The 133340-nt window shown below is 42.7% G+C and overlaps 8 protein-coding genes across 11 annotated transcripts in view; 4 read left to right on the top strand and 4 right to left on the bottom strand.

Annotated features, from left to right (window-relative positions):
- Nucleotides 1-6151, top strand: part of rem2 (RAS (RAD and GEM)-like GTP binding 2) — a 19352-nt gene extending 13201 nt beyond the window's left edge. The window contains exon 5 of the mRNA XM_071906463.2: nucleotides 5722-6151. Within this exon, the coding sequence (XP_071762564.1) occupies nucleotides 5722-6050 (329 nt within the window). The 3' untranslated portion in view covers nucleotides 6051-6151. The remainder of the gene's footprint in view (nucleotides 1-5721) is intronic.
- A 5539-nt stretch (nucleotides 6152-11690) lies between these two features.
- Nucleotides 11691-17601, bottom strand: nop9 (NOP9 nucleolar protein). The gene is made up of 12 exons (XM_071906459.2): nucleotides 17557-17601; nucleotides 16386-16688; nucleotides 15331-15567; nucleotides 14943-15149; nucleotides 14720-14827; nucleotides 14392-14533; nucleotides 14090-14282; nucleotides 13839-13979; nucleotides 13464-13583; nucleotides 13055-13267; nucleotides 12077-12182; nucleotides 11691-11937 (listed from the first exon to the last, which is right to left on the bottom strand). Exons 2-12 carry the CDS (start codon nucleotides 16609-16611, stop codon nucleotides 11783-11785), a joined length of 1848 nt encoding a protein of 615 aa, XP_071762560.2. The 5' UTR covers nucleotides 16612-16688; nucleotides 17557-17601; the 3' UTR covers nucleotides 11691-11782.
- A 7080-nt stretch (nucleotides 17602-24681) lies between these two features.
- tgm1l1 (transglutaminase 1 like 1) lies at nucleotides 24682-43094 on the top strand. The gene is made up of 14 exons (XM_071906451.2): nucleotides 24682-24800; nucleotides 29631-29908; nucleotides 30127-30318; nucleotides 32826-33077; nucleotides 35190-35308; nucleotides 35796-35903; nucleotides 36312-36489; nucleotides 37057-37195; nucleotides 37786-37978; nucleotides 38574-38727; nucleotides 38992-39276; nucleotides 39907-40067; nucleotides 40309-40445; nucleotides 41689-43094. The coding sequence occupies exons 2-14, from the start codon at nucleotides 29632-29634 to the stop codon at nucleotides 41831-41833; spliced, it is 2340 nt and encodes a 779-aa protein (XP_071762552.2). The 5' UTR covers nucleotides 24682-24800; nucleotide 29631; the 3' UTR covers nucleotides 41834-43094.
- A 475-nt stretch (nucleotides 43095-43569) lies between these two features.
- On the bottom strand, nucleotides 43570-50435 carry abhd4 (abhydrolase domain containing 4, N-acyl phospholipase B). Its single transcript, XM_071906458.2, has 8 exons — nucleotides 50264-50435; nucleotides 48828-48913; nucleotides 48412-48516; nucleotides 47822-48110; nucleotides 46313-46518; nucleotides 46101-46212; nucleotides 44681-44867; nucleotides 43570-44422 (listed from the first exon to the last, which is right to left on the bottom strand). Exons 1-8 carry the CDS (start codon nucleotides 50311-50313, stop codon nucleotides 44333-44335), a joined length of 1125 nt encoding a protein of 374 aa, XP_071762559.1. The 5' UTR covers nucleotides 50314-50435; the 3' UTR covers nucleotides 43570-44332.
- A 382-nt stretch (nucleotides 50436-50817) lies between these two features.
- dad1 (defender against cell death 1) lies at nucleotides 50818-54194 on the top strand. 3 transcript variants are annotated; one of them, XR_013507118.1, is made up of 3 exons: nucleotides 50818-51112; nucleotides 51918-52100; nucleotides 53970-54194. XR_013507118.1 is itself a non-coding variant. In XM_078287781.1 (3 exons), exons 1-2 carry the CDS (start codon nucleotides 50902-50904, stop codon nucleotides 52046-52048), a joined length of 342 nt encoding a protein of 113 aa, XP_078143907.1. In that variant the 5' UTR covers nucleotides 50818-50901; the 3' UTR covers nucleotides 52049-52071; nucleotides 53981-54194. The 3 variants fall into 3 exon arrangements, 2 of the variants coding, with proteins under 2 accessions (XP_078143907.1, XP_078143906.1); XM_078287781.1 differs by having other exon boundaries at nucleotides 51918-52071; nucleotides 53981-54194; XM_078287780.1 differs by having other exon boundaries at nucleotides 51918-52091.
- A 522-nt stretch (nucleotides 54195-54716) lies between these two features.
- Nucleotides 54717-58424, top strand: pigr (polymeric immunoglobulin receptor). 2 transcript variants are annotated; one of them, XM_078287672.1, is made up of 8 exons: nucleotides 54717-54836; nucleotides 55644-55988; nucleotides 56162-56243; nucleotides 56484-56710; nucleotides 57140-57233; nucleotides 57755-57843; nucleotides 58011-58054; nucleotides 58159-58424. In XM_078287672.1, the coding sequence occupies exons 1-8, from the start codon at nucleotides 54788-54790 to the stop codon at nucleotides 58240-58242; spliced, it is 1014 nt and encodes a 337-aa protein (XP_078143798.1). In that variant the 5' UTR covers nucleotides 54717-54787; the 3' UTR covers nucleotides 58243-58424. The 2 variants fall into 2 exon arrangements, with proteins under 2 accessions (XP_078143798.1, XP_071762553.1); XM_071906452.2 differs by having other exon boundaries at nucleotides 57137-57233.
- A 12345-nt stretch (nucleotides 58425-70769) lies between these two features.
- lrrc24 (leucine rich repeat containing 24) lies at nucleotides 70770-75393 on the bottom strand. Its single transcript, XM_071906464.2, has 4 exons — nucleotides 75232-75393; nucleotides 73405-73683; nucleotides 72732-72900; nucleotides 70770-72016 (listed from the first exon to the last, which is right to left on the bottom strand). Exons 1-4 carry the CDS (start codon nucleotides 75391-75393, stop codon nucleotides 70770-70772), a joined length of 1857 nt encoding a protein of 618 aa, XP_071762565.2.
- Nucleotides 75394-108866: 33473 nt separating this feature from the next.
- slc6a9 (solute carrier family 6 member 9) lies at nucleotides 108867-130554 on the bottom strand. The gene is made up of 13 exons (XM_071906465.2): nucleotides 130534-130554; nucleotides 126880-127036; nucleotides 123775-123906; nucleotides 121220-121499; nucleotides 117864-117996; nucleotides 117061-117195; nucleotides 116791-116894; nucleotides 112267-112504; nucleotides 111903-112037; nucleotides 111693-111792; nucleotides 111483-111583; nucleotides 109992-110162; nucleotides 108867-109115 (listed from the first exon to the last, which is right to left on the bottom strand). Exons 3-13 carry the CDS (start codon nucleotides 123896-123898, stop codon nucleotides 108867-108869), a joined length of 1770 nt encoding a protein of 589 aa, XP_071762566.2. The 5' UTR covers nucleotides 123899-123906; nucleotides 126880-127036; nucleotides 130534-130554.
- Nucleotides 130555-133340: the final 2786 nt, after the last annotated feature.

Raw genomic sequence — 133340 nt, 5'->3', positions numbered from 1 at the left:
AACTGTCAAAACTCAACTGAAAGATGATGTTAGCGACAAGGTTAACGTAGCTCTATCAAAGATTGTGCTTCTCTCGCTAGCTCTTCTCGTCAAAATCAGCATATTAGCAAACCTAGCTTGTAAGCATCATCAAACGAGCACCTTTAAAGGATAAGGCTGGTGTTTTTTAATGCATTTCTTACCGTCAATAAATCCTATGAAAATAACAAAATCAGCAATGAATTTGTTTTGCTAACAAGTCTCGTCCATGTAGCCGGTGCCCAATGAAGCCATGTCCCAGCAGCCATAGAACTCCATTGTATTAAAAACGATTAAAAACACGTCAAAGAGCCATGCCGTTGCTGTGGGCAACATATTTCATCATCACGATGCACCGGGCCAGCTGACTTTTTCCTCAAACAACTTAATAAGCCGACCGTAAACACGTTTTTCATCTCAGGAAAGTAGTTCCGTAGCACCGAAAATAGTCCCTGTCGTAATGAAGAATTTGTTCCCATTTGTATTTGATTTGGTAATAACTACAACAGCCTGACTTTTCGTGGTAACAGTTAGCGATTTTTAAAATTGAAACTATGTCTTTGTGAGCTGTATTTAAAGGTTTTTAGCTTACAATTGGAGCAAATGACTTATGGTTTGAAGGCTAAAAAGGGAACGTGGGAAGTCAGAAAGTAATGGGAGTAGAGCAAACGTTTTGTTGGTTTTGTTCTTTTCATAGGATTTGTTGACGATAAGAAATTTATTTAAAAACACCATATCCTTTAACTTAATATAGCCCCTTAAATGCTATAAACTAACATAGCTTAGCCTTTGGTGGAGAAGAAAAGTTAGTAGTCGCTAAATTCAAACACCTGACCAAGTTCAATCCATTCAAGTTCTGTGGTCACAGCAGAGTTTGCCCTGGATTTGAACTTGCCTTCACGGTATATGATTTCAAACCCTCACGGTCACTTCTGCAATATCTATATAACGCCCACCTTACTCTCGGTGTGTTTTGCCGGTAATGTATCTGCTGTCACATCCATCCAGCATAAAGAATCGCATCTCTCGCTTCATTTGCAGACATTACCTAGCTATCTCTCCCTATGTGTTTTTTTTTTTTTTTTTGCTCAGATGGCACATCTCTATTTGGATTATCTCCCTCTCACAGGGCGCCGCCCGCCGCTGTCACTATCTTTATGTATGTTTGCGCTCGCCATATGTGCACCACTGCCAGCGTTGCACACACAGACACAGTGAGAGCGCACAAACCTGCAAACACAAACCGGCAATCACAGGCACACACACACACACACACACACACACACACACACTCTCATACCTCTCCATCATTTCGCTGCCTGGTGTTGGCAAGACTGTTTCATACGTTGAGGGCTGTGATAAGAGGGACGAAGAGGATGGAGGATGATGCATAGATGTGTGAACGGGAGTTGGAAGAACTGTATACAACTGTGTGTGTGTGTGGTGGGGGAAGGTGGGGGGGTGTTTTGTTATCCTTGTGAGAACCAGTTTGAGTCTTTAGACATTCAGAGTGACACCATTTATTTACAAATTGTGGCTTTTTTTTAGCCGGTCCTCACTTCTTTAGGGGGTTACTTTAGGGTTAGGACTTGAATTTAGGGTTAAGATTAGAATTAGTCTTAGGTTTAGGTCAGAGTAGGGGTTAAAATTAAGGTTAGTACAGGATTAGGACTTTAGGCATGTAGTGGTGAGGGTTAAGGTTTAGGGATGAGGCAAAGAATGTAGTCAGCGGAGGGTCCTCTCAAGGATAGAAGTACATGGCTGGTGTGTGTGTGCCTGTGTTTACTGCGTGGAAGCCTTAGAAGCCACAGTCACACAGGGGGGGTGGGGTGGGGGTGGGGGGGTCAAATCTTGTTTGGTTTGCTTTGTTTTGCAAGTCAAACCGAGGCAGCAAGTGTAAAAATTTGTGCACATGGGCGTCTGAGCATTGCTGTCGACTCCAGTTCGGTCGCGGTGTCTCTTCGGTGTATACCCAACGACATAAGGGAGAGCGGAGGGGTGTGTGCGTGTGTGTGTGTGTGCGTGTGTGTGTGTGTGTGTGAGAGCAGACAGAGGAAAGGGAGGCAATGAATAATGAGAGATGCTAGGAGACGAGCGGCGGAGACATGTTCCAGCTACACTCAGCATATTCTCTCCTCATAAAAAAAAACAAAAACACTAAGCAGCGATGCGGGTCAGCGATATGGAAATGCTTCGGAGACGCTCTCGTGTGCTTGCCGGACTCTTTTCCCCGATACCCGAGCCTGATGGATGGAGGAGATGGACTGGGCCCGCCTGGAGCTCGCCTGTGTTAAAATATATACACAGAGAGAGAGAGAGCCTCGGGGCCCTGGCGGAGAGAGCTGAGGTCATCAAATCTATTTGTGGCGTTTTACAGTGACACTTTTATTCCGCTATCTGTCACCACCTTCCCCCCCCTCTCTCTCGCTTCATCTCTCTCTCTCTCTCTCTCTCTCTCACAGTGATCCACACGCTGTCACACTGCGAACATATTTATCAGTTGCTAAGTGTGGCTGAGGCCCCGCTCCTTAGAGCTTTTTGATTAATATTCTCTCTGGCTCCCTCTGCTTAGTCGGCATTCTCTCTGTGTCTCTGTCCCTCTCTCTCTCTCTCTCTCTCTCTGTCTCTCTCACCCTCGTTTGTCCTCCTTTCCTTCCTCCCACTTGTCCGTTTCACCTCCCGTCTTGCCTGTCACTTCGTCTCAGCGTCTCTTCCCTCCTTCTTCCTTGCTCACCTGTTTCTTCCTATTCATCTTTTCGCCTCTCTCACTCTCCATCTCTCTCTGTCTGTCTGTCTCTCTCTCTCTCTCTTTCTTTCTTTTCTCCTTGTCACTACACAGGCAGGGCGAGTCCCGCTGATTCGACCATTAGTCCTCACCTTCGGGCGCCCCGATGCCTCACCCACCCCCCCTCCGCCCGCCTGCCACATCCTCCTTTGATCCGTCAATGATCTCATGTCTGTTCCATGTTAGTTCTGCGTTGATCCCCCACAGTACACACAGCCTCTCCTCTCTCTCCTCTGCTTTTCTCTCCTTACCTCTTCTTTAAACTCCTCTCCTCGGATGACCTCGCCCCTCTTCTCTTAGTCTCTCCTCTCCTTGCATCGCCTCTCTCCTCACCTCTTCTAGCCACTTTCCTCTCCTTTCTTCTCCTCTCGTCTGCTTTCCTCTTCTTTCCTCTCCTCTCCTCTCATTTCATCTCCTCTCCTCCTCTTCCCTCTCCTCTGGTTTCATCTCTCTCCTCTCCTCTCCTCTCCTCTCCTCTCCTCTCCTCTCCTCTCCTCTCCTCTCCTCTCCTCTTCTCTCCTCCCCTCTCCTCTCCTCTCCTTTCCCCCAATTCAATCACTCTTTTAACAGGTCATAAAGACTCAATTCAATCAGCTGTCATTGGTATTAGGATAAGCCCTGTTGATCTGGTTAGGGATTTGTCTTTTTTTTCCCTCCCCCTCTACCCTCACCTACTGTTAGGTGACGCTGCAGCGGGTCGACAGCTGCTGTGTGGCTGGATTATTACACCCCGATCAAATCTGCTTCTTCTTTTTTCGGTATCACCTGTGTGACACAGACGTGTTTATGTGGTAATGCTGTCTAAATGTAGCCACACAGAAACCAGATTAACACTTTACTTTGCAATGACCTTATTTCAGTGTATTTACTAGGGTTCGACTGATGTTGGCTTGCCGATGTACCAGGCCGATATTGCACTTTTATTAAAAAGTCATTTTATTTTACTATTTTACCATTTCACTAAACCGGCTTCAGGGGCAGCAGTCTGTAAAACCTACCTTGCCTTACGGAGCTGCCAACACACCTAAAAGAACTTCATTAGTATGTGTTTCAATGGCGAGTTTTAGTGTCACATCATGGTCTAAATGCTGTTTCAGAGGCTTTTACTCCCTGACAAGAATAACATTTTGGGGGAAACACTGCTTATTTGTAATTTTGTGGGATTTTTTTGGCATAAAAAAGGTCAAATTTGGCACACAATATCAACATCTGCCTTCGAAAATCCATTGTTCTAACTCTAGTATCAACCTGTTTAGTAACCCATGGAAAAGTAATTAGTATAACAGTATAAAATAATACTCTGTGTGTACTTTCCCACTCTTTTCTGTACTCAAATTGCATTACGCCGTGTGTCATTCGAGTGCCAATGTGTTAAACGAGGAAGGCTTTAATTTTTCATGTCATCCCTTCTATCATTTGCCAGCAGAAGTTAATGGTGATAACGGATGGAAAATAAACCCATTTTGTTGCCTGAGTTCTCCTGGCATGTTCAATTTGAGATAAAAGTCTGGACAGCAGCCAACTGTTTTCTCTGACATTATTCATTATTCACAAGTGTTTTAAGACTCGTTTGTTCTAAGTCCTGAGGTTACTTCATTTTGGTGCATTTTGTACTTACATTGTGTTTTTACATACTTGCGAGTAGATGATGTATCGGGGAGATTTTCATCAAGTACTTACAGAGTATTATTGTGTACTTAAAACCATTTTGTCTAGATTGATGCACTGGAATAAGGTCATTGTAAAAAAAACAAAAAGAAAGTCTTACTGAAGCCCACACAGAATCGGTCTAAAGCTGAAATCTCTGCCTACTGCTGAGTATTTAGCAAGCATTGTGAGTAAATACCAGTAAAAAGAACACACCATAGATGGTTATAGATGTATTATGATGATAATAATGTGCTTTTAGTTTTTTGTGAATGCTATTGCCTATGCATGATCGGTTTTCAGACATCGCCGCTGATTAGACAGCAGCGAAAAGGCCAAAGCTGAAGCATAGGTGAAAAACAAATCGACATTGTCAATACAGCCTGTTTGTTGCTGAATGATTTGTATCTGTCGGCTTTCCTTATCACGCGGCCTTTGTTTGATCAGGGAGAAACGGGCGCTTTTAGTCGTGACACTGAGCCTTGTCAGCAACACATTTGCAGTCACCTGTCTTTATCCAGGAAAGTCACATTGAGAGAGAAAGCGCTTTCCCATTTGAGCTGCAGCCAAAGAGATTTGAGCTTACACAGCTCGGCACAAGTGCAAGTGGCGTTTACCTTAACCCCATCCTGCCATCACTATCTCTCTCCCTCTCTCTCTTTATATTCAGTTACTTTATTTGCATTACTGTTTAGCAGACACAATTTTGCCGAAGGAGTGTACAAAATGGAAATTTTTAAAACCAGCAGTGTATACATTATTAGGATGTAATGCATAAATGATTTCATCTATGTAAACTCATGTATAAACATATTATAATTATTCAGTTTGGCATAAACATGAATATCTATCACAAAAATTCACAAATTTCTCTCTTTCTCTCTTGTGTGTCTCTTTCAATTAATTTTCCTTTATTGGCATGACTGTTTATCAGAAAATATTTCCAAAGCAGTATACAAAATGTAAATTTTTGAAGCCACTAAACAACAGTTTATATGTCCAAATCATATTGAGATAAAGCTGCACTAAGCAAGTTTTTATTCCATAGAGTACAACAGGTGGTGACATCACCTGGCACCAAAGATCAGCCAATAGCAGATGGTCATTTCAGTAGCATGCTTTTTACCTTTAGATGTCAGGCTTTACACAGATTTGGGTTCGGTGTTTGGCGACTTTTTAAATTTCAAAATTTCAAATGTCAAACAACATATAACAATTGAAACATTTCCCCCCCAAAAATGACAAAATGTATCTCCCTCTCTCCGGACCAGAGGCCCACTCCAGCGCCATGATGTTCGACTGCCTCTACCTGGAGCTGTCGGCCTCCCTGGACCACGGCACCACCGAGCTGCTGGAGGCGGCGGTCCGGGCGGCCAGGGGCGACTGCGTGGGCCCCGGCTGGACGGACGGCGACCCCGGGGCGGGCCGCAGGGAGAGCCTGACCAGCCGGGCCAAGCGCTTCCTGTCGGGGCTGGTGCCGCGCTCCTACGGCCGGGACCGGGACCGCGACCGGGGCCGCTACCGCGAGATGAGCCGGCACCGGGGCAGCAAGATCCTCCGCCAGAAGTCCCGCTCCTGCCACGACCTCAGCGCACTGTGACACACACACACAGACAAATACACGAATACACATACAAATAGACATACACACATGCCAGACGGAAACATAGGAGGAGGAGGAGAGGGTCAAAAAAAGGGGGGACAGCAGGGAAGGGGGGGGGGGGGGGGGTGAATGGAGGAGAATGGAGGGGACACACAAATTAATGAGAGAATGGGGGCTAGATGGAGAGACAGAGGACATGCAGAGAAGAGCAAGTGGGAGATGAGAGGTCAAGTGAGGCGATACGAGTCGAAAGGGAGGGAGGGTGGGACAGAAACATGGAGCGATAGAGCAGAAATCAGCCTGGATTGCATGCTGAACCTTTATCCTGTGTGTGAGAGAGAGAGAGAGAGAGAGAGAGAGAGGGAAAGTTTGAGAGAAACAGATTAAAAGAGAGAAACAGACAGAGATAAGGAGGTGAGTCTAATTCGCCACACCAGCTCGGGTGAATCAGCGAGTGCTCGTTACCTGATGAGAGCGGGAGAGAGAGAGAAAATTGGAGGGAGACGAGAGAGTCGCATCGAGACGCTGATTGGGCGATTACTGGGGGGGGGTTAAGTCACAAATGAACACACTCCTAAGTGGCACGCACTGATTATGTAGAGACTGATAGCAATCTAATGTAGACCTATTGTAGATCCTGTTTTATAGCATGCTGTTCCACCGTGAGTAGACGATGTGAGATAAGACATGACCCTGTAGGTTTTATAGTCACACACTACTGGATTTGCCGTACCTCAGTGGCCAATAGCTAATGCACAATCTAGCTAGCGTCTCTACCAATGCCATCTCAAAGGCAAGACCCTTTACTTACAAAAACGCCCCATCCGCGCATTTTTTGTGTGTGTTTTTTTTTGTACCGCACGCTCATGATCCAATTTCATGCTCATGCTCCAAAGTGTTTGACGATACTGCCATCGGCTTTGAGAATGACACACATTCATCGGAGACTTTTATACGAGTTTGGCGATCCAAGCCCAAGCCATATCCCATATCGGAGTCCATCATGAGCAATCAGCACAAAGAACCCTTTATTGTATATGTGGGATGTGGCAGCGAGGGAGAAAAAGGTCAAAGCGGCTATAAAGGAACAGACGCAAGCCGGACTGACCAGACCACACTTCCTTCGATGGAGGCTGAGTCATAAGAGCATCGGGCTGCCACTGGAGCGAAGACGGGGAGGAGGAGGACAAACAAGAGGAAAACTAATCTACCTGTGGCTGTTTCATGTTTTCGTTTTTTTTTGTACCCACTGGCATTATCACGTGTGTTGAGACTGTATCCTGCGATACTATTACCTGGACTGGCACTTCTGTGGGGGCTGGCCACACAGGGGGGAATACGACCCAAAAAAACAAAAAAAGAACGTTCTGGAAACGTTGTTCGGCTGTCTTGTTGGCGTGGCGGCGTCATTGACACATGCTCACTTGTTTGTCACCGTCTACTAAGCACTCTTGTCTTTCCAAGGAGAATAAATTAATTTTGTTTGACGTCCTTAATGAGCGTCCTGTCCCTGTTCCTTAATGTTATTAAATGAATGTCTCATTTCGGTTGTTACTAGGTTGAGAGATGACACGACGGGTCGTCATCAGATGACTCATGGGTTTTCTAAGAGAGTCTAAGAGAGGACTTTGGAGGACAGTCACATGCTTTGTTCTAGTTAGAACTTTGCAGCAAAAAAAACAAAACAATGCAATGTCAGCACTTTGAGGTTGTAACAGAATCTCAGGTCAAGAATAGATCGTCTCGAGAGAGTATGAACTTGCGCATAGGCAAAGCGATATGCATTGTCCTCACTTAAATGAATATGCAAGAATGATCAACTTGCATAGTGATGAGAACATGAACACCAAAATCATCCATGTGTCCCCGGTAAATCATTCGCTCCGGTGCTCCATGCTAACACTTTAGCATACACCATGTTGAGTGATAGTAGGCGACTAGCATTAAATCAGAAGTGATAAAATTAGAACTTATAGCAACTCTAAAGCTAAACGGTAAGTATTCTTAAATGATATTTGGCTAATTCTGGCAGTTTTGTGTAGGAGATTGGTAAAAATTTACATGAAATATGATATAAAAACAAAGTACTGTTTTGAACTAACAGGGACTACTGTCCCTGTTTCTATAGTGAACATGGTGGGCAATGGGAGACGGTGTACAGCTAAAAGTCATTGTTTAGTGGATGAATATGTGGTTGCTAACCTGAAATAGTTCAAAAAATAATCAGCTATATTGATGTAAGATCTTGATTTTTTTAATTTCTGAATCTACAAGCCATATAAAAACACTACCAAGTTTTTATAACTGAAAGAAGGTCAGACTTCTTACTTCTTAGTTGTTTCTACTGTCACTCAACACAGCGTATGCTAACGTGTTAGCATGGTGCAACAGAGCCAATGATCTGCATGGATGATTTTAATGTCTGTGTTCTCATCACTTCATGGGTAAGTTAACCAACTGGCTTATCTCCCAAAAAAACTCCCCCAAACTTGGTGTATGCCTCAATGCACTGTAGCAGCAATTTATTTCCCCATGGTTGCGTGCTTGAATCCCCAAAAGCAAGGGCGAGAATAAGTATGAAAAATCTTTATGCCACCCTCAGTTTTACCAGGTATTACAACAGTGCCACATAGACTACAATTATTAGCATGGATGGAATACTGTTCCCTGCAGCTGCACAGATCAGAAACACAAGTATTAAGGTTCTGATGTGGGTATAGTTGCTATCTGGAGTGGATACATGGGAGGACTCTTGAGATGGAGAGGGAAGACTGGTAAAGAGACAGAGGGGTTGAGGAGGGAGAGAGAGAGAGAGAGAGAGAGAGAGAGAGACAGAGAGAGATGGGGTTGGAGAAATGCTTTGAGGAGTAATGGTTGCTTGGAGACTGTTGTCAAGGAGACGATAAGTCCTAGAGTCCTTTGGCATCTCAATTGTCCTATATTTATGTTGATTTTTCAGGAAGAGGAGCTTTTTTGTTTATTTTAAGTGTTTTTTTCCTCAGGAAGTGGATGCGAGACAGACAGAGATAAGGTGAACTCTTCAAGAGAGACGGGGTCGATTTTATGCAGCGTGTGTTATGGAACATGACATGGCATGTAAACACACCTAAAACGATTTTTATCACGCTTATACAGGTCAAATAACTGTCAAATAAGAGACTAAATGTCACGATTACACAGAAGCCCAGGGGAAGCGGAGAGGGAAACAGGAAAATAAAGATACGAATCCTCTCTGTGACACCCTATCAGTCTCTCAAATCGTGACAGATATCCTCCCTCTCCCTCTCTTTCCGTCGCTGACTCACTCTGTGGGCATTTACTGGGAGTCTGGGCAAATGAATACTTTCAGAGCGCGGGGAAGACAGAGGTAGCCTAGTAGAAAAAGACGCCTACTGTGCGCCAGAGGAAACCTGTCTAACTTACGCCTCACTTTACACCGAGGAAAGACTATTTTCAGCCTTCACTGTGCATCACTAATGAAATGCATATTCTCCTTAGGTGTGGGCGCATGGAGGCGGTATCGGAAGTGTGTGTATGTCTGGTGCAGTAGGGGATAGGCCAGGGCAGAGTGCATGTGGAGGCTGCAGTGATTGCCACACACTGTCGCAGGCGAGAGACACTGAGTGGCGTTGAATCGAGCGTGGCTGAATCTCCGGGGAATCCATGTGATTCGCTTTCATGGAGCGATGCCTCATTGTACCCCAAAGGTCATTGTTCCTCTGCTTTGTCTCCCTAGCGCACAGAGCCGATTATACATGCACACGGCTATAATAATCAAGCAACAAAGGAGCCCGAGAATAAGCCAGGCCACTATCACCGCATATCGCGCTCGGAATGAACCACACGCAATAAAAAACGGTTTCGGTCAAACGAGGAGGGCCCGGAGGCCCGCTGCGACGCATCAGGCTAAGTGGTTACAATGTCCGGGGAGAAGAAGGGACGAATCAACCTCATTACGGTCTGAACACCTCGCGCGATGCCCCGCGACGTTCCCGGTAATGTGGATTAATAGCAGGTCAAAAGGCGAGAGGCGAGAGGCGAGCCACGTGCGCTGTAAGCCGTGTTTGGCAAGAGTATGACAAAATGCCTTCATGGGATTAGTATTGATTTCAACATTACATAGATGTAGTGGGGGACGCTGCTGTGTAATGCATCAGCTAAAACTAATGAAGAGGGTGCTGTGGCCCCTTGGTGTATCCATCACCATTATATAAAGTGGTTTCAAATGGAACTAATGTAGAGTCAAGCTCATTTATCCTGGGATGTAAACCATAATAATGCTCTCACGGACTGCTGATTAAGTCTTATACAATACACTTGGAAGAGTAGCATTTAAGGCAGAATGGGTATGTTGTGACACAAAATCAAAATGGGAGAATTTAAGCAAAGGAAACTGCCAGTTATACAGTCGGCCAAGAACAAGTATTCTCTAAAAGGGACTGTGTTGGAGATGTGAACCACAGCTCATGTTGCATGATGACTGCATGCTCTGGGGTGGAGTTGTTTGTTATCACACTGCACTCTGCTGGCCAACTACTCTATGTACAGTTTTGTAAGTGCAAACTGTATATTGTATATTTTCCCATTGTGCTATATTAAAAAGAGACCATTACTCAAATAATGGGTAATGCTATTTATGATAGTTTCAAGTAAACTCTGATCTGAGGAATCCAGGGCTACATTGGATATCAATATAGGATCTATTTTTTCTGTGTAGCAGGAGAGAAAAATTATTAGTAAAAAAGAGGAACACTCAGTTTAGCATATTTATTGTTCATTAGTCCACAAAGTAAAAGTGCCACTTGCACAATCAATATAATTTTCCATATGAAACACATTAAATAAATCAATGCCTTGACACAGTGGAGTAGACCACAACTGTAAGATTCATAATCGTTGTCTCCAAAATAAAAGTACATCCACAAATATAGCCATCACTCATACACATTATTAGTGAACTCTAAAATTCTAGTCCATTGCACACGTGAACCCAGAGAAATACAGATACTGCATGCTGATTCTTAGGTCAAATCAAATTAGAAATGAATAGAAAGTGTATTAATGAAGGGTATAATTTCCATATTTGATCTTTGTCAGCTCCTTCCTCTGCTCTGTCCTGATGTTCCCATGCTGAGAGCACTCGTGTTGCCTGGCAGTGCTGCGGTGTGGCTGCTTGCCACAGAGCCTCTTCTCATGTCCGCTGAGAGGTGTCTGCCAGATACAGGCCTGCCTTTTACAAATCAATTTTAAATCAATGCTCTCCTGTGTGACCAAGCTTGTCTCCAACATGCCTGAGAAAATGAAGGGCTGACTGTGTTGGCAGCAGCAGGATGAAAGATTTCTTAATTTGTGTTTCCATTAAGGAATTATGAGGAAGCATGAATTTCAGGGGGAACAGGGTAATCAATTATCTTCAAAGTTCAACTTCAGACTCACTGAGATGATAGAAGTCCTCTGACAGATGATTCATTTGTGGATGAGAGAGGATGCTCAGGTGCTTTTTTTTTTTTTTCAAAATCTCATCACAAAAGAAACAAGCTTCTCTAGGTTGAATTATTGAGTTTATGCAAACCTAGTTGAGTTATTCATCTGAAAAACCCTGAACCTTGGGGAGAATCATTGTCATCAATGCACAAATGAGGACAAGTTTATATTTTATTTTTATCCAATTACATCACAAACAATCAGACTGGAAGATAATACAAAGTGTCCAAATTTCCGCTTCAAATTCACTCGAGAATGTCGCTGAAAAGCTTCCTCTTCTTGGACTGGCCGGTCTGGATTTCCTGCCAGTGGGCTCTTCTGTTCATGAAGTGGGACAGGGCGAATTTGGCCCACACGTGGCGCGCGAACTGGTCAGACCTCAACTGGGTTTCACTCAGTACTGAGAGGGAGTGAGAGAAAGAGAAAGAAGAAAGAAAGCCATGAACATGAAAAACCCCAGCTTGACCCCCAGCCATCCCCCAAAAACACCCCACAGAGCTACAACCTGATGAATCCAAGAGTGAAAGTAGTAGTTTTACCTAGTTCTTGTGCGATGCTTTGCCTCTGGCTGACCGAGGCGCTGTTCCACACGGCTTCCAGCACCCGGCTGCCCAACCTGGAGCAGGCCATCTGGACGTACAGGCCCTGGGAGGACAGGCGGCAAGAGGGAGGAAGGGGGTGATGAGCCGTGGAAAGCAAAATTATAGGAGCCATGGGACAGTTAAAATAAAAGAAACTAGCCTTGAAGGTTTTTGTCCTTTACGGTGTACTGCATGTTATCTAAAGTTCCTCTTGTTTAATGGAAATGTTCATTGCTCCACTTAGTATCTCACATGGATTCAACAGTATGTGACGTAAGCACGAGTTGGGGAACATAATTACAAAACCCAACGCTTTTCAAGCTATTTAAGATAGCATGAAGAAAAGACTTGAGACTTGACTTGACTTGGGTTCTGGTGACTTGGGACTTGACTCTGACTTGTACTTTGATGACTTGAAAAGGTTTCTAAAGTCTTGACTTGAGATCTTGTGTTTGTGTAAATGACTTAGATTGAAAGTGATGAGATTTGTTGCAGCAGACGACTGAATTTAAATTCTGTTTTCTGAATTTGTATGGAATGATTGAATTTGTTGAAACTGATTATAGAAATCAAACTCATGATGCTCTTACCAAGTTTTTATCCTATTAAAACCATATTGCATTGAAAAGTCCTAGATATTTCATTTTCTTTAAGATATTTAATTGATACTAGACTCTTGATTTGTTCTGACTTGACTTGCTGTTCTGTTTAGACTTACTGACATGGACTTAGACTTGGCTCGCAGTTAGAGACGATCCTGTAACCAAAAGCTCTCAGGTTCTATCCCAGCGACAGCCATGCATCAAATCAAAATGTCCTTGAGCAAGACACTGAGCCCCTACCTACTCACTCACTGCACGTCTCAATCCTTGTATCGTGACAACACCAGCTACCTTCCCATGCTAGTATATTCTGTAATCGCCTCTCTGCTCATACCTCAAGCCTCTTGAGGATCTTGCCCCTGCCCTTGTCGCTGGACGTGGTGATGAGGGCCTGGAGGACGTGGCTGCCCGCGGGGTCGGAGGCCAGGGTCAGCAGGTCGGCGGGGGTCAGAGAGCGCAGGCTGTTCAGGAGGAGGGAGCGCTCCTTGAACCTGGACAGCGCCTGGACCAGCCGGGACCCGTGGTAACAGATAGAGGCCAACGGGACCTAAAAATGAACCACAAACTATAGTTGCAACCTACTGTGCCTTTCAGTGTGTTCAAAAGGAAACAATACCCAGCAAGCATTTGTTTTTTCAAGGTGTAGTTTTGCGATACAATTACAGTAACTGAGCTGAAAAGACTAGGGTACAATCAAAAGTTCACCCAAACGGTATTTGTTTCGATTCCTCTCCATCATTTACCTCGGTCTGTATGCCGCCCTCTGCTGTGTCGGAGTGGTAGTACACCTCATAGGTGAGCAGGGACATGAAGAGAGGGAGGCAGTTGGCGTGTCGAGAGCCAGGCTCGGCGCAGTGGAACGCCTGGGAGAGAGAGGAGAGAAACAAATAAGCTGAGTCTCCATTAACCACAAATAAAACCTTTGATACTTTTATGGTGTTATTATAGACTCAGTTTCATCCATAAAAAAGGAGAAAAACACCCAAATCCAAAACAGACACAAGGGCATAAACTTCACATTGATTAAAGACAGCTGTGAACCTTCAGTTCTTCAACAGTAAAATCTCAATGTCGATGTAAATAAAGGTTCATTACACCTAATATTCCTTGTGGCTTACCTGGAGAAGGCACTGCATCATCTCTCCCTGCTTCTCTCCGCTTTCTGCGCAGCTCTCTGCCAGTTGGACGATCACGCCCATGTGACCTGCGGCCAAGATGGCCTCCACGCCCTGGACCAGCTCATCAAACAACCTCAGGAACTATTTGGAGGAGGGAAAAGGGGACATAGAAAAAACTGAGTAACCGCTGTAACTGCGAAATCCTTACTCTATCCATTTGTACTGTATGACACACAGATATTATGACCTACCATCTTGTAATTGGCGGAGGCTGCAGTCAGCCTCTGTATGGGGAAGTTGGCGATCGGATGGAGGGCTAGGTTGACCAGCTGACCCTTGAGATGGTTCTTGTAGAGGTCGCGGAGCAGGGCCTTGTGGGATAGCTGGATGACGGTCTCAATGAGGCGACTGGAGGCCTGGTCCTTGAGAAAGACCAGCAGTGGACTGAAAGGAATCAAAAAAATAAAAAAATGCACACATTTACATAACATTTCATGGCAATCCCTTCAGTGACTTATCCCTAAGGTTTAGTATAGGATAACAGTTCTCTAACCTAACTCCGGGAGCAGCGCTGCGGGTCGTCAGGTACTCCATGATGCCTTTGAGGAGCTGTTTGCAGAGTTTCGGTCGTTTTCTGTGACAAATGGTCAACATGGTCTGGAACACTGCGCTGGCAACGGCGTCTGTCACGCTTACTAGGAACGGAGAGGGGCACAAAGAGAGAAAACATACTTTCTTCAAATTTCTAATCCTGCAAATTTAAGATAAAACATGAAATACACCTGTGACACACCTGCATTCAAGGCCAATGCATTTTCATTCCGGTAACTCAGAGCATTTCTGTGCTAGGAGGAGGGTGACTTTGATGAAAGATGACTCACCATTTATATTGTTCATCAAGGTCTCAGTTAGGCTTTTCAGCTCATACCAAAACGAAGTGGGAGCCTCGAAGTCTGTCAGCGGAGGAGCAGCGTTACGATCTTTCGCACCTAGAAAAAAGAGACAAGAAGATATGGGAATAGGTAAACGGGAATAAGTGTCTGCATATCAAATCTCATTTTGATGTTGGCAGGTGTGTGTAGGTGTGTGTGTGTGTGTCTGTACCTGGACGGGACTCTGTGCGGGGTGGTCCAAGACAGCCGGCCAACACGTGCAGAAGTGTGCGGACCACGTGCGAGCCGTGTGTGTGTTTGATGAACTCTGCGCTGTTGTCTCTCACCACCTGGCTGAAAGACAACACCTGGGCCTCCAGGATGCCACAGGCCTCCTCTTCTTCTTCTGTGGTAGCAGAGGGCTCCTTCTGTGATGACTCTAGAATGGACGCACAAACATAATATAAGCCGTTGTATGACTTAATTCTCTGAGGAGCTTCAATTTTTCACAACCAAGCACCTGTCTCTTTCCATATTTGTAGATATTAAAGATCCAATATATCATAGGGTGAAAACTGTCACACAAGCATAACACTAATAAATAGAAGATTTAAACTTACCTGTCCACCGAGACATCTGTCTGAGCGCACTCTCCACGATGTGACCCCCACACCGGTCGCACGAAACCGCCTTGAACTCCGACCCTGATTCTCCGCCCAGCTCAGCCAGCACCTCCCCCACCTGGTCGGGGCTGGCCAACGGGAGCAACCGCTGGAGCGTGATACTCCCTGTCCTGTCCATGGCCACCAGCGCCGCCTTGCCTTTCACCTCCGTGAGCACGTTCTCCACAAACATCACTGCAGGAGATATTGAGAGAGACACACAGTAAGAGTCAGCGGAGGCTGTGCATACAGTTAGAGGCATATTGATGATGATATTGAATCACAAATAACAACACCACTTTAAAAGTTAAATGAGAGATGAGAAACTTTGAAAGTGCTTAGAGCCATCCAGAAACATGATATGTATCCACTATGATAGAGCAGGAGGATGTGTGTGTGTGTATGAACAACCCATGTGTATCATATTTCAACTAAAATGATGTAATAAGCCTGCAATAAGGAGAATAATGGCTACCCAGTGTGGGGAATATATGCAAGAATTTGCAAAAGGTACTCACTCTACAACAAGGGAAGGTTACATCAAACCTTGTCTATTGATGAGCACTCACCCATAAATAGCAATTATAAAAGGATACATGGCTCATGATACCTGGAATCAACCCATTCGAGGGAAGTTTCAATCTATTTATTGTTATGTATATCTGTATTGTTTTGGACTGTCAAAAAAGTTTTCACACCAGTGGTTTGTTTCCAAGAAAATGTTTTTGGCCTCTTGTAAGCATTTGTTAGCAATTCTAATGCAAATCAATGGGGGTTGGAACTATTTCAAGTTCAAATAAAAGATAATTCTGTCCAGTGACTACACCATGTATTAGAGGTTCATTAAGTAAACTAATCACAGCTAAAATCAGGTCATGCTCAGATGCATGAGGTGGCGTGAATTTAAAGCAAGTGGCTGCACATCACTGAGGTTAACTCAGGACACTGATATTCTTGGCTTAATTCTTCAAACTTGTGCTTGCTCAGAGTTTATCAAAAACAATCCTTCTCACCTCTCTCCTCGTCATCTTCAAAGCCTTCGCCGAGTCTGTCTCCCACTCGGCGGAAGTAGCCCACGCTCAAGGCATCGAGCCGCTCCTTGGCACCGCCTCCCTGACCCTTTTTTCCCTCTTCACCTCCCCTCCTCTTGCTCTCTCCTCCTTCCCCCTCTTCATCAGGGTGCCTCCTCTTCTTTCCTCCCCCTTTCCATGGCTTCTTTTCCTCCACTTTCTCGAGCATCACACCTTACAACGTGTATGTTTCCAGTGGAATATCTTGGTCTTGTGAAAGAGGGTGTTTGCCTTATAATCTTCTGTCTGAAATAGGAAACACACAACAGGACACCTTGAAGGCCAAAGCTTGCTGAGTAACATTTAAAACGTATTAATGTTATGGTTTAGCCCCAATATATGCCGTTTGCTCGACGTTTCTATTTTTGAGAGCGGCAGGTATTGGGGTATATATAGTTATGTAGGCCTAATGTAGGTATAAAGCTATTATCTAGCCCCGAAACATTTCGTTCGCTCTTGTATTGAGAGAAGGTCACGCCAAACCTCCATTAAAAATCTGGCAGTTTAATGTTAACGTTGTTTATCGGCAAATACGCATACCTGGTTGAACATTAAGACCTTTAACGAATCATTAGGATCTATTTCTAAATTCGGCATACACCAAACAGCACTTTAAAAAAATACATTTTCAACTTTTAAGTTTTGTTCATACTGCTCGCTATAGACCACTATGGTATAACGTTATTCTGGTAGAAGATGATTATGGGGGTTATCAGGCGGACCAGTGTTTGAAATAAATAAGAGTTGCTTGGTGGATTATATGTATGCCGAGTTTACCAGTGGCTACAAACGATTCTGAAAAGGTGTTGAGTCATGTTTTTATGAAGTGTGTATGGTTGGTGATAAGCAAGGCCACATTAAATTGCCAGATTTTTGAATGGAGTTTGGCCTGACGTTCTCTCCATAGAGGAGACAACTAGTTAACTTGTTAGCTAGACAGAGTTCCATGCTAAAGCATAGCATGCAAAGTGTACACACACTAGCTTGATATTCAGTATAAACAAGTGGACATTTTCACCAAAATGTTTAAAACAGTACATCGACTCTTTTAGCTCTATCTGTGCATAATACGCATAGAAATACACAATTTAAAGAAGTTAACAGTGTAACTCACGTGTGAAATGTGTAACTACAGAGGTGGTGTGCTGTGTTGTTGACGCGTAGTGATGACGCACATGTGGGGTTCGTCTCAAAAGTCTGCGAGGGCAAAACTCTACTGGCTGAATCTCAAAAGTCTGTCCTCCTTGCCTCCAGCTCTTTCCAGCCCTGATGAAAAACCACTATAATAGTCCTATAATATTCCTATAGGGACTTATAGTGAGTTTATAGTTACCGTATGATACTTTACTGTCTATGTTTTATCTCCTATGGTATCACTATAATATTCCTATAATTTACCTGTAAGGAGTCATTACAGGATTACTAAGGTTCTTTTTGGTAGCCTAATAGACTTTAAGCCCAGCAAAATATTATTGCAGGTAGGCGAAAACAAAACATTGGCTATACAGATGCAGATCCTGCAGGATGTCTGTCCTTTGAAAAGATCACAACTGTTTGTCTCTTTAATGATGTGAGATCAGTTCATTTTTGTTCAGCTCATCACCCTGCTACCACAGTACTCATCTGTCCACATAGCTGTAAATATGAAAGTCTGTTTGAGAAATATCTTGTTTTAAATGTCATCTTTTTAAATGTATTTACACCTAAATATGTTGATACTACATACTAAGTAGTAGATGTAATGGTGTCTCTGGTTTAGAAGGCAGATCTATCACAGTCTATGGCTGAATGATTCTTGATAAATAAACGGAGATTGCCATGATATCGAAATTGAATCACTGCCATGTTTAATTCAAAATACTGTAAAACATATGAAATTCCCTATGGAGAAGTCAAGTCAGTCTCACTGAGCGTTTAATACAACCAGCAGAGGGCAACATGATGACGATGATGACTCCCCCCCCCCCCCAACCTCACTACAGATGGTGGTGTTGATAGCATCAGGCTGCTTCCTCTGAGCAGCAACAATTGCCTGGTTGCTGGCCAAGTTTGGATGTGTGGTCAGGAATATGAGATGAGATGAGATGAGATGAGATAAGATAAGATGAGATGAGATTAGATTAGATTAAAGGAAATAAAATTAGATGAGTTTAGATTAGATGAAATACACTGAAATAAGAGAAAATGAAATGAGATGAGATTAGATGAAATAAACTGAAATGGCATGAAATAAAATGAGATTAGATTAGATGAACTAAAATGAGATGAGTTTAGATTAGATTAGAAGAAATACGATGAAATAAGATTACATAAAATTAAATAAAATTAGATGAGATTAGATTGGATTAAACAAAATGAGATGAGTTTAGATTAGATTAGATGAAATAAAATGAGATGAAATGAGATGAGATGAGATTAGATGAAATAAAATGAGATGACATTTGATGAAATAAAATGAAATAAATTGAGATGAGATGAAACTGTAAGAATCTCCTTGGGGAAATTGCAACAAATCAAACTAGGACCTACACTGAATGTACAAAATATTAGACACACTTTTCACGAAGTACATTGATCTGAGGTAAATCCAGGTAAAAGCCATTATCCCTTATTGATCTCCCTTATCAAATCTATACCAATCACAAAGGAGGAGATGTAGACAAAGAGAAGACAAGTTAATTTTTAAACTGTGAGACATATTTTATACATTCAGTGTAATGGAGATAGCAAAAAGCAGCCTACATAGCAATATAAGAAATAAAGGTAGTATCATAGATAAATGGTGGTCTGCAGAGACAATGAACTGAATCTGACACACCCCAAGATTTTTTGCTAATAGAGACTCTGGTTAAGAAAATGGAAGGAGAGAGAGATACAGCATTTGTACACACACACACTCATTTCAAGACTCCTGTTGGTTTTGTCTGTTTATCTCATTGCTAGGGCGACTACACATGAATCAGCTGCCGCCCCGCAAACTATGAATGAGCTCTGCATTCAATAAATGCGATAAGTGTCACACAGACGTATGCAGACTCATTTCATCATGCCATTGTAAAACGCGCGCACACACACACACACACACACACACACACACACACACACACACACACACACACTCACACTCACACATCTCCATGATGTCACAGTCTGAGCTGTGTTGTGAATCAGGGGAACAGTGGTAATTTTGATTGCTAAATACTCCACTCCCACTCATTGTTGAATCTGCAGAGGTGGAAAGTACATTTACTGTTCTGCACTTAAGTGCAATTTTGAGGTACTGGCACTTTACTTGAGTATTTCCATTTTGTGAGACCTTCTACTTTTCCTCCACTACATTTCAGAGGGAAATATTGTACTTTTTCCTCCACTACATTTATCTGACGGCTGTAGTTCCTAGTTACTTTGCATGCAAAACATACGATAAGCTCATAAAATATGTTGCATTGTTAGAGTTTAAACTCCCCAACAGTATATGGAGCAGTTAGACCGACAACATTAAAATACTTCTTACAGGTTAATGCTTCAATAATTTAACACTCTGAAAGAATGAGGACTTTTACTTTTGATGTGTAAGAACATTTTACTAATACTTCTATACTTTTACTTAAGTAAACGTTTGAATGCAGGACTTTAACTTTTACTTTTAATGAAGTATTTTTCCATTATGGTGTTGCTGCTTTTACTTAAGGATTTGAGCACTTTTTCCACCACCACTGTGACTCAGTTCTAATTAAATCCTTGTAAATCCTTTATCACACACAAAGATTTCAGGTCTCATGCCATTCTTGTCCAAAACAGGCGCAGTTCTGCTTTCCCCTTTAACTTCATCCAGTCTCTGATTTGGCTGCTGGTCAGGCCCTTATCCACTCTAATGGCAGTGAAATAGGGTGAGAGGTTAGATGCCTCACAGCAATGACGGAAACAATGCTCCAAATGCCTTGACCTATGACTTTTCAGTTCCTTTACCACCAGCACTGTCTTAAACCTAACAACAGAAGGTATTTCTGTTGCAAAACCCGAGAGCTTGTAGACTTGATGTGAGAACTTGTAGAGTAGGCTAAATGTGAACTTGTATGTTGAAATTTTCACTCACAAAAAATATTCACACAGCCGTGTTCTGAATTTGAAGTCACAGACAAAAATTCACAAATGTGTAAACTGATACAACATTTACTCATATTTATTTTTTTTATTTAGGTAATTTGCCAGTACAACCACAACTCGGTGATTGCAACCTCTCAAACTGGTCATTGCAACTTCACAAACGCAATCTCTCGCATCACAAACTGTCGAATTTCCGCACCTTGACTTTTGCAACACTTCTTGGTTGGGTTAGCCTAGCGTTAGCGTTTTGCTAATATGCATTACATTCATGCTTTAAAACTCATAAGCGCGGTGTTGACTTGTCAAGATTATCTTATATAACAGCGTGTATGAATACCATAAGCCTGCATTGAACACAGAGGTTATTTTCGGCTTCAGACTTAAACCAAAACGCATTGAAGTGGGGCTGCGGCCGACGAACTGTGGCAGAGCCGACATGTGGCTTACATTTCAACATACAAGTTCACATTTATTCTACAAGTTCTCACATCATATTTGTGAGATTTGTGTATTTTGCAACATAAATACCTTCATACAACAGTAGCAAAAAAGTGGCTATCTTTCATGTAAAACATATTTTGTTTCCCAATGGAGTTGCTGTGCGCCGGAACTTGGTTATTATTTAACAGAGAAGTGTCAATACAGCACATACCACACATACTCTCACTGACACTCCTTGTTGCAGGGATGATCAACTGTATTTTTCTGAAAGGGGAATATTTCCACATACACTGGCTGACAGCATTTGAGTCCTTTGTCATATTTTTTATTTGTTGGCTTCAGTGAGAATTTACGTAACGCAAAAGGATCCCTGAAGCCTGAATATCTTCCCTGAGTCAGGAAGTTTCCTTTGGCCCACTGGTGGCTTGTTTGGTTTCCCACGTACAGCGAGACCCAGGTTCCAAGTCCCATCTGTTACGCTCAGATACCCGCTGAACCCGAGTCACCTTTGTGTTTTCCTCTCACGCCCGCCGCTCCGCACAAGCCGCCGGTGTTGTGCGTGTCATTTATCACCCCGGTGTCAAGCCCACAGGATCAGCAGTAAGGCTTCCATTCTGAAACCCTCTGCATTTTTCAACATAGAAAATATTCAAGACAAACTATCCACCGCAAGGCTTTCAGAGAAATACACAGCAGCGTTTAAAAGAAGAATCATATTCAGGGAGGATACTAAAAGAATATTTCTATTTTTTATTTTTTTATTTACTTAGCTATTTTTATCTATCTATCTATCTATCTATATTTCTTTATTTCTTTCTTTCCTTTTTAATGTCATTTTACTAGACAAGTTATATTTTTTGCGTTTTATGTGAAGCACGTTGAAGTTGCCTTGTGTATGAAATGTGCTACATAAATAAAGTTTGTCTTGCCTTGTATTGCCTTACTTTAGTAAATGAAAACAAATTCCAACAAGTTTCCTTAAAATGACTTTCATAACTTATTCTTATGAAGAGCAATGAAGTGACACCTGCTCTTACTTGTTGAAACAAATTCTAGTAAATAACTTAAGTGCTTGTTTGACAAAATCTTAACACTTTTACAGACTAGATCCTTTATTTTATATAGATGTTGAATGAAAATGCTGTGTTTTGCTGCATATTTTAATTGCTTTTGGTGGTGTCCTTGTTGTTGTTGTTGTTGTTGCATTTCTGTTTTTACTATGTTTTCTGTTGCCTTTAGCAATCAACTAGCCTACTTAACTTATCTCTTGTTATTTTCATGTAATATTCCTGTTAGTCCGTGCTAATTACCACTGATAGAAAATCAAAGGCAGGTGTGGATATGCAACAATGGCTTTGGTTTTCCTCTCAGTAACCAGCATCACCGCTGATCAGCCCTGGGTGATGATATAACATGTCGATGATCTGCTGCCAAACCTCAGACTTGCAAGTACACTTTCTGTAATTCTGCACGTCTCCCATTGGTCGCTGACGCATTGGAATACCTGGACTCGGTGAGACAGATACACTGGAAATACATTTCATCAGGGATTTCGTCATGCAGGCGCTTTGGACCGGCATCAACAATAACACATAACGTGAGAGAAAACAAACTTTCCCAGAAGGTTCAAAATGCTTGTTCTGACACTCCTCCAAATTTCTGAATCTGTTCCCCTTTAAGAGTTTAATTCCGACTTGATTTGCCATTGTGGGCCTGTGATCCGACGAGGTTTATAGGATGTGACCCTTTGAAGGGACTTGGTTGGATCGGATGTCTTGTTCCAGTGCAGGAGGGGACTTTCCTCTGAGGATTTTCTGGGAAACAGCAGTGTGCAGAGGGGTGGAAGGAGAAGTGAAAGTGTGCAAGGGAAGTTAGATGGCCTGAAATGAGTTGGAGAGCGACAACGACAACACTGACCTTAGAAGCTTTCTTATAGAGGAGGTGCAGCGATCCATACTTGACAACCAGTGGTTTTGGGTTGACTGTGGTCTATGTGGTTACTCAACCACTGAAAGTGTGTGTGTGTGTGTGTGTGTGTGTGTGTGTGTGTGTGTGGGTGTGTGTGTGTGTTCATATTCAGTGGTAATAATGATAGTGACTAGATATGTATAGGGACTTTTGTAAAAGGAAAGGAACAGATATCTAAACAACTAATATGCTTTAATAAAGGAAAGTACACAGTTGACTCCATTGGCCAATAGCTTATAACAGCCGCCTATATTAGGTTAATACAACACACAAGACTGCAGCAACCAGTGAGAACCAGTACCTGAAGTTTAAACCCAGGTCAGTCTACCATTTTCCATTCACAATACAGTTTAGCTTCCTTTTTAGGCTGATATAAAAGGAAATTCAAAGACACATCATGGTATCAAACTGAGGTAAGCTGTAGGAAGATGGAGTGTTTTAATGAGAAAAAAATGATTTTTGTTCACATTAGTGGTTGATTTCCTTAAGATGCTCAGTGACTGGAGGACATAGTTTACTCACCTTTTTTATTTTCCACTACATCACTGCCTCTGATGCAGTGGGTTATGGGTTATGGTTGGTCACACCTCGTCGCTGATGATTGCTCTCCTTACTCAGCGACCCACTGTGCTCTAAAGAAAGCAATTGGAGCGTTTGTGCTTTTCTTCCTGCCCTTCACTGTCTATCTGCTTCCACTCCCTTCCTGTATTGGAAAATGGGGCTGAAGATTGCGTAACAATCTCTTTCTCTCTCTCTCTCTCTCTCTCTCTCTCTCTCTCTCTCTCTTTCAAATTCACATTCAAATTCAATTAGACTTTATTGCACAATGTTGAACACAGATACATTGAGAACAGCCAACTTTAACTGATCATTTTCATTCTTACAGCTGACAATTTATTTATTTACATTTTGCACAACATAACTTCCTCTCTGCCTCTCTCTGATGTCATGGCAAGTCATGACACATTTAGCAGCCAATGTGATTGACCGTTCATCCAAAATTAGGAAATACTTGAAATTTAGTGTGTTAGTGAAAGAGTCCCTCCTGTGGTTAAACTTAAGGCATGAAAATAAAAGTGTGTTTCTGTCTCTACTTCCATGAGGTTACAATGTTGGCAAAATCTCTGCTCTTTAGGTACCCATGTTTTTTTCTATCTGAAGATTATGGTCTCCAAGTCTGTATGTTGTCAAATTTCTTTTTTCTTTGATATTGTTGTTGCAAACGCAATTTCTCTGCTTTTCAGTGTTTGGTAACATTGACATTTAGTCTGCTTTTCAATACCAGCTCTCGAAATTTCTACAAATTCTGTCTATTGGGCTTGTGTCTTATTTAAAGTTGGGTATGTTATTGGGCACCTCAAAACCATATAACAAAATAGGAGATAACACTGAATTGAATATTTTTATCCAAATCCAAAACCCCCAGATGGAGCTGATCTCTCTCTCTCTCTCTCTCTCTCTCTCTCTCTCTCTCTCCCTCTCTCTCTCGCCGTGTGTGTGCTGCTCATCATGTGCTCATAAACTACAGTTAATGACATACGTGCGCCCCTGACAATATGAAGTCATGCTGAGCCGCCAGGCAGCAGCGCATTTAGCCTTTTACGCACCGCGCCCTAAAATGCGCTCCACGGGACCTGGGTGGGAGTGGGCCGTGCAGGGTGGGCTGGGCTGGGCTGGGAGACGGAGAGAGGGGTGTGTCAGTTGAAAGTACCGTGCATTCCAAGTCCGGGCCGGAGATATATATTCCGATCCAAGAGTGAAGCGCGCAACAACAAAAAAAGAAAGACCTCCCAAAAGTTGACTGGTCGACTGATCCGAACAAGAAGAATCCACACACGCAAAGTAAGAATTTCCCTCATTCCTAACGCAAGATTTTACAGTTTGAAGTTTTGTACTGGAACTTTGCTTACATGCTTTAAGACCAGTTCACTGCTCGTTTGCTTCACTAGCGGCACGTGAAGTGGAGTGTAACGGATTCTCTTCTCACATAGCGGTACACGCATAGTGGTTTCTATTTTTAAAGGGATAAAGAAGGTAACGTCTTTTTTTTATACAAATGAAAGACAGAACAGATTGATTTGCTGTGTGTGTGTGTGTGTGTGTGTGTGTGTGTGTGTGAGAGAGAGAGAGAGAGAGAGAGAGAGAGAGAGAGAGAGAGAGAGAGAGAGAGAAAGAGAGAGTATGAGAGAGAGTTTGGCACATGTGCAAGAGAGAGTCATTAAATCATTTAATATTCCTTCAAAGGAAAAAAATACATTTAAACATTTTCATAATAGCCATATATAAGATCTGGTTTTTCTCCTGTCATCAGATATTTGCTTGACATCTTTACCTTATCATATCTGTCCTTCACATGCGGTCTTCCAGCTCTGACTGAAGTTTATGCCTCTGTCCAAATGCAGCAGGCTGGAATTAATGAACAAATTCCAATAAATCAGTTAACCTGATTGGTACGTATGGATAATCCATTTTCCATGTTTGACAGAAAATGAAATATGGTGTTTTCATCCTTTCAGTCCTGTTGGTTGATGGCCAGCCAGCTGGCATTCACCAAGGCATTCTATAGCAGTAGACTCCATGCCAGCTGTTGCATGTGTTTTCTATAAGTGGCACTGCACACTGCACACACATCTGGCATTAATTGCAGTGATTTTTAATGTTTTTTTTTACATGGGACCAACATTACCACCAGACAGACGCACAGGGGCGCCCAGCCGGGCCAGTTAAAGTGGGTGTTATTGTTGGGGAATAGTGAGTTGAATTTGAAGTGCTTATCTCAGGGGCCAGTAGGCATACCAGGCGTGTCAGCATGCCAACACAAACTGACTGGGCAGAGCGGTAGATGGGCAGAGGGAGAGGAAGGGAGGGAGCGAGGGGGGGGCAAAGCATAATGGAAGAAGTGATACATGTGATAGTGATAGGCAGGGGGAGAACGGCCGTCACGCTTGGTTTCAAGCCCTGCTGATAACCTGTGTCATGATTAAAATTCAATTTGTGCATTAAAGCGAGACTTAACCACATTATGACTACATTATAAGGAATTATTTTGCCAAACAAATGCTAAAAATTGTCTCATCTGCTACCAAAACTCTAGGGCAGCGCTCAGGACTTGAATTTTGAAGCCATTTTAATACACCTGCGGAGTGATTTTGACATGACTTGCCCTTTAAAAAGCGTATAAAGACACACATTACTGATAAAAGACCCTTAAAACCTTTTATTCTCAAAATAATCAATATTCTTAGTACAATTTGGCCAACTACAGCTCTATCTTGCATTTCAAACGCCCACTTAGACACCCATGGTCTTGAGGATGACTAAACATGGGTAGAGAAGCAAAAGGCAACTTCATTTGAAGACACATGACACCATTGTACATACAGTACCTACATGTATTACTCTGCAATCAGGACGTGTTGAATCCTGCCATGCTATTCAGTTCATTTCTACCTACATGTTGGCTCACCCTCATTAAAGGTAGACACATAAAGGCAACACAGAACGGGTCAGAGAGAGAGAGTTTGGGTGGATGTCAGTTTTGGGTGGAGACGGTGTTGCAATACTGGCTGACCTTGTCCATTGTGTTTGTCATGATGACTGAATGTTTTTGCCAAATATCTGGAGGATTTCAAAACAGGCGAAGGGAGCGGAATGTCATCTGACCAGCGGAGGAACTCTGAAAAAAGAAAATCTGACGTGCACATGTCACGTGCACAATGTCACACCCACACACACACACACACACACACACACACATTCTATACTTACCCGTGCATTTTGAGGGTCTAACATTGCGAGGAGCACCCCTCCCTCCCTGCCACCTCTCTCTCAGCTGTTATCCACCCTTTGAACTGTGCTGCATAACTTCGCTACGTTATCAGTGTAAAACCGCCGCGCTCAGCCCGTCTGACACCCCGGATCCCAAGCAAATATTTGACTCAACCTTATCAAAGAGTATTCCCGAAGCTGTGAGACTTCTGACATAATGTTAAGATACCTGTAGTTTCCACTCTACCTGTCATTTCCACTGTGCTGCAGAGAATGGATGTTTTTTTTTCAGTGTGTAATAGATGTCATCCGTTTCCATAGATGCACACACAGACAAATAAAGGTGCGAACTGGGCTGGACTGGTTCTTCGGAGTGACGCCATAGAAGAACCATTTCTGGTTCCACAAAGAACCTTTCAGGAACCTTTAATATGGTTCTTTGGGATATTAAAAGGTTCTTGGTGGTGGGTGATGGCATAGATGTGGAAAATAGCCAAACCCCTCCATAATATATATTGTGCAAGTGCAAATGAGGCTATACAAGGGCAGATAAAGGGCAGATTTTGTCTCTTGGACCCAAATCTGAGAATATATTTATTGTTAGATATGATTTTGCCCAGAATTCCATGACTATCTGTATTGTAGGTAGAGAGATAACAGTGAAACTATGATCAAAACAGTCATTCTTCTACATTCTCTAATTGTGTTAACTCCTTGTAAATGAAATAATGGTGAAGTTTAACAATTCGTCAATTTGCTGGGGACCTCCTGGAACCCCCTCAACCCCCTGGCGGTCCCCGGACCCCACGTTGAGAACCACTGCTTTCAAGAACCTTGGTCTGAATGGTTCTTTGTGGAACCAGAAATGGTTCTTCTACGGCATCACTCTGAACAACCATTTTCGGCACCTTTATTTTTCTGTGTATATAATTTAATTCGTCCTACTTTTAAAATTGTCTCTGATAAACATAATCGTCCAAGCGCTAAAAGAAATGTCTTAGGACTAATGGACTCACAGTCTGTGTGGCATCATGCAAGCCTCCATAGACTGTTGACCCTTGACCTTTCGGGTCTCGACCCTTCACTCCCTCCAGCTTTACTTTCCGCACCCGCGTGCCGAAGTTCAACACTGCAGACATACTGGGACATACTGCGCTGAACAGATGTGATGTTTGGATGCAGACGCCGCAGCATCTTGCGTGTGAAAATGAGAATCATCGGCCCCCATAAACTCAAGCTCTATACGTGTTTGTGTGTTTAACAGTGCTGCGTTTCTCCTGACGACGTGCGTTGCTGCAGCTCATTACGGTCCGCTGGTGTTTTACAAGACCCAACAAAAAACTCTGTTGGGACTTTAATGTTTGTGTTATATAGATTTATTTTGCCGCAGCCAAGTTGTGGCTTTCATGTTTAGACGGAGAGACGGTGCAGATGGTGGGAAAGAGAAGGGAGAGAAGGGGATAAAAGGGAAAGGCCTCCTCCCTCTGCCTGCCTCTAGATTGTAAACACTTTTTACTTTCTCAACTTTGACATTTGGAATATGACATTTGACCCGGAGTCCATGCTTATGTTTGATGTTAAGCGGACAAGCCGAGGATGAGCAGGAAGGACTGGAGTTCTGGCTTGTGTTCCATGTGAAAAATGATCTAATTCAGCTGTGATTATCAGTGCAGTGTAAGAGGAGGGGATGTGACAGTATGATAAATGTACATCTGATGTACTGCCCATACATGTGTGTGTGCATGCACAGAGCCATACAAGTACACACGCAGCATTACTCCCCGGCAGCTGAGGTGGGGCAGATGGGATCCAGCTGCTGGTATATAAATGAGGTATGTTGGCTTTCTCAGGGAGTTTAGTTGACTGGGACGAAAGGCTAAATACCCCCAGAATGCTTTGGGAAAGGCAGGCGGTTGAGGAGAGTGCAAGTGTGGAATGTGGTAATTGTGGGAAGAAGTGAAAATAAAAGTGGATTGGCTGGTTGGATGATGAAGAGAGGGAAGAGAGGGAGGGAAGGAAGTAGTGGGGAGATATTTTGTAGATCAGATTTGTATCAATTTGATGATTTATGTGAACCATATCTTTTGCCAAAATAAATAAACTGTGGTGCACTGCACTTCACCTGTACAGCGTGTGCGCTCACACTAGCCATTCCTTTAATGGAGACAGTGTTTATGCATTTGTGTTCATGAACAGTTCCACATAGGGGCAACTCATTTGGTCTCCAGAGAGAAGAGAACTTCTCTCTTCTCTTTTCTTGCCACCATTTGCATTTCTTTTTTTTGATTCTATCTACTGTACAAGTAAACAAGTAATATATTACTCAACACTCACTTCAATAGTAATGTTAGTCTTTATTTATTACTCCATAGGACCAGTAATTCATTACAGTACATTTCTGTTAAAGCCTTTAAACTGGTGAGTTGCATCCTCTGACCTTAAAAAATCGGGATATGTCTTGCCTGTGTGCCTCTGTGTGAATGATCATGGTAACCAAATATGTGTTGGTCTCCAAAGTGTCATTCCCTTGCTTGATAAAATCAAAGAAGTGGGAATACTTCCACCATGACAAAATGAACTTTCCTGTCATTTCATCAGCTGAGAGGAAGAAAGGGATGGGATTAGGTTATAGTTTTTTTGTATTAATTCAGCTTCATTCTTATATTTACAGGGATGATAAAAAGTAATGACTTATTATTTTGACTACTAACTGTAATAACATTGCTGCAGATGAAAGAGTAATTTGTTACATTACTTGTTACTCGGAAAAGTAATAACATTACTGCAACATGTTGCTCAGTGCCGCATTTCCACACCAACACTGTCTACTACCGACCCATTCGATCCCTCCTCCATCCACCTCTCTATATCCACCCTCCGCTGATCTATCCATTTGTCTCCCAGAATGCCAGGTGAGCGGCTGACAGTGAGAGGCACGTCGGAGGTGGGGCGTTTCCCCGGCGCCGCCCCGCCCACTAGAGTGGAGGTGACCATACACAAGGAGGGGGAGAAGAAGCAGGAGGAGGGCAGCTGCCGGCGCTGGTTCAGGAAGATGTGCCCGTGCTGCTGTAAGCCCCAGGCCGGCGCCAAAGATGTTACAGACAGGGTGGAGGTGGTGAAACCCCCGGCCCCGGAGCCTCCCAAGCCAAAGCCGCAGATTGAAGACAACAATGAGATGGAAGGTAACATGGCGAACTTTTGAGGTCCAGTGGGGTTTGGAATTGTGATATTGTTCATATACTGTGGGTGGCTGGGCCTAGTTCTAGTTTAAAAGGTCCCTCCTATTGGGCATCTAGCACTATAGGTTTACTTCATTTTTGGATATGTGGGAACAACTCTGCTCAGCTTGATTGCACTAACACCTCCTGCCATCCTCTCACTCTCTCTCCATCTCCCTCAGAGATGATGCTGTCGGTGCGTTCGGTGGACCTGCTGAGCTCCAAGACGGGTCAGAACAGGCAGGAGCACCACACCGACCTGTACCACGGGGACGAGCTCATCATCCGCCGAGGACAGACCTTCCAGATGGAGCTGGAGCTCAACAGGCCCTTCAACGCCGACACCGACAAACTGCACCTGGACCTCAAGACCGGTATGTTGGGTTGTTGCTGTTGTTAGTGGTGGTGGAGTGTGTGCGTGTGTGTGTATGTATAGGTCAGTTATGATTATATTTGGAGTCACGATGATGTGTCTATGCGAGAGAGAGAGAGACAGGGGAGAAAGAAAGAAAGAAAGAAAGAACAAAAGAGTGTGTGAGAGAGATAGAAACAGCAAGAGTTACAGGCCCACTGCCAGACGGAGAGGAAAAAGTAAAAGTGGACAGGAAGGAAGGAGTTGGGGCTTCTGTCTGTTATCTTGAGTATTTGACGTCCGGATTACAGCAGACAGTGTCTTACTGTCATGACATGGCAGCCAGCTGTTGCCCCCTGATACAGGAAGGGGTGGCAACTGTGGGGCACATGTGGATTAGTAGCACCATTCACATGTCTAACACGTGCTAAAACACACATGCACCTGCTCACAGACACACAAAAACCCAGTCACACATACACACATACATGTAAGGGCACTATGTGTAGCGTTTTAACATAAATAAATCATTACCACATTACTTTTGAGACATTATAATTACCATAAACAAATGAGACTATCGCAGAGAAGATTGGCAGCCTCATTTTACATTGTGTGCCAACAGGTTGGATTTAGTAGAAAATCTGCTGGATTGCTTTACGACACAAAAGGATATTGCTTTACGGCACAAAACAGGAACCAACTGTTTCAACTTCATGCTAGTTTACCTTGTCGGAATGCATACTGGCTGTCACCAAGGGCTGTTATTGGCTGTTGTTCTTCTTGCTCTTCAAAACAAAGGAGGCAGGAAGGCGAGGGAGACAAGTAGGAGCACCCTCTTTGCAACGAGAAACAACAGGGTTTATGGGAAATATAATCTTAATTTTGAATAACACACACAGCACCTTTAAATGTGTTCTGCACCGATTTCGATCAGCGATTCAGCCCTATAGCCGCTCCATTTGGGTTTAGGATTCCACCCATCGAGCCCCAGTGTTAATAGCTCCCAGACCTCAGGACACCAGACACCTCTCTCTGGTATTTATGGGCTTCGTAGTACAACGTTCCATTGCACACTTGGGAATAACTGGCCATTACCCCACCGCAGAGAAATGCTCTGCTTCAGTGAGATAAATGCTCTGCTGTCACCTGCCGCTTAAACGGTTAACAAATGTTATAGAATCCCTCATCATCTGCTTTCACAGTTGCTTTATGCTTGGTGAAAAGGATTGAGGTGCTGCACAAAAAAACACGACTTGAGACATGTAAAACGGAGGCGTATCTGTTGCTTCCTAACCTGTATTTTGTTCAACCAAGAGGCCGAATAAGGATTCAGTCAATTTTCATTAATGGCGAAGCCGTTCCACCAGAAAAGAGACAGTGTTTTTCATTGATTTCCTTTGTGGCGGGCATTCAGAGGAGGGAGAGGAAGGGCGGAGAGTTCTCGCTTCGGTCAGATAGAACAATAGTGTCTCGATAAACTCCAGACTCCCTTCAGCAAATGGCAGCTAAAGCCCCGCAGGGTGCCACTTACAAAGCAAATAGCTCAGAGCAAAGCATCCAGTAAGTCTTAATCCAGCCAGTGGGTTATAGTGAACTTCCTTACTTAGCTTGGAGCAGGGAAGTGTGTGTGAAGTCTGGGAGGCTTTCACAGCACCAAAGCGTTGTTTACTCAGAGAAACCATGCGCAGCTGAGTGAAGGGCTGTGATACACTGTGTGGTTTACAGCTGGCTTTCCACAGTGGTAACAGACTATGAATTACTGTGACGTAAATAGTGGGGTTTACTCAGTACCCTACCGCATGTTGCTACAGAAGTGAAAATGCTTCGTTTTAGTGGTGTGGAGCTGCAGCCCTTGAATTTTCACATGGACACAAAGCAAAATGCATGTGTTTCGCAGATACTTCTGCATGCACGAACACAGGAATGTACACACACCTGCGCATGTGTAGACACACACACACACACACACACACACGCACACACACACACACATACACACACACAAACACACACTGTGTGGGTTGGCACAGATTCCATCAGATAAACTGTTGCTGTTGAGTGTTTCTTCTCGATCACGATAAAAGTGTCAGTTGCGTTGTTCTCCAGTGGAGGTTCATTCATTTCAAATGACAGAATCAGATGCAGATAGATTCAGTAGATTATTTTACTCATGCTTTGTGTATGCATTCGTTCAACTTTCAAATCAGAAGTTGTTATACTGTGGAAAAGTGAAATAAAAGACTCAAAGTGACTCAAAGTTGCAATGAAAAACGATGTTGTTATACTATGAGCAATGAGCATGGCAAATCAGGTTCATCTAATTAAATTTAAGCCATGGACATGAGTAGTCTGCAGCAACATGAATGCAGATGAGAGCATATTGTGCAATACAACATAACAACATAACACGAAACAGCACAAAGCAAAGCAATGCATCAGTCTTTTGTTCACTTTAGTAGTGCTTTCAGAGAAGGCTTGTGGTGTATGCATAACATAATGTAACATAAACATAACTCTGCTGTATAGGTCCCCTGCCCATGGTGTCCAAGGGTACCCACGTCATCGTTCCACTGGTGGAACACCTGGAGGACGAGCGCTGGGAGGCCAAGATCGTCGAGCAGAACGGTAACAAGATCAAGCTGTCCGTCAACTCGCCTCCCAAAGCTGTGATCGGCCTGTACGGCCTCACCGTGACAACCGGCTCACCAAAGGGCGAGGCGGCGACCACTCACGACTCCTGCAAGAACATCGTCATGCTCTTCAACCCTTGGTGTGAAGGTAAAAGGTGGCGGCGGGAGGAAGGGTGTGAAAGGGGTAGAGCGTGTTGATGGATTGAGGGCAGGAATGTGGAAGGGAAAGAACGAGGGAAGGAAAGACAAAGCAGATTACGTAACAGATGTCTGGAATGAATTACATGTTTGGTTTTAAGACAAAATTCCTTTAAGAAGTGCATGTTTTTCTTGCAGCAGAAGTGTCTCATGTAGTGTCCAAGTGGAAGATATTATCAGAACATAACTAGGCTAACGGGGTCATCATCTCTGATGGCAAACACTGGCACGAAACCTGAGTGTGTTTAGCCTCTCAATCTCTTCGAGGAGTGCCAATGTAATGTTGCACATGGGCGGGAAAGGCCAACTCACCATCCAAGAACGTGTTGCTATCCATCAAGTAGCCACAGTATGACCCTGTGTGACTATGGGAGTTATGTAATTCTTTTGGCTGGGGTTCAAGACGGTTGGCACACTTGCCTCTGAAGCTCCCCAGCTGATCCAAACATGGCAGTTCCTTGTGCAAGATAAAGCGGACGCTCATTGTCTATTCTGCAAAGTGTGTCTCGGTTTGCTGAGCGCAGCAAATCGTTGGCACAGGATATTGATTTGAAAAATGTTTTTTTTGCAACACAGCAAAATAAGAAGCCGTGGACCTGGGCTTAATAAAAAAAAAAAGCAGGCTGTCTTTGATTATGGTATAGCTGCTTTTGGCGGCGAGCCCAATCTCCCTTTCCCTCTCTCAATCTCTCCTTCCCCGGCCCAATCTCTTCTTCCCTCTCATAAAAGTCGAAATCCCACAATTACTGTATAAACCGCCATGGGGCTAGTGCGCAGTAATCCTGCAGCTGGTGCCAATCTTTCCTCTTTCTCTCCTTTACTGCCTCCCTCTATATTCCCCCGCTTTATATCTCTCCCTCCCAGTCTTGCTGCCATCTTGGTATCTCTTTTATGAACACTGTCCCTGTTGGCCTGACCCTCATTCCATCGCCCCATCCTTCTCTTTCCTGGCCTCCTCTCTCTCTCTCTCTCTCTCTCTCTCTCTCTCTCTCTGTCTCTCTGTGTCTCTCTCTCTCGCTCTCTCCCTGCGTTCCAGAGATATTCAGCAAGGAGTGAAAACCATAATAATCGCAGCTGCCAGATCCTGTCAGTGCTCTAAGCTTCTGTACCTCCCTCTGCTCTCTCCTGTGAAACCTCAAGACATTCTCGCCCTGGTGTGTTTCTCCACTCCCTCCCCGAGCACGACTTCCCCTCTTTCTCTCCCGGAGTCTTCCCTCGCGACTTCTTAGGGCCTCTTCCTTCCACTCGCTCTCTCTCATGCCCATCTCGACCAACTCCGACCCTTTAGCTTTTCTGTCCTCTCTCTCTCTCTCTCTCCCTCTCTCTCTCTCTCTCTCTGTCACTTTCCCTCTCCCACACACTGCTAATCACGTCTGTGTATCAACAGCAAGAGAGCAAACAGATGGAAAAAGGAGACAGAGAGAGAGAGAGAGAGAGAGAGAGAGAGTTAGGGCCGCACGCCCACGCTGTAGCGCTGATGTCACTCAAAGCAGACCATTTCCCCTAAATGAATGCAGGCCCCACTGCGAGGTCCATGTAGTCATTGTGTTTCTTAACCGTTTCCTGGCCTCAGGGACCCTTTGAGACATTTTGTGAAAAGAAATCACATTCTTAGCTGGTTTAGTCACTGACGTATTCCCAGCCGTGGATTACAGGCCACTTTCACACACACAGGGATTAAGCCCAGATCTTGACTTGTATGTCTTTTCAGTGGGAACCTCATTAGAGTCCATATCCATATCTACAGAAAAAGCTTGCAGTGTACACAGTACTAGATCAAACAGTGTATGCTGCATAGTGAATTTCTTGTCTAGCTTGGCGTATACATATAATAATAATGTGTTGGGATTATATCTTTCCAGAGGACACAGATTTGAATGTCTTTTCAATGGGATCCTCATTATACACATGATAAATAGGGAGTCCATATCAGTGAAACACACTATTGCTCTATTGCTCTACAGAAAAGCTTCAGTTGTATTAATGCCAGATGAAACATTGTATTGTCAATATATATGATAATGATGTAAGATATGTATATAATGGTGTTGTCTCTTTCCAGAGGACACAGTGTTCCTGGATGATGAGGAGGAGAGGAAGGAGTACGTGCTGAACGACACTGGGAGAATCTACTATGGCACAGAGAAACAAATAGGCGCCCGCACATGGAACTTCGGACAGGTACGGACCGTCAAGACGAAATGGGACTTAAGGGTGCTGCGTGCAGCCTTTTTAAAACATCAATATGTCATTGTCAAATTAAAGGAATAGTTCACCCCAAAATGAAAATTCAGTCATTGCCTACTCACCCCCATGTCAGTCAAAACAGTGAGTGATCCCCCAAACAGTGCCCTCCTCCTGTTTTGTGCCATAAAGCAATCTCCCTTTGTGCTGTAAAACAATGTAAAATGTGGTGTAGAGGCCGGTAGAGGCTGCCAATCTTCTCGGTGATGGTCTCATTTGTTTATGGTAATTACTGTTTACTAATGTCTCACAATGAATGTGGTAATTTATTGATGATTTATTGATTTATTGATGTTAAAATGCTGCAGGTAGCACCTTTAAAGTTCAAAATAATTGTACAAACCCAAAATATGACCAAAATTCCCATCTGGATGAATTTTATTCCTTTGCAATCAATCAGTAATCTGTGTTGCCTTGGCTTCAGTTCCAGGAGGGGATGCTGGATGCGTGTCTGTTTATCCTGGAGAAGAGTGAGATGCCTCCGTCCGGTCGAGGGGACTCCGTCAACGTGGTCAGGGTCATATCTGCCATGGTGAGTGAATGTTCAAATTTTGGTATGGTTATACTTTCACATATGCTTGTTGATCTAGATGTGTTGTACATTACAGTAAGTAGTAGTAAACAGATGTAAATATGAAGATAGGATCTTTTAAGCAGAAAAAAGCCTAAATTAATGCTTTTCTGGATGTACAATTGATTTTTGTTTATATTAGTGATTGTTTAATTATGATGATCACTGACTGGAGGTCATAGTTTACCCAACTTTTTACTTACGTACCACTATATCACTGCCAATACCCCTCTATCATCTCTCATGCTCTGCATTGAAAATGAACACTATGACCAAGGAAACTCTAATGAGAACATCTTAACAGTTTCCTTGGATGCTATTTCACTATTTCAATTGTGATTTATTACGTCACCGTTCTCCTCTTTTCAGATTAATGCCCAGGATGACTTTGGGGTGCTGGTGGGGAACTGGTCAGGAAATTACAATGACGGAGTCTCTCCTACGGCCTGGAGTGGCAGCGTGGAGATCCTCAGGAAATACCACGCCTGCAATGGAACGCCAGTGTCGTACGGACAGTGTTGGGTCTTCTCCGGGGTCACTACGACTGGTATGAGATGAGAGAGAGCTTGTGTGTATGTGTGTGTGTGTGTGTGTGTGCGTGTGCATGTGCATACGCCACAAAGGATACCCAAGAGTGTGGTATTTCCCAATGCTTATGTCTGTTCGGTTGCCAAACAGTCTGCAAATTACTATAATCATGGCCTCCCTGCCTCCTGTCTGTCAGGCTCTTCTTATTAGCTCTCTCCGCTCTGTAACAGAACACTTAATTCACAGTGCCTGCAGGATGGCCCCTCACATGCAAGTTGGCTGACCTTAGCACATAGCATTGCCCCTGATAGCAAGCCATAGCTCATATCTACCCTAAATACCCCCCATTGGCATTCCTGTCATACCTACTACTTTTGTCGCAGACAGAGAAACATGTGTTGCTTTCCCTCAGCCAGGATAATAAAGTTCCACGCGACCAGAGTTGCTCAGTTGAAGTGTCTGGAGTTATTTCGCTCAGCTCTTAGCACCTGGGAGCATAATTTAATTATAATACGCTCATCCCTGCTTGTTGACCTCTCAAACTCTGTTTTAATCACTCTCTCTCCTTCCCCCTCTCTCTCTCCAGTGCTCAGGTGTCTCGGCATACCCGCCCGCAGTGTGACCAACTTCCAGTCTGCCCATGACACCGATGTATCACTCACTACAGATGTATATTTCGATGAGAATATGGAGCCACTTGACTACCTCAACGCTGACTCTGTCTGGTAAGATGTTCATGTACCTTTACAAGGCCAGGACACCAGCTGCTAAAAGTAAAGCCATGCCTAAGGAATGTACTGTATATTTAGATCTGCTCTGAAAGGCCTCGCTTCTAACTAGACAACCCAGAGCTATCATGCTCTTTCAATTATCCACTCCAGCTCTTCTCATATTGTGGAGGCTAATCTACAGTGCCACCCTGCATTAGTGCGGCAGTATAAAGCAGAACTCTATCTGCTATATGGTAACACAATTTGTCTCTCTTTCTGGTTGATGCTTTCCCAAACAGTTCATCTCCAACACAAAGCAGTGTTGTAAGTGTAACAGGCGCTTGAATAGAAAGCTTGTAGTAAAACGTTGGATGACTACATCTGTATGGACTGTTTCTATTAAATTTACGATCCGAATTTACCAATCCATGACTGTCTTATTGCAACACTGAGTCTATGTTGACTCTTGATTCTTGATACCAGTTCTGCTCAACCTGACATATGCCCAGACATGCTTAAGCACCTGAAATGAAGAACTATATGTGAAAACCCAGTGCACAGCCAACAACCTCAGCCTAACATCATATAATCCCAACAACCCATAGGAACTTCCACGTGTGGAACGACTGCTGGATGGCCAGACCAGACCTGCCCCCCGGTCACGGAGGCTGGCAGGCGGTTGACTCCACGCCCCAGGAGACCAGCCAGGGCACCTTCCGCTGCGGCCCCGCCTCCGTCAACGCCATCCGCGCCGGCCAGGTCTACCTCAAACACGACACACCCTTTGTCTTTGCTGAGGTGAGTGCTAGAAAATGGGAAGATGTGTATTGTTTAGGATGGCACTTGAAGAGGCTTGTGATACCAGTGGTTTGTCTCTTAAAGCGATTGCAAAGTGAAACACTCTAAAATGCAGGGATTTAGGATTCATGTTGGTTGGCTTTAAAATGGCTTTGAATATGCTCTTTGGAATTGGCTTGAATATATCAGGTGTGCAATAGGAATCTTTTTGAATAATTTAGTGCATCTCAGAGCAAATTATCTCCGCTAGCAGCATACATTATTGTTAAACTAGGACTGCATGCTCGGGTCCCCTGGTTCCCCTTAGATCAAGATCAAATCTCCTCAGACGCACTGTTACAGGGCAATTAAAGTGTGGAATCTCTGACCTATCCAAAGGCACAAATGCAAAATAAATCTGTCTTATTATCTCAACTGTGTTGCAAACTTCTTTGCGGTCCCCAGGAAGACTAGCAGTGTGAGCTAATGGGGATCCTAACAAAGAATAAAGAATAAGAGCCATGTTTTAGGTCAACTTTCTCATCAGTATGAGAGGCAGACTTCTCATGAGCTCTGATATTTGAGCTGATCGTGTGTGCTGGTAATTTCCTATCAGGTGAACAGTGATAAGATCTACTGGCAGAGGAACCTGGATGGGACCTTCAGCCAGATCCACAGTGAGAAGAAAGCCGTCGGCCACCACATCAGCACCAAGGCAGTGGGTTCAGACGAGCGGGCAGACATCACGCACCTCTACAAACACTCTGAAGGTACCGATACTCATATTTTACCTAAGTCATTGCAGTTCTAGAGTGATCTCTCAGAATCAGAAACCTGCCACCTAAAAAATGCAATAATTTCACTGCATAGCATAGCATTCACTGCTCCTCCCTATATTAAAGTATTTCTCCATGTTTGCTTTGGTTGGAAAGAGTACGCTCCATATCTCTTGCACTTGTCCATAAATCCTTAAACCTCTGAAGGAATGAAGTGCGCTCCTCTACATCTCGCTTCTTCCCCTCCCTCTCTCCCAGGAACGGAAGAGGAACGCATCGCCGTGGAGACGGCCAGCCGCTACGGCAGCAAGCCGGACGTCTACTCCACGCCCATGGCGGAGGATGTGAGTGTGGAGGTGAAGATGGCAGGCGAGGGGCCCCGGATGGGCGCCGACGCCCAGCTGAGCATCGTGGTGAAGAACCTGAGCTCGCACCCCCGCCGGACGACACTGCACAGCCAGGTGGCCGTCATGTACTACACCGGTGTGCTGAAGGGCACCGTCAAGAAGGACCAAATGTCTGTGGAGCTCATGCCCAATGAAGGTTAGCTTTCTACTAAGGTCTAGGATGTAGGGGCAAAGGACAAATGAAAAGCACTATAAGGAACTGAAGGCGCTTTCAGTAGAGAAATGAGTTTCGTAATACCCAACTGTCAATCTAAACTTATGCCACTCAGTGAAACCTAGAAGTCTGGCCAAGAATCATAGGCTATAAAATGGAGTTACAGTCAAATTTAATGTTCCTTACTTGGTGGCATTAGTGCTATAGTAGTGCTTCTATTTTTCCCATGGCTCCATTGCCACAGTGCCATGGTCATCAAGAGGTAAATTCGGGTCAGTCAGTCAAGGATGAGACATTGTGTCAAACTCTGTCAAGGTGTACAGCACTGGAGAAAATCATTTTTGACAAATCATGTCTGTTCTTTGTTAATCAGAAATTCATAAAAGGAAGCAAACCTTGCATTGTGAAAATCTGAACTTCAGCTGTGAATCTTCACACCTTAGCTGTGAATTTTCACACCGCTCCCACACTCCTCTTCTCGCATTCAGAAACTCATCGCCGCAAATGTGTCATTGGACTGGACAGAATCAGTGTTTTTTTGCCTATCCCAACCCAGCCACTGTATTATCACGTACAGATATGTGATACTTTTTTCTGTACCTCTCCACACAGTGAAGACCATTGACTGGGTACTGCCCTACCAGCAATACCAAGACCAACTGGTGGATCAAGCGGCCTTGATGCTGACCCTGTCTGGAAGGGTCAGTGAGACCCAGCAAGTCTTGGCCAACCAGACCACCTTCAGGCTCCGCACACCTGACCTCAGCATCGAGGTAGGCTCACGATTAGCTTTAGCAATTAGCTTAGCATCACATTTGTGTGATCGCACAAAGTTAGGATTGCCTTTTAGGATTGTACTTGCACCTAGGATAGTACCTTAACTCTGGAGTGGTGTCTTGTCATAGGAAAGTTTAGTTCACCCCTCTTGGCTCACTTCACGTTCTGAAATAGCACTTAAGCTAATGGAACATGTGATGATGTACAGCGGTTTGAGTGGTACTTTCTTTCTGGCAGCCGTTGGGAGAAGCCGTGGTTGGCAAGGAGATGGCAGCCAAGATCACCTTCACCAACCCACTGCCACGAACACTAAGGGGCGTGATCTTCAGGGTGGAGGGCCTGGGCCTGCAGAAGGGCCACGAAGTCGTTGTGGGGTAAGACACTGAGAAATCTCCCTCTCTTCCATCTCTCTCTCTCTCTCCTCCACACACTCACAAACAGTGTTCGAAATCAATGTTTCCCCACTTTTTTTTTGAAACTTTAATATTTATTGAGTTTTTGTTTGTGCATACAACCAAAATTATTGTGTATGTTGACTTATGACTTTTTTACAACCAGAAAGATAGAAAAAGAAAACAGAAGCAAACAAAATAAACAAAAACAAAACAGCCATGGTTACAAGTGTCCATTATCAAAGAAGGGCGTATACAAATCCAGTATCTTGAAATTTACATATCAGTTAGTCCGTAAGCATTTTCCACTGTGTCATAAATCATCCATTTCTTCCATTTACTAACAAGAACATTTTCTCTCACTCTAAGCTGATAAGTCATTTTTTCCATAGTATAAATCTCTCTTATAATCTCTAACCATTGTTCTATAGTAGGGGCCTCAGTCTTATACTAATTTCTTCTTATTGCCTTCTTGCTTGTGATCAATAATATCTTGGTTAAATATCTATCATTGTCAATGACACAATCATTTATATTTCCAAGGTACATAACTTTGCATTCCTTAGGTATTGCATATCCCAGAATGTCTTTAATTGTAACATGCACATTTTCCCAAAATGAGTGTAATTTATGACATTCCCAAAAAATGTGTGTGTGGTTTGCCTCTCTATTCCCACATATCCGCCAACATGATTGTTGTGAACCAGTTTGTTTACTCTTTATTTTAGGTGTAATGAAGTAGCGGGTTAGGTTTTTCCATCCAAACTCCCTCCACGTTCTTGAATTTGTAGTGATGTGTTGTGTTTCGCACATGCTGAGCCATTCTTCCGTTGTAATGTCAATGTTCAGTTCCCTCTCCCATTTAGCCTTAATGTACATAGTAGAGAAAGCTTTACAGTCTCTTAGATTTTGGTATAGCACCGAGATTGCCTTGAATCTTGTCCCACTGTATGTCTGCATCATTACATCAAGCACTCCATTCGAGGTTTTTGAGTTTTGTATTTCCTTTATAAAATAATCCCTCAACTGTAAATATCTAAAGAAATCCTCATTTTCTAATCCATATCTCTCTTTCAAATCCTGAAAACTCATTATATTTCCATTCTTGATTATTGTACACATTGCTGTGATCCCCTTTCTCTCCCAATTTCTGAGGTTTTGGTCAATGTTTCTCCACTTATCTCCTTCTCCAGACTAATCTTTTACCTCTCCTTGTCCCACTCAGTGACGTTGGCGGTCACTCCACAGTGACGTTGACGGAGCACTTCGTCCCCACCCAGCCTGGGCCCAGGAAGCTGGTGGCGTCTCTGGACTGTAAACAGCTCACGCAGGTCCACGGAGTGGCTGACATCATCGTCCTGGAGCAGTGAGGCGGAGCCGGCGAGACCACGTCCTGTCCCCCTTCTGTCTGTCTCACTTCACTGTGTTCTTATGGTCTTGTCAAAGAGTTCATCTGAGAGCGTCGGATGATATGAAAAGTGAGATAAGTTTCTGTATCTTCAATTCTAAAATCTCGTGTATTTTGTACTTCATCAAAAATGTGAATTTTTGATATTTTAAAACTATGAATAGACAATTAACAGTTACAGCGATACCAGTATTATTGTTTAACTTTTATTTAATTAAAATATTATCATATTTCAAGTTAAACACACTTGTGCCTAACTCTAAACTATGGATGAAGAAGAATATGTTAGCATTTAATGCAAGCACAGCGAATGAAGTGTTTTAATCAAAAGTCATTAGTACTGAAGTCATTAAACTGTGTAGCAAATATCACTTCTATTTCGCTATCACGCTATAACTTCACGGCCTGTCCTAATTCTAGTTTTTTCAAGACACTGAACAAATAATTGTAAGACGCAGAAAGTCAGGTCACCATTTTATGATAGTGTATATATGTGTATTATTCACTATAGCAATGTGTTTTCTTTAGCATGCATATATTATGTGTGAAAAGTATTGTCAGACAAAATGTGCCTCACATGGCTTACATGAAGGAAGAGTGCTTCTGTGAAATCCGTTAAAGGGGAATGATGCTGAAATTTACATTTAGGTTGTTGTTTTGCAAAAGGGACATTTTCCTACAAAATTTACCAAGATCTTTTTTTTGTTTTATGAGATTTGAGTTATTCCCTGTCAAGATCGAGAAAATGCAATTTGATGATGTCATAAGATTGCTTTTTGAGAGCCAGTAACTCAAAACTTATAAAACAACTGAAAAAAAAATACAAAATCTTTGTAAATCTTTGAAAAACCTCTCATTTTGCAGAATACCAACCTATGGTGAAATTCTCGTAGAGGAGGTTGCTCTGAATGTCTTGAGTGTGTTTATCTATGAGTGTGTCAGTGTTATGTTGCTATGCACCCCTAGGTGTGCCTTCTTGCCAAGTCCTTGTATTGTCACTGCTGTAAATTGCAGCCAACCATGTCAGAACACCACAGTAGCCTTAACTCACCTTACCCATGCCTGGTTTAGTCGGCTTTGTTTGACTCCAGCACTCAAACTACAATGTGAAGGAAACTATTTTACGTAATAACTTTTTTTTAATATCATACTATTTATCTACCTGGATTGTTTTCTATTGTTTGTGTTGTATTGCTAATAAAACAAATACACTGAAAGGATGATCCCTCTCCTGAGTTATGTGTGTTCCATGATATCATTAGACAAGCCTTTACTGGTTGTAGAGGTGAGAACGGATCAAACCATTACCTCATCCAGAGATCAGAGAGGAAGCAAGTACTTACCTGTAACTTTCCATTTCTGGCATAGACTCTTTTTTTTTTTTTTTTTTCATTTGGCAACAAAATTATATGCGTTTCATGATTGATGATCCATAAAAGCAGTTGATCTGTGTCATCAAGATGATACAACTTTGACTTTCATAACCCGATGACTCAGTATGAGCACAAGCAGGAACCCACACCACACTGTGTAAGCCTACAATAAATTAGGCACTTATTTACTGACCTCTACTGGTCATGACACAAAATGCATCACATGTAAGATTTCTACACACTGGCTGTGGATAGTACATAGAGATATTCAATGTGTGTACAAATCAGACTGATAGACACATCTTATTAGTCATAGATAGACTTTTATTGATTTCACGGTATAAAATACAGGCCGCAGTTTGATACAGTAACTGACCATAATGTCGGATCAAAGGAGAGGTCAGAGAAAATATAACAATCACATACATAACATAGTACTGTAGTGTTCAACTGAGGCACGTGTCGACAGCATGATTCAATAGCCATGGGGCTGCTCCACCACACAGTGCATATACATATACACCTGGAGTGGTGTGTGTGTGTGTGTTAAAACTCTAATTGTTAGAAATGTAACAATAAACAATTTCATTTATGCACTGAAAGAAATTCTAGAGTTCAATTACAACCCCGGAACGACCACATTAACGGACAATAGATTCATTCATTTATTATAAATAAAGACTTATAAATTGAAAACATCACAAATCAGTTAAAAAAATCACAACACAGAATTTTACAATAATAGTGTAAATAACTTAGAGAACTTCATGAACAGTGCTCCAATCCATGAAGTGGTTCATGTCGCCAAACCAACAGAGATTCACAAACTAATTACATTCAAACTCATACAGAACTACATGTTGTCCAGATAATCCGTCATACAAAAATCCTCATCATTCAGCATGCCACAAGTCTGCAGTGTGCACTTTTGAAACCACGTCCGTGAATTGTGCATGTCCTTGTGTGTACACTTCCAATTCAGGTCAATACATGCACTCGCACTGTACTCTCTCTCTCTCTGTGCACACATGCTTGTGCACACACACACACACACACACATACACACACAAAAACATACACACACACACTCAGTCTATAGAGTTACATATATTTTCGACCACTTTGTTGAACTCTTCTGGCTGGTCAGCATAGACGTGGTGAGAGGCGTCATTCACCAACTGGAAAGAATGAGAAAGATAAGGAAATAGAGATGTAAAAAAATAAATCTAATTTAGCAATCATAGTTTATTTCTGCATTTTCTGGCTACATTTCCCTGTAAGTTCCTTTTTTGTCAGTGTACGAAAGATGTAAATGAAATTAGTAGCATGCGGTAATTCACAGCTCGCGTTCTGACAATTTCAGAATTATAACTGGATAATATCTCCGTCATGATCCGGGTGTCTCTATGCAGCCTTCAACCCCCACCCCGACTCACCAGCACCCTGGTGTGGGTCTGGCTCCTGATGTGGGTCACGCTGTCCCCCGAGGAGCTGTCCACCCAGGACCGTGCTCCGTACAGCATGGTGAGGGGCATGGAGGGGGGCAGCTGGTGGACCCGCTGCAGCATGGGCCTCTTGGCCCAGCCCAGAGACTCCGACATGGCCCGGAAACCCACCTCACCGCTGGGAAGGGAGTAGGGTTGATGTGGAAAAGGAGGGATGGAGATGGGTGGAAAAAGCAAAAGGTGCAAAGGATGGAAATGGGATTAAAGGGGCAAAAAGTGAAAAAAAAATGTCCCACAGAGCAAAATGACCAGAAGATATTTGTGGCAGCCTGATAGGGTTGTTGATCAATACCAATGACTCGACAATTTCTTAGCCAGGGGCCGAGATTTCTGGCTTTCAGAACTCACTTTCTGGCTTTCAGAACTCACTTTCTGGCCCCTGCTCTGTTTTGGAACTAAACTCCTCACCCACTGGTATTTCTTCAACCCCAACCTAATTGCATCTTTAAAAGCTCAGCAATGGAGCGGGCAAGACGTTTCAGCTACCAAGGCGAAAAAACCTAATTCTCAAGCCAAAAAAGCAAATGACACAGCATAAAGTGTCATTCCAGTATTTAGCATGGTGATATATTGCCTCTTCACTAGATGTTTCTGTTGGATCTCTGCTCTAATTACCTAGCTTGCTTGTCTCTATTGTGAAAATGTGACTTTATTGTGTGTGTCAATTAAAGGCTACCATCACTCAATGGGAGGGGTGGTGGGTGTGGTCTGTGCCAGACACCTGTATAGATAGGAGAACAACTTCTGTGGATGTTGTTGCAATTCCACTGGTCGCCAACAGAGGTCGATAGAGTCACGATGAAACCGCATTTAAAGACTATCTTGCTTCTTTAATGTGATGTTTTTCCTGTTGAAACAGGATATTGGGGCGATACAAAATGCAGAGAGGGATCATTCAAAAGCGTAAGCCAACAGTTTTATTTGATGGGAACCGCGGAGGGGCAGGACAGTTCAAAAATCTGTGATCCTTTTATTGGTTGGAATATTTATCGCCTCCTGGTACATGATGACGTCATCACCGAAGATTTTCTGTTTTCCAGGAAGTAAAAGTAATGCCATTTTGATATAAAAATAAAAGGAAAATATTTCTTTTTGTCATTTTTTTGGCATAAATTGTCAAATTGGTACATGGTATAATATGAGCTAAAAAGTAATTTTTCATTTCAGTGTGACTTTAATGCCCCTTGACAAGAAAAATAATCTGTCACCAGTGAATTTACAAGGTTATAGGTGGTAATTGTTGTTGGGCACTTAACCCTTTTCAGCTCCACTGTCTGCAGCAGCTTTTTGCAGGCATTATATTCTGTTATTAACGATTCGATCATGTCATGTGAAGCATCATTTGACCTACCTTGGGGTCTGGGCGTTACAGTGGTAGATGTACTGCGTCATGGTGTCATCGTCAAACAGATCTTCGAATTTCCTCTTGAAGTCGGGACGGAATCTGTTTACCAAGCCTGGACCTGAAGCAACGACACACAGTGAGATGAGATGATAGCGTAATGCGGCATAGCCTCACATTAGATAACCCTAATACGCCCCGTATCGATCTACACGTCTTACCCCACGGGCCCGCCGCTCGGATGACAGCCAGCGGGTTGAAGAGGGATACCACCGCCGCTATAGCCTTCACCCAGCGCGGGGGGGTCGGCCGCTTCACCACCTCTGTCCCCTGACCCGGACCGGCCTGGGCCTGGGCCTGGGCCTGGGCCTGCGGCTGGGGTCGCTCAGGGAAACCCCATGGGTCCACCAGGATGAGGTGGGCCACTCTGAAAGAGGAGAGCAAAATACATGTGTGATTTTTTAGGGTGGGACGATATGCTTATCTCACAATATGATTCGATAAAACCATAAGATGTAATAAATAAAAGTTCAATGACATCCAAGTCTGACTTTATGTTTATTTCTGAGCCACAAATCTTTCTAAAAATGTCATTACATAGTGCAAATAATGATTCGCATTGTCACATTTTTGTATTGCGATATATTGAATTTCGATATATCGTCCCATCCCATATATTTATACTGATGCTGTGATTATATCCCAAGCAGACATTTGAGCCACTACTCTCTAAATCCTAAATATGAAAATCAGTATTTATATAGAGCAAGATTTCCCGTTTTTATGTGACCTCTACTCTATAAAATAGTGGAGTAGAGGTCACACATGCCTTCGGAAGTCTAGGAAAAAAATGACATAGCAAATATGGCACTGCTGTATCACTTCAGCGATTTGAACACCTTGACATTTTGAATTTTTGTTTGTCTAGACACTTGTCACCATGCAAGGAAAAAGTTTTGACATTTCATTGTTCGGTTCCCTGAAAATCACTTGTTAGCATTCCTCAGTCTAGCCAAGGCAAGACTTCAGTGTCCAGTGAAGAATGACTGACATTCAAAATATCATCTATTTTACACCAAAACCATCTTTGGGGCAGCAGGTACAACATGTAGTGAGTGGAGAGACCATTCTTCAACTAGAGGAGCCAGATTCAAGCCCCCATGAAGCACATTATGAAAAGAGATTAGTTCCAGCAGAGATTGCATTTGAATTACATAAATCTGAATTTGTCATGCTCATAATGAACCACTGAATTTATTTTAAATGGATTTGTTGAATAACTCAATTCAGAAATTTAATTTGTAAGTCACAATTTGAAATTGAAGGCAATGGCTTGAAATTGAATGTGATTATTACTGAATTTAATCTTCAGCTGGAATTTTCCCAGTTCAAATACAGTTTCTGAAGTCAGATTCAATATGAGCAAGTTCAATACAAATGTATGCAATTCAAATACAATCTCTACTGGCACTAATCTCTTTTCATAGAATATGCTCTGCTCAAGTTATCCTCAAGTAAGACACTGAATCCCTGAAATTCAATGTGAGGGTTGAAATTGAATGGGATTATTATTGAATTTAACTTTTAGCTAGAATTCTAGTCAGTTCAGATTCAGTTTTCTAAATCCCTACCAGCTCCAGGGCTGCTGCTCTGTACCCAATCGTGACCTCTGACCTCCACAACACAATTTCCCTATGGGGATCTACATAGTATGACATCATCACCATTACCTTGTGGGGTACTGGATGGCGTAAGAGGTAGCCAGGTACCCTCCCAGACTGTGTCCCAGCAGGATCATGTTCTCCAGGCCCACAGACTCTCTCCACAGCTCGATCGAGTTGACAAACTGCTCCTCGGCCTGGGCGGGGTCCGCGGGGAAGGAGGGCCTGGAGCTCCGGCCGAAGCCCAGCAGGTCGAAGGCGTACACGGGCCGCCATCGGCTCAGCGTGTCCAGGTTCCTGATCCACAGGCCTACCCCTCCTCCGAAGCCATGGACCATGACCAGGGGGGTCTTAGGAGCTGGATGTAATAAATAAAAGTTCAATGACAACAAAGTCTGACTGTGAAATTTAAAAATGTCATTACAAAGTGTAAATAATATAATTTGGATGGAGAGCTTGTGAAATTGTGATGGTCAAGCCGTCTCATTTATGATTACTACAGCAGAATAAAATGGAGCTAATATTGCGATTCATTTTTCTGCCCCATGACACGTATTGTCCCATTTTTGTATTGCAAATATTGAATTTCGATATATCGTCCCATCCCTACCTGCCAGTAAACAAAGACAGGCTGAGAGGAGGGTGGTAGAAACCAGTACCTTGCTCTGCAGGCTTGCGAGCCAACTTGTTGGTGAGGGTGAGAGTCCATATCCGGTCCCGGTTTGGGAGAGTCACAAACCTGGCCCATAGGTCATTCTGAATACCTGCCGCGACCACACAAAGAGGACTAGCTATTAGTCTATCATCAGTGAGGCTCCGTGTACATAACATCATGCAGTCGGTGACGTAACAGTCGCCATTTAAGAGTATCATATTACACTTGGCTCAAGGCGGGGAAACCGTGACTGCTTTGTAAAGGATTAGTACTAGTAATACAGTTCTCATCACCTTTTGTAAATACTATAAGTGTCTATTACTTCCTAGTTCCCCACAGTTTCTAGTTTCCTGCTGTGAGGGAAAGCCAATCAAATCGCCCTCCTGATGTGGTCAGCCAATCAAGTCAAAAGCTTCTTACAGGCGAGGATCTTAGCCTCTGTGCTCTTCAAAAGGGACATGGAGGTCGGACGCCAGGAGGGCCACCAGTCCCAAATCGAACTTGACCTGACATCAGAGACAGAGAGACAGAGAGAGAGAGAGAGAGAGAGAGAGAGAGAGAGAGATGGAAAGAATTAAAAGACAGTAGATAGTGCAGGGAATGAATGGTGCATGCTGAACGCTGGATACTAAAGCTTCTAACACAAATACAGGGTAAAGGTCAGTGCAGGCGATGTTATCGTTATTTGCATGGAGCACAAGTGCTGCTACACACCCAGGACTCTCACGTTTCACTGTTATCATGCTCTCAATCAGTGCTACTGCCAATCTGGAGCTACAGGTAAAGAGGATAGCTGCCCCTAACCAGTGATGTAGTGGTAAATATTAACCTGGGTGACCTATGACCTCTAGTCGGTGATCGCCATAAGGCAATCAAGACCCTATCTTCCTAGAACTTGCAGTAAGTCAGTTTGATACGTCATAGTATGATGCATACAAGGAGTTTACATCATAAGGATTTGTTTCAGACTCTATTCTGACAATAAAAAGGCGAGTAAACCGAGGTGAGTTGGGTTCACCCTCCACTACATCCATGATTGGAGGGAGAAACGTCACACTACGCCGCCAGTTCTTCTACCTGCTCTATGATTGAAAGCCCAATGGGGTGGCAATCAACGGGCAATTCAAAATTGCTGAGTCACTCAGGATAACTGGCTCCCTGCGGAGCGTCACTCAGTGCCGCTCCTCTCTTCAGTGAACAACAAAAAGAAACACCTGCATGTCAGTAGTGTCAGATCTCAGCTGTCAAGACAATCCCATTGAATAACTATAATATAAATAAATATGTAGTATATTACTCTTATAGGGACTTACAGTGTGTTTGTGGTGCTCACAATGGAGTCTATGGTGATCTTATCATCCCATACTTGTTTTTTGTATCTCCTATGGTATCACTATGATATTCCTATAATATTCCTATAGGGATTTGTAGTGAGTCTGTGGCACTCAATAGTGAGTTTGTAGTGATCTGTTTTTCTCCTACTATTCCTATAATGGGAACCTATTGTTTTGCTATAAAATGATAATATTTTTTTAATTTTTTGGAATTTCTATAGTTTCTTGTTCATAAGGGTAAGTGTGAAACATTGTGAGTGACTGGGAATACCTCAAATTATACGATAATCCAGATACTACATGAAAAAAACAATAGAGATGCATTAGGATAACATACAAAGCACTACACACATTATTGTATTGCATATATTACATTAGCCCCAATACATTTTGTTCAAAGGGAAAGAGACTCACTAAATACATTCAGTTGGCATAATAATTGCTGCTATAACTACTGACATGATGTAAGCAAGAGAGCAGTTTGTTGGGGAAGGTTGTATGAGGATCTAAGTTTCAACTTACTCTGTCTCAGAATCGTTCTGCATCGGAGCTGTAGTTGCAGCAGGATCCATTGAATCGCATATTCCGGTAACTATATTCACTAGTAAAAAAAATTACACTTCAATTACGAGGCTTACAAATTCGGTCCGTCTGTGTCTGCTCCGAAATTGACATTGTTGAGCACCGTTCTCAGTGTTTTGTAACTCGTACATACCGAGATCAGCTGACCGTACACAAAGATCGTCTACTGAGAAGATGAATCAATAGTGGGGGGAAAAACAAAACTGGCCCTGCAAAACCTTCACGCACACGCTCTCCTCCTTCAATTTAACCGTTACCATAGCCACCGAGGTGGTTACAGACCTACATTTACGTTGTTTTTCTCATCACAAAAACATAAATTTTAGCTCACGATGCCAGCACCACTCTCAGCCCTACCCATATTAGTAGCGACAGAGTGGGAGCTCTCTCTACTTTTCACTCCTCTCTGCTGTACAAACAACGCGCGGAGCTTCTTTCCGGGAGCGAGTCGGAATTTATTCTTTGTAGCACCAAGCGCACTTCCGGCCCGTGGGGACACGTCATTCATTCGAACGAGGAAGAGGACCCGTGCAGAAACCGCTTATCGACTTATTTTGGGTCATTTAGACGGCAGAACCATGTCGAACTCGGTCATATCGGTTATTTCTCGGTTCCTGGAGGAGTACACCACCACGACGCCCAACAAGCTGAAAGTGGTAGATGCATATTTGCTGTACATCTTGCTGACAGGAGCGCTGCAGTTCCTCTACTGTCTGCTCGTCGGCACCTTCCCCTTCAACAGCTTCTTGTCGGGCTTCATCTCGTGTGTGGGCTCTTTTATTCTCGCAGGTAAGTGTTGTGTTCAATTCAAGACAGTTATCGTATTGAATAGTCTGTGTTTGCTTTATTTCTTACCACTGTTCATTGGCTTATTTGTTTAATCGATGCATTGAACTTGACTATGATTCAGCGGGCACACTGTGTGCTTATGTTCTGAGCCAAGTTAGCTAAAGGTTTTGGTAGAATTCCCAATCAGGGAAAAGTGGAGAGAAGGGAGTGAATTGGTTGTGCCAGCTCTAATTCAACCTGGTTTGATAAAAAAAAAAAGTTGAAGGGAAAACAAAGCAAAAGTCAGTAATGTGGGCCTACAGCTTGCTTGAGCATGAAATTTGTCAGCTTTACCCAGTACTTGTAGTGAAAAGTGAATTCTACTCAATTTTAGAATTCATAATGTATTCCTTCAGTCCACAACAAACCAAAACAATACCTGTAAACCATATTAGCATCTCCCAAAGCAAGAAACAGCACAACTATGACCAGAACCTGTGATGCAATGACAATATGAAACTGTATTTTCTCCATAAGCAATACATGAGAGAATACACAGGACATCACATGTTCAAGTCTTATTCCTCTAGTTAGGGAGAGATTTGGTCAGGTTTACACATATTGATTACACTGTCCCACACCATAGGAATATCATAATTCTTAAATTGAGTGTGCAGTGCATCAATAGAAGAACTTTAAATCTCAGGTCAAAAACACATCTGTGTGTACTGATGTGTTATTTATGCACCTTTGCTAGCTGTTGGGGAGGAAGAATTACAGTGTGCAGAACTAACACTGCATCCTCCGTGTCTTCTGTTTTCCTCAGTGTGTCTTCGTATCCAGATCAACCCACAGAACAAAGGAGAGTTCCTGTCCATCTCCCCGGAGAGGGCCTTTGCTGACTTTCTATTCGCTCACACCGTCCTCCATCTCGTCGTGATGAACTTCATTGGTTGAAACAGACATGCGTCCCGCCCACAGTGCCCCCTCCTCTCAGCAGGTGGATATTGTTCACATGTGCATTTGTCAGTGTTAGGTCATTTTTGTTCATAATCTCACGTCCTAAACTATATTGGATGCACTGACACTCACACTCTGTCACGCCCTGTCACAGGCCAATAATCCATTCAATCTGGTTATTCTTCAGTATTGTAGTTTCTGTTTTTGAAATTGTTTGAAAACAGATTGGTTAAAGTAATGTTGAACTTTGGTAGTACCTTGGGTTGTGGAGCTTCCTAGACATGATATAACGCCAAAATTGACAAATCTCTGTTATCTGTTGTAGATGAGATTGGAGAATTGTGTTTTTTCCTCTCTCCATTCACTGCCATTATGTGGCGAAACAGCTCTCAAAATCACACTTCTAGCACATAAAAGAATGCAAACAAAGCAGATTCTGGCAATATATTAAAAAAAACTAGTCATTCTGCTGAATTGTGGTTAAGTGAATCACTTTCTTTATGTTTATTAAACCTTTCAGTTTGAACAAGTGTAACTACGGAGCCTGGGAGTGGCCATCGGGCGAAAAATAATTTATGTCATGGCCACGATTTACTGTAACGTGCGCACGATATGCAATTCGAGCTCTCGTTTTATTTTTTCGTGTGCACGAGATACAATTCGTTCCCTCGATCTGGTTAAAATGAGCCCTCGTTTTGGTTTATTCGTGTGCACGAGATACAATTCGTTCCCTCGATTTCCTCTTTACGTGCGCACAAATTGCCAAAACGTATATAATACATGCGCTCTTCACAAGCTTATAAAGAGTCAGTGCACATATTGGTGATTATGTTTAAATGTGGCGCTGTCCTGGGTGTGTTCAACCACCTGATTGTGTTTACATGGCCTGAAGGTTAAGTGGCTAAATATGTTGCAATATTTGGGGGATATGCCTATTTAGTGTAAACAGACAATGGATATTAACATACCAAATCCTTACTAGGCCTATCTGCAATACCTAAAAGGTACCTTTTAAGTTACATTTTTTCCTAAATTGCACAGTTTAACGAAATCGAGGGAACGAATTGTATCTCGTGCGCACGAATGGACTAAAACGTGCGCACGTTACAGTAAATCGTGGACTCGATATAACTTTTTTTCTCTCCCAATGGCCACTCCCGGGCTCCGTATGTAACACCGAAATCCCGTCAGAAGAATTTCACGACGCTAGAAGTGTGATTTCAGACCTGTTCCTCCATACAATGGCAGTAAATGGAGAGAGAAAAAAACAATTCTCCAGTTGCCTCTACCGGAGCAACAGATAACAAAGAATCGCCGATTTTGGGGTTTTATATTGGCCAGGAAGCTGCACAATCCAAGGTACCACCAAAGATCAACATCACTTGAAAGAGAAACACTACTCAGTTTAAGATTGTATTTTCTTCCTGTGGTCAAGGACAGTCCAGACTCTTAACTTGTGAAATGAGCAGATATAAAGTGCAGAGCCGCTCAATAAACAGTAAAAGGGAGATGGATTTTGTGCTTTATTGTAGTGATTGCAGTTGTAAACCAGAAAATGTCCCCTTATACCCAGAACCCTTACCTTTATCACCCACTGGGTGCACTCTCTGTCACCTTTAGCATCTTGACCAATTCTTCCTCTGTGGAGCAGCTCCGGCCGTATATCTGATGACTAAAGTTTGAGTCTTAATTCTCTGGCGAGGGATTTTCATGATCCCCCATATTGCCCACACACTTCTACTTTTCCAGATCAATTGTTGCATTTTTTAAAACTTTTTTTTAAACTGAGTGATGTTCCCCTTTTTATATAGTATAATTGGGGGTAGACTAAACTAGGCCCTATTGTACTCTATTGTGCTCTTCATGACTGTTTCCATAGCCTGACCAATCCTGACCAAACCTTTTCCTTTTCTCATAGATCAAGAGAAGTCATCAAAACTCCCCTTCAAGACATGAAGCCACATCTGCCTCTGATGTGGAGAGTTAAAGCCCACCATTGACATTGAATTAATTGCAATTTGTCACATATGATCCAGTTTTCTTACTGATAATGGTTGATTTCCTTTTTTTTTTTTTTTACGTTTCAATTTGTAAAGCATTCCCTTTTGCACTGAGACAAACAGAAATAAAGACAACTGAAATGGTGTCCTTGCGAATAATGTGGTATTTTAAAGTCAGAACAGAGGCCGCCGTTGAATTGAAGTGTACTCCCTACATTTTTGTTCGCCAAGACCTTGTTTTCAATAATAATTGAAAACACTGTTACATGCCAGGAAGATAAGGAATAGTAGTGGTTAGGCTCCTGCATATATAGTGTCTGTCAAAGAAAAGTTCAAATGTATTACTATCAAAAGAATGGGTTTGAATTTTTTAAGAAATAAAACCATGAAAACAAATGCTTTATGTTTTCTACACAAGTGCAAGCTCTCTATTCTCAGTGGCATTTGTAATAAATGGATATTTTGGAGGCAGAATAGGCCAATAAACTCTATTTCATATTTGAATATCCTAATTTTCCCATAATAACAATGATTAGTACAGTTTGTCAACTGTTTGTTAAAAGTATCCCTCACCATTAAAAACTAGCTGGCACCTAGATGGTTAACACATTTAGGAACATCTGGATTCCACATGTGGTCATGTGACCATGGGGAAGTTGGGATTGCGGAAACGGGGGTCTGTATTTAGTCAGGACTGCGGATTCACTTGTATAACCTCAAACTCTGACAGGCAAACATGCCACAACTCCTCATACTCACCCTCGGCCTGTTAGCATGGATCCCAGGTAATATCTATTACTACTAAGGTCATAAACTTATGAAAGTTGTGTAATGGGCTCTTTACGGCCGATTCCTCTGCAGATAGCTGATGAAAAAGACCAGAGTTCTTATGATTTGTGGGGATTTTTGTGCATCTCCGCACTAAAACCCCATTACACAACTGTTCTACCGTTGGCAAATAGCGTTGTTATATTGTAAGACATCACAGAATTTGTAGGCTAACGCTTTGGCCAGTTATGGAGGTAAGGCAGCTAAAGCCGTCTGGTTTTCATTATTCTGCTGCCTTACACAATATTGTCTTTTGTATTCTGTTCTTTTTCGATGTTGGCCATTTGCCTGCGATGCACTAGAAAGGGTGTTAAAGTTCACTGAGATGTGCCCATTTTCTGCGGGAAATGGAGGAGGCTTTCTAGTTGTTGTTGTTGTTGTTTTTTCTCTCCCAAGCTTCCTTACTTTGTCTTGCCCCTTGGCAAGGATATGTTTGATGTGTATTTTCACAAGCCTTTTATATTTCCCCCCAGAATCGGTATTACGGAGGCATAATCCAATTTTGGAATGAGAAGTATGGAGAGGGAAGCGAAAGTAGCAAAATATATATATATATTTTTTGAAGGAAACCGAAACCAGAAGTGTGGTACGAGTACTGCTCAAGGCCACTTTCTTCTTCTTTTTTTTAATCATAGATAAGAAACGTCCACTGTGAGGAATTGTTCTGCTCTCAAGAACGACTGCAGCAAGACTGTTAAAAGTTGAAGTTCAAGCCAGTGTTCGACACTCAATCATCCCCCCTCTCTCTATCTCCGACTCTTCAGCCTCTCTATGTAGGGTAACCACCGTGGAAGAGCACGCCGTCCTGGAGGGCCGATCCGTCACGGTCCCGTGTCATTATGAGCCTCAGTACGCCAGCTATGTAAAGTACTGGTGTCAAGGGAGAATGAGGGATTTCTGCACCAGCTTAGCTCGAACAGACACCCCCCTTTCGGCCGATCTGGCCAAGGAGAAGGTGAGCATCTATGACGACCCGGTCCAGCTGGTGTTCACGGTGACCATGACGGACCTGAAGGAAGGGGACACCGGCTGGTACTGGTGTGGCGTGGAGGTGGGCGGCATGTGGAGCGCTGATGACGCCGCCTCCACTTACATCAATGTCATTCACGGTGAGCGACTAGAGACTAGAGACAATTGATGTCTTTGGTCCATACACATGATCACAGGTGCTTTTATTTTGAAGTGACAAAGCAAAGACCCTCAAAGACAAATCATTTTCATTCAGTTTGTGCTTAGAATGCAAATGCGAGCTGCTAGTAGATGTGCTGGTTGATTCCTGCAGGTATGACAGTGGTGAACAGCAGAGTGAGTGGAGAGGAAGGGAGCAGTGTCACTGTTGAGTGCCTCTACAGTGAGAGATACAGGTATTAGATTTTGCTGCCAATCATATGCTTACTTACATCAAGACTTTTAAAAATATTTTCCCAGTGTATCGCATTCAGATCATTTGGAATTGTCCGTTCTAAAACAACATCGATCAAACGTCGCTAAAGCCGAGAAACTTTGCAATTCGTACGGGCCCTTCGGTCCTTCAGTTCAAATCAAAACCTTGAAGGATTTAATAAGCGGTATTCACTAATCCCCCTGTGACTCCCTGCCAACAGAGAAAGTGAGAAGAAGTGGTGTCGGAGTGGAGACTGGAGCTCCTGTCTGCTGACGGGCTCTGAAGGGAGCTACGACGACACTTCAGTGGCCATCAGCGATGACAGAACTGGGGCTTTTACTGTAACCTTAAAGAAACTGCAGATGAGAGACGCAGGCTGGTACTGGTGCGCCGCAGGACAGCAGCAGATGGCCGTGCACGTGATGGTCACACCTCCAGCCTCAACCAGTAGGTCGCAGAGCAGCTCGGAAAATTGAAAGAAGTCAAATTGTTGAGTTTCGATGGGAATGCTAGACACTTTTGCTTAGTCGAATGGTCGAACTTGCCCGTTTGCTTCATTGTTAAAGCTGCACTAGGGAAGATTTTTATGTAAAAATACAACCGTCTTATCAGCCTAAACCACTAAGTGGGGATTGCTGACATTGTGATACATGATTTCTGGGTAATGAAGTCCTTCAAACTTGCAAAAATTCAACCAGTTCTCTCTTGCTGCCACTAGGAGCCGCCAAAGTGAGAAGTAGCCCAGTGCAGCTTTAAAGATTAATATGGGGTTGTGACAAGATCTAAGGGTAGCTACCACTAGAAACACTCTTGCAGTTAGAATAGTGTACCAGTGACCAAATACATTCTGAGATCTCTTGTTCTTACCTTCAGCAGCGGTGTCTGTGACATCCCCACCTACACCAAGTCAGTCTGTTGCATACCTGTCTCCACCCAAACACATTATGAAGGAGTCCTGGGACACTCACAGGTAACAGTGAAGCACTTTTTTTTTTTTACATCACTGTGCTGCCATGTCTGCTGTTGAACAGTAGAGATGGCCGTATCAGAGAGATGGCTACCTGCATATCTTGAAGTTGCACATGTAAATCGTAGAAAGTTATATCATGTGCACTTCATGGCAACCCATTTTGAGTTGAATCGTCCTCAAGCAGCACCTCTTCCACAGCTTCAAGCACAAATTTACTCGAATGATTAAACACTTATTTTCCTTTTGAATTTCCCTAAGCTGTTCCATGTTTGATACGATACCGTTCACATTGTTCATCATGATGGATATCTGTCTTGACCATCAAGGTGCAGTTCACTTTAGTTCAGTTCAGTCGAGTCAAGTAGAGAGGGGTGATCATGCCACCATGTCAAGCAACATCTCTCTATCAGCATTTGACCATGTTATTATCCAAATACAGATACATAACAGTATAACCCAAACCAGCTCTTGAAGCTGGACTATCCCTGATCAGCCCATAACTGCTGTGTTCTGTGTTTCAGGCACATTTTTGAGTCTGTGGTGGTGTGTGTATCTCTCATGCTCCTGGTGGGCATGGCTATATTAGCAAGAAAGATGTGGAAGCAGCACAGTAAGGCCACTTCTCATTCCTGCGCAATTTAACTAAAATGTTTAATATGGGTAGTATCATGCCACTAATATACTCTGTGTTTATTAAATGCCATAAATCCATCAAATATCTTCAAGATTACTTGCTGTATTATTGGAGGCTTAAAGAGATTGACTCTCTACTTCTAGAGAAGGAACATAGGCAAGCAGAGGAACTGAAAGCAAGGCTTGGGGTAAGCCACCATTACAATATCTGTCACTATCTATCACACATAATTTAACCATAATAAAGGATATTTTCCAGTAATTACAGTACTGATTTTTCTTTGTGGTACAGGAGTATCCGGGGGAAGTGGGCGACCTGCAGAACGGCGCCGTCATTTTCCTCAACAGGGATTCCCAGAATGTGCAGATGTTCTGACCTCAGTCCCCATCAAATAGCTGTTGGGTGGCTCAAAATAACACAATATCACGTGTTTCATATTTGCACTGTTGCATCATTATTCTCTGTAATCGTGTGTCCTTATTGTACATAACACATACTTTCTTTCCAGTCTTCTTTGTATCACATACTGTTCCACGAATAAAGACCTTTAAAGAAGAGGCTTTACGATTGCTATTTTCCCTATGCAGCAATATACTTAAAATATGAATACTCCATATAATCGCAGATCTTGTGAATGGCTGTGTTTTCGTCAGCTCAAGACTTGTTTGTTGCTTGTAACTGTTGCATAGAAACCTAATGTGCAGGAATAAAAAGTAATAGAAGTTTTAGTGGAACTAGACTGCAATATTTGTTTTTTAATGAGATAATGGATTGGATTCTTAATACATTTACATATGCATGAATCTATTCTTTGTGATGGCAAAATTGCAGAACAGCATCAGTGAGTAAATGAACAAACAAACATGCTTGTATACAAAGAAAGAAAGGAAGGAAGGAAACATTTGAATGAGTTCAGAATTTTGCTCAAAGACAAATGTCAAATAGCTCTATACATTTCATGCTTGAAATGTTAATTCTCATACTGAACCTGACACAATGTGTTAGAATGGCAAACTGAATGGAAATAATGAGTCAGCCCAACCTTCTGTGTAAGCATGGAACAGTGAGTCAGTTCACCCATGAATCAGCCAAACTTAAATTTCAAGCCAATATTAGAACAGTGATGGGTGTGATTCTATTCTATTCTATTCTATTCTATTCTATTCTATTCTATCCTATCTATTCTATTCTATTCTCAGCATTGTCTGTTTGTTGCAGACTGTCATTAATCTTAACTGGCATTTCAAGCGCAGTTAATTCTGCCACTAGGTGGAGGTCAACCCTTTATGAAATGTGTTCTTTTTTCAGTTATGTATTGCTGGTGTGCGTGTGTGTGTGTGTGTGTGTGTGTGTGTGTGTGTCTTTTGCCAGTCATAGAGCTCCATTTGCTGAAGTAGCTATTTGATCATTTTCCTGCATCTCCACATTTATGCATTTGTGTTCTTTTTATTCAACGCAAGAATATTCCAATATGTGCACGCATCAACAAACATTAGAAAATGCAATTTTGTGAGAGTATAGAACTTTTCCCTTGAGTCCTTTGCCATTTGAGGACACTAACAATCGATACCTTTGTACTCACCTTGTGTACAGCTGCTTCAGCTAATGAGGCGGCAGTGGAAAACATGGAGTTGAAGGATCAGCCACCACTCCATGCGTCTGTGACAAAGAGCATGAAGGCCAAACACTGGCGCCAAGGGTCTCCGTCAATACACTTCACCTTGCTTGTCCACGGTTATTATGGGATGTCTCCTCTTGATGACAAAAAATACCTTAGTCTTCATTGTGACTAGGAACAATCTGAAACCATGGGATACTGATATGTGTGCTGTGGAAGCTGATAACCTACTGTCAACAAGTGTAATTATCTTTTATTCAGCTAAAATGTTTGTAAGAACTTGTCGAATTACAAGAAATAATTACTCAGTTTGCCAACTGAATATCAATAGTCATCATTTTCATTTGTGTCTTGGTCCAGCTGGTTTATCACAGGTTCACCATGAGCTGAGTGGAGAAAGAGGCAACATTTCATTTTCATTTCATGTTCAGTGTTTCTACAGTAACAGATAAAAAAACTAGTGAGACGAAATGGTGCTGAGGTCTGGGCTCCTCCAGCCTTCAACCATAAGATCCACCATGTCATCCCAGAATGCCTCTCTCCTGCTGAGGGATCATAAGGAGGCACAGGCCGGTCCCGGTGTGGTGCTGCAGACCTGAATTCCCCTGTGTGCATCACTGTTACAGATATATCCTGAGCTAAGGCTTACCATCAAACCTGCGTGAAATACTTTTAGTGTTCTAGATCCTTATGCGTCAAGCGTAACGAGGATTTTATCAGACAAAAACAAAATAAATCAAGCCCAGAGAAACAGAGAGGTAATTTAATTTGTGCTTCTGCATGTGAACGTGAGAACAGTGAGCCTAATTTGAATAAAAGCTGTGGTTGCCAAAATGAAGTTTTTGATATGCAATGTCCTTTTGATGATTTCCCCTTTCAAGCCATGGCGACATGGCCATGCAAATCCTGCCGGTGGCCTTCAGAACGCTGCTTCTAATGGTGTCGACCATAACCTGGAGGCTGAGGAGCTGCAGCAGCATGGGGTTTCAAGAAAAAGACAGTTCCAATATTTGAAAGAGTTTTTAAGATGAAATGAATTCACTTTTAGTAAATTTGTTGCAATAAATCCTCAGCAAAATAGGTACATGAAAGTTTAATCGCAGGGTTAATAGCAATTCATAAAAATGATGAATAATCTAATGTACTGTGTAATTTTGTGGCACCTGTCAACAGGACTCTCATCAAAATGAGCATGTACTGAAAAAAAAATCAACTCAACTGACTACAACTGCAGTACAATACATTCACTCATAATAAGACACTTGGAGGGATGGAACAATGGGGATTTGTTCATGCTCCAGCTATGACTCCATCTACAATCTTTGCCATTTGATCCTGGAGAAGATTTCATATGCAGTTCTGTCATCGCTAAGAGCAAACAAAGATGACCTTCTCTCAGACAGACTTGTAATGCTACATATAGGACAATAAACTGTCAACACAGGGTGGTATTCAGTATCAATAAAATAACCCCAGTTCCAAACAAAAAGAAAATGTTCACCTTCAATATGCTTTACGAGCAAGATGAAATGAAAACAATACAATTTCTGTTTCAGGATGCTGGGGTGGAGCCTCATGAATAGATGGCTAACAGTTAAGGATTTAGGCTGTCTTGATAGATTAGGTCTAGTATAATCAAATGGTTCGACAGTATGTTTCATTGCATCACAATATTGTGAGCCATGCTTTATTTTTACAGATACAAACAGCGATCCTGGCACTAATTAAGGACAGGAGCTGTGGACTGTGAATTTGATTTGAATAAAAATGAATGATAAAGTTCAACAAATCCAAGTGAAAATGGCTTTTTCCTTTTTCTTAGCACATGTTGGTCTGATGCTGCTCGCTCCGAGGTTCAGTATTTTTGTTAACCAAATCCACAAACAGTAAAAGTAACGAAGGGCCTAGAATTGAACCCTGGGGAACGCCGCAATAGATGTGTTAACACATATAGGATAATAAATCTGCTGGTGAGGGAATGCATAAGCAAAACCAATTTGATTTTCTAAGCGGCTCAGGAGGATGCCATGATCAACTGTATCAAATTCTGCACTTACATCAATGAGACTGAGTGCTAATAAATTGACCCGTGGCTATTAGCAGGTTAATGCTAGTTTGATTAGAGCTGTCTGAGCGCTGTGCTGCGTTCTGAAGCCGGAGTGGAGGAGGTCACACTGTTTGAATTGAGAAAATGAGCGAGCTGCCTGCCCTGCGGCTATTTTTGGTGCTTTTGAGAGGAACGGAAGATTGGCAGCTGGTCTGTCAATTGTCAGATTTAGAGGGTCGAGGTTGGGTCGCTTTAATAGCGATGAAACGACTGCTGCTTTTTGAATGAGTCGGGAACAATGCCAGAGGAAAGAGAGCTATTTACAACATTAAGTACAGATGGGGCTATATGGGCAGGGGAGCAGCTCTTTCAACAATGGGGATTGGGTCTAAAAGGAAGGTAGAAGATTTAGATGTCAAAACCAGTTTGTAGAGCTCCTGCAGTCTGGTCCAACTGGGTCGAGATGCAGTGTGTCCAAGTGCATCACTGGAAATCTGAGATCGAATGTTTCCTATTTTCTCAATGAAGAATGTCATAAAATTATCATAGCTGAGGTGAAGCTAAAAGCCAAGGTTAAACAAGTCAATTCTGAACTTTCTCTGCCACCCACGGCCTCTCGGCACCCCAGGCAGCTGCTGCTCTCGCCGCCGCCTTTGACTACACCACTGCTTCCCGCAAAAACACGACTGCAATACTGAAATGTCACATCAACCTTAACGCCATAATTTGGCAGCTTAACGTTTCCCTGCGAATATACATGCCTCGTACAACATGACTTAAGATTGTTTCTGAAACGTTAGGGTCCATTTCTCATTTTTGGCAGACGCCCAATCCTCCGAGCAGCGCTTCTATCAATAAAACATCAATTTTTAAAAGCTCGTTCGCGCAGCTTGCTACTGCCTCCTGCAATGTCCTATGGTGGAGGAAGACAAAGAAATAACTGGTGAACAGCTTTCAAAAGTTGAACATTTTAACTCTGCGGTCCACAAGAAGAGAGAGGCAAACAGCAGCAGCACAATGCAGGTTCAGTTAATAGCTACGTGTATGACTGCACGGCGTCCTTTCGAATTACATAAATCAATTATCTGAAAAACGCTGATTGAACTTTAGAAAGATTGGAAGATTACAGTTCTTCTCTCCCAGCCTGCTCGCAGTGCAGTGCAAAACAAAAGCCCAGTGGTTGTTTGAACAGGCTGACAAGCTGACAAGTTTGATGTGAAGTTCTGGCAATGGCCTCCACTGATAATATTGGATTTCAGAGCGCTATCAATTATATATGAATCCCTCATATTGGCTATTTGCATATAAAAACATTTCTGCTCCAGAAAGAACGTAGAGATAGTGCACAGCTCAAGGATGCTGCACCTAGAAGCTACATGCAATGCAGTCAAACTCACGAGTAATAAGTCTTTAAATAGAGTTGTGAAATAAATTAAATAAATTATTTGATCCCTTATTAAAAAGATAATTATACTTTGTTACTTCCTTTTCTGGAAATGCAGGCAAACTATTGTGTAGATGAGCATAGTGTTGCACACATACAATATATGTGACCCAACATGGAAAAACAGACACATTATGGGGGATAATTTGATGTTTTAGATTATTATTATTGGTTATGATTATGATTATTGATCTTTGAATCCAGAGCTTTAAAATGTTATATCATATAATATGGGCAATTAAATTTGATTGTTTGAATGATTCATTATTGAATCAAAAATGTACATTTTGATCAAACATTTACTCATTTAAACATTTTCTTTAATCACTGTGGTTCATATTTTTTTAGATACAATAAATGTGTTCCAGTGTTCTCAGGCAGTTCAACAGGAAATTACATTTGCTCTTACTCTTCAACCGTGCTAAGAATACTTGCTCTCACTCATCAGTTGATGATACATAGAAACCAGCCAACCGAGGGTCGTGTAATCACAGAAACTGTAAAGCGATGGAGTCTGGTAAAACGCAGGAATAATAACCTTAGGCCATGGAATATGTATCTTCAGCTACTGCTAAGGTGAAGAATGCCGAGCAAAATAGAAGCGTACATAGCTGGATCAATATCTATTTCATGCTTCTGTAGTAAATACCATTGGCACGGCACAATGTACCGGCGCAACAGCTCCATCTTGTCCAGCTCCGACTACACAGCGGGATGTGAGTGTGGGATTGGTAATTCAGAGCCTGATGATGCCAATTACTTTTATGTTCTACTCAATGAAGGTAACGTTGTGTAACGTTTCCAATGTCCACTTGCTTCGAGTAAAGCACCTACTCTGCAGGGGCCAAATATTTTTCTGGCACAATACTGTTCTTTTTATGGTCTTGTTTCACTCGGAGTGAAATGTGCTGTAGCAGAAAGCTATATAGCACACTTAAAAACATTATGTACTGTATGTGTAATGCAGTGAATTATGTGGTATTGTGTGCGTGTGTGTGTGTGTGTGTGTGTGTGTGTTATATGCTTCGCTTTGCATTGTAGCAGTGAATCATTCCCAATTCAAAGATCTAATCCCAGAGATATTTTTTACATAAGATCTCTGGTCAGGTTTCTATCTATATACAAAAGAATATCACTGTTGAAAACCCCGTAACTTGAATTTTGGTGATATTCTGTAACCCCTGATACAGTTTCTAAATAATTCTTGAGATTTATCTGTTCATGTGCTTTACTTAATACATCAATCACAGTATTACCCTCCTAAGATTGCCCAGTTTCTAACTTTTCGTAGTAATCCCTGACTTGTAAATACCTAAATAAATCTTTGTTTTCAAGTCCAAATTCCTTCTTCAATTCTTCAAAACTCTTAAGTTCTCCATCTTCAATAAGTGTGCACAAGTCAACCATTGTTGCAATCTGGCATCATTCATCCCTGGTTTGAATTTTGGGTCCAGAGCAAACCAGTTCAGAAGTTTGATTGTTTTTATATTATACCCCAGATCTCTAAAGTTTGCTTAGCAATTGCATTGGTTGAATTTGAGATTTTCATGTTTTCGCTTCAATTGAAGGATTACATAGTCTTCTGTGGGTTGAGAAAATGCCACCACTCTTTGGGCTTATGCAACTAACCTCTAAACATATGGATCATGTTTGTGTCCAGTTGTGCTGATGGTCAACATTCGACCCAATGCGGCACTGTTCGGTGTTCAATGCCACTACAGTTACAGCCTTAAGAACGGCTGCCAAGGTCTGTGATCCTGTGCAGCCGTTCATTTCACAATGACATTCCAGAAAGCGTTCGACCTGCTGGGGGATGATGGGAAGGAACCGTTCACTGTGACGGCTGAGGATGAAGGACACAGGCTGGCACTGCTGCATTGTTTACATCAATGTCACAAAGAAAACCACAGGTATGACATATGCTTAATACACACCCTCTATTCAAAACAATACTGGAAAAGAGAGCTGGAAATAGACAAACTAATTTCAGCCACCTTGACTCTTCAGTTCTACCACCAAGAGTTACAACTATTTCAAAGACGAATGAGTGGTAAAAGTCATTTTTAATGCCTGCTCTAAATGCAACAGAATGAAATAAACAAAACCGTGATTCATTTTCCATCTAATTGGTTTTATTGTTAGTTTAAACATTTTTTAGCAATAAGACTCATCAGACTCCTGGTGGCGTCTGGACTTCTGCCATTGCTGCAGTTGGTGGTTTGCATAGTGATCTGGAAGTGGGAACTTGGAATACAAATCCTTAATCTGTGTAATATAAATAGCCATGAAACTCCGGCTCAGTTTACGGCGGGCTGTAAAGAAACCGAACAGGATGTAAAAACGTAATTGTAACTGTTATGAACGCACGTGTTCTGTCTCTGGATGTTCATGAATAGATGTTGTTGAATGGAGTACAAAGTGTTCTTTTCCACAGGCGACCAATTACGGTGATGATAATGATGTGTTGTGGTCCATCAGAAGACGAGGCAGAGCAGAAGAAGATGAAACAGCTCTGTAGATATTAACCGAGATACTCAAATTCAGCATGATTCATTGACTTTTTTTCCCTCTCTGCAGGACTCTGCTATGTTCAGTGATTTAGCCCCGTAGGTATCAAGAGCTAAAACTCTGATTTCTTATATATCGAGGGCTTGGAGCCAAAGTGCGAAGTGTAAGTGTGTTAGTGTGCGTAAGTGCGATTTTGGGCGAATATGAGTATTATATATCAATTGAAAGGTCTCAGTGAGATCTTTTCAGTGCCAAAAGGACACAACTGAAATCATGACCCATAAGTTTTAATTAAACAAAAACTGAAAGCCGTAACAGTAAAAGTAGGGTTTTGTTTGCTGCCAAAAGGGCGTAACTGCACTTACGCCCTTTTGACACCAAGCAAAACCCCACTTTTGACACTGAACAAGCATTGTGGGTAGAGGATTCTAACAGCACTTAGGTCAACTCAAAATGCATGCTGACATAAGTAATGCTAGCATGGCAGCATGATCACATCATTTTTAGTATCCTATTCATATCCGAATTCATATTCTAGGTCAATATTAGATGAATGTAAATATGTTAATATTCCCATGAAATACTTAGGCCTATAGATTCAAAATGTTATTTTATAATGTTAGGAGTGTGAACTGGTCAAGATGAGCTCTGATAGTAAGACTGCTGGTAGCTGAAGTTATCCCTCAGTGTTATGAGGAGTTTTACAGGTCTTTGAATGTGTCCCAGGACACATCAATAAGTGATGTGTCCTGGGACACATACAAAAATGTATTATACGGGTTAGGGTTAGAAAAAATGGATCAATCAATTTGATATGTTCCATGTAGCCTACAATTTTAAAGGCCTTGGTGAAAGTTGCTGAGCATCTTGTTTTATATTTCAGTGTTGATTGAATTGTAATTGCTAGATTTATATTAAAATGAATGTGTGTTACAATTGTTTACTTACATATGCCCATATTCTGCATGGCTCTATTGGTACAATGTTTGTGCCAAAAAGGCGTATTTCACTCTTTTGCCATTTTTAAAAAAGTTAACAAATATAATTCAACTTAAACTGTAGCAGTATTGTTTTTATAGTAATGCGCAATCTGATAACACAAAAAGTTAAAATATTGTGCTTAGTATGTGGTAACGGCAGCTGATCCAAGTTTGATCAAAATTTGTTTTGGCTCTCCTGTAAAATCTACTATAACGCACTTATGCCCCTTTGGCTCCAAGCCCTCTATATATATGTTGTCTTTTTTTACTGACTTACGTTGGTTGGAAAAAAATATTGTTTCAACCTGAATTGATTTTCCACAGTCTGATCCTGGGCACAAAACTCTACAGTTCAACAAAAATGCAAAAATTGCAATCAGAAGTACCTTTAAAAACATATGTTCATCTCATAACTCAAATCAAGACATGAGGAAGTTGATTGCTGCAATTATCCTATAGTCGGTACTCTTTTCTTTGCAGGTATACACAGGCAGTCCATCCTTCAAATCCCTGGTCTGATGCATATAATATATTTATGTAACTCTTAAATATGAAAAGATTAAAGTTAATGACCTCACAGCGCGGAAAACGATTTCAGCATCGTTCCCCATTATCCTCAGCAGCACCTTGGGAAAAAAAATATGCAAGGACTACGCCACTTTGAAGCACCTATACGCTGTAACAAAGTCAGTGGCAAAGAATATTATCAAGAATTTCATACAAACTTTCCTTCTGGGAAAAAAAAGCCATTGTGAAGGCCAGGTAGAAGGATTGCATAAATCATTCATTCCAAGATATATCTCATATTTGACCTCATACAAAAATTCATTCTCCTGTTCTGAACCAAGTTTGGAGAGAGATGAGAACAGAAAAAAAAAGAAAAAGATAGGGAAAGAAAGGGGGGGTGGGGGGGAGAGAGAACAGCATCAGTATGAGAACCATGAGTCTTCACTCTTCTCTCCTGCATCCAAACTCCACCTCTTAGTTGATGGGATCAAAGGCAACCTTCAGGGTAAAAGAGGATACAGAAATCTGAGCAGAACCGCATCTGAGTAATAAAGATTGGTGTCTGCCTGTTAGTGCATTTTGCAAATGTGTATCATAATTATACAGTATGGCTGCATTTGTGCTTGTTACTGTAGGTCTTGTTCGTCTCCTTGCTTGTTTCTCTCTAAAGTGAATATAATTGAAAATGTAATGTTGATAAAAGGCCCTTTAATGTTTCTTTTTAATACCCAGAAAGTTGATTTTATACTCCGTGGCACGGTTAGGCTCCGCAATATTCATATAAACTGAACATCAAAAAATAGACAGATGTTTAAAGCAGTGGAGTAAGCTCCAAAATGGCCTTCTTAAATCTTAAATCTTTGTCCGTAAATAACCGTGATTTCTCTCCGCATCCAAAACAGTCGAATAAATCCACAGATGTTCTTTACACAATCACCTAAGTTGCATGACAATGTGCCTATACACTTTCCAGAGGATAAAACATGTACTGCATTTGTTATCGGCGTCCTTTTAGCAGCATCTGTACTTTAAAACCTTGGTTTTCACATTACTGTCACTATATTTGCATGATTTTTCCAGCTGTTAAATCAATTATGGAGGTCTCTTATCTACAGTACATGCCTGCCAGGTATGCTAGTGGGGATTATTTAAATTCTTTTGAATTGACTAGAGACGGTGCACACAGTATAAGCATGAAACAACAGCTTAGTATACCCGGCATGTAGTCAGTGTGCTTAATAGAGAGCTACAACATGGGTCATGAGGGAGACAGGGGAAAGCGAGACTTGCACTCTGCCAAGGATAGTGACATCAGCCTGCTTACTTGTACTGCTCCGATGTACCAAGTCCAATGTACCCATGACAACCACTGAGTGCTTTGTTGGGCCTGTACTAACATAGCTTGAGAGATGTGTCACAATAATGGCAAAAAGGAAAATCCTTTTGCATCAAACGGCGGTCGGGAAGGAGAGTTTTCCTCCTTTCTTTGTATGAGAGATGCTGAGTGATGGTATCTTCACTGCTGCTTTTAGCCAATACTGGGTATTCATCAGAGGAGTGGTGATGTGCTGGTGGTGACCTTACTACATCCCTCTGTAACAATTCATGATCATCATTCTGAATAGCAAAAAAGATTTAAAATTTCTGTATTGCTAAAATCAATATTTCCATTGGGCTTCTGTATGAATGCTCACCCTGGATTGTGGTACGAAGGATTGCAACATCACATTCTGTGTATTGGCAAATGCATCCGTAACACATTACACTGCGGTTCGCTAGTTAATGTTTAATTACATAGTTAATTAATCATTGATTAACCACTAATTGATATATGAGTTAGCTACTCACTACCTCTAAGTCATTAATAAGTAATATGCTGATAAGTGATTAAACACTTATCAATGAATCAAGAACGACATCGTTAACTGACTTTAATTTATTATTATGTCACAGTTTATGTATTCATTAGCTCTCTGGTAGCCACTGGTAATTATAAAGCTAATGAATTATGTAGTATGTATGCTCATATAAAGAAATAACATGGAAACATAGCAGTTGTAATATGTTACTTCCTCTAATTACACTAATCATGTGTGGCTATATTTGTATGGATGTTGATATTAATCCTTATTTATTGTTACATACTACTCTGTATTACTTGTCACCATAAAAACAGATGGTCAAAGATGCATTTTTCAAAGGCATTCAAACTGTGATTTAGGTTTGTTGTGTTTTTATTCCATTTTACATATTTGGCGTTGCAGTGATGCCACATTTGTTCCTACAAAAGGCAACAACTTGGATAACATAATTTTTTTTGAAATGGTGGGGAAAATGTCTTTCAGCTGTGTTTCTTATTGATTTCCCAAGAAATAAGTAAGGCAGTTAAAACAGTGGGTGATGGGGTATGGCCATACAAAGTGAAATAGCTGTAATTTTAGAAGAATATTGACTTTTTCTTTTAGAATTAGAATCAATGAGGGTCTCATTCCTGCTATGATGCACAGATTATTACTCAAAAACACATTTCCAAATACATTCTTTTATCTCAGTCAGCAGCTATCTCTGAAAGTATGCCTTATTTTTCAGTGCTGGGAAGTAGAGGAGGAGAATAAAGAATATATGAGCCATGGAAATCTTACAGACTGATCTCTTCACACTGACTGAAAGCCACAATCTCTCTTCAGAAAACACCTCGCTATCTTACAGGATGGAGGGCAGAAAAAGAGGACTTTGAGAGTCCTGATACAGTTGTATAATCAGCATAACAACTGATTATACAACTGCATAATCAGTTAAAGTGTCATATCCTGACCCGTGGACCTCGCAAACACAGAAGCATCACTTCATTTAAAATACATTTTATTATTTAGAAACCGAAGACAAAATGTGTGACACTGACATGACATCAGAATGGTTGTTACAGACTGTTACAGGAATTCATTCCACCAAACATTAGATTTAGTCAGACATGGAAATGTATATTCATTGTTCTAGTGTTGCAACAAACAAGTGGGAGAAAAACATAGCATATTAACATCAAGGAATACATCGGAATGGTTGAAATGCTTAAAAAAAACCGAACTTGCTGCTGCATTCAAAATGAACTCCTTCAAACAAATCCACCCACCCACACCCACTCACATATGGGTAATAACAATGCCGTTTCAGTATAAGGAGATTGGTTTAGGGCAAATTCTAATGGGATTTGGAACATGTTCCACAAAAACAAAACCAACTGCACTTCACAGTGAAAATCAAGTTTCATTATAATTGCACAATACACAGACAAAACACAAAACCTAAAAAAAAAACAAAGTACAAAACATGAATCACAATCTCCATATTCAGTTATTTGCCTGCATGTGCTGTAATTTTGGCCTTTTGTTTTTTTGAGGATCCAGTCAAACCAACCATTTCTGACAAGGTTAGCCACATATATTTATTTTCAAAGGAAATCTGGTTTTAGATAGAAAGATACGGTATGGTTCATTTGTTTTTTTCCCTTTATTGATCAGTGTTCAATCCCTTTGTCCCATTTTAATATCAAACAATCAATCAGATGGAGGCCTCCGGGAAGATCGTTGTGGTCCAATTTTTTTCCTAATGACCCTCTGTCCCACATCGACTGCATTTAACAGCTCTCCCCTCTTTTGCCATCGAAGACAACACCACAAATGAATGCTTCTAATCAATGCTCCAAGGTGATTTCCTCTTCTTGTATGTTTAATTCATAGCGTCTTTAATCAAGTCCATCAACTTAATGTTTTAGAATTGTCGGAATAAAATCAAGGCCCCTTAGCAGTGGATCTCATAGGCAACCTGTGTCCCGAACAGGAGACTCTGATTGATGAAGAGTTCCTCGGGGTCTGTTGTTAGGGGTCCCTCTCCTCCCTCTGCTGGGTTCCTGCGAAGCCCCATCCCCCCCGACCTGGTCAGTGTCTGCACCATTTCGTGGTCCAGGAGAGCCTCCTTCATGCCCTTCTGCTGGCCGTACCCGCTCATCATGGGACACCTGCTGGAAGTGGACCCCAGGACAGGCTTGGCGCGGTTGAGTACGTACATCTCGTGGCCGTGGTCGTCGCGGTACTCCTCCAGCTGGGCGAAGGTGGTGGGTCCGTCGGAGTAGTCGTTCACGTAGAGGATGCTCTCTTCCTTGCTGGTGCAGTAGGAGCCGCCCTCTTCTTTCCGCCGCTGCTGGTGGCGGGTGTAGATCATGATCAGGAGAAGAAGAGCAGTGAGTGCCAGCAAGGAGATACCCACGGCGATGGCGGTCTGCGTGGCGGGGCCCAGAGCGTTGAAGTCCATGCTCTCTTGCTCATACAGGGGCTCCTGGCTCACATCCAGGACTTCCGGGTGGTAGAAGGCGTTTGACGAGGAGGGCGAAAGGGAGTGCGAGTTCAAACGAGGCCAGAACTGGGATGAGGATGAGGAAGAGGACATGTTGACGGCCAGGTGAAAGGTCACCCTGGCCACACCGCCGGGGTTCCAGGCCTCACACTCGTAACGCCCGGCGTGCGCTACTGTCACGTTGCTGAGGAACAGCATGCCGCTGCCCGTGTCCGGGTCAAAGCTGTCCCGCTCGCCACCCTCCTCGGTCCCGCGCACAAGTCCGCGAATTCCTCCAACACCTCCTCCCTTGCTTCCTCCGCCACTGGGCTGGGCTGTCACCACTCCTCCGGCCCCGGGCCTGAACAGCTCCCCATTGGGGCCCAGCTCCTGGACCAGGCCTCGGGGTGATAACTGGGCCTTACCGTGGGAAGCCTTCCTCCAGGTTACCTGAGGTTGAGGGTAGCCCGAGGCTTGGCAGGAGACGCGGAGGCTCTCCCCCAGGCGTACAGTCAGGTGGCTGGGCTCCAGCTGCACCACAGGGGGGATGCAAACCAGACTGTTGGCAGCCACCTCCACCAGGCTGAGGTGGGAGAGGCGAGGTGGCTCGGAGCACATCAGCCGGCGCTGTTCGGCAGAGCTCAGCAGACGTTGGCCCTCCTCGCTGATCCAGGTTCTGAGCCAGCCCAGAGCACAATCACAGCGCCATGGGTTCTCTGGAGGGCAGGAGTGATAAGAAAGATGAGTGAGGGATAATGAGGCCAAACAAGGGAACCAGGGGAACAGGAGGTAAACAGAACTGAGTGTAGGCAAGAAAAAAAATGGATGTACACATGACTGTGCAGCAGCGTTCATATTCTCTTTTGTTTTATTCTGTGTATTTTGTTTATGTTCCACTTTGCTGTCAATATTTAATCTTCGTTTGCCCACTCTTTATTCTTCCATGTTTTTGTCCTAATGAGGTTTTCGTGGGAGTTCTTCCTCGTTCTCACTGAGGGTCTAAGTTTTGGTGGTGTCATTTTTTATTTATTATGTTAAAACGTGGGCATGTGAAGCCCTTTGAGCCTGTAACTCTGATTAATTGCTATACAATTAAACTTGATCAGACTTGACATGACCGTATCAGTTTGACCTATACTGTTAGAATTTCTGTGTTTGTGGCTAATGTCCTGACAGCGCCTTTTCATCTTGTCATTACATGTCATCTCCATAGAAATGTGGTCCTGTCATGCTCACTGGGAAGAACATGGCACTAACACTGCGAGGGGTTAGGGGTCTGTTGTTCACTGGGCCCGCCCACGCTAAAAATGGAAGCGTTTTCAGTACCGTAAGGCACTTTGAATAAAATCATTCACCAAAGAGCTTATATAACTAAACACATTTATAGGATCTCTGCTCCAGGTGGAAAATCCCTCCTACTAGTCCGCCTACCTGTGACTCGGAGCACCTGCAGGCTGACGAGGGGTTTGAGGGATGAGGCTCCCAGGGTGCGGAGGTGGTTCCTGCTGAGGTCCAGCAGGGCCAGAGACGACAAGCCCGACAGAGCCTGCTCCGCTAGCAGCTCTATGCTGTTCTCCTGCAGGTGGAGTTCCTGGAGACGCTGCAGACAGAAGAAAGTAGAGGAGGAAAAATAAGTGAAGCGCAAGGGAGAGGCGAAGGAAGAAAAAATGTCAAAAGGAAAGAGAGGTGGAATCGGTTCCAGCTGACTCAGACTGTACTGTAGTACTGTGCGGTAGGGATTAGGCAGACACCTTGTCATGAATTAGAGCCACATCTGTAGGTGTCACTCTATATCATCCAAACAAAAATTCTACAAGGCAATTTTGAGCAAATATGACTAATCCTCATGAAACCAACTTAGCATATGAAAAAGGCAGACAGCCCAAAGTGTGAGTAATTGGATAATTAATGCATAAGTAGGAATAGCAGGGAAGCTGAGGTTTTCTCAATACACCAAAAATGATGAATCTAATTATTGCTTTTGGAAAAAGAAACCAAATTTAGTGTTTACCAATTCCAGATGTGATTTCAACAAAATGTATCATCATCACCATTACCATCTATTCATCCATCCATCCCTATAACCACCCTAACCCCCACCAACCTGGAGTCCCCTGAAGGTGTAGTCCTGGACTCGGGTGATCTGGTTGCCGGCCAGGTAGAGGATCCGGAGGTGCTCCAGACCCCGAAACATGTCTGGGGTGACCAGGTGGATGAGGTTGCCATTGAGGGCCAGCTCTAGCAGCTCCCCCTGGCTGAGGAAGGCCCCGGGCTCCAGGGCCGAGATGCTGTTGTTCTGGAGGTAAAGGTAATGGAGGTGGCCCAGACGAGACAGGTCCTGGAGACGGATCTGGACTACAGCATTGTCTTGGAGGAAGATAGTCTTGGGGGGGCAGAGGGAGAATGAAATGAGCATACAGATAGCAAATAGACTGCATTAGAAACTCAAATGAGGGGATTTTTATTGTTTGCATAGGTGTTCGGTTTTATACAAGAAAGTTTGTAGGAGTGTTGTGCTCAATGGGTAGAAAATTGTCTCAACACTGCCATAGGAAGAGGTTAGATTAAAGGATAAGTTCGGCAATTTTGGACCTGTATATAATTTGTCTCTTACATACCTGTAGTACTTGGACCCACAGAGAATACTGGCTCCCGAATCAGCTATTGGTTAAAATGCTAACAATGAATCCAAATGGGGTTTGTCAAAATATCTCCAAAAAAGCCATTTGTAGGCTCCATAGGGGAGTTGAGAGTAAACATGACACAATTCCTTTGACTAATCAGGAAACTATTTTTCTCTGCTGCAGCACACTGTTGTGGGGTGAAAGTACGTGCATGGCGGCATGATCTAGTTTTGTGGACAGTCGGGTCAGACTGTAAACAATTGCACATGGCAGCCGGGTAGAGTGTGGGAGAAGACTATCCACTGAGATATTTTGACAAACCCCATTTGGACTCATTGTTAGCAGTAAGAGGCCTAGTGACGGAGCTCGGTTTCAACCGACAACTGACTCGGGAGTTAATATTCTCTGCTACCTAAGAGACAAATTATATATGGTATATATGGTACCTATGGCAGTGTTGAGACAATTTTCTACCCATTTTCTACCCACAACCGGCAAACTTATCCTTTAACACTGAGGCCAGCCTTAAAAATATCTGCACTTATGGTGCGACTGTGTGGAGCTTTGGATGAAAGCATTCACCAAATGACATATGTAAATGACATATGTAAATGTAAGCAATACAAACACATTTTAGGAGCGTGATAATAATGACTCTGTGACAATGTATGTGGGTTGTGCAGTTTTTCTGTGGTTCAATTGTCTTGCCAAATGCCGCATAAATCAGAGATCTTGTCAGGAACAAAAAACGTTGCTGAATGGCAAGCAAGGTTTGAGTGATTGAAGCTGCGCTCAGTGGTTTTTGTGTTTGATCCATAATGCATGATCGTCGGCTTGATTGGTAATATGCTTTCTCTGGTGATGCTTTCAAAGTCGAAAACACGAGCCACGAGGTGGAGAGTGATTGACGGGATAGAGCTGGTGATTGAGGTTAATGGAACAATTTATGCGGGACATGATTTTCATTAATATTCATGAGCCGCAGTAACGTTGGGGGCCTGACCCCTGGAGAAAAAGATGGTCTAATGTTTAACGTCTTCTGAACAGATGATCAGTGGGTGTGCGAGAGCCACTTTCCCAGGAAGGATGAATGATTACACGGCAAATATCACAGCCCTTCCCTCAGGCTTACATCAAAGAGGGTCACGGCGAGTTGATTAACCACAATCATTTCGGTTAATAAGAATGGATCTGCTCGGTGAGAGGAAGTCAAGTGATACAAAATGACTGACACGTGCCGATACAGTCGCCGATACACCGGTGGTGCCTTGACTTATCGTACGGAAGCAGTCAATTCTCCAACTGACCTGAGTGGCAGAGGGGACGCCCTGCGGGATTTCTTTGACCCCCAGGGAGCCGCACTCCACCGTGAGGCTGTAGCAGCGGCAGCCAGACGGGCATCCCAGCGCAGGTAGGGGGAGGAGGGCCAGGAGGGCCACAGCGAGTCCGGAGAACCACGAGGAGACCATGGCACTCTCGCCACACAGGCCTCAAGAGACGAGCAAAACCTGAGAAGAGGAGGTGGAGGAGGAGGAGAATGGAAGGTGAGTACAAAGATCAAAGTGAGCGTCTGTTCTTCACACCCTTGTGTGCAACAGCAAACCTTTGTGAGATGCTTTTTTCCCCCCACAGTAATGTCTTTCATACTCCAAGCAGAGATTGACAGTAACTGCAGATATGTTGTGTATGCAGATGATGGCGAAATGGCTAGGGAGAAATGATAAAAAAACAAAAAAACCTTGTAGCGAGGGAACATAAGAGTATCTCCTCATCCCCACCTGTTTTCCATTCAACTGTGTCTATTCAGTGGAATTGCAGCAGCTTCTATTATGGGCTTCAATTAATTAAAGATGTGATAAAAGATGTGCAGGTTGCCTCAAGGACCTCTCTCTTGTCTTTTTAATGCATGCACAAACACTCTCACTCTCTTTCTTCCTCTCTCTCACACAAACACACACACACACACACACACACACACACACACACACACGTACGCACATGTGCAGCGAGGGGAACGAGGCTCTGTTTTGACCTGTAATCTCAGCACCCTCATTTCCCTCCTCAAAGCAAACCTTGAGAGCTAAAGTAACAACTGGCTCTAATCATCTGATCAAAAAACGTCAACACTGGCTGCTCGCTGCACCTAACAGAAATCTCTTCCTTTGATATAACCCCATCACAGAGCCATTCATCCATGCACCTTATTATTTCTATACAGCCCGGGAGGTATTTACTGTTCTGTCCGACTGTGGACATCAAAATGGGGCTCAGACTGCTGTCCAATGCTATCTAGTCCGGCGGCGTTCACAATGGTTTGACGCCAACAGATTACATGAAGATATGGCAGGGTGGTAGATGTATGACAATGTTGAAATGTCACACGGAACCCATCATTCTGCTTCAATGGCGATAGATGGATATATTGTGCTTTATTGAATGTCAGCCTCCTGCTTTGTTTTAGAGAATCTCCATCCAGGAGAGAGGCAGACATCTTATTGATCCGATCTAAAGATACTCATTGTTATAAAACATTAATTTGCAACCCAGCCGTGTCCCCAAACCCCAACAAGTCTGCATGACTTGTCACAGAATCATCCATACAGATAATTGACAATATTACATGTATCTCTGAGTGATTCTGAGAACGTCTGGATTATTAATTATTAGAATACGTACAGATCTCATTATGGCTGATTAATGAAAGGGTCCTTTGCCTAAAATAAAGCGTGACTGATAAGTGTTCAGTTTGCTGGATGCTTGAATCATCACTCTGACATTCTATCAGACTGATATAGAACGTCTCATTTGTAGAGTGTTAGTATCCAGACCAATCCCAATAATTTAATGCCCAAGTGCAAAACCACCAGGATTGTTATTTCAGTAGAAATGAGAAGTCATTCTCAGTCTACTGACTCTACATTATTGAGCAAATGAGCAATGAACGGGATTTTAATATTACATGTTTAATTTAGAGTGCATTTATGAGGATAGCCGGCTAGATTAATACAATGTGACCTATATAAGGCGTTCAATCTTCTCCTCTCAGGAAACAGGGAGAGACACACATTGACAAAAGAATGCCATTTTCTCTCCAATGCACTAGAGCTCTCCAAACAACCGTGGAGAGAAATTATGTATTTCTATTGTGGGGAGGAGAAAGCACAAAAATTGAATTTTGAATTAGGCCATGGCCTGTCATTGAGCTTTTGTTACTTCACACAGTGAGATGACTTTTAAATAGCTTTGGATTGCTTTGAAGAGGTTTGTGGCATTGTCGGTGTCTCGGCTGTATTTCTGATCCGTTTGGTGCTGCCCTGGTGGACTGGGGTATCGGTCTCTTTCGGGGGCATGGAGATTTCTTGGTGGTTCCGGACTCTTGAACGGTAGTGTAGCCCACTTGTACCTGTATCTCCATTTTATTGCTTTCTTGTGTTTTGGCACACACTTTTATTTAAAGTTCCATCTGTTTTTAATTGTATCTCTGTTTTTTTTAGTTGTACCTGTTTATCTCTTGTAATGAAGTTATTATTATTATAACTAAAGTTAGCGTTAGGGTTACCCTAACAAGGTTAGGGTTGTTAGGGTAACCCTAACCTAACCCTAACCCTAACCCTAACCCTAACCCGCCTCAAGCACACATTAAATTTCCTGCTCCACCCTATTTAAACGCGCCTAACCATGAACTTTTCTCTCTCTCGTATGTCTCAGTTCTCTCATCCCTCCCCCCCCAACCCCTTGTTCTTCTCTCTCAGTACAGGAACCACAGGGGGAAATGATGGAGCCAAGAAGACTCCCCATCAGCGAAACAGTGCCCCCACCCTGAGTCTCAATTCCCTGGTTCCTCGAGCTAACCATCGACCAACTCATTCAACCCCCTCGATTCATCCCTTCATCTCGACCCCTGATTCATCCCTCCACCCTCGACCCTTGTTTCATCCCTCCATTCTCGACCCCTCTTTCCCTCAGTAAACCATCTAAATACATCTCATAGTGGCGTGGTCTTTGTTAGTGAATTACCTTTAGTCCTATTTTTTATAATTCTTTTTCGGCACACACTTTTATGTAAAGTTCGATCTGTTTTTAATTGTATCTCTGTTTGTTTGTGTGTTTTTAGTTGTACCTGTTTACCTCATATATTACCTTTTATTCCTATTTTCTATTATATATATATATTTTTAATTTATTTTCATTTTTCTATCATTCATTGTGGTAGTTTCACATCACTGCTTTTGGGTTTTATTGTATGTAAAGCACTTTGTAAACATTGTTTTTAGAAAAGTGCTATACAAATAAAGTTATTATTATTATTATTATTAAAAGTGTCAAGTGAATCAGAGAGGAAGATACTTTTGCCTGCCCTAGGCTAAGAATACACACAGTACAAGAGTGCACAGTCTGAAATGTGTTGTTAGAATATGAGCCAAACATCAATCCAAATGACACCCTGCCAGGTAGAGAAAATAGCCTATGCATTTCTCCGTCTCATTTAAATGTGACTCCGTCTTTAAAAGACCTTAGAAGCAGCCGTGCCCTGCATTAAATCTTAGGACAAGGTTGTCGAGATATAGAGAAGAAGATAACCTGTGGGGTTATCAGGCACGGGAGTCCACATGATGGGAATCCAGAGGCTGACAAAAACAAAGTGACATTTAGGATGAGGGCTTTTCTTCGAATATGCAGCTGACTGCAACTTGTCCTACAGTATTTGATCCACTGTTTCAGATTTGGCTTTGCCCTCACTGTGTGTGACTCTCTTTCTTTTGTCATGCTGATGTGGGATTTCGGTGGTGAGAGGCCAACTTGTTCATTTCAGTCTCTGTAATCCTCTGTGGAACATGCATAATCTGCACAATCAGATGCTTGTTAGCTAAGCCGCTCTCGGCAGTGTAGACGTTTTTCATAGGGGGGTTGGGGGGGGGAGGGGGCTTCGTTCAGTATTAAAAATGAGGTCAGTAATATATCACTATTAACCTGACTGTGTGAAAATGTTTAAGTAGGATCATGAGAGCTTAATGGTGTGTGCATACGTCTGAGCGTTACCCCTAAAGCAGAAGTTTTAAGGGCAGTAGTTAGTTGAGGAGACACAACGGGGCAGATGCCAGTAAACAAACACCAAAAGAAATCTAATAAACTGCACATCACACAGAGAGAGAGAGAGAGCCTATACAATATTCAATACCAGCAGCACAGCAAGGAGCACCTTACAACACGCGCCCATACGCCGCGCCTCTGCAAACACCGCTTTGAATTGGACTGCGGAGCGGCGCTGGAACAGCGACGGCGAGAGTTTGTTTATTTGAGCGTTTTCTGAAAATTACAATTGTCTCTTCGCTGTTGACATTGCAGTTTGTTTTCACACCCCAAACAAATCATCCTCTGCTGAACAATCACAGCCACGGCCGACACCGCGGCGCCGCAAACTCGCACAGTGTTATGATTTTTGGAGGAGGCTAGGTGCTGATGTGTCAGAAGTGCAGCGGAGAGCCAGAGTGCTGGAGGCAGAAGCAAAGTTCACATCCCCGCGCTGCCACGGGCGCAGGTCGGCCTCATCCGTTGTTATGGTAACTCTTACGATGAGAGAAGGTCTGCAGGTTTTTCTTTTTTGCGAGGCCCGAAGGCCAGGCAAGGTTTTCCTGTGAGCCGGCGTTAGGCAAACAGCCCCGCAGAAATAGGAGCTGTCATTTCCTGGGGAAAATTGCTCACAGGAACATGAGCTATGTGATGACCTAGAGGTAAACCGTAAATTCTGTCTCTCTCACTCTCTCTCTCTCTCTCTCTCTCTCTCTCTCTCTGGCTTTAACTTTCTCTCGCCCTCCTCTATCCTTGCTCGTGCTCTCTTCCTTCCTCCTCTACCCCCCCTCAACACACACACACACACGCACACACACACACTCGCTCAGGCTCCATCATTTTCCCTTCCACCATCTCTGACCTCTTTCTTTTCTCATCTCTCGTCCTTCTGCCCTGACTGACAGGTGCTAAATCATTTGTCTCAGTGCATCCCTTTGTCCACAAATAGAGTGAGGCCAAGGCACTGGGAGAACACTGTGGCACTAACCCAAGCGTAACACAATGACTTTGAGCGATAGTCTCAACCATGCACACACACACACACACACACACACACACACACGCACACGCCCACACACGCACACGCCCACACACGCACTTATATACATGCAGAGCACGCCTACAAACTACTTGTATACAAGCACTAACCACCAACATCCAGGGACACGGACACAGTCAGGCACAGACAGGCACATACACACATGCAGTCCTCTCTCTCACACACACACACACACACACACACACACACACACACACATATTTTGGTGTCAGCGGTAAAGGAAGCTCTGCTCAGTTAATAAGCCTGCATTGATTTCCTTATTTTTCCACTACTGCTCTGTCCAGTTGGGCCTCACAGCCATTGATTTTCACCATGAAAGTACATGCGGGGGAGAGTTTTGGGGATTGCATGTGTGAGCGTCTGCGTTAAAGAGAAAGCATGTGAATGAGTGCCTCATGCTGGTGTGTGTGCGTGCATATGTGTGTACCCATGCATGCATGTGTGTGTGTGTGTGTGTATCCAGCTCGCTGTCGTAGGCTACCTCAGGCAGAATCAGTCTCTGAGCAGCAGCAGCAGCAGCAGCAGCAGCAGCGGCAGCAGCAGCCTCCAAGCACTCCTGCCACTTTTCCCAGCGGAGCATTTAGTCTAAAACCCTCGCTCTGTCTAGCCCTCCTTAGACAAACTGGAGAACTCTTTGCCTTTAAAGAGTTCAGATGGATCCCCCGCTGCGGCGGGTCTGGAGAGGCTGCTGTTATTATAGTAAACAGACCAACAGAAGAGCTCAAAGGTTACAGAGAGACGCCGCTTTGAGGCGCCAATACACCGAGAAAATAGCATTGTGTCTGGTGCAGTGTGATGCTCATTGGCTGTGGCCATTGTACAAGCCCCACTTTGTGCTCTATGCACAGTGAGCAGCTGCACTGTTGCTGCACTGTCCGCCCACAAGAGGAATTTTTTGGAAAATTGAGTATATGTTTTCTGTTCAGTTCAGAAGTCGCATGGATTTATCAACAAGTTGTTTTTTGCATTGCAATTCGCCACTTCAAGTTCAAGCTTGCATCATATGCATGTCTCAAAGGACTTTACAGAGAATGAGCCTAACTAATGATATAGAACAAACATCAGGAAAAGCACAAGATACACAAAAGCAGATTATAGCCACTTCTAGTTCTACCAAATGTTTGATGTATTTCTGGAAGATAGATGTGAGGCAACTGACAGCAACTGTATGATAATATAATGTATATATTATATATAATGTAATTATATATCTATATCTTTTTCATAGACATATCTTCTTTTATGTGTTCGCTGTCCAGGAAGGGCTATCATAACATTACATAATCATTTCAAACCTGCACTTTAAGCCTCACATCTCTCTCTCTCTCTCTCTCTCTCTCTCTCTCTCTCTCTCTCTCTCTCTCTCTTTCTCTCAATTAATTTACTGTATTAACAGGATGTAACAGAAACAACACTGCTGATGCTGTGTAGAAAATCAAAAATGGACAATTTCAAAACATGCAACAGTTTGTGTATTCGAATCATACTGATTTCGGAGATGAACATCTAATTGTTTTTAAATAAAAAATATGTAATAGAAAATTGTTGTTGAAAATTGTGTAAATCATTTGAAAGCCATTAGGGCTGCGTGAGACATCAAAGTAACCATTGCCTGTGTGTGTGTGTATGTGTGTGTGTGTGTGTGTGTGTGTGTGCGTCTTGGCCACTCAGGTTGTAGCATTCATCAACACACTGGGAGGCAGTCTTGTTAGTTGCTTTCCAGCTCTAAATTGTGGCGGCAGACCAACTTTTTGAAATATAACTGTCAATGTTTTGGAGCTTTTCATATTTCAAGAGCGAGTGAATTTCTGTCTCAACCTCACCAACAGCGAATAGTCTGTTTCATCTTGGTTGCCATGATTTCTTGAATCATCCTCCTTTCAAATGCCAATACTCTCTAGTCTCTCTCTCACTCTCACACACACACACACAAGCACACACACACATATACACATACAATCCCCTATCCATCCCAAAGCATCTTGTCAGGGCCGGTTGACGAGATCGATCACAGCAATTTCATTCACAGTAGCTTCATCTGACAGGCTGTACAATTTATGAGCCCATGGATTACGAAGCCAAGGTAAAATGAGTAGAAACGGCAGTTTGCTATATATATTTCTACTACTCCTATTTCACTAGTGGACTCCACACACTCACACTTGATGAGTGTGTGGATGCCCAGTACATGGTTCAAATAGAATGAGATCAGACGGGGTGGGAGGGGGGAGGTAAGGAAGTCACATCCCCCTCTATTGGGAAGCAGATCAATCCCTCCCATTTTAATATTTTTTCCACTTTCTGATAAAAGCATTCGCATGAATAAATGTATGTTTTACTCAGTTGTACAAGCTTTCGCATTATTGTGTTTATTCTGATGTTTTGGGAGCGGTGATTTTGAATTGTAAATGCTTTTATGGCAGATCAGTTGAAAGTGCAGGTATTGTAAGCAGCAGTAACAGTGTGTGTGCATGTGTGTGTGTGTGTGTCCAAAGTTGAAATTAAACCCACGCCCCTGATAATGACTGCTTATTATCACACAGCATGTTAGTAGTAATAGGTATGTAATAGTGGCTGCAGTAACAGTAGAGTAGTTGTATCCTCATGAATTATTTCTTTGTTGCTACATAAGTGGAAGTGACAGCATCTGCTGACTGCAAGTGATGGAAAACATACATGCACTATTCCCTGGATGCCAAATTCTGCTTCAGCACATTTTAATCATATGAAGGTTTCCAGTATTGCACAGTCTTATATATTGATTTATAACACAGACATTAATTAAACCCTGAAAATCATCATTTTTAAAACATCGTTTTCCTCATCAGTTGATCCAGATGGTCTCTGTCAGCTGTCTATATCATTCTCAAGACGGGCTAGAATGGGGGGTGTTATAAAATTACAGCCAAGAGAGATTCCAGTCATCACTGTCTGGCAGACAGTAGCCAATGAAAAATTAAAGATCTCTGCGGGTGTAAGATGTGAACTTGCCCCCATGCATCCGTCCGTACAAGACAGATACCCCGACCTCGGAGTTAAACAAACGAGGTCCTATCTTGGGCCCGCTGTTTGGGTCCACGCCGCTTCATGTGCGGAATAGCAATGAACTGAAGGGACGAGCAATAAAACTCTGTCATTAGGGAAGGAGGAGGCGGACCAGTGACACTTTGCTTAAAACTCAGGATGAAAAATCACTCTCAATAGTGAGTCTACAGTGACCTTATCATACTATAAGGTATTTCTTCCCATCTCTTATGCTGTCACTATAATATCCATAGATATGGGCCAATAGTGTGTATGTGGTACTCAGTAGTGAGTTTATAGTGACTTTATCATGCTATATGATGTTTTTCCCATCTGGTATCATTATAATATTCCTATATATAGACTTAAAGTTTGTAGTGACCTTATGGTACTTTATGATATTTTTTTAAAATATTCTATTGTATCACTGCAATATTTCTATAGGATATTACATATAGTTTATAGTTCTGCTGTGATATGTATATCATATTCTTCTGAAATGTATATAAATATATATATATATATATATATATATATATATATCTAGTGACCATATTTGTTACACTCATTTGTAACTTAATCATTTTTTGAATGACTAATTTACAAGCAGTGAAGCAACATTATCATAATAAAACATCAGCGTGGAAATGAGCTCGCATAGCATTTCTATTAAAAAAAAAAATCATCGAGGAATTCTCAATTCAACTATCCACATGAAATAATGATGTTTGCAGGGCATGTGCTGTTGAAGATATAGCCTACAGCAGCGGTTCTCAAGGTGGGGTCCGGGGACCTCCGGTGGTACCCGACGGGGGTTCCTGGGGTCCTCCAGCAAAACGGGGAACAGTTTAATTTCGCTCTAACTTAATTCGCGTGAAATGGTCACAATTAGTGGAGGCGTCTTAGGGTTCACTCTCAGCACTATTATCCCCCCAAGTACAGAGCAGACAGTTATACAATTCAATACCAAATCAGCAACAACAAACCATCTTCCTTTATGGGGGTCTCTGGGACTAAATCTGATCAAATGGGGGGGTCCGTGGCCCCAATGTATATCTATTAGGGGGTCGTTGACAAGAAAACCCCCACTATCCCAAGCGCACACAGTACCCCCCCCCCCCCCCCAACACAACTGCGACCTACCGTTTCCCTGCGTACACTTGATCTTGGCAGCAGTATCCTCACTTGGTTAGGCGGCTGAATCCCACTTCAAATCACTGCAGAGCAATGAGCCAAAGCATTGCTTCCCCCTCTCCTCTCCTCTCCTCTCCTCTCCTCTCCTCTCCTCTCCTCTCCTCTCCTCTCTTCTCCCTGCTCACTCTCTCCTGGCTGGGCAGCGTTTTAGTGTCCACAGGCAGAGCTCGTCCATTGTATAAGTGGATGCTGAGAGCCAGAGGAAAACTGCTCGCATCTGCCAACGCTGGACGTCAGCGCTGATGATGGTCGATTTAGACTCTTATCTCCCTCCGCTGATATTGTTATGCGGCTTTTGTCTCTCCCTCTCTCTCTCTTTTCCCTTTTTCTTTTCTTCTCTTTTTTCCTCAACGTCGGATGTTGAGGACCTCCGATGCTGCCCCACTCCTTTAATTATCCCTGCTTGAATTGCCTCCCTCCCTCTCTCTCCCTCTCTCTCTTTCTCTCTCTCTCTCTGTGTGTGTGAGAGAGTCTGAGAGAGAGAGAGAGAGAGAGAGAGAGAGAGAGAGAGAGAGAGAGAGAGAGAGAGAGAGAGAGAGAGAGAGAGAGAGAGAGTACCCCTTATTCTTGTTCATTCACTTTCAAAACATGCTTGGAAATTGGCTGGACTCATTGCTGCCAGGCAAAGATAACTTTAAGTGGGATTTCTGCATCACCCCATGTCAACAACAACAACGCGATCTTTATGTTGAGCCAGGACAAACATCATTATACATTTTTTTTTATTCTTTTCCTGAAACAACATATTTGCACGAGAGCAGAACCCCAGTGGGTGATTTCAGCACCACGGACAGCGGCATTCCAAGTCACTAAACTGCAAAATCTGCTGGCTTGCTTATTATAAGAGAGAGATTTTTTATCCTCCACGCTTTTTGATGACAATGTCACGCTCGTCACTATTTGCGGCAGACGGAATAAAGTGCGGAAAGCGGACAGGAGGACTTCAACCCGACTGACTTGAGAAAGTGCAATTTCTGTTTGGCCAAGGGCGAGTGAATTCAAGCTGAACCGCGGCCCTTCAATATCCTGCAAAACCCATCGCTCACTCGCATAGCGGGCAGCTACAGTTCAGAATTGGTTGCGGGGACCGAGTGGAGCCCATGAATTTGAACCAAGGTTACATGCCGTTTTTCCAGCAGTTGCAACATTTTGGGGCCCCAGCTGTTGAGACTGGCGCCGATAAACGAGTGTTTGTAGCATAATGCCGGGATTAAATGCGTATGTTTGTTGAATAGATTCAATAGATTTGGGGGGGTTTATGGTGATCCTCTGTGCTGGGCTGGGGCTCAACTTGGCAGCGACGCGCGCGTGCGTGTGCGCGCGCGTGCGTAAGCGCGTGTACACGGCCGCGATGTTGATGAGTTGATCTCACGCTGGGGTGTACAGGACTTAAAACCGAGCTGACCCACATTACGCATCACTTAATTATCCAAACGCTGTGTGTGTGTGGGTGCGTGCGCGCGCCCTCATATGCGTATGTGTGAAAGGTTCTTATGCATGCGCAGGTACATTAGTCGGTGTCTAATTGCGTGCGGTTGTGATTCTGAGCGCGCGGCTGTGTGTTGGAGCTGGTTTTTAATGATCTCCTCCTACCCCCTCTGGGCCAGCACGGGCCCATGTCGACCCACATCAGTATAATTAACACTCAAATGTCTGTAGGAGCAGAGGGCTCACCACAACATCTCTCCTCTTATCCAGCTTTTCTTACCCTCCCTTAAGGCTCTCTCTCTTTCACACACACACACACGCACACACACACACACACACACAACAAATGTGAAATGACGTCACACGAGCTATTTGTATGCATGCGAAGTCCCATCCACGCTTTATTTGCACATAAATTGGTCTATAAAGTTTGGAGACAAGTTGTATTTTTCAGCTATAAAACCGCTAACCACCTTATTAAGCGACGGGCGTTGCTGTAGTCTGAGAGGTGTAGGGAGTTGGGCTTGTGACGTCAAGGTTGCCAGTTTGAGTCCCTGGGTCTGCTGGGAATTCTGTGCTCTTAACCCATTCAATAACTAGTGTTTAAGTGCCTTTGAACTAGGCACTCTGCTCTCAACTGTTCCAGTAGAGCTGCTCAGTGGCCAACAGTGGCAGACTGAGGTACGACTAGGCAGCTCCCAGGTGTGTGTGTGCGTGTGTGTGTGTGTGTAAAACCCTCCATCCGTTTGCAGCCACTCCCCTAGGGAGTTGCTGTAATTAGGAATGTGTTCTTATTCAACTTGCCTTGTAAATGAAAACACCTCTTTATCACAGGAACAACACAGCGGTGGATGCAGCTCCAGTAGCTACAGAGGATTTTCCACCTCTAACATCAAACTCCGTCTAACAATGTTGTTCCTTTGTTGCTACTTACAGATTCATATTTGTCCAGGAGCTTCAAGTGGAAAAACCCCCCCCATCATGAAATAAGAAATGATTTCAGCACATCGGCATTCTTGCTATAAGTTCCCATTTACACAATATGTGGATGAACGCTTCGGAATGGCATGCGAGGGTAAATTATGAACAGCCGATTTCAGAGACAGAGTAGGAACTCAAAGTCCTTATGAATGTGAAAAAAAACTGAATCATTCCTTTGTTTCTGAAGTTGACGGGTTTGAAATATTTTCAGAACGGCACGCAAGGATAAACTTTGACGACATGAGTCACAGACAGAGAGACAGATGGAGAGACAGAGAGACAAAACGAAATTGCCATCAGGGCAGTCATTCCCATTTCCATATTTTATGGAACAATATAAATGAACACAATTTCCATATAAATGTGAGCAAAAACACAAAACACCCAGGTGAGCGAATCACATCTTTGTTTGTGATATAGGTTTGGATCACTGTCAGATTGGCATGGAAGAATAAAATATGAAGACGTTCTAAGAGACAGATGCTGAGGAGATAGCGGCCATTTAAAGCACACATGCAAACACACACAACCGTGTAATGAGATGATTTCCCAATGAAAACACGAGGCACATGGAAGCGTTCACAAATGGCCAGCAAAACAACAGCCATAATGTGACAGGCAGACATTTGTTCCACTAATCGCTGGGGGGATTGTCAGATGCTGCCGAATGGAGGCTAAGAGAGTCTTATGTTATTAGGCCCCCGCTATACCTCCACAACACACACACACACACACATGGGGACGAGGCTGTTGTCTATCATCCCCTGCTCTGGCCTTCACACCCTGACAGCTGTCTGTTATTTCACCACTTGAGATCACAGAATAAAGGGATTACACTGATCTGTGACGCAAGTGCCTGTTCTCTATAGATATTATTTTCAGAGCGCATGCACATGAAGTCAGAAGCGGGAGACTGCTCCACAAAATGATACACAGAAATAGCAGATTCATATTGTGCGTGTGCGTTTGTATCTGTATCAGTGCACATTAATGGACAGAAACGAGCACACACACACACACACACACACACGCACACACACAGATCACGGCACAAACAATCAGTGCAGAGGTGGCTTCCTCTTCCCGGATATCCCCAGACACCTTTTCATCTGTGATTTCTCAGGAAAGTCCATTACTATTGCAGACGGGTATCGTGCTTGTGCACCACAATCAATACTCTTCCATTAAGGTGATGAACGGTCCGTTTCCCCAACCTTCTCCGGTGAAGACAAATTCTCAGGAACCACTGATCCAAATCAGTCAATGTGGGCATGACAGCTCTACCCAGGCAATGTCAGGGGTGAGGAGTGATTGACTGAGGAAGTCATACCGACTCTTCCATATGGGTCTATACCCTCTGGCAGACACCTATAGGGTAAACTATAGGTGTCCAGAGCTGGGGATTATTATCAGGTATCCAGCCTGCTTTGAGGTAATTTCATGTTATCTTCAAGGTAATTCTTAAACTCATTTTGGAATAAGTCTTGCAACTTTGACAGAATGGTATTTTGAACTGCAAAAACAGTCATTAAGAATGTTGTTTGCCCGTTTTGGGAATTTATTCAAACAAGTGCCAATATCTTGAATTAAGGCAGATCAAGATGACACTTGATTCCAGAGAACTCTCAAAACAACTTGATTTGCATTGGAAACAAGTTTAATTATCTCACCCCTCTGGCAGATTGTTTTATTTATTATAATAAAACATTTTAAGACTCAATACTGGACTAAATTACTTGTTATGATGATGATACAGTACTGAGGAATTTTGGCACTTGAAACTATTAAAAGTTTCTACAACTTTTAAAAGTTTTCATTTCATGCTGACATCAACCAGGTGATGTGGCGACTGATGCAGCTCCTGTGAAGATGAAAATCTATTGCAGTCAGCCTGGAGAAGCTATTTTCCCAACAATATGTTCAGGAAACATTACTATCATCACATAGCAACTGACCAAAACTCTCTTTGATTTCTAGAGGAGATGCAAAGTCACCCAGCAGTTTCTTCCCTCATTGTTTCCACAGAGACTGACATGTTGTTAACTGGGTAAAGGCAGTGCCATGTTAATTCAATAAAACTAAAGAATGTTGTTGGCTCTATTCTGAAGCTGTTTTCCTCCCGTCTCAGAGCGACACGTTCTACTATCCTTCTGTGATCTTAAGAGACATGCAGAGTGGCAAACCAATTACCAGCTGACTGACAGGTTCACAGTTGAACATCAAGATAAGCCAATAATGGAACTCCTGCATAATGTTAAGAAACAGGTTCAAGTCTTACTGTGAAATAGAAAGGATGCTTTGGCTGTTGGTAATGCCTGGTATTGACTGAAGAGTTCTACTTCCCATCATTAGAATGGATGTAATACTGAAGCACTGTAATAAATCTGTGAACCAAAAGCATCATGACAAAGCTTCTAATTCTGAATGATGATGATGTAACTCCTTGGTAACAGTAGTCTCATTGACTTTAGATTATTTAGTTTTCATACAAGTAATAGCATGTCTTCATGTATTTGTTTTCACTCAGTTGACAGAACAGTGGTAAAGGGAATTGTAAAACCTCAACCACACAATATTGATCCAATGGAAAACAGCACAAATACACCACTAAAACATTAAAGCCTATGAATTCAGATGAAATTGTCAGTTAAACCTTGAACGTGAGGTGCTCTGCTCTAACTCAGGCGCTCCAGTATCTGACACACTGTGATAAAAATCCTGCATTATTCAGCATGTAGCATTGTGCACGGCCACATGGAAGAAATGACTTGATCAGTGACAGATAGGCCAACTTCAGGATGAAGGATTGTTTGTGTCATTAATTTATCTCTGACATGGCGCTAGTGTCAGATGAGCTGAATAACAACGATGTTGCGGTGTCACACTGATATGCGGTTTATTACGGCGGACGAGAGTGGAGGACGAACAGCGAGTCGAGCCTGTTGCTGTGTGCTGTCCAGATTCACCTGGGGCACAGCAGCCACAGCCCAGTCTTGTATTCACTCACTGGCACAACATATGAGAATCTGTGCTGAATTGTTAATTAATGAGCGCTGGATCAGATTTCAGTGTGTGGAGGATTAACAGTGTGCCTGCTGTGATACTGCGTGGCGCCCGTACTTCACTGAAGCTTCAGTTCTGGTGGGGAGAAAGGTCGGGGACGGTTGAAATGTGTTTCCCAGCACTTGAGTCACCTTTCCAACAAAATGCAACAATGGCCCCACAAGCAGCAAAATTGCTTTCTGTCAACAACTGTGTGTCGGAAAGGCGACTCCAGTCTGGGAAATGCCCTCCAGCCATCCCTGACGCACAGGCTGTACCACACTAACAGTCTTGTTGTGAGTCAGATATGGATAGCACTGAGATTATAGTCAGCAGTTACTCCTCCACACCTGTCTTCTGTCACTTATGTAAAATAATGATTACTAATAATGAATAATGACTAATCCATTCTCAGGAGCCATTCTCACATTTTTATGTGAAATAATATTTGAATTCAACCACCAAGAGACACAATAGCAGTCACATCTCCTCACTAACTACTTCTACTGTAACACTGAACTACAAGTTTCACTGGACACACATCATCACAGTTGGCAGACTGTTGGCCCTCCACACTTTCTGCATACTGACTGATCACACTAATTCACAGCTGCCTCACGTGAATCAACTCACATTAATTCTCAGCACCACTTGCATCAGTTTCAGGTTGTGACTAGAATGGCAGCCTCGTTGTTTTCAAGGCACACAGAGCAGCAGACGCTCTGGTGTCTGTATTACAACATGTTCGGTGTAGCGGTGCCAATGGGAGGCCAACTGCTTGTAAATGACCAAATGTGTTGCTCACAGCAGTACCCCCCCCCCCCCTCAGCCCACACAGGACTGTCCCATCTGATGATACTGTGTTACTAATAAGCATGTCTGATGGCAGATATGTGGAGGAGTAACAGCAAGCCAACAATGAGGACAAGAAGTGTGTGTGGCAGAGTGGGGATGAGATGGTGTGTGTGTTGTGTTGTTTGACACTTGACCGCATCACATTCATCACATCGGCCTTATATGAGCCTGTGTTAACTCATATGGCTTAATCCCGTAACCTGGTGGCACCTGTGACGGATGTTATGGCCCAGTTGTTAATTGGCTTGGATGGCATCGCCTGTATTATATTCTAGCTTTTATATTCATAGCCATACTGCCCTCTTCTGACTCCACATGGTAGTGCACAAGTGTCCATACTGTGGATTCACTTTCTGAATGCAGTCTTCTGTGTGCTGACAAGTCACTAACTCTTAAAGGCTGTTACAGAACAAACAAAATGTCCAGCTTTGGCCAGCAAGGGTGACCGGTCCTATGAAAAAAATAATACAGAAAACATTCACAATAACTACAAAAGACATTTTTGGTCTTGTTTGTTATTCCTTGGAAAATGTATCTTGTGTAGTCATTCTTTTTTTTTATTTTTTTTTTTTATTGGTGAAATAGCATTACAAAAAAAAAAAGAGTGACATAGAAGATAAACAAGACAGACATAATGGACAGACATACAGACAATAACATAAAGCAGTTATGATGATGTATGTGATGATATGATAAGAGTCCGGGGGCGGAGATTACAGGTTGGCATGTGTGGCGGAGAGAGAGAAAAAGAGGTAGTGTTGATGTTATAGTGAAAATAACTATATGATGTAACAGCAATATCATTATAATAACAATAATATAATAATATGATAATAATATAATATTACTATCACTATCATCATTATATACAATACAATATAATATAATATAATAATGACCATTATAATAATTAACATAACAATTATACAGCAATGAGGAGAGAGGCCAGACCGGGGCACCGGAAAGGCGAGCGAGAGGCCCCCCACCCGGCCCTCCAGCAACACAACCGGAAGCCCCAGGCCCAGACAGGTGGCGCGGGTCAGGGAAGGACCCAAACCCCCTCCCTCTTTTTTTTTTTTTTTTTCTTTCCTTTTTGTTAGTTTAGTTTAAGTTTTTAGTTTTGGAGAGATCTTGCTTTGAGCCACGCCCAGGCCCAGAGGAGGGCACTGGCCCAATGCAGGTTTTGTGCCTTGTCCTGCCTTGGACCACTCCCAGACCGTTTGGCAGGGAGTCTGTCCGCTGAGGAGTGACATTCTTTGTTTTCTTTGATTGTTTATTTGTTTGTGGGGTTTTTTTTTGACTACTTGTGTAGTCATTCTAAATATTTACACACTGCATACTTCCACTCAAAGTAGCTATATAAGTCCAAGTGGGGTCACGACCCAAGTCAAGACCAAGACCAGAACAAATCGAGTCCAATTCAAGACCATTAGGCTACTATAATTCTGCTGGTCTGTCATTAGATCACCAAGTCAAGTCCAAGTCAAGTCCATGTCACTAATGTCAAGTCTCAAGTCTAAATGTCAAGTCAAGTCAGAACAAATCAAGTCCAAGTGCCATCATTCCATGTGGCAAGTGGGCCGGATGAAAGTGGGGTGTGTGAGCCAGACTTGGGACAGAATAATTTTGCTATCTGGGCAAGAGTCCAGTATCAATTTAATATCTTAAAGAAAACTAAATATCTAGGACTTTTCAATGCAATATGGTTTTAATAGGATAAAAACTTGGTAAGAGCATCATGAGTTTGATTTCTATAATCAGTTTCAACTTCAATAAATTCAATCATTCCATACAAATTCAGAGAACAGAATTTAAATTCAGTCGTCTGCTGGAACAAATCTCATCACTTTCAATCTAAGTCATTTACACAAACACAAGATCTCAAGTCAAGACTTTAGAAACCTTTTCAAGTCATCAAAGTACAAGTCAAGTCAAAGTCAAGTCCCAACTCTAGACTGCGACATGGCAAGCAGTGTGTCCAGTATGAAGAATTAATAGTTTCTATTAGTAGTTTCTATGTAACAGTTCATACGGGCTGGTTTGGCCACACGTTGGCCCAACATCATATTACATAACTTCACTGGTGTTGTCACTTCTTTGACAAAAGGTGGCAAAGCCAATTAAGTCATAAAATGATGTTGGGCCCCCACATATGACCAAAGCAGCTTATATGTGCTGTTCCATAAATACTAACAGCATCTGAAATGATGTAGGAGGGATCATGCAGCACCATTCCACCTCATGAGAGTTCATCAACTCATGCCTAAATATACATTGAAATTGGCTTTTAGACAATACTGTTTATGTAGCACTGTAAATATGGGGCATTGGGGGTCTTGGACAGCAGGAAAGAAGTCATTGAAGATAATTATGTAGTTCACTCTCAAAACAGATAGCCAATCAGAACAGAGGGATGTTAATATTAATGAGCCTTGAAGACACAGCATGTTCTTGGTAAGGCTCAGAAAGATGCTGGAAAATGAACATATAAAACTGGATTGAGAGTGTTTTTAGACCTCAAAATATACAATAAAACACTGAAATGTGTAAAATATGGGACCTTTAAGGAGTTTGATATATTGCAGCACATCCATCATCCCATCCATCAAGTATAATGGCAAGAAAAAGTATTCACGCCCTGCCCCACCCCACACACTTTGTGTATTTTTTCTCAATTCTATTAGAATGAAAAGTTATTTCTGCTCAATTTATCTGATAGTACATGATTTACTACATTATTGTTGGACTAAATGTGATTTTGGTGTGAGGATACTGTCTTAGCCTGGTTGGAACCAATTTTCATTGCACAATCAAAACCTGAGAATTTGTAGATTACTGCATCATAAAGCTGTTCTGGAACTAATGCATAGTGTCAAAGATGTGGATTTTCCTCAGTTTAGCCTACTGTTGCAACTGATTAAGGTAAGTCGGTAGGTTTCTACTTTAATGTAGCAAAGTATCTAAGGTCCAGTGATGCTGTAACTCAGAACCAGAGGTGGAAACAGGGGTGAAATATACGACGTTCACATTTTCAGTCAGGCATGATATTAATTTGACTTGAGCAATCTTCTAGACAAGTATATTTTAACTCCAACCTCCGACTTGAAGAAAGGGAGAATCATTGACTCCGCCGCCTGCTGTTGTGTTTTTTCTAAACTTTCCTCAAGTCGGAGGTCAGAGAGAGAATACAGCTAGTTGAATACAGCTACTACAACCTACTTTAACTTGGTAGGTAGGTAGATAGGTGGGCAGATAGCTAGCTAGGTCTTTAGATAAAGAGAGACAGAGAGTTTTAGGAGTGACCAATGTCATTTTGGAGACTAACTGCAGAAAATACAGCTAGCATAAGTGGTGTAGCCTTACTAAACAATGAAAATGAGCCTAATAGGCGTTTAGACAAGTGTTTCCTAAACTTAAACTACACTCCAGACGGCCAAGATGCTACTGAAATCATTCCAGTCATTGTAAATGCTTCAAAAACGCAATGAAAATAATCCAAAAGGGAGGAAAAAAACTAAAAGCGTTAACTAATCTCCTCCTTAAAGCCAGCGTTGTTTCTTCCTGTGCAATTAGGGCCGCTGTGGTAGAGCTGGGAACACGTTACTCCAGAAAAAACACAGAACAAAACACAAAACGTTGCTCTACTTGGCTAACATCAGTCCCCAACATGCAGTTAAACTTATTAGCCTACTTAAAACTTTTATTGTGTAGATAGATAGATAGATAGATAGATAATGAGGTTTACAAGTGTCCAAAATCATTTGGGAAAATACAGACATGGTGTTGGCTCCACAAATACCTAATGAAAATGTAATGTAACGTTAGTATGTTAACACTAATACAACCTCGATTTAGAGTGTTACATAGTCTACTGAGTGTTTGGTTTCATTTAGTTAAATTCTCACAATAGGCCAGTGGGATTTACAGTTAATGCCTACAATCATATTAAATGATGCTTTTAGGGCAGTGATAGGCAAATACAATATTTCATCTGAATGTAAAATGACATGATGAATGGATGATAGTCTAAATAAAGGGATTGAAGGTAGTAGGGATTGAAAGTAGCAACCTCTGTTCTCTCTTGTCTCTCTCAGTTTTGTGCAAAAATGTATACTTTGATGGAAAACGAGACGGATAGTTTATCTCCGGGTCGCGTCCTGGCCGCTCCTCCCACCCTGGACTCCAGCGGCTACTGCAGGTCCAGCAAATATTTGGTGCTGGAGTATCTGGGAGCGGGGTGCTTTGGAAGAGTGGACCGCTGTTTGAAAGAGAACACCGGCGAGATTGTGGCTGTAAAGACCATAAAAAACAGAAAGAAAGACAGCGTGGTCACAAGAGAGGTGGGCTAATTTATTGATTTCGATTACACTTGCAAAAGATTGTGTTGCATTTGCTCAGCTGGTCAGATTTCGCCTCAGCCATTTAAAAGGTTTGCTATGTAACACATGAACTCTCTTTTGATAACAAAAGCATGTCAAACTTGTCATGTGTTCCCAGGTGGCCATGCTACAAATGCTCAGACTTCTGGACCCAGACAAGTGCAACCTCGTGAGGTTTCATGAGTCCTTCCAGACGAGCGGTGGCACTAGTCTGGTGTTCGAGGAGTTGGACATCTCCCTGTATGACTACATGGACCACAGAGCATTTAAGCCTCTGCCTCTAAATGAAATAAGATCTATCATCCAACAGGTACAGATACTATCAGATAGAAAGCCAAATTCAAATGTTCAGCTGTGGCACATGCTCTATATTTGATCACTGACTTTGTACTTGCAGCTGGCCACAGCGCTCAACGCCCTGAAGAGCATTGGAGTGATCCACACAGATCTAAAACTAGACAACATCATGCTGGTGGATAGTCTGACAAAGCCCGTCCAGGTGAAGCTGATCGACTTCGGCTTGGCCATTGAGGCATATGAAGCCAAGACTGGCATGAAGCTTCAGCCCCGTTTCTATAGGTGAGGTCTATAGAAACATGGCTCACTCCTCTACTGGAGTGTGCTTGCTCAGTTCTCAGTTCTACTGTAAATAAGTAGCAGAGTGTGTGTTTCCCGTCCGTACTTGTTAGGACAAATGATGAATTCGGGGCTCCATAATTCTCAGCTGATGTGACAACCTTGTAGTGATGCTGTGCATTCTTGTTTGTGAGGGATTTCTGCCGTGTCCCGTGTTGTATTCTTTTTCCTCAGAACAGGACAATGTTTCTCATGTTGTGTGTTGCTGTTCTTCCACACTCAGGTCTCCAGAAATCATGCTGGGTCTGCCGTTTTTCGAGGCCATCGACATGTGGTCCCTGGGCTGTGTGATGGCCACCATGTATTTTGGCATGCACCTCTTCCCTGGGCTGTGTGAATATGACGTGGTCAGTACCTTACTATAGCTGGACACTATTCCTAATACATCTAGTACTGCTGCATCCATACTCTTCCTGAAAGGCCAGGCTCAGTTCACTGTGTAAAGGATGACTGAGTCTAGATGTTCATTACTGACTACAGTAGCTATTATAAAAGAGCAGCAGATAATGATCACAGCAGACAAATCATCAAAAGCGTATGGAGTCTTGATAGTCTAGAAAGATGATGCTATGTTTTGTTTCCAGATGCGATTCATCGTCCGCCTCCTGGGTCAGCCTGCAGACCATCTTCTGAACGCTGGGCTAAAAACAAAGGAGTTTTTCAAAAAAACGGGCCAAAGCTGGCGGCTCATGGTACCACAACACCCTCTCTTTGGCTATCATTTTCTCCTGAACATTTTCTTCTCTGTTTAAGATTATTGAGTATAAAACAGTAAATACACTAAAGTGATTAAGAGGTATCTCAAATAGACTTTATGTTCTTTTAGACTCGAAAGGAGTTTACCAGAGAAACAGGCACATGGTCCAAAGACACCAGGAGCTACAAATTCCGTTCTCTGGATGCACTGAAGCAGGTAGGTGGTCAAGTAGGTGGCAGCTGCTGAAAAGTGAAGACATAGCATTGGCTGAATTCATGACTTTCACTGACTCCTTTTTCATCAGTCAGGAAGATGATTTGTCTGATTTTCTGTTGGAATTTGCTTATTGTTTCCAAATTTAGCTGAACGGGGTTGAAGAGGACACTGCTGAGGCTGAGTTCATTGATTTATTGAAGGAAATGCTTCAAATGGATGCCAGCAAGAGGATTACCCCCAGTCAAGTCCTCGCCCATCCATTTATTGCAATGAGCCACAGCTCTGAGTAAGTGTGTGTGTTTCTGTGCTTGCAAGTCCTTATACTTCTGCTTTGCGTGTAGGTCAGACAACAGTACCTTTTGATGTTGCTGAATCTAATGCTGAATTGCTGAATGTACCTGAACAACAGATTTGAGGGAGCTGTATATGTTAACTGCGTGTGTCTTCATTCATCAGCACCAGGGGCACTTCCACGACACCACAGCATTGTGTCATCTTGGTCCAGCCTACGTCAGCCATGAACAGCATGCAGGATGGGGCTACTGAACAGCGTGACAACCACCAAATTAGGTAAGATTATTTCCTCTGGTCACTCCACTCATCCCTCAGATAAGGGTGGAAGAGGAGGGTCATTGTCAAGTTAGGCCATAATGTGAGCAGATCAGGGAGTATGTGCACTTGTGAAATTTGCATGATTGTTATAAGGCGTTGTGACAAATAACATTCAAAGGAATAGTATGCTAACAGTGCAGTTGTTTTGTTCGCCACTATCAGGGCGAGCATGTCCACTAACAACAAGTTACTCCTCACAAGATAAGATCATTTTCCCTCTACTCTGGTAAAGTACTGCTCTTTAAAACTTGTATGGACCAACAGTGACTGTGTGTGTGTGCATGTGCATGTGTGTTTAGCCCCCAGGCTGTTCCGAACAAGACCTTCAGCCGTATGGAGATTGTGGATGACAGTGGCCTCAAGTTGGAGTCCCTCAGTGAAACTGGCATGGCCACTGCCATACCTGAGGCGACTCCCTCACTTAACGCCACAGTGGTAGCTGTGGATGACAGTTGTCTCAAGTTGGAGTCTCTCAGTGAATCGGACATGGCCGCTGCCATAACTGAGGCGACTCCCTCACTGAACGCCACAGAGGTAGGAATCACCACTTGCGTGATTTATATATTAGCAATATTGTACAGTAGAAAAATGGACTCAACCAATAATGAATGGGATTACTGTTAATAACACCAACTTCCTCTCAGGTCAGAGTTCCAGCTGTTCCAGCTGTGGACTCTGCCTCTGTGGACACCGCGTCGGTTCTGCTGAGCAGGGCTGTTGCAGCCGCTGCTCTGAACCAGACGGACCACCACCTGGACAACACAGAGTCCTCTTACACCACATCACATGGTAGGAGACATTCACCTCAACTTGTTTCTGAATTGTCTGAAAAGTCCTTCCACACTGAAGTTAATTCTATGAAGGTAGGTTGAGGCATTGACTGTGCTCCTTTGATTTTCAGTGGTCAGCGAGCCCAAGGAGAAGAAGAAGAAGAAGAAGAAGAAGGGAATCCGACGCTTCTTCTCCCGGATGATGAAGGCACTTCGCGGCTGGTGTACGCCTAAGGACCGAGATGTGGAGTGAGGTTTTCTATGAAGGTTTTTCTAGCTACACACCTGAGCAACTTGCATGACGTATTTTGCACTTAGGAAATATTCACACTGGGCGTCTCTCTTCACTGACAATGGAAATGCCAAAATGCCAAAAAATATGGCACATATTCACATATTCCTGTGTCCCAGGCAGTTCAGTCAACACTTATGAGCACGCACCACTCTTTACTAAAGCTGCAAACTGGAGAATTTTGGACCAAAAAACAAAACACCAGTTTGATTTCTGATTTCTAGCTTTAGGAAAAAGTTTTCCTGAACTGTCCTGGACCACAGAAATAACAAATGTGAATTCTTAAACTGGGTGGCATTACCCTTTAATCTGAAGTCACAGAAGAGATCAATATTTGAAATATAGCTGCAAGCAGTGATGTCGGGGTTGAAGCCCATAACAGCTAAAGTTGGGAGAATAATTACACAAGTCACATTTGGCTATTAAATTAGTTTGGGACTTGGTGATACCTAAACCTAACTTGCATATTAAGCACATTTCACATTTCCAAATAAATTACAGCTAACATTACCATAAAATGCAACATGTCTTGTAGTGTGGCCAAAAACTACACATGTAATTCTTTTTTTGTAGGGACCTAGCAAAACTATAGTTAGACAAAACAGTCACATAATAATAAAATAACATAATAAAAGACATTGCTACATTACCGTACTGCCTTAGCTTAGCAATGTCTTATGCTTTAGGCCGTGACTGTTTTGTCTAACTGTAATTTTGCTTGGGTCCTTAACAAAGGTAGCATTAGAGCTACAGATGTTTAGCTGTGCGATTGTGAAGCTATGCCTTTCTGTTTGACACTTGCTAAGCTTGGCTACACTACAACACATTTTATGCATTTTATGGTAATGTCAGCTAACTGCCATGGATGGCGGTCTTCATTGGAAATGTGGAATGTGCTTAATATGCAAGTTAGGCTTGTTCATTTTTCTCCTGTGTGTGTGACCAGTGGTAAGTTCCCTTGTTGGCTGCCATATTTTGTCCAAAACTGGACAAAAAAATCGATCTTTCTCTGACTTCAGATTAAGGACACGGGCGGGTGAATACTTTGTGTAAAATCCACCATGCAAGTTCTCAGGCGTTGTGCTAAGAAAAACCTTCACAGATCTCTGGGCAGCACGGAGGCTCAGTGGTTAGCACTGTCGCCTCACAGCAAGGACATCCATTCCCATCCCCGGTCCTTTCTGTGTGGAGTTTGCATGTTCTCCCCGTGTTTGTGTGGGTTTCCTCCGGGTACTCCGGTTTCCTCCCACAGTCCAAAGACATGCAGGCCAGGTTGATTGGAGACTCTAAATTGCCCATAGATCTAAATGCTGGGATAGGCCTACCAGAGACACAGAGGTGATTTTACAGCCACTCCCCTGGTCACATATTGGGTCAGGTGACCAATGGGCCAAACTCATAAAAAGCCAGCATAGTCCTTTAACCCTGAAAAGGAATACATGTAAAAGAAAATGAATGAATGAATGATCCCTTCAAAAATAAACCCATTCATTCAAAAAACGAATTCAGAGTTACACTGTTGTCAGTATTATATGTTTTCACAGGAGAGTATATTCACTTCTACACTGCTAGTTTTACCTATAGAGGTGTGATGTTTAATTCAAACAGCACACAAAGTGATACAGACTGTCTTTGTCTCTCTCAAACACGTGTGCACATGCAACACACACACACACACACACACACACACACACCTGACATTAAGCCAAAGACAGTTAACTTATGAAGGTTTGTTGTCTTCTATTCTCTTTGAGTCTGGCTCATAGTTTGAGGCAACTTATCAATTGATTGCTTCAGCAGGGCAACACTTAAGCATACATTGATGATCAGAAGCCAAATGATCACCAATCTATGCATTTTAGTTTTGCAGGGATCCCAATCAAATTAAGCAGATCATCAATATTTTTAGACCTGCAGCAGCAAGTAGTAATAGGATACAGCAAAGAAAAATAGGATATAAAGAACAGTAGAGCAAGTGGGGTCTATATAAACATACACAATGGACAATTCCAACACTCGAACATATTAAGTAGAAATGTATGAATGAAAATGTGCAAAAATATGGATTCCAACATTAACAGGATGTGCAAAATAGCATTAGTAGTATCGGACCTTACTGCAACGGAAAACAAAACATCTTGAGACAGGTGAATAACAAATATATATATGAGCATGAGTATGACCAAAGCTGGACATTTTGTTTGTTCTGTAACAGCCTTTAAGAGTTAGTGACTTGTCAGCACACAGAAGACTGCATTCAGAAAGTGAATCCACAGTATGGACACTTGTGCACTACCATGTGGAGTCAGAAGAGGGCAGTATGGCTATGAATATAAAAGCTAGAATATAATACAGGCGATGCCATCCAAGCCAATTAACAACTGGGCCATAACATCCGTCACAGGTGCCACCAGGTTACGGGATTAAGCCATATGAGTTAACACAGGCTCATATAAGGCCGATGTGATGAATGTGATGCGGTCAAGTGTCAAACAACACAACACACACACCATCTCATCCCCACTCTGCCACACACACTTCTTGTCCTCATTGTTGGCTTGCTGTTACTCCTCCACATATCTGCCATCAGACATGCTTATTAGTAACACAGTATCATCAGATGGGACAGTCCTGTGTGGGCTGAGGGGGGGGGGGGGTACTGCTGTGAGCAACACATTTGGTCATTTACAAGCAGTTGGCCTCCCATTGGCACCGCTACACCGAACATGTTGTAATACAGACACCAGAGCGTCTGCTGCTCTGTGTGCCTTGAAAACAACGAGGCTGCCATTCTAGTCACAACCTGAAACTGATGCAAGTGGTGCTGAGAATTAATGTGAGTTGATTCACGTGAGGCAGCTGTGAATTAGTGTGATCAGTCAGTATGCAGAAAGTGTGGAGGGCCAACAGTCTGCCAACTGTGATGATGTGTGTCCAGTGAAACTTGTAGTTCAGTGTTACAGTAGAAGTAGTTAGTGAGGAGATGTGACTGCTATTGTGTCTCTTGGTGGTTGAATTCAAATATTATTTCACATAAAAATGTGAGAATGGCTCCTGAGAATGGATTAGTCATTATTCATTATTAGTAATCATTATTTTACATAAGTGACAGAAGACAGGTGTGGAGGAGTAACTGCTGACTATAATCTCAGTGCTATCCATATCTGACTCACAACAAGACTGTTAGTGTGGTACAGCCTGTGCGTCAGGGATGGCTGGAGGGCATTTCCCAGACTGGAGTCGCCTTTCCGACACACAGTTGTTGACAGAAAGCAATTTTGCTGCTTGTGGGGCCATTGTTGCATTTTGTTGGAAAGGTGACTCAAGTGCTGGGAAACACATTTCAACCGTCCCCGACCTTTCTCCCCACCAGAACTGAAGCTTCAGTGAAGTACGGGCGCCACGCAGTATCACAGCAGGCACACTGTTAATCCTCCACACACTGAAATCTGATCCAGCGCTCATTAATTAACAATTCAGCACAGATTCTCATATGTTGTGCCAGTGAGTGAATACAAGACTGGGCTGTGGCTGCTGTGCCCCAGGTGAATCTGGACAGCACACAGCAACAGGCTCGACTCGCTGTTCGTCCTCCACTCTCGTCCGCCGTAATAAACCGCATATCAGTGTGACACCGCAACATCGTTGTTATTCAGCTCATCTGACACTAGCGCCATGTCAGAGATAAATTAATGACACAAACAATCCTTCATCCTGAAGTCGGCCTATCTGTCACTGATCAAGTCATTTCTTCCATGTGGCCGTGCACAATGCTACATGCTGAATAATGCAGGATTTTTATCACAGTGTGTCAGATACTGGAGCACCTGAGTTAGAGCAGAGCACCTCACGTTCAACAATTTCATCTGAATTCATAGGATTTAATGTTTTAGTGGTGTATTTGTGCTTTTTCCATTGGATCAATATTGTGTGGTTGAGGTTTTACAATTCCCTTTACCACTGTTCTGTCACAGTGAAGCCCAGGTGTGTACTGTCAACTGAGTGAAAACAAATACATGAAGACATGCTATTACCTGTATGAAAACTAAATAATCTAAAGTGAATAAGACTACTGTTACCAAGGAGTTACATCATCATCATTCAGAATTAGAAGCTTTGTCATGATGCTTTTGGTTCACAGATTTATTACAGTGCTTCAGTATTACATCCATTCTAATGATGGGAAGTAGAACTCTTCAGTCAATACCAGGCATTACCAACAGCCAAAGCATCCTTTCTATTTCACAGTAAGACTTGAACCTGTTTCTTAACATTATGCAGGAGTTCCATTATTGGCTTATCTTGATGTTCAACTGTGAACCTGTCAGTCAGCTGGTAATTGGTTTGCCACTCTGCATGTCTCTTAAGATCACAGAAGGATAGTAGAACGTGTCGCTCTGAGACGGGAGGAAAACAGCTTCAGAATAGAGCCAACAACATTCTTTAGCTTTATTGAATTAACATGGCACTGCCTTTACCCAGTTAACAACATGTCAGTCTCTGTGGAAACAATGAGGGAAGAAACTGCTGGGTGACTTTGCATCTCCTCTAGAAATCAAAGAGAGTTTTGGTCAGTTGCTATGTGATGATAGTAATGTTTACTGAACATATTGTGGGGAAATAGCTTCTCCAGGCTGACTGCAATAGATTTTCATCTTCACAGGAGCTGCATCAGTCGCCGCATCACCTGGTTGATGTCAGCATGAAATGAAAATGAACAACCTTTAAAAGTTATAGAAACTGAATAGTTTTGTGTGCCAGTCATCTATACCTATAAAGGTTTAAAATGATAATTGGCTCTGCAACCCCACCTAGTGGAAAAGTACATATATATAAAATATTTCCATCACACCACAGACATGACATAAGAACACCACAGTGCACTGATCTTTAAAATAGATTTTATTTACCATTTTGTAATCGAACAGTTTACGATATACAGCTGACAGGACTAAGACATTTCAATGGATTTTGGCCCTAAAGGTTGAAGAACAAGAAGAACAGACATGGTTAGATAGATAGACAGATAGATAGATATGATAGAAGGTACCAGAAGAACTGTGTTCTCTTTTCACTTGTGCTTTACCTCTCCACTCCTCCCATGAAAGAATTTACATTGGCATAGCAACAACACAGCATTCGTCTACTGACACTTGTACACGACAGTTTTTTTCAGCCAGACCACTGAAAAATGCTTTTTTTTTTACTTGACTTTTTTTTTTTGTACATATTTCAAAATGGAAGTGCGTATTATTATTATATATATATTTTTTCCTGTTGCTTATAAAAACAAGTGATTTCTTTAAAGTGCTGAAACATGAGACAGCATTATGCTTATATGAGTAGTAGTAAGAAATTCAAGAGGTCATTTCTGCAATTTGCAGAGAATTGCAGAGAAAAAAAAAAGATAAAAATCACAGTTTTGTTTTTAGTACAATAGAGGAGTTGCACTGTGAGTTTGTGTACAAAAATGGTCAAAACCTTGTAGTCCACGTTCTTCAACATCCAGAGACTTTCTACCCAGCCGTCTCAGTGTAAACTGATAGTGAGCAATGGTGCACTAGTATTACCAGACCTGGGTCACTTCATTAGAGCTATTCTCAAGTAAGCTGTGCATTTGCTTTTGCCTTCCCAGAGGGCCAAATGGGTGAAGTCTCACTCTTTTGGGATAATCTTAGGAAGTGGTTTCACTTTACTAGCTTAGAACAATCAATATTTAAAAAGCAAACAAATCTGTTTCAAATAGTAATTGGACCCTCGTCTGGTATCTAAACACTGTCATACAATTGCCTCACAAAGTCCACTCAAGAATCTCTATAGACTTTTAAAAGGGGGAAAGTCTTAAGTGACAGGTGTAAGTGGTGATGTTAGAAACACTATCAACCAGAGCTGGGTAAGGATGAATGTGTACCGCAGGCTGATGTTGGACACACGGGACAACTGTGTGGCTATGGTCCTATTCTGAAACAGTTCATGGACGTAAAAACACGTTCAGTCAATCTCGGCTACGGTGTTAGTGATTTTGGCGTTTGATTTTGCTCTCTGTTTGTTTCCCGCCACACGGACGCACATTTCAACCAGATTGAAAAAGCCAGACTGTTTGAGTTAAGGGCCACAGAATGTCGTAAACGGATTGTAAACAGAGCCGCACTGTGGTGCACTCATACAATACCACTTTGAACAATATATAGCGCAGGGCTGTTGGCACTGCACTGTGAAAAATAGCTTTTAAGTACATTTAATACTGTTAAACAGCACGGCCTTTCCCCAGCAAAAACAAAAAGTCACGTAGCTGCAGCTGCTACCATCTCCGACCTCCCAGTAAAAACTAAGCACTCCTTTGTAGTTCAAGTTTCGATCCAAAGCTTTTTGTTTGGCAATGCTTTGATATCAGCTGGCTTTATCTTATACGTATTTTTCTATGTATACAACTTCAAGAAGACAAAAAAAGTAGTGTCATCGAACATGGATAAAACGATGATTAAAATCGGAAGATAAAATATGCGGTTTTCTTTCTCTTTTCTTTTAGTACAAAAAAAATTCTTCTAAAAGGTAGACTGTGTATATTAGCAGAATAGGACTTGGCTAGTTCTGATGGATTAGAAGTACATTGACATCAATACTGACACTACGCCCGCTCTAAGCGCGGGCTCAGCAGTAAGTGCTAACCCACTACACAGAAAATACACGATACACTCGACGTCGTCTAGGTTACGCTATACGAGAAAAATAACAAAGCAAAACGAAACAACGCCCCTCCCACAAACACACCTACCCGCCCCCAAAATAAAAACAAAACACACACATACACACACCAGTCCGATTATTACTTTTTTTTTTTTTTTTTACATTACTGTACAAAGGGAGGAAGAGTTGTGGGGCCAGCAGAGATGGTGAGGGATGGGAGATATAGAGAGATAGATAGCATGGTAGTGTGGGGGCTAAGCTTCACTCACTACAGCAATAATACAGAAGACAGGCAGTCACAAACGGTCTCAGCTACAAGCAGTCCCACTATGCACTGGGAATAATAGTTTCGTATTTAGTTCATTGAAAACTGTCATTTTCCTTGACTTGGAATCCCCTAATGCAACTGGATAGCATGATTTTAAGAAGAAGCAACAGCATTTATTTACAGTGTACAGCTTGTTTTTTTTGCAACTACTTCACTGTGAACTCTTCATTAGACACCATTATGTTTATAATCCAGCCACAAAATTGCTCCTCAGTCAAAGGTGGTGGTAATGTAGTGTTTGGTAGAGCACCAGGTCTTGTAAGAACACAATTTAACTGCTTTAAATATGAATTCACTCAAAAAAAAAAAAAAAAACTATTCACAAGATTCTTCATAGGCCCTAAAACTAGTTTAGGAATGAACCAGTGTAAGCTGGATCGCCCCACCCAGTGGGACTGGTTAGGCAATTTCCAGAAGGTCAAAACAGAGTGTGGAGAAATTAGGTTAACACCGTGCTTCAGACCAAACTAACATCTCCAGCCAAGCATATGTTAAGCTACCATACCGATTCTCCAATGTGTGGAAAGAGCCTGCGTATGTGTCCATAACTTAACCACCTTTCTGTACAAAAAGCCTGTTAAAAAACGCGGTTACAAAAATGTGTGCTTGCTTCAAGGACCGTTTGGGGAGACTATGTGCTTATCATGATCGCCTTCACTACATTTGAGGTTATGTGCTTAAAGTAGACTTCTTCATCGCTGCCGTCGCCTCCGTCGCCCTCATCAAAACCAGACCGGTTTAGTCTTGTGTCTGTTGGGCTGACTTTGCTTTTGTTTGTTGCTTTTAGGTTCCATCTAGACCACTGTTGTGCCTTAACTACCCTGAGTGTCAGAATCACGCCATCTTGTGGGCTGTTGGAGCAACCGCACTGTCTCCAGTTTATCATCACAAAACAGGACCATGGATAATAGTGGCTAAATTTGTATAACAGAGGTCCAGATTTAGTCTGAATTTGTGCTTCAGCATGTTTATGACCATTAAAGAGCCTGGCAGGTAATATGCCTCCCAGGTTCTCTCTATACATAAATATACTGTATGTACACAGTATGTTCTAGTATCAACCTAATAGCCCTCTAGCCCTCGATACTTCTTTTGCTTGTATTTTGGATCATGATTAGACAGGTCACAAACAATGTAAAACTGAAACTAGAATTCGTGGAAAGAGCAGAACCAGCAGAACCGGACCTGAGGCAGCCGAATCCGACAGCTTCCCCGCCTGTGAAGCTAAACGCACCCCAACAACCTGCTACCGCCTGAGCAGGGCTCCCACAAAGCACCTTAGGGTGGAAATACACAGGAACATCTGATCTTATGGCTGTCTAGATGATCAAAAATCACTTTCCACGTGCTTGTTCTCCGTTTAGAAGGCCATGGAACCATTCTGCGTCCTGAGCAGCTCAGGTGTTGCCTGTGTAAATCCAGCCAAAGTCCTAAGATCATTGTTCTTTTCTATGCTGAGCGGACAAAAACGATCTTCCAAATAAGGCGCTTTTGGGAAACCCGCCCCCTCTCTATCCTACCACACCCTCCAACAAAATGACAACGAATCAAGTCATGAATGAGGAAGGAGTAAACATGGTTATTTAAGATTCTGTCGCTTCTTTACAAAATAAACATACTTTGTCCTTCTTATAATTATTTACTATGTTACTTTACAATAATGAGAGGTAAATAAGACAACTCTATTGAGAGAACGATACTATACAACTACATTTCAACTACATAATTCAGTTAAGATGACTGTTTTTATTCGGTCGTTTTTTTGTTTTTTTCTGTATTCTTCCGGGAACAAGCTCCATCTCCGGGCCAGTGGCCTCTCTCTCTCCCTCTATCTGTTTTCATCATCCCATCGCACAACAGCTTGGCTCAGAGCTTAAAAAACAAAATATCTGTAAATACATTTAAGATTCCACTGCAAAGAGACTGAGGTCATACCAGTCTCTCTGATATATATATATATATAGTTTTTATTTGAGAAAAGTGAAGAAAGACAAGTTTCCCACCTACTACTGTATGCCACCGATATATAAAGTTCATGCATGTTGAACATGTTTTTGGTAACATGCCTTGATGGCGCAAATTGCTACAACTTGTGGGAGACAGACTACGACGAGACACACACCACCTACGATCCTTTTTCTTATGCTAGCGGCTCCTGTCGACAGCCTGGACCCTCCTCCACATGCCACATCCCAAGATGCATTTCACTAGAAAAAGAACGCCTGGAAGACTTAAAAAGAGATGGCACTTATATACAGAGTTGCATCCACCTGTTTTGTGTGTGTGTGTGTGTGGATATGCGCGTTTGTATGTGCCTGTGTGCGTGTATAGGTGTTGGTTTTTCAACACTGAAACAGCGTTAATGTTAGGTGGTTTTGAATTCCCTATAGTCTGCACAGCCCACCTTAGTCAAAACAAGGCTTCCACAGGTAAGGAACAACATCAAACCAGAAAGTGTAACTTCATTGGGACCCTGAGAATGGGCACTGGGATCTCTTCTGCCTCTGTCAAAAAACTGGAAACATATATGCTTTGTGTGTGTGTGTGTGTGTGTATGTGTGTGTGTGTCTGCACGTGCGTGTGAATGTGGAGGCAGAGTGTACAACACATTTTCCGCCCGCTGCTATTCCTCTGCCGAGTTCTGACGCGATCGATTTCAGCAGCCTCGCTGAAAACGTTACAAAATGAGGAAATTTTCACAGAAAATCATTAAAACACTCCTGGTTTGTGAGATCCCTAAGTCATCAGTAGCTATCTAGGGTGTTTGTTAAATACTTGTGCTCTGTAGAACGTTTGAAAAGAAGCAGCATACAAACAATAGGCTTAGACTTAGCTGAGATCGACTATGGTTGAGGTCACTGTGTGCCATAAAATGTACAGTAGATTTCCAAGCAACGCCGGGAAATGAGATATCATTAATATGCACGTGTGTGTCCATATGATGTAGGCATCCGCGTTGATGTAGCTGAGTATATCCGCCTCTTTTTCGGGTCATAGTTCGCAGCCTATTCCCATCTATCAGCGTCAACACTGACACAAACTGTATACGGCCAGTTCAGTGATACTACCCTCCTCCACCGTGTGTATCACACCACAACAAGACATATTGCCTCCAGCTTTCGAACCACCGGCACCGTCCGTCACTAGAGAGTTGCCAATTCCAAATGGACCCAGCTAACAGAAGAAAGGAGAAAAGTGTGTGTCCCTCCACCGTCGCTGCATGCACTAAACGAACACGCGCCGCCTGTCTTTTTCGCCACAATCTACCTCCGACTCTAACTGCATATGAAGGTGACGCATACAAGTTTTACAAAAAAAAAAAAAAAATGAAAGGAAAAACAAACTGCATTATTAAATTATGTGAAACAATACGAATCCCCCTTCCCTCCCGACGAAAAATCTTTTGGATGATGACCCCAATTTTTTTTTTTTTTATTCCTTTCGTTTTCTTCTTTTCTCTAGAGACAACATACAGATAAGACAGAAGAGGTTAGGATAGATATAATAAGCCCTTACAATATGTAAAGGTCTCCAGCGAATGGGATCTCCCCCACAGAGGACTGTGGGAAAGGTGGGTGAGGAGAAGTGAGGGATGGGGGAGAAGGGAGGAGGAAGAGGGAGGAGGGCGGAGGAGGAGGCGGTGGGTCAACGCCGACGGAGCCGGGTGCCGTCTATGCGCTGGGGGTGGGGTTGTTGTGTGTGTTGGTGGAGCCGTTGCTGCCCTGGATGGTGAGGCTGATGTCATCCTTCCTCTCCTTCTCCTTCTCTTCCTCCTTCAGCTCGTCTTTCAGGTCCTCCTTCTCCTTGAGCGGGCGGGCCTCCACGGTGTCTTCGGAGGCCATCGGCGCGTAGCGGCCTGTCCGGTGCTCCTGCAGGGCCGGGCCCCACTTGGGGTGTGGTCGGCATGCGCTCTTCAACCGCTGAGAGAGAGGGAGAGAGGGAGAGAGGGAGAGACGTGGTTCAGAGTGGCATCAATATGGAGGGAAACATGGCACCCTCTAAGGTGAGTTATTCTTAAAAGTATTGCGGCAGCAGTTGGCATTCATTTTTTTCATACAAGTCCGACAAGATATATTGTTCTTTCATTTACAAAGTGAAAATCATATCATTTCCATGGAGAGCTTGTGAAATTACGATGAGCAAGCCGTCTCATTTGTCATTACTACAGAAGAATAAAATGGAGCTAATATCGAGAAGAACTTTTCTGCCCCATGATGCATATTGTCACGTTTTTGTATTGCAATATATTGAATTTCTATATATCGTCCCATCCCTAGTACTGCATAATTCATTCATGCTGTAATGTGGTCGCACAGAACAGTTCTAAAGAAAGCTGATAAATGGTAATATTAAATTAAAATTGGTAATATATACTATATGTTACCAGTTACCAGAATACTGCATTTCTTTTTAAAATTTTGATATTTTTTCCAGCGACTGTGACGAGGAGGATCTGAATATTTTTATTACATCTCATCATATCTAATAGTTTAAAATATTGTGTTTGGACATTATAACAACACTAAGGTTGGTCCTTAATATTGGAAAAGTACTAAAGCACCACTTTTTGGATTTATTGGTTAAAGCTACACTAAGCGTTATAAAAACAGATAAAATAATAGGAATCTAAACGGCTATAACTTTATATAGTATTTCTACATCTGAGTTATTTCATTGTCATATAGGAGGTGTTATCTTTCGCCTCGCACCACTGCACACTGTTGATATCAGCTGTACTCTAGTGTTAAGACGCCAGGGAGGCCTGTCCAGAAGGGGTGGGGGTGGGGGGGCTGTACCTCTCTGAAGGTCGCTCCTGGGGACTTGGAGATCTTGTAGAGGGCGTAGACAGGTATGCAGATCACGGAGGACATGGCCATGGCGAAGCCGATAGCCAGGGACCAGCCGGGGTACACGTACTCATTGTAGGTGATGGGCTTGTACTGGATCACCGTGAAGATCAGGATGAACTACGGGGACAGAGCACAGAGAGAGAGAGAGAGAGAGAGAGAGGGGAGAGAGGGGAGATGAGAGGTAGTAGGTTTAAAACTCAACTCAAATAGATATGCAATAGGCCAAGAAACTGCATCTGACAAGAGTTTCACTTTGTGATTTGTTTAAAAATACAGAGGAAATAGAGAATGGCTAAAAAGAGAAAGTTTAAATGAGAAGATGAATCAACAGATTAAAAAAAAACAAAATCTCACTGTTCAAATGGAATTACTGGTATACTTGTCACTCTCAACCATCATTTATTTACTCTGATTTGATTGGTTTGGTTTGATTGGTCTCAATATCGCTTAGCTGCCTCAACACTCAATGTTGCACTCAATGTAGGCACTGGCCCAACATACTGTAACCGTAAAGACGCTCAATGCAGACTGCGGCTTCTTCTATTTTTTCTATCTTCTTCTACTTTTTCCAAACAAACTGCTGTTGCTGCTTCCGTAAACATGAAACGCATCACTTCCTGTGCAGCAGAGGATTTTTCCCGGGAAAGAGGAGCCCCTCATAGGTGTTCAGAACAGCAAATGTAAAAGCTTTCATGAACTAGGTATAGGTTGAATCACTGTTGTGTGATATCAGTCGGTGATAGAAAGTAGCAAAATGGACATTTATATGACAAAGTTGTGGATTATTACTTTAAACAGATGATGCCAAAAAGCATCACTGTACCAAACAGCAGCAAACTCTAGTCATGGTTTTGTAGTTGCCCTTGAGATCAGGGCATTAGTCTGCATAGTGAAATGAAAGAGGAAACAAAAGCGGCTGAAATCTGACCAGTAATCCACAACAATGAATTTCTTGGTTGGCCCAGCAGCTTAGTGGACTAATACGCCTGCTTGGGAAATAGCATTGGTCGCAGCTGCATGTGTTCATTTCCCAGTCAGAAAGACTTTCTTTTAGAGGTTTATATTGGGAACAAAGCGACAGCGGCCAAACAGATTAGTGTTGATTGCAGCTAAAATGTAGGTCAGGTCCCCAACAGTGTGTCAGCAACACAGGGAACTGAGGACCTTACCCTGAAAGTCCTTTAGATTGCTGAATCAATGTGTTGTTTGTGTCCAGCAAAAACCTCACATCTCAAAAAAAAAGTCCAGACATTTTAGGATAATTTCATTCATATTTCATGTGATGGTGATAATTTCAGGTGTCGATTACATAAAAAAAAAAGGGAAAATCCAAATTATTAATAACTATATTATAACTGTGGTCCCAGATTAACAGGCATGCATTTGAATGTGTGTGTGAGAGAGAGTGTGTGTGTGTGTGTGTGTGTGTCCACTTACAGAGATAATGACAGGAGAGATGAATCTCCAGCAGACTTTGAAGAAGAGAGGAGGAGGGAAGCCCAGCATCATCTCAACATCTTTAAAGTAGTTCCTGTGGCCTGCAACAACAAAAACAACTCTGTTACTCCAGTATCATACAAGTTTTACAAATTTTAAGTCTGGGGTCCTTCTCTATGCACACCATATTCTAAGTAATACCCTTCTTACCGTAAATATGCATGACGCAGATGCACATGATGCAGGAGATGATGACCAGAGAGAAACTAGCAGCATAGTTGTCCATCAGTAACAACCAATAGATTCCTGCCTAAACACAGATAGCATACAAGGGAACGAGTCAATGCCACATCTCCATAACAGAAAAAAGTTACATGTGCATTCGTGTTCAAAGATGTATTTATGTGTGATGGGGCTTACCCGTGTCGTAAGTGGCACTCCCAGTAGGAATCCGACTATAGCCACTCCCAGCGTGACTATAGTCTTGTGTTTCATGATCCAGTCTGTACCAATCTCATCAACGATGGCCGTTACAAGTGTTTCCAGCAGACAGAACTGCAAGAACGGCAAACACATAGGGTCAAAATGGACAAAAGGTATGACAGAAGACCTTCCAGCATAGCAAATATGCAGGATCAAAATATAGCACTGGCATATCTGAGGAAAATCACAGGGTCGATTTGGACTTGAGTGCTACGTGTGCGGTAAATACACGAGTTCAAAATAGACATTTACACATGATGTGTGTCTTCACATGCGCCTCCGATCGGTTTCCCAGCCTCACCTGAGTCCCCAGTCCCAGAAGGATGAGCATGAAGAAGAAGAGCAGAGACCAGAGTGGCGAGATGGGGAGCAGGGTGAGGGCTTCTGGGTAGGCCACGAAGGCCAGCCCCGGGCCGTGGTCGGCCACCTCGGACACCGGGACGTTCAGGTGGTGGGCCATGAACCCCAGGATGGAGAAAATGACGAAGCCAGCGTAGACGCTGGTCGCACAGTTGGTGATGCTGATGATGATGCTGTCCCTGTACATAAGAAAGAGAAAAAAAAACAGTTGTACATTAGTTAAACTGTTTCCTTTGTTGTGTTATCCTACATTTTTATTTTTTTATTATTCAAGGATAGCAAAGTGCAGACATACAGTATATACCAAATCAGATCAGGCATAACAACACTTTACCCCCCCTCCCCTTTTTTTTAACCCCATATACTCTAAACCCCACCAATCCAAAGTGAGGCGTTAGGTGGCTTTGTAGATTTCCAATCACCCTGGAGGGTCTATTTAATATTCCGTGTTAGTGAAACATCGTCCCCTGGGACTCCAAAAATGGCAATTTCAAAACTAGACTGTATGACTGTGTCATATGCTTTAGATAAGGTGTTAAAAAAAGTGGACCAGAACTCTGTCAGCTTGGGGCAGGCCCATAACATGTGAGTCAAGTCTGAGTGACACCGATCACATCTATCATTAATATCAGAATATATCCTAGACAGTTTAGCTTTGGTGTAGTAGCAGCGGTGAACAACCTTAAACTGTATTAGCCGAGACGAGCACAGGATGTAGTTCCATTTACCCTCCTCATGGTGTTCATCCAGGTTTCATCTGATATCTCTACTCCCAGTTCTTCTACGCAGCGAGTTCGAATTTTATTAAGCGTTACATGCTTAAGAGATAATATGGCATTATAAATACTTGAAATCATACCTTTAGAATGCAGGGGGATTTTAAGAATCAAATCTATTCCTGAATGTGATGGTTGGACAGGGAAGGCTGGGCTGTGTGTGCAAACAAAGTGCCGTATCTGGAAGTATCGAAATAGATCAGATCTGGACAGACTGAATTTATCCAATAGAAGATTAAAACTGGCAAATGTTCCATCTATGTAAAGATCACTGAACTTGAAGAGACCTAACTTCTGCCATGCTGAAAAGTGGAATCCAGTTTAGCAGGAAGGAATAGATGATTATTGCATATGATTATTGCATTTCATAAATTGGAAATGGCAACTTGGTTGTAACCAAGGCATAGAGTGAAATTGGCAGACAGGAGTTTCCCTCCGCTTTGCACCAGTCTGTCTTTGGAGATTGTGTCCAGAATATAATTTTTTGTATGTTAGCTGACCAGTAATAATACATAAGGTTAGGGAGAGCTAATCCCCCCTGTCTTTTAGGTCTTTGGAGAAGTTCCATGTGTATTCTAGGTTTGTTACCGCCCCATATGAATTATCTATTGACTTAAAAAAGGACTTTGGTAGAAAAACTGGGAGACATTGAAATAGATATAAAAGCCTGGGTAGTAGATTCATTTTCATACAGTTAATCGTAGTCATATTTTTTTAGAGTGTTGTTGATTTCAACTGGGTCTGATGTCAGGTTCCCCGAGTTACGGCGAATCTGTGAAATCAGTTGGGATGCAGATCTACATTTTAATTGATGGGCTAGTAGTCTGCCTGCCTTTTCTCCATGTTCGTATACATATCCTCGTGTACGGAGCAGGTGTTTTTCAATTTTGTGTGTTGATAATAAGTTATACTTTGTTTGAAGACCCACCCTTTCCTTGTATAGCTCTGGAGAGGGGTTTTTAGAGTATTGTTGGTCTATCTTTGCTATGGAATCAATGAGTTGTTGTTGTTATCCTACATTTTGACATGATCTCTGACTAAACTAGATCTCTGAAGAAACTAGTGTACAGACTGGTAGCACAGTTGTAAATACAATAATACTGTCCATGTGTACAGAAGATGAGATGAGAAAATTGATGGGTATATAAACTTGTTAAATTGTTTGAAGATACAATTAACCTAAGCACATTTGTTAAAACTGATGATAATCATTCAATCTATGTGAGTGGAGAGGCAACTCAGAGGTGAAAGTAAAAAGGCACCAATTAAAGCCCCAATCTCATATTTTTTGAAAGCTATAATTAAGGGTATATTGAGGTTATGGATATGAGGCAGGGCTACAGTTCTCTTGCAGTTTGGGAAAATAATCCACTTGGAAAAAGTACTGGTAGATGTTTTTCCTATGACCTTGGACGGTTCAGTATTAGAGGACTAGATCCGTATCAAAAATAGAATCCATATAAAGCTAGAAACCCTGCTGAATGAGAGTGATGTAATGGTGGGGGGGGTGTTGGAGAGGGGTTATATATTTGGGATGTGGTACTTTTGGAATACATACAGCTCATCTCGGCCCTTTAGACTGTTGGATCTGGTTTAGCTTTGGGAGAGAGCTGTTCACGCTCGCAAATACTGATTCAACTGCAAGATTGTTGAAATTAATTATGTGAATTGTGTTTTTGGGTGGTTTTTGGCTTCAAGGATCGGGAGAATAGAGCTACACCCAGCATTTCTCATTATAAATCAATATTTGTGGGTATAGGTTCGAGAATACAGATATGACAAAGGTATGTTTGTGCTCTCAAACACTGTGCAGCCCTTAGCCCTTCAAACAGAAACGGTGGGAAACAATATAATGCACAATGTATAGAGTAGCTGCTAAACCAAGCCTATATTTGTGTCCATTTATTGCTTTGAAGTGCTTGTATTTGTTAGCACTATTTATAGCAAGTAAACTTCTTGTTTTGTGCATTATACGGTTTACCACCTTTTCTATTTGAAGTTCTCTGACCCTTTGGGAACTGTTTTTTTCCACTGCCTTTTTATGTGGCCCTTTGTGTGGCCCTTAGCCCTGAAATGACAGGAGATAGAGTTCAAAATCAAAATCATAAAACAGAACCGTCCAGGACCACCGTCATAAATGTCATAAATGTCAGAGAAAACTCAAGTCTCAGTTGAGAACTCTTACCCTCATTTAATTTACACAAAGTTAACAAAGAGGATGTTTTTAATAATTTACGGCAACAATGGAGACGCCAGTCCCCTTTGAACCCCACCTCACACCACCCTCTGGTCCCCGGCCCGCACTACACAGACTGCGCTTCTGCGTTTCAGCCACTTGGGGGCGTCAGAGGAGGGCGGAGGCCGACTCCACCGGGACGGCACCGCAGAAGAGAAGCTGATTAGGCTGCTGTACAGCTGCATGCGCGGATAGCACAACCTCAAGCTCCTGGCAGAGGAACAAATGATATCTCCAGCCCTCCTCCTCACCCCATCCACCCCTCCTCCCCCACTCCCTCACTCACAACCTCAAGCTCGGGAGAATAAATGACATCTTTTCCTCTCCCTTATCTCCTCCTCTGCCCACCCCTCCCTCCATCTGCACCTTCTCCCCACCTTCTCCCTCGGCGCACGCACAGCGCAACTGGCTTCTTAACAGGAGGTCCCCCCCCCCCCCCCCCAAAAAAAAAGAAAGAAGTTATCTCTGTCCCTCCTCCTGTCCTTCCTTATCGCACATTTTTCCCTCGCTCCCTCAGCCTTCTCTTTTCAGCCCCGGCTTGAGTCCAGAAGGTGAAACCTCAGGCTCCTTCCTCTTTTTTTTTTTTTCCCCCTCTCCTCCTCCTCTCACTTTCTCCATCACCCTCTCAGCTGTCTTCCTGAATAAACAACTTATCCTCTCTCCTCCTTCTCTCCGGCTGTCTCTTCCCTCTCTCCTGCAGCGTCATCGCCTCCAGTAAGCATGTCACGTATTCTCTATATTCTGTCAACTCCCGCCGTGTACAGTAGACCCGTCTCCTCCCTTCTCATCCGTCTCTCCTCCTCCCGCCCTGCCTTTCTCTCCTACACCTCCTCATCTCCTCTCTCCTTCTCCCTCTCAGGTCTAGCCTCTCTGATTAGCCCGCTGCGGCACCAAAGACCTGTTATCCTCCTCACCTCTTTGTGCCGGCCCTGCCATGCTAATCTCTGCTGACACAGTGGCCTGATGCAGAACAGCCAAGCAACACATTCCATTCTGCTCCATTCACTGCAAGCGACTACAAAGCAGTGTATATTTGTATGTGTGTGTGCGTACATGTGTAACATGAGCAAATGCACAGACTTTGATTGTGATTTCATATTCACACAGGCAGATGCAGACAGGCACTTTTTTATTACTGCAGCATAAGATAAGGGAAGTGTGGCCAAACCCTATGAGACTTTCCCCATATTTGGCCACAATTAGGAAAACCCTACTTAGCTTTTCTCAGACTACACCTATAAGTAACGGAACTAACTGAGATCAGACTTGAATCTATGGATCTTACTTTGGCGCTGAGCATGTTTGAAGCACAGTAGAGTTGACAGAGAACTGGCCGAAGTTATCATTTGCCACGCTCATTGGTTTTTCCCCTTCTTTTGAGGCTTTTGGCAGATATTTTAACTTGAAGCATAGTTTTGTTTTTTTTTGGTTATTCATAGTCAGGAGTACCAACCTGAAACAGTTGTTGTGGAACTTGTTATAGGAAGCCATGGTAATGAGACCGCCCCAGGCACAACCCAGAGAGTAGAAGATCTGTGATGCAGCATCTCCCCATACCTAGAAATACACACACAAATAGTCAAAAGTAGGAAGACGAATGAAGTAGAGTAGAAAAATTGTGCCTATTTTTTCCTCGACGACGCCATGCTGGCTGTTTCCTTTGTTTACATTTAGAAATGTATTGTATTCATCTATCCCTCTATGTGTTTATATAGGTAAATACCTTGGCATCGAGGACCTTCTGCCACTGTGGGGTCAGGTAGTACATGATGCCGTTGATGGCTCCATCCAGGGTGATGCCTCGGATGAACAGGATGGTCAAAACCACATAGGGGAATGTGGCTGTGAAGTACACCACCTGGACACGCGCGCACACACACACACACACACACACACACACACACACACACACAAACACACCAGTTAGACTACTGTTTTTGCTTAACCCATTGGTTCTTTTGTACCTGAAGTACTTCAAAGCTGCACTAGGCAACCTTCGCGCGTTAGCGGCTCCAAATGGCAGCGAAAGGTAACTGTTTGAAAACTGTTTGATCTTCAATCCTGAGAAAACATGCAACATGACGTCAGTAAACTGCCCACAACATGCTGTTTACTAACCCGGTGGGTCTGTGATCACTTTATACCAAAGGAAACCAAAGGGCTGAGAGAGGGAAAAGATGTTCTCTGGATGGAGCTTTGGATTTCGTTCTTAAGTCTTGATTTTTCACTTCTTGTGGGCGGAGAAGTGTCCATACTCTACACCAGACAAGGCAAATCTACGGTGTTTCCATTAGTAGGGATGGGACGCTCTTCACTGCTGCAGCCCCACTTTGTGATTTAGGCTGATAAGTGAATCACAATATGAATTTTTACATAAAACTCTTGCCTAGTGTAGCTTTAACTATTAGAAACTGATTTTCAAACAGACAAATGCTAGAGACTGTACCTGATTATGCAAGGCTGGTTGACATCTGTGTGCATGTGTGTGAGTGTGAGTGTGTGTGTGTGTGAGAGAGAGAGACAGACCTTGCCAGAGGACTTGACCCCCTTGATGAGACAGAGGAAGACGACCACCCAAGACACCGCCAGGCAGCCCAGGATAGGAAGACGCACCTCTCCGAAGTTACCAATGTCATCTGAGATGTTCAACACATAGTGTCTGAGGGAGAGAGACGGAGAGAGAGATGGAACACAAGGAGAGAGATGGGGAACAAAAGGTTGAGAGGAAAGGTTGTACCTTCTGTCAGGATAGAGAGCTACTTCACATACTTCTGATGTTTCAGCATTTGACATTTACAGGTCTGTAACTTTGCAACTGATAGCTCGAGCCGCTCTACTTTTCAGTCAAAGAGAATTGATTTTCAAGTTTTCAAAGCGACAACAAGAAAAAAAAAAAAACAGCATCTGTCTGGCCTTACTTCACACTATCACAAACCCACTGCTTTAGGGACAATCAGAGCCTATATGTCCAGCAATTAACGATACAGAAGGAGTGTTGTTCTGATGTGTCCTGCACCCTGCATCAGGCCCATATTTCAAGGCTACACTACAACTTGACTGGGGAAACAATGGCTTATTTCAGCAGACAGAAGACAGCAAAAACAAGTACCTCTTTATAAAGGGCAGAGCAACCCTGACCTCTAAACACAAACTGAATAAACTTGTCAGCACAGACACAGTAGCTCACTGAGTATATTTTGTTTCGATGCTCAGGGCAAGACAAGTGTCACAGCTGCCTATCTTATTCCCAAGAGGGAATGCACTGTGACATGGTCTTGACCCAACGACATCCCCGAGGCAAAGTTCCTCAAACCTGTTTTGTTCTAAATAGTATTCTTATGGTATTTCTTCTTTGTTGTACATGATATTCACCGTTTTGTCGTTTTTCTGAGGCGGGTGCAGCGAACACATGATTTAAGAAGATCCCGAAGTATTGCACAGTGAAGGAGAGATGGGAACTGGAGAGGGACAATATGTGAGGAAAGCTCATGAGCTAGACCTCCCAAACTTTCTTTGCTCTGAAGTCGTTTTGCTATTTTAAATGAGAAATTGCACTCAGTGACTGTATTTACGTGAATGCAAAGTTTTATATCGCACAAGCTATATGCATCTTCACATGCAGCTCATGAATATCCCCGTATGAATGAATAGAACATGCTGAATATTAAACTGAACTTAACACAGCCTGCAAAAACACAACAGTAAATAGTAAAGGTGAATACAGTAACCCAGTTTATGGTGGTATATCTTGGGATTTCATTTGGGTTTTTTATAATCAGGATTAGAGTTTATTCTGAGTATTCAAAACTGGATATTAGTGTGCCTAATTGCACTCTATCTAAATGCTAAATTAATTAAAACAACAATAATAAGTATCACAAAACAACCAGGACTGTACAGTGGACTATAGGTTGTGGTATGTGCCACACACACACACACATATACACACCTGAGGCCAGCGGATAAGCTGTTAGCCAGGATTAGCCAAACAAACATGCCCCCCGACTCCCCTTGTTTAATCCACACTGGTATTTACCAACCAAAAACAAGATCATTTCAAAAGCTGAATTACTGTACGTGACCTACTAGAAATACCAAGATTTGATGGTGCATGACTGGAGGGTGAAACCATAGCACACGTTCCCCTGTTGGCTTGCATTCTGCACTTATCCCTGCTTCTTCGACACCATACATTAATACATCATGTAACTAATAATGATTACTACTTTTGAGTGATGCCCTTTTCACACTGGGCTGTTGATGCTGGGTTGATGTTAATGGGACAAAGATCTGACCTGGATCACTGCTGATGACAGTGTCCCTTCACAGTGAGTTCACAGAGTTATGGCAGATCCAGTCAGTCAGATCTGGGCCAAATATTTGAATACATTCGGCAAACACGAGGGTTGTTTGATTTACCTTATCTTGCAAAGTGCAAGTCAATTCTGAGCTAAGATAAACATTTGAGCCCAAAGAGGATGTTTGTGCAACTTTACAGAACTTCTAAAACAAAGACTATTATAAAACTGATGCTTGTTTGGCCAAACCTCTTTCTGTGACAAAGTGAAATTTGCAATGTGACACACTTGCAAGAGAGATGTGATAAAGGTTTTAAAAGGGAGAGTAATTAACTAAGATAGTAGTAGTAAGTTAAGATAAAAATGCTTTTGAAAATCAGCCTGTAGTTTGGTTTTGGTGATAACACAGAGAAATGAAGGAAAGAGATTTGTGCCAGCAGAGATTACATTTGAATTTTAGAAATTTGAATTTATCATGCTCATATTGAACCGTTAAATTAAAAATATATATATATATTTTTTTCTATAAGTTAGTTCAAAAATTTAATCTATATGGCACAATCATGCAATGGCTTGAAAGTGAATAATATCATTATTCAATTTAACTTTTCGCAGCTGGTCACCTGCTAAAACAGCAGTATATTTTGGGAACTTTTATGCTGGTCTTAACTGGTCTACCAGTATTAGTTTTCCCATTTACCACCTTAACCAGTATCAGACCACCTCGGTCCAGCTTTAGCTGGTCTAGGCTGTTTTTTTTTCGACAGTGTGTAAACAACTATAGGCCTGCCAGGCTGCAATACACTGCTTTTACTCAACAGTATCTGTATGCAAGGTAGCAAAATGATGTATTTAGCGGTCTATGCAACCCAGTACTAGCAGCTATAGGACACAATTTGGAACTCTTTCACCAAGTGAGGGGTCATTGGCTGAGGAGATGAGCAAGGCACGACTTATGGATGGTGAACAGGGCCCACTGTTGGCAGCCTTCCAGTCATCACTCAGAAAAATCCCTTGTGCCTGGATGTGTGTCTCACGAAGCTGAATTTGAATTAGAAAAACTGAATATGAATTGGGAAAACAGAATTTGAAAGTTAAATTCAATAAAAAGTCTCATTCAGTTTCAAGGTATTGCATTCAATTTCTAATTGGGCCTTACATATTCAGTTTTTGAATTAATTTACTGTTTAATTGTTTAAAGTTGAAAATTGTGCAATTCAAATATAATCTCTGTTGGCACTAATCTCATTCCATGAACAATGGGGTAACTTTGAACCATGTATGTTGTTGATGCTTTCCCTTACTTCTAATACTCCTCAGTGGGCTTGCATTCAAAATATCTTAATAAATGTTCATGGGCACCTTATGTCACCCTCTCCCCACTGAATGATATCCCCTCCATTCACTCTCATCTGACCCTTCACCTTCTTACTACTGGTTCCTTGTAATTTTGGTGATTGATTGAATCAATTAATTGCCTAATGCCTAAATGTAAATATTTCACGCAAACCCAGTTTTCAATTTGACCACTGGCAGGCATTTTATCAACTTAAACACAGAACGGTATCTCTCGCGGTCCCTTACTTCCAGTACTCTTCACTGGGGCTGGTCCTCTTGGTGCGGTTGACTGCCTCGGACACCCCCGCCACCAGGCTGGTGGTGGCGTTGGCCAGGCTGGCGTTGAGCCGGGAGCTGCCGCCGCTCACCACCCCGCTGCAGGCCGGCGTGTTCCAGGGGTTGTTGCAGTAGGTCCACGGCAGCAAGTTGGTCATGGACATGAAAAAGTAGTAGAAGGCGATGCAAATGACCACGTTGTAGTAGATGCCGATGTAGGTGGACACCACCATCATGCCATAGCCCACACCTGGAGGGAGGGACGGACGGGAGGGTGGAGAGGGAGACAGAAGGAATGGAGAAAGACACAACATTAGAAGTTGAAGGTAAAGGATATTACCTTTTTTTTTTGCCTTTTTTCATACCTGGCAGAGACACATATTGGCCCCAGTGTTTAGGTAATGTCAGCTCGTTAGCTAGCTCACCAGAGTATCTGGTTAGCTAACAGCTGTCTTGTTGTGGTCTTGTTGTTAACATATCTGATTTGCACACTCGCTAACTAATCTAGTAGAAGCTAGCGTTAGTCGTGGCTAGTAGTTTGCTTGTTATTATTAATATCAGCTTTGTGAATTGGCCTGCTAGGTAATTAGCTAGCTAACAAAGCCAAAAAACAACTGCTGGTTTAGGTTAACGGAGCGGACTCTTCTCAAGCAACAGCATTGGAGTAGTGACCAAAGAAACTAGGGCTATAAAGACAAGACAGTCTCCTGTCACAGTAACCTCAATCTGGAAACAAATCTACCTTAGCAGTCTATAAGACACTTTTGACTTATGACCTACACCCACACTAACTACCTTTTTTAGATCTCTCTCTCTTTTTCTTGCCTGGTTTTTAGATATTTAACTGGGGCTGTGATCATGCTTGAAGCATGGAATTAGGTTAAAAAATATATATATTTTTTTTATATTTGAACTAAAACCAGACAGCATTAGCATGCCTAATGAGCCAGTAGACCAGAAGCTATCTCCCTGTTCCTATATTTGTTTACATATTTTAAAATAATTTGGTTATGTAGGCCTAGACAGATGTCATTCTGTTAAGTGGGTTAGGGATAGCTCAGTTTCATTGACTGGAGCTGTAAGCATTTGCCTAAAAAAAAAAGAGAACAATTATAGACTATATAGTCAATAAGCTTCCTATATGTGGTGTATCTACACATGGACATACCCTGTTTATCACTGAATTAAAGTTTTTGTCAAAATGTGATCATGATCTTGATCTGCTTGTGTGGCTTTCACTCCCCGCCAGTGAAGTACCTCATCCTCCTGGTCCAAGTATTCATATTCGTTCACTTTAGCTCCATTCATTCCACCACATTATGAGCATAGAGCACACAACAATACTGAATAAGAATTTGTGGCATTAAATACCGCATGTTAATAGCACTTTCTGGCTTAGTAAATCTCACTGATCTCTTTTCCTACTCTGACACACCGCAAAACATATTAATTAGGTTAAAAGTGGAAAAAAATCTGGGTCCCAATTGCTTCCAAAGTTTAGATGCGCAAAGTACTTGTGCGCCTGATTAGCATATCAGTGACTTCCAGTGTGACGAGCGCAAGAAGCCTTACTGTCTGCACTGTCTTGAACATCAGTTCTAAATTAAAAGTCAGTCAAATAAAAACAAACAAATAAAACGGTGATAGGAAAGCTGTTTATGGGAGATAAGTTTTTCCTCTGTGGAATCTGACACATGCAGATTTGCATTGTGCTCAATACCAGACAAAGCAGTGATATGCGTGTTATTTGTATTCCCTGTAAGTCATATCCAGTGGAGGTGATGTGAGGTGACGCGATGTGCATCCAGGTCTGCTGAATGTGGATTCCTCCTCACTGAGACTGTTAACAAACTCACCTCTCACCTCTTCCACACACACTGGAACTTTTCATCTTGCCCTTAATCCCTTAAGTCCCTCCGTAACAATATCTGTCATTGCGCTATCGCTATCCACTTGTCTTTTGTCTTTGTCGTAGTCATGAACACGCGTGGTTTTACATTTTAGGTATACAGCTGACGCTTTTCTCCAGAGCGACTGCAAGGAACAGACTTGGACCATCTAGGACCATGGTGCCACATCACACACACACACACACACACACACACACACACACACATTATGCATACAGGTTCTCTGAACAGTGCAGAGAACCTGTAACGCACCGAACGCGAAATGCCCCTTAGTGGTCAAATATGGTAGTATTCTCTCTCGCAAAGAAATCATACAGAATGGGGCCCTATGGAGAATTTGCATAAAAGCGTGTCTTGGAATGATTGAAACCTCCAATTGCGGAATGAATTTACTGGCATGTATATCTATCATGTAGATGTATCACGTATATCTATCTAGAGGTATTATTTCCGCTAGATGTAAAGCTTGATCATGTGTTTCATTTTTGATAAAGAGAACGTTTTTGTCCATTATCTTATAAATAATTCCCCCCCCCCCCCCCCACACACACACACACACACACACACACACACACACACACACCCACACATACACACACACACACCAGCACTAACCTTTGAACATAGGGCTGATCTTCCAGACTCCCAGACAACCCAGGCTGGCGAACTGACCAAAGGAGAGCTCCAGGAAGAACAGAGGGATGCCGCAGAACACTAGCATGATGAAGTAGGGCAGCATGAAGGCACCTAGAGGGGAGAAAGAATAGGACAGGGACTCAGTCATCATCTTTTCTAAAGTACACCTTTGGTCTAGGAAGAGAGGGGCGTTGCAGACCAACAGCACGATGACATGGGGAAACACAAAAGCATCTGCAGGAGAGAAAAATCAGGATCATGAGTTACCATAGTAGATCACCAGTGAACCAAATCTAAACATCTATTTTGTATTTTTGTCAGCTTTCCATTATGTCAAATTCAATTCTGGGGTTATTTGCCCTGATCTGTCTACAGGTTGTAATATGGTAAAAAAAATGTTGACTTAACTTCGTAATGCTAACTGGCAACACTTGACACTATAACTTTGGTCTAGGAAGAAAGTGATGCTGCAGAACACCAGCATGATGAAGCAAGACAACATGAAGGTACCAAGGATAGAAAGAGCAAGACAGGAACTCAGTCACACTGCATGGACTATATACTCGATGTGAGGCAATACTAGATTAGAGTTACAGTTTAAGAGGAGTGTGAGCATGATGAAGCATACATATGTAGTGAAGAACAGCAGCATGAAGGCACCTGGGATAGAAACGCAGATGACAAAGAGACACCTGGAGGCGAGGACGCAAGAGAGGGAAAACAGTCATTATATTACTGTTGGACATGCTGTTGGACACATAGAACTTAAGTGTTTCGGGCGCTAGGCTGGCAGCACTATTTCTACTACTTCATCTCCATTAGATCCTATTCAAATTCTGGCTGGTGAGAACACTACTGCACTCCGCTGCACTGCTGTATAAGGACAATAATAAGGATTGTAGAGTTAGACAAGCATGATGAAGTGGGGGAATGTGGAGGCACCTGGTCCACAGAAAGCAATCAGCCACACTATTTCAACAATGTCAAATATTTGAAGTGTCTTGTCAGACAAATTAAATTTGTGAAGTGAAATTACATTATAATGCAGCTGCATTTTCATTGATCATTTTGCTACTGTTTGCGGAATTGAACAAAAGAGGAAATAGTCTATATGTTTGTGTATAAAAAATTCATTTATGAAAAAGCAAAGTTCCAGTTACTTCCAAGGAATGTTGGATAGAAAAAAAAATATATGTAGAGTATAAGTAATAAGTATAAACCAGCCTGGTTTTCATCACAACTGATTTTAGGGTGAGAGCTTAGGAAAATATGTCATATATTGAAGTGGCACCCCGCAGTGATAATTTTCAGTGATGTGTCTATGCTGAGGAGAGCAAGGTATTTTGCTATTCTGCTGCAAAAATACATTAACAATAAAACATTTTAAAAATAACCACTGCAGTGAATGAGATTCTTATAAGCCGCTGTAAAAATCAGACCTGTGACAGCACAGTTCATGTGATCAAAACAGTGCAAAAAAACAGAAAAAAATACTACAATCCTAAAAAAAACACACAAAAAAAAACCTTATAGTAACTTCCCCATTAAATGTGAGGTTGAGTCTAACTGTTCAGTGGTGCAGCAACTCTCTGGTGGTTTGGGGTTTACACTGGACCAGAATCCATAGGGACCGTTTGTGTGTATGTGTGCGTATTTTTTCATGTAATTGTCTCTGTGAACTAGGTCGGTGCAGCCAGCTGATACTGTACAACACCGAATCCTTATCGTTTTCTGCGAGTTGCCAGTCCACGCTATGTGCAGCTGTGTGTATGAGCTAATGCATGTCCTACATACACTGTGCCCTTGTATGGGGATGCATGGCTGCTAAACATACAAGACTAACCCAAATATTTGCAGTGAAAACATGTGAACTGAAGTGGGAACGATGCCTGAGTCACTGACACAGAGGACCTTGACCAAACTGTACGGCTTTTACTGTGCATTGGTGCTTTTCTCCTGGAATATTTTCTAAGCGGGGTACAAAGGCCTCTGGAACACAATTTAGTCTATCTAATCCAGGGTCTAATCCAAATTAACACCAAATGCCAGTAAATGGCTTCTTCTGAGATGATAACATTTGAATGCCTCAGTTACATACAGTCTTTGGTCTTTGCCTGTTTTCCAACTTTGTCCCTTCTGGCCACCATCAAAGCAGAACAATCGCTCTGTATGAAAAAGGCTCCTGATTGGCTGCCTACTCTACACAAAGTAGTAGCATTTAAACTCTGCAAACTGCCTGGTTAACTGGTCTACTATTACTAATCATAGGTTTAATAGGATTAATATCAAAATGTGAAGCATTTGGACTTCAACATGGTGTGTGTGTGTGTGTGTGTGTGTGTGTGTGTGTGTGTGTGGTGGGTACACTTCAGTCCGCACTCATAATTTTGAATTCTGTTGCACTTAATGATGAATTACAAACTTGATCCACTGTAGAAGTGAATGAGCAAGTTTAATATGAACACACCTGATTGTATACATGAAATAGCAATGAAAACCATTAGGTTAAAATATTTCTATGAAAATTGTATATTACTTATTTTGGCCAGTAAAAATGATTTTTGGCAGGTTTTCTTAATTCAATCAACCATTGGCAGGTGAGCCAAAAACCTAAGTTTGGAGAACTAGATCCAGTGGTAAGAGATGCACCACTTATGAAGAGCCATCGTGGTGCTACTGAATAAAACAACATGCAAACTCTGTTAAAGGGTAAAATCAAAAATCAAACTGCACTGATATTATCGATGATCCCAAGATGGCTCAACACCTGCATCACAGGAGTTCTGATTGCATGACTGACTCTCTATTAAGCCTGAACACTGACCTATAGCCACCAACCCAGAATTAACAAGCAAACCACTGCAAACTATTTTAGGACTGTAAAACGTTTAGTTTAGGCTTTAATCTTTACTTGCATAGCATAGTAAGTAGAAACTCAAACAGAAGGGAAACACATCTTTCCGTGGCCTGGATTTCCTCACAGATTTGAATGCAGCAAAAGATGGTAAATCAGTGAAAATTGTCACCTAAGCCCTGTGTGTGTGTGTGTGTGTGTAGACTCTTGATGTTGACTATTGTCCATACCTCCTCCATTTCTGTAGCAGAGGTAGGGGAACCTCCAGACGTTGCCCAGGCCCACCGCATAGCCCACGCTGGTAAGGACAAACTCAATCTGGTTGCCCCAGTTCCCTCTCCGCGAGTTTTCATCCTTCTTCACCGGCTCGCCTGGAACTGCTCCGTTCTGTAACACACACAGAGAGAGAGAGAGGTGACTTAAGGTGAGGTTTAAAGAGGAGGCCAAATGTCCTAGTGAGAGAGTAGCGTTGCAGCAGAAAGTCGAAGTCGAACAAAGTTAAAGCTGCACTAGGTACGATTTTTATATCACAAATTGAAGCTGTTAACAGAGGAGATCGCCTCATCTCCTCAACTGTGATGCAGAATCTCACTCTGTTTGCCCAAATGAAGTTCTGGTGTCGGGTACGAACACTGTAAGGAAATCTTCATGCAGACGGAGTCACACATCGAACCTTAAGAGCAAAATACAAAACTTTCTCCTAAACAGCAGCAAGCGAACTCCTCGTTCAGAGGAAGCCGGACTCACCGACGACGGTTAGAAGAAGAGATTTTGGTCCGTTTACTGATGTAACGTTAGATATTTTCTGGGTAATGAAGTCCTTCAAACGTTCAAAACGTCAAACTGTTACCTCTCGCTGCCACTTGGGGCCGCCAAAGTGCGAAATTGCCAAGTGCAGCTTTGAATGGTACTGAACAGAGGATGCTGCTATGTCAATGCAGAATATTTTAAAAAACCTGACTAAAAGGAGAGCACATTTTCAAACTATCAGTCACATACAGCCACCTCCTTCTCTTATCGTAAGGCTCACCCACATTACACACACACACACACACACATACACACACCAGGGCAAAAACGTGGCCCTCTTGCACTGAAAATTACTTTGAGGAAGAGGCATCTGGTCCTTTTTAAGGCACCACTTGCATCAATACACTGCCCTGTTTTAAGTGAAGCTGATGGCAAACAACAAACACATCCTTAGAGGGCCCTATGCATGAGCCAAACACACACACACACACACACACATACACAGTTATTGGCCACACTCTATGGTATGCTATCTCCTCTGCTCCAGCATGAGGTGAGCGCGCTGGAGCAGACGGGATGTAAAGTGAAATCAGCGCCTTAAGAACAGCCGATAAGCATTTGGTCTTGTCGTCCCGATTTCAAGTTTCTCCTCTCCTCCCTCCCTCCATCCATCAGTCCATCTGCTGGCGTCAGATGGTGCCTATCTCCTGACCTCCTCCCTAACCTCAGCTGCGTCTGTCTGTGTGTTCGCGTGTGTGGGCGCGCGCATGAACACACTCACACGCTCCTCGCCGCACAAAAATAACTGCTGCTAATTTTTGATCATCTGCACGAGTAAAATGTGAAAAAAAAGAAAATACTCGTAGGACATATGAGGATGGATAATTTGACTTATGGTGATCGTTTCTATGTGTATCGGCATGACAACCGTCAGTCTCTGCAAACTATGTGCGACTTTCCTTTCCAGTGAGCAGTGCCTGATTTTGCAGAGGCTCTTTTCTTTTTTGGCATTTTCCGTGTGGGTTTATTTGTGGGAGAAGTGGGAGGATTTGTAAAAATTGCAGTACAAGTCGTTTTTAGTCATGGGGCTTTGATCAGACAAAAATGCAGTTACTGGTGAAAAAATATATATCTTATGCCTCTAAAATCTCAAAATTCTGACACAACTTCATCGAGAGATATGTGAAGTGAGACAACTTCACCATAAATATAGAACTGCATGCTTTGTAGCCCTTGGCTCTGAGACACTGTAATAAAACTGGCCCTAATGTGGTTTGTTGATAAGGGCTTTACCTTTCCCACATTGGATGCAATGCAAAGTTGTTGCAGCAGAGTTTACATAAGAGCAATAAAGTGAGATTTATGTTTCTGTTACCAATTTTAGGAACCACTGCAGGGCACCAAACCCAGGGGATAGCATGTGCACACACACACACACACACACACTGCTTCCGCCACAGAGTGAGACATCTTATTCATTAGCAAAAAAACATCTCAACAGCAACAAACACAACAGCAGCTAACAACAGCCTCCACATTTTGCCCCCATCATGCTGTACTCCGTCTTTGAGGCTGCGCCAAGCGCGGCTAATCGGACAAAAGGCATGGAGAGCAAAACAGCAACAAGCACAGAAAACAAACAGCCGCCACATTCCCCTCGCAGCGCCGCAGTTCGTCTCTGAGTCTGGCTGTGCCCGAACGTTAGGGGTGCAAAACAAAGAGCATCTTCTCCAGCCTCCTTGACCCCTCTTTGTGCCGGAGTGCGGGGCTGCAGATGGGACAGACAGGAAGATCAGCAAACACGAGTGTTGTTGATGAGGAGATTGCTCAGAGTGAACCCACCGTCACAGCAGTGTGTGTGTGGAGAGCCCCAGCGGTGAAGCCGCTGTCGCAGCGGGCTGCGCCTTACGATGTATCCGTCTGGAGTTGTCTTTGGACGGACAGGCGGTGTCAGGGGCGGGCTAGTGTGCAGCTGGGAGTGTGCGTGTGTGTTCTGGTTGCACCCTGCGCTCTTGGTATGCATCTCCTTACACAAACATACACACACACACACACACACACACATGCACATACAGGTTGACAGGTTGCGTCAGGTCTAAAACCAGCGGGACACTAAACACTGGGAATAACAATGACCTCTGCCTCTCCAGTGTCCACTCTCTGAAACTCAACCTGACATTTCTCAGACAGGCACACAGTGCAAACTATACATTTTATACTTTCCTTTTTGTTATGCATAAACGTTGCCTCTTGTAGGTGCTGAAGCTTTTCAGAGTGAAATCTTAATGTTTGAATTCAGGGAGAAAGTGAGTGACGATTGGCTTCATGTGAATCTAGTTAAGTCCATCTGCACAGCTAGCATGTACTGTAGTCTACACACAGATAGAGCAAATGTACATGTGAAATTATAAAACTACACCTTATTTGGTAATGACACATAAGTGTACCCTGCTATGATGCAATATAAATCGTAAATTCTTACATGGCTGGCCATCCAAAAACAGCAAGCCTTGGTCCTTGACAGCCATGTGCGCCACTGTGACTGACCATTTCCATGGTTGCCAAGTAAACACATTTTTGAAAAAAAACGTATTATTGCCTTTTTCTTTTTTCTTAACATAACTTCATAACTTTATAACACCAGAACAGTTAAATTCCAGCATAAAGCACTGTTTAAAAGCAATAAAACACATTTTACAGTGTGAATAGAAAAGCATGTCTGTCATTGTCTCTACTAACTTTTAGCGTCCCATGGTCTAAGTGTTGTTTGAGAGGCTTTTCCAACCTGCAGAGAAAAAAAAATCTTGGGAAACACAGAAAACTTGGATTTTTGTTTTGTTTTTGCCTGGAAATGGTCAAATTCAAAGGAAAATCCACCCTAAAACAAGGCTGCGTTCACACAGCGTTTTTTTGATGTGGAAAAGAGGAGAAATAAGAAGGGGATCACGGCAAAGTCACCTGACGTTAGCTGAGCAGCTGCTAGCTCACTAACCAGCTGGTTCACTTCTAGCAGACAGAACAGAACAGTGTTGTGCAACAAGCAAAGGCTTACCAGATATCTCCAGTACATGGAGAAAAACACAGAAATTCACTTATTAGGCTACAACGTCCCATTTCTCCACCGGCACTTTCACTTTCTCAATATTTGTTGTTGCTATGGGAAACGGCCAGCGTCTCTGTCATCGCGATTGGTCGGCTGGGAAAAGGCGGTTCACGTCACCCGGCGCTTTTCTGAAAAGTTGAACATTTCTCAACTTTTGAAAGCGCTCCATTCTGACGATAAAAACGCTGCAGCGCTTTTCTGGAGCGGCCGCCTTTTGTGCGCCTTGCGGCCGCTTGCCATTACTTTTAATGAGAAAAGGGCGCTGGCGGTTGGGGAAAAAACGCTATGAACGCAGCCTTGTTAAAAAGTTGCATGCTGTTGTTTGGTAGTGTATTTTTTCTTATTCCTGTGGATGCCTGGCCAAACATAGACAATGTGATGTCACGTTGAGATATTTCCAGCCATAGAGATATAACACACACTGTTATATCTCTATGTTTCCAGCAGCTACAATGGAGTTTGATAGCAGAACAATTCTCAACCACCTGAACGGTAAACATCAGGTTTCGCTCTAGAATCAAAGAGGAAGGGCTTTCTAGACTCACCGTTTTACACCGACGCTCAACAACCACAAAGGGAGAACCCCATCGTAGAAGAGGCAGAGAGAACAATTTCTCCATCAGTCTCAATAATCCATAATGTTATGCAGCCACAATGTAATGTTGTGTTCTGAGTAAGGGGCGCGACTGTCACTTTATCTCAACTGGAGATTTAATTTATCTGCTGTCACTATTGCTCTTTCCAGCTACGTGCAAAACCGACACCTGAATGCAGCAAGTTCATGCAAATTCTCTGGAGGTTGCCGAAAGGCATTCTGGGAAATGTAGGAAATCACTAACTGAAGTAGAAGTAGACGAGGCTACTTCTACTCCAGGAATGATATATAACATTGAGTATGCGAAGGGGGGATTTTTCCTTATAAATATATTGAAGATTTGCGGTAGCTTCAGTCCACAGAAAGACATTGCATCACATTGGTTGGACCCTAGTAGCCGCTGCACCCAGACAGACAGCGATGACAGACTGAACCCTCTGGGCAAAAAAGTTTAACTTTCTTTCTTTCAAGATGTCCCTCTCTGCCTGGTCTGACCCCCCCTCCCCCTATTTCTCCCTCTCTCTACCCAGGTGTTCCAGCCTGTGGTGTTGGCTCCCAGGAGCCCCCCTGGTCAGTCAGTCAGACAGACACTCGTCCCTCCATATCCCTCCATCCGTCCACCCCTTCCATCTTTCCGTCACGTGCCTGGCCGGGACCATCTGTGCTTTATATAAGACCGCACATGGTCTCCCTTAACTTGTTGGTTTGCAACTCTCCTCTCTCTCTCCGGTGTCTCTTACGAGTCGCGGCGTTGACCTCGCTTAGGCTCATAGAGACTATCTATCTCTCTATCTACCTACCCGCAGCTTCAGGACTATATCAAAACTAATACGAGAAAACAACCCTTTAGACTGATAGGCAGATAGAGAGAGAGATGTACAGAAACAGATACATTGATAAAGTCTTCCAGTATGTTAAGAAGAGGTGAGAGGTGAGTTTATAATCTCCTGTAACAGTAATCTCACAGGTTCCGTTCCTAGTCAAACAGTCCTTGAGCAAAACCTGGAACCCCTACCTGCTCTCTCTCTCTCTGAAGTTGGTCTGGATAAGAGTGTCGGCTAAAGTGCCTAAAATGTAAATGCGAAGAGAAATGCTGATCTGCATTATGCAGGCTCTGACTGGAGGTGACAGGAGGCGGGATCGGGGGGAATCATGATTTACACCAAATATGCTTCACCCTTGCTAAGATTTGAGGTGGGAAAGTAAAGGATTTACCTATTGCGGGTGGAGAGAGTGAATGAATAATACTCTCCCCTCCCTCAACAGCCATTGTTGTGGTGCCCTTCAGCAAGGCACTTAACCCCTACGACTGCTCTATTGAAGCTGCTGAGTGGCCAGCAGCAGAAGACTGTGGCTGTACTGTGCAGCTCCCAGGCGTGAATGTGTGGAACTGTATGAATATCTTGGGGATTGTACACAACACAACACACCAGAGATGGGACGATAAACAACGTCATTGGCTTGCTAGAATGTAAACAACAGTTTCAAAATGTCATTCCAAAGTGCAGATCACATCATTTCAATGGAGAAATTGTGATGGGCAGGCTGTCTCATTTGTGATTACTACAGCAGAATAAAATATAGCTAATGTCCTGATTCATTTTTCTGCCCCATGATACGTATTGTCACATTTTTGCATCGCGATATATTGAATTTCGATATATCGGCCCGTCCCTACAACACAAATGTACTTTCTGACCTCAAAGTAAACCAATCAAATGCTCATTAGCTATTAAAATTAGCACTTGCTGCCCCCTCAAACAGGTTAGAGGCATCCTGGTGGCTCCGAAACACATGTATTGTGTCATACCCTCTTTCTCCCTCCTATCGCAGAAATGCCATAAATACACAGTAATGTCCAACGAGTGAGGTAGAATATGGATCAGTGGTTTTAAGGCATGACTTATCGCCACGTCTCATCGGGTACCGTTACACCACATCAAAAGCCAGGTTGGTACGAGGATGTACGAGGATGCACATGGGACATAGAGGTGGGCGAGTTCACATGACTGAATGAATGCCATGATGAACACTGGTGTGTGTGTGTGTGTGTGTGTTTATGACTGCAGACACAGTTAGCTGATGCATGTTAGAAAGGCAGCGGGGCGCACATGTTCTGGCTATGCCCAAAATGATCCAATTTTTGGAACTCTATATTTAAAACTCTGTCTGATATCCTGGGACATATGGTAGAACCTGACCCAGTGTTGGCTGTATTTGGGGTACCGGGAGAGGACAGTCAA

The sequence above is a fragment of the Centroberyx gerrardi genome, chromosome 13 (genome assembly GCF_048128805.1).
Source record: "Centroberyx gerrardi isolate f3 chromosome 13, fCenGer3.hap1.cur.20231027, whole genome shotgun sequence".
Classification (NCBI taxonomy): Eukaryota; Metazoa; Chordata; class Actinopteri; order Beryciformes; family Berycidae; genus Centroberyx; species Centroberyx gerrardi.
Note: the sequence above shows the minus strand (reverse complement) of the source record. Positions and strands in the feature narration are given on the sequence as shown.

Coding starts and splice junctions, on each gene's coding strand:
- nop9 (XM_071906459.2), bottom strand. CDS start 16,611: ATGCTCGAGAAAGTGGAGGAAAAGAAGCCATGGAAAGGGGGAGGAAAG. Junction 15,150..15,330: donor ACAGATGTCTCGGTGGACAG/GTAAGTTTAAAT, acceptor CGTCCATTCTAG/AGTCATCACAGAAGGAGCCC. Junction 11,938..12,076: donor AAGCATCGCACAAGAACTAG/GTAAAACTACTA, acceptor ACTCCCTCTCAG/TACTGAGTGAAACCCAGTTG.
- tgm1l1 (XM_071906451.2), top strand. CDS start 29,632: ATGCCAGGTGAGCGGCTGACAGTGAGAGGCACGTCGGAGGTGGGGCGT. Junction 35,904..36,311: donor TCAGGGTCATATCTGCCATG/GTGAGTGAATGT, acceptor TCCTCTTTTCAG/ATTAATGCCCAGGATGACTT. Junction 39,277..39,906: donor GGAGCTCATGCCCAATGAAG/GTTAGCTTTCTA, acceptor CTCTCCACACAG/TGAAGACCATTGACTGGGTA.
- abhd4 (XM_071906458.2), bottom strand. CDS start 50,313: ATGGATCCTGCTGCAACTACAGCTCCGATGCAGAACGATTCTGAGACA. Junction 44,868..46,100: donor TGTAACGCCCAGACCCCAAG/GTAGGTCAAATG, acceptor CTCCCTTCCCAG/CGGTGAGGTGGGTTTCCGGG. Junction 44,423..44,680: donor AGACCCACACCAGGGTGCTG/GTGAGTCGGGGT, acceptor CATTCTTTCCAG/TTGGTGAATGACGCCTCTCA.
- dad1 (XM_078287781.1), top strand. CDS start 50,902: ATGTCGAACTCGGTCATATCGGTTATTTCTCGGTTCCTGGAGGAGTAC. Junction 51,113..51,917: donor GGGCTCTTTTATTCTCGCAG/GTAAGTGTTGTG, acceptor TGTTTTCCTCAG/TGTGTCTTCGTATCCAGATC.
- pigr (XM_071906452.2), top strand. CDS start 54,788: ATGCCACAACTCCTCATACTCACCCTCGGCCTGTTAGCATGGATCCCA. Junction 56,711..57,136: donor CACACCTCCAGCCTCAACCA/GTAGGTCGCAGA, acceptor TCTTACCTTCAG/CAGCGGTGTCTGTGACATCC. Junction 57,234..57,754: donor GAGTCCTGGGACACTCACAG/GTAACAGTGAAG, acceptor TCTGTGTTTCAG/GCACATTTTTGAGTCTGTGG.
- lrrc24 (XM_071906464.2), bottom strand. CDS start 75,393: ATGGTCTCCTCGTGGTTCTCCGGACTCGCTGTGGCCCTCCTGGCCCTC. Junction 73,684..75,231: donor GCGTCCCCTCTGCCACTCAG/GTCAGTTGGAGA, acceptor TGCCCCCCCAAG/ACTATCTTCCTCCAAGACAA. Junction 72,901..73,404: donor ACACCTTCAGGGGACTCCAG/GTTGGTGGGGGT, acceptor TTCTGTCTGCAG/CGTCTCCAGGAACTCCACCT.
- slc6a9 (XM_071906465.2), bottom strand. CDS start 123,898: ATGCTGCCCTACTTCATCATGCTAGTGTTCTGCGGCATCCCTCTGTTC. Junction 112,505..116,790: donor TTCCACAACAACTGTTTCAG/GTTGGTACTCCT, acceptor TCTTATGTACAG/GGACAGCATCATCATCAGCA. Junction 112,038..112,266: donor TTCTGGGACTGGGGACTCAG/GTGAGGCTGGGA, acceptor CCGTTCTTGCAG/TTCTGTCTGCTGGAAACACT.